General features: G+C 48.4%; 1 protein-coding gene across 1 annotated transcript; it reads left to right on the top strand.

The window, feature by feature from the left end:
* Positions 1-33,254: 33,254 nt before the first annotated feature.
* Positions 33,255-91,448, top strand: LOC144487736 (uncharacterized). Its single transcript, XM_078205808.1, has 13 exons — positions 33,255-33,413; positions 37,324-37,407; positions 43,897-44,063; positions 46,243-46,414; positions 46,518-46,583; positions 51,558-51,989; positions 52,824-53,295; positions 57,955-58,041; positions 65,212-65,382; positions 70,178-70,348; positions 80,631-80,801; positions 86,075-86,242; positions 88,668-91,448. Exons 2-13 carry the CDS (start codon positions 37,356-37,358, stop codon positions 88,753-88,755), a joined length of 2,217 nt encoding a protein of 738 aa, XP_078061934.1. The 5' UTR covers positions 33,255-33,413; positions 37,324-37,355; the 3' UTR covers positions 88,756-91,448.
* Positions 91,449-140,000: the final 48,552 nt, after the last annotated feature.

The following is a 140,000-nucleotide window of genomic DNA, read 5'->3' as shown; positions in this document are numbered from 1 at the left end:
GAAGCATGGGATATTTCACTTCAGGTATGATTCAAATGACCCACTATGGAGCTTTTATCAAAAAGTAGTAGATAGATTGAAAATTAGCAATATTTTTTTACAAATTACAAACAAGAAAAAACACCCATGATGTTTTATAAAACATAACATCTGAATACACTGTTCGAACACAACATATCTCCTTATAACAATGGATATTGCCCCAGGTGCAGCACAGAAAATAAGTATGCTCATTTGCTTTCGCAGCTCGGAAATACCTGCTGTGAATTAATCCTTTGGATACAATTGAAACTCTGAGTTCCCAGCTTTGTAAATTCCAGCAGACCTCGTGGTGGAGGGAAAACCACTGCTGGCCTCGAGCGTTTATGATGTGGATCCGTTGTCGTGGCGTCTGCATGGTCTCCCCAATGTACCATGCCTCGGGACATCCTTTCCTGCAGCGTATCAGGTAGACAACGTTGGCCGAGTTCCAGGTGTGTGTACCATGTATCGTCGTCCACTACATCCCCAGAGCGGAGTAGCTACGACAACTTCTCCGGAGCCTTCAACATGTCATCGATCAAGAGGAACATCTCCCCACACCCCCACGTCTTGCCTTCAAACAGCCGCACAACCTCAAGCAGACCATTGTCCGCAGCAAACTACCCAGCCCTCAGGAGAACAGTAACCACGACACCACACAATGCTGCCACAGCAACCTGTGCAAGACGTACCGGATGCCATCATCTCACGTGAGAACACCATCCACCAGGTAAACGGTACATACACTTGCAACTCGGCCAACGTTGTCTACCTGATACGCTGCAGGAAAGGATGTCCCGAGGCATGGTACATTGGGGAGACCATGCAGACGCTACGACAACAAATGAATAAACACCGCTGGACAATCATCAGGCAAGACTTTTCTCTTCCTGTCGGGGAACACTTCAGCGGTCACGGGCATTCGGCCTCTGATCTTCGGGTAAACATTCTCCAAGGCGGCCTTCATGACACACGACAACGCAGAGTCGCTGAGCTGAGACTGATAGCCAAGTTCCGCACACATGCAGATGGCCTCAACCGGGATCTTGGGTTCATGTCACACTATCTGTAACCCCCACGACTTGCCTGGGCTTGCAAAATCTCACTAACTGTCCATGCTGGAGACAATGCACATCTCTTTAACCTGTGCTTTACCGTCTCTCCACACACATTGTCTGTACCTTTAAGACTTGATTACCTGTTAAGACTCGCATTCCAACCATTATTTTGTAAATTGAGTTTGTGTCTTTATATACCCTGTTTGTGAACAGAACTCCCACTCACCTGATGAAGGGGCAGCGCTCCGAAAGCTTGGGGCTTGTGCAACCAAATAAACCTGTTGGCCTTTAACCTGGTGTTGTGAAACTTCTTACTGTGCTCTACCGTTTAGCCAGCAAAGCTGTTACTCCAGGAAGGCAAGCAGACTGCTTCCTGTAGAGCAGAGTTTCTAACAACAAGGGTAGAGGCACAGAAATACTGCATTTATGTCTGGATTCCACATAACTTCGAAATAAAACTGAAAGTGAATCATTGGAATTCTCTTTGAAGGAACCGCCTGACTTTGACATGTCAAACAATCTTCCCACCATACTTCAAATGGTCGGAAGCTCCCAGAAAGTGCATTAGGCCCAGAGTAAAAATAAACAAATCCCCACTTAAACCATTCAATCAGCAATACAATGACATCTAATCAGGCAGCTCGGTGCCAATATCAAAAACAAAGGCTTGCTGACATGCTGCAGAGAACATGCCTAAAAACACATTCCTTAAAGGCACAGCAGCGCCTTCAGAATAAAAAAAGAAGCATCAGCATTCAAGATGGTTTCGTTTTTCAAGCCCTTTCAGTTTCACACTAAGATTACTTCGCAATATATGCATTAATTTTACCATGTTAAAACATGCAAACAGAACAGTAATATAGTCAATTTCATTCCTTGTCTTCCAAATTCGAACACAACATCATTTATCACATTCGTGACCAAACATAGACAATCATATAGTCTCTTCCTTGCTCATGTATAACTTTTAAATTTAATCGCTGCAATAATAGACTCCATCGAAACAATCTGGCATTTTTATTCTCAAATTTCTCCAAAAACGTCAACGGATTGCAGTATACAAAATCGTCTTAGATGAATTCCTGGTAACATAAAAGTTAAACTTTTGCAAAACCAGCACCAAACCCAAGGTCTTTTTCTCATTCGTTGAATATTTCTTCTGAAGATCATTTTTTTTAAAGATAGCCAAGAGTTTTCATCGTCTTCTTGTAATAGCACGGCATCGAGACCCACACCACTCGCATCGATGGCCACCTTAAATGGTTCTGTGTAATTTCATGTGGTCAACAGAGGGGCACCTGTTAACACAGCCTTCAGGCCTTCAAATGTCTGTTGACACTCCGCTCTCCACTGAAGTTTTGTACGCTTCTTCAGCAATTAGTCAGTGGAGAAACCACAATGCTAAAATTCGGCACAAACTTCCAATGAAAACCATTCAGGGCCAGAAATGTAATTACTCTCCTTTTTGTCGACGTCATTGGGAACTCGCCAATAACTTTTGTTTTCACATCCCGTGGAGCGATTTGTCCATGTCCAATTGTTTGGCCGAGGAATGTGACTTGGGCCTTTCCAAACTCACACTTAGCTATGTTTACCGCCAAGCCCACCTCCTGAAGTCGATTGAATAATTCCACCACAGGTTCACGTCTGACTTAAAATCACCACATTGCCTATATAGAACATAGAACATAGAACACTACAGCGCAGAACAGGCCCTTCGGCCCACGATGTTGCACCGACCAGTTAAAAAAAAAAAAAAACTGTGACCCTCCAACCTAAACCAATTTCTTTTCGTCCATGAACCTATCTACGGATCTCTTAAACGCCCCCAAACTAGGCGCATTTACTACTGATGCTGGCAGGGCATTCCAATCCCTCACCACCCTCTGGGTAAAGAACCTACCCCTGACATCGGTTCTATAACTACCCCCCCTCAATTTAAAGCCATGCCCCCTCGTGCTGGATTTCTCCATCAGAGGAAAAAGGCTATCACTATCCACCCTATCTAAACCTCTAATCATCTTATATGTTTCAATAAGATCCCCTCTTAGCCGCCGCCTTTCCAGCGAAAACAATCCCAAATCCCTCAGCCTCTCCTCATAGGATCTCCCCTCCATACCAGGCAACATCCTGGTAAACCTCCTCTGCACCCTCTCCAAAGCCTCCACATCCTTCCTGTAATGTGGGGACCAGAACTGCACACAGTACTCCAAGTGCGGCCGCACCAGAGTTGTGTACAGTTGCAACATAACGCTACGACTCCTAAATTCAATCCCCCTACCAATAAACGCCAAGACACCATATGCCTTCTTAACAACCTTATCTACTTGATTCCCAACTTTCAGGGATCTATGCACACATACACCTAGATCCCTCTGCTCCTCCACACTATTCAAAGTCCTCCCGTTAGCCCTATACTCAACACATCTGTTATTCCTACCAAAGTGAATTACCTCACACTTCTCCGCATTAAACTCCATCCGCCACCTCTCGGCCCAACTTTGCAACCTGTCTAAGTCTTCCTGCAAACTACGACACCCTTCCTCACTGTCTACCACACCACCGACTTTGGTGTCATCAGCAAATTTGCTAATCCACCCAACTATACCCTCATCCAGATCATTAATAAATATTACAAACAGCAGTGGCCCCAAAACAGATCCCTGAGGTACACCACTTGTAACCGCACTCCATGATGAATATTTACTATCAACCACCACCCTCTGTTTCCTATCCGCTAGCCAATTCCTGATCCAATTTCCTAGATCACCCCCAATCCCATACATCTGCATTTTCTGCAGAAGCCTACCATGGTGAACCTTATCAAACGCCTTACTAAAATCCATATATACCACGTCCACTGCCTTGCCCCCATCCACCTCCTTGGTCACTTTCTCAAAAAACTCAATAAGGTTGAGTATAATTGGATAATACTGAAATGATCTTATTTGGTAATATTTCAATTGTGGTTGCGGTGTTATTCATTCCGGATGGATAACTTTGAGGAAGAATGTGGTGGCATTGGAAGCAGTTCAGAGAACTTTCACTAGATTGATTCCGGGGGTATGAAGGGGTTGACATGTGAGGAGAGGTTCAACAGTTTGGGTTTGCTTTCTCTGGAGTTCAGAAGGATGGAAGGGGAATCTGATCGAGGTATATAAAATTTTCAAAGGGATTGCTGAAGTAATTTTGAGCCAATCTTTCCTCTTATGCTGCAATCTAGAACAAGAGGTCACAGGTATAGGTGGAGAGGCGGTAGCTTTAAAACTGAAATGAGGAAGAACTAATTCACACAGAGGGTGGCGAATTTGTGGAAGTTGCTGCCACAGAGCGCGGTGGAGTCTGAATCATTGAATCGCTTAATGAGGGAGATGGATATACTTCTGATAAAGAAATAAAGAAGAATCTGGGAACAGGTGGGGAGTTGGATTTGAGACAATGGAGAGATCAGGCATGATCTGACTGAAATGCAGAGCAGGCTGAAATGCTCAATTTGCCTACTTCTGCTCCAAAGTCATGTGTTCCTAATTTCCGGTGTTCCTATTGTTGTGAAGTTAGTGTTTGTAAAATTAGAAAAAGAACTTCTAAAATGCTGAGAGTTGTAAAGTTTCATGGTTCTGTTTGAAAAGGTAGCATTTTTATGTCGTGAAAAGATGCAGGTGCACAGACTGAAACATTGTATCACGAGCCTGGGCAGTGGTGCTGCCAAGACAGCAGGTTGTTTTTGAAGTTTGCCCTCTCAGGTTAAACTAGGCATTTGAATAGCTGCAGCGTATCAGATTTGAATTTGATGTTTTGATAACATGTAAAACAATCTTATTGTCAGGATTTTGGTATGTCATCAGGGATGGAAGAAACAGTTCCCAACTCCAGAGGTCCAGACAGCCACTGCCTCTGCCAGCAACTGACACATTTCATAGTTTGAGAGAGAGAAAGAAGCACAGCAAGGAACTTCCTCTAACAACCTAAGAGTCACATTTATGTCTTAAAAGAAAGTCTCATCTCAATCGTAAAGGTACCAGCAGAAGATACTGAAAAGAGAAGGTAAAGGAGACAGAAGATTCGGGAAAATAACACCTTATTTTATTTGGAGAGTGACTAGAAATTCAACTTTTTATTTGGTTAATACATAGGAATTGTATTTATCTAAACAACATTCATTAATAATAATATTTTATTCGGTTTGTTAATAGTTTAGTTAACGTGTTCACTGTTCGTAAGATGAATAAATTGTTACGTATTCCTTCCCAGAGACAGTCTCAGGTAATGATTTTGATTTGACCACCAAAAGTTGCTGAAGTGCAGGTACGATCTCTTCTCACACACACTTAAATAGATTATGAAGGGAACTACTTATCTTTGAGTGGTTGAGTGCTTTTTCGCAGAGAGGAGATTAACCTCCCACCCCTTGTTACAGACTGGTGGCTCCTCCGGGATTTGAACAGTCTCAGGTCTTTAAATAAACCTTAAGTGCCGAGTGTAAGATCTGCTAACAGACAACAAGCAGATTAAATAAAAAGTGGGGAAATGGCTCTTAACATTGCTGAAGAGGTTCTAGGAGTTGGCGATGCTTTCCATATTTGCCAAGAAAGTTTATAATGACAGAAAAAGGTGACACTGTAGAATTGGCAAACAGGCTAAACTTTGCTTGAACCAAGGATAATAGGAAAGCTAAAATTGCAACGGAGATAGCCAAGCATTCAGAGTGGAGTCAGAGAAACAATAAATTAGAAATGAGACAAATGGAGTTAGAAAGTGAACTTAAAAGGCCGGAGTCAGAAAAAAGAGGGAGAAGAAAGCGAAAGATAGTTTGAGTTGGAAAAGATGAAGTTCGAATTCGAAGCAAAAAATACTTCAAGTGACAGAAGTGAAAGTACAAGATGGAAGTGATTGTGAGCAAGCTCAGCGTAGCCAACCGCCTGATAGAGATGTATAAAAATATGTCCAAACATTACCAAAATTCGATCAGAAGGACGCAGAAGCCTTTTTCATCTCCTTTGAGAAATTGGTTACAGAGATGAAATGGCCAGTGGAGGTGTGGGTAATGTTAATTCAGACCAATTGGTAGGCAGGGCTACTGAGGTGTTTGCAGCGCTGTCAGAGGAGATATAAGGGAAGCATGAAGAATTAAATAAGGCTGTTTTGAGTGCTTACAAATTGTTACCAGAAGCAAATGGACCACAGTTCAGAAATGTGAGGAAGGAAACATTTCAGAAACGTTTCGAGAGTGAAAGAATTAAGCTGAGCAACTTCGATAGATGGGTGAGAGTATTAGAACATAGAACAGTACAGCACAGAACAGGCCCTTCGGCCCACGATGTTGTGCCGAGCTTTATCTGAAACCAAGATCAAGCTATCCCACTCCCTATCATCCTGGTGTGCTCCATGTGCCTATCCAATAACCGCTTAAATGTTCCTAAATGACTCCACTATCACTGCAGGCAGTCCATTCCACACCCGAACCACTATCTGCGTAAAGAACCTACCTCTGATATCCTTCCTATATCTCCCACCATGAACCCTATAGTTATGCCCCCTTGTAATAGCTCCATCCACCCGAGGAAATAGTCTTTGAACGTTCACTCTATCTATCCCCTTCATCATTTTATAAACCTCTATTAAGTCTCCCCTCAGCCTCCTCCACTCCAGAGAGAACAGCCCTAGCTCCCTCAACCTTTCCTCATAAGACCTACCCTCCAAAGCAGGCAGCATCCTGGTAAATCTCCTCTGCACTCTTTCCAGCGCTTCCACATCCTTCTTATAGTGAGGTGACCAGAACTGCACACAATATTCCAAATGTGGTCTCACCAAGGTCCTGTACAGTTGCAGGTATAAAAGATAGAAAATAAATATGAGTCTATTAGAGCTATTATTCTGCTGGAGGAGTTTAAGTATTCAATTCCAGAAGTAATAAGAACTCATTTTGAAGAACAGAAAGTTGGAACAGCGAGAACTGCAGAGATGGCAGAAGAATACACATTATTGCATCAATTGAAATCCAGCTTCCGACAGCAATTTCATTCCGTGAGGGATGGAAATTGACAAAGAAAGAACTTCAATTGAAAACAAAACGTATATCACACTGGGAACAGTTTACGTAATGTAATTGTAGTGAATAGTTTTCCTGTAGTTTAAATCCCAGGTATAAATTAATAACATTTCTCGTTCCTTATTCACAATTGTTCATTTCCCGTGATGTTGAGCTCTGGTTTTCTCTTTCTGGTGTCTGGTACAGCTGTACAGATATTGGGCAGCTCAGAGCGTAGGGGTTCAGATCTCATTGTGAAGCTCAAAGGTCAGATTCACTTTTGTTAACTTTAAAATCAATTTTCCTGTAAAATATTCTCTGAATTTTTAAATAAATATTGAATGGAAAATTAAATCTGACTTTGCCAAACTCTCTTTCTGTATTTCTCTGTTAGTGTGTTTATGTGTGTGTCTCTCTGTCTCTATCTCTCTGTGTATCTGTGCGTCTCTCTGTTTCTATCTCTCTGTGTATCTGTGTGTCTCTCTGTGTCTCTATCTCTCTGTGTACCTGTGCATCTCTCTGTGTCTCTATCTCTCTGTGTATCTGTGTGTCTCTCTGTTTCTATCTCTCTGCGTATCTGTGTGTCTCTCTCTGTCTCTATCTCTCTGTGTATCTGTGTGTCTCTCTGTTTCTAGAACATAGAACATAGAACAGTACAGCACAGAACAGGCCCTTCGGCCCACGATGTTGTGCCGAGCTTTCTCAGAAACCCTACAGCACAGAAAGAGGCCATTCGGCCCATCGAGTCTGCACCGACCACAATCACACCCAGGCCCTATCCCCATATCCTTACATATTTACCCACTAATCCCTCTAACCTACACACCCCATGACACTAAGGGCAATTTTAGCATGGCCAATCAACCTAACCCGCACATCTTTGGACTGTAGGAGGAAACCGGAGCACCCGGAGGAAACCCACGCAGACACGAGAAGAATGTGCAAACTCCACACAGACAGTGACCCAAGCCGGGAATCGATCCCAGGTCCCTGGAGCTGTGAAGCAGCAGTGCTAACCACTGTGCTACCATGCCGCCCTTTTCTATCTCTCTGTGTATCTGTGTGTCTCTCTGTCTCTATCTCTCTGTGTGTCTCTCTGTTTCTATCTCTCTGTGTATCTGTGTGTCTCTCTGTTTCTATCTCTCTGTGTATCTGTGTGTCTCTCTGTTTCTAACTCTCTGTGTATCTGTGTGTCTCTCTGTGTCTCTATCTCTCTGTGTATCTGTGTGTCTCTCTGTGTCTCTATCTCTCTGTGTATCTGTGTGTCTCTCTGTCTCTATCTCTCTGTGTATCTGTGTGTCTCTCTGTCTCTATCTCTCTGTGTATCTGTGTGTCTCTCTGTGTCTCTATCTCTCTGTGTATCTGTGTGTCTGTCTCTGTCTCTGTATTTCTCTGTATCTGTGTCTCTCTCTGTCTCTCGGTATATTTGTATATTTCACTCTGTCTCTGTATTTGTGTGTCTCTCTCTGTCTCTTTGTTTCTCTCTGTCTCTATTTCTCTGTGTATCTGTGTGTGTGTCTCTCTGTCTCTATCTCTCTGTGTATCTGTGTGTCTCTCTGTCTCTGTACTTCTCTGGATCTGTGTCTCTCTCTCTGCCTCTGTGTGTATATCTCTCTATGTATCTGTGTGTGTCTCTCTGTCTCTGCATTTCTCTGTATCTGTCTCTGTCTCTGTGTTTCTCTGTCTCTGTGTGTCTCGATGCTAAGGGCCTAGTATTTCAGGCTCTGACCTGAACCCACAATCTCTCTGACTCTGAGCGAAGATGGCTACATTGAAGGTGTGAGGCCTCATCACTTTCTGTCTGGTTTAGTTTTGTAATGTTTACATGTTTAAACACTGAAACCTCTTGCCCTTGTTGGGAATATCACTGCGGTTTGAGAAAAGCAAACACTGATCCCACACTAAACACCCCCCAACACAGGACTGAGCAGAGTGTGTGAAATGTGACTGGTGCGAATGTGGATTGTCTTTTAAAAGTGGGTAAGAAACACTTCATTTTCAAATCTTTACCCTGCTTCTGTAGCGTCTCAGATTCCACCTAATCTGCACATCTTTGGACTGTGGAAGGAAACCGGGGCACCCGGAGGAAACCCACGCAGACACAGGGAGAATGTGCAAACTCAACCTAAACTACAAGGGGACCAATATACTTGCAGGGAGATTTGCTAGTGTTATTGGGGAGCGTTTAAACTAGATTTGCAGGGGGGTGGGAACCAGAGTGCCAGAGCAGATAGTGGAGCAGGGGTAAAAAGACAGGTTAGTTCAAGCAAAATCACAAATGGAAGGGTTGAGTGTGGTGGAAATAATCTTTTGAGGTGTGTCTATTTCAATGCCAGGAGTATTGTGGGGAAGGCAGATGAGCTGAAGGCGTGGATAGACACATGGAAATATGACATTATAGCCATTAGTGAAACTTGGCTACAGGAGGGGCAGGACTGGCAGCTCAATGTTCCATGGTTCCAATATTTCAGGCGGGATAGAGGCAGAGGGATAAAAGGTGGTGGGGGGGGGGGGTGGCATTGTTGGTCAGGGAAAATGTTACAGTGGTACTCAGGCAGGATAGATTAGGGAGCTTGTCTACAGAGGCCCTATGGATGGAGCTGAGAAACAGGAAAGGTATGACCACATTAATGGGGTTGTATTATAGACCACCCAATAGTCAGCGAGAATTGGAGGAGCAAATCAGCGGAGAGATAGCTGACAACTGCAAGAAACACAAAGTTGTGATAGTAGGGGATTTTAATTTTCCACATATAGATTGGGACTCGCATCCTGTTAAAGGTTTAGACGGGGTAGAATTTGTAAAATGTGTTCAGGAGAATTTTCTACATCAGTATCTCGAGGTGCCAACTAGAGAGGATGCGATATTGGATCTCCTATTGGGAAATGAGTTAGGGCAGGTGACGGATGTGAGTGTGAGGGAACACTTTGGATCCAGTGATCATAATGCCATTAGTTTCAACCTGATCATGGATAAGGATAGATCTGGTCCTCGGGTTGAAGTTCTGAACTGGAAAAAGGCCAAATTTGATGAAATGAGAAGGGATCTGGGAAGTGTGGATTGGCACAGGCTGTTCTCTGGTAAGGATGTAAATGGAAAGTGGGAGGCCTTCAAAGGAGAAATTTTGAGAGTGCAGAGTTGTATGTTCCTGTCAGGATTAAAGGCAAAGTAAATAGGAATAAGGAACCTTGGTTCTCGAGGGAGATTGTAACACTGATTAAGAGGAAGAGAGAGTTGTATGAAATGTACAGGCAGCAAGGAACAGATCAGATGCTCGAGGAGTATAAAAAGTGCAAGAAGCTACTTAAGAGGGAAATCAGGAGGGCTAAAAGAAGACATGAGGTTGCTTTGGCAGACAGAGTGAAGGAAAATCCAAAGAGCTTCTATAGGTATGTTAGGAGCAAAAGGATAGTGAGGGACAAAATTGGTCCTCTTGAAGACCAAAGTGGTAGACTGTGTATGGAACCAAAAGAGATGGGGGAGATACTAAATGGTTTTTTTGCATCCGTATTTACTGAGGAAACGGGCATGGAGTCTACGGAAATAGGGCAAACAGGTAGGGAGGCCATGGAACCTTTACCGATTAAAGGGGAGGAGGTGCTTGCTGTCTTGAGGCAAATCAGAGTGGATAAATCCCCAGGACCAGACAGGGTATTCCCACGGACCTTGAGGGAAGCTAGTGTTGAACTTGCAGGAGCCCTGGCAGACATATTTAAAATGTCAGTATTCACGGGGGAGGTGCCGGATGATTGGAGGGTGGCTCATGTTGTTCCGTTGTTTCAAAAAGGTTCCAAAAGAAATCCGGGAAATTATAGGCCAGTAAGTTTGACGTCGGTGGTAGGCAAGTTATTGGAAGGTGTGATAAGGGATAGGATCTACAAATATTTGGATAGACAGGGACTTATTAGGGAGAGTCAACATGGCTTTGTGCATGGTAGGTCATGTTTGACCAATCTATTAGAGTTTTTCGAGGAGGTTACCAGGAAAGTGGATGAAGGGAAGGCAGTGGATGTTGTCTCCCTGGATTTCAGCAAGGCCTTTGACAAGGTCCCTCATGGGAGGTTAGTTAGGGAGGTTCAGTCGCGAGGTATACATGGGGAGGTAGTAAATTGGATTAGACACTGGCTCAATGGAAGAAGTCAGAGAGTGGTTGTGGAGGATTGCTTCTCTGAGTGGAGGCCTGTGACTAGTGGTGTGCCGCAGGGATCGGTGTTGGGTCCATTGTTGTTTGTCATCTACATCAATGATCTGGATGATAATGTGGTAAATTGGATCAGCAAGTTTGCTGATGATACAAAGATTGGAGGTGTAGTGGACAGTGAGGAAGGATTTCAAAACTTGCAGAGGGATTTGGACCAACTAGAAAAATGGGCTGAAAAATGGCAAATGGAATTTAACGCAGACAAGTGTGAGATATTGCACATTAGAAGGACAAACCAAAGAAGAACGTACAGGGTAAATGGTAGGACTCTGAAGAGTGCAGTTGAACAGAGGGATCTGGGAATACAGATACAGAATTCCCTAAAAGTGACGTCACAGGTGGATAGGGTCGTAAAGAGTGCCTTTGGTACATTGGCCTTTATAAATTGGAGTATCGAGTATAAAAGTTGGAGTGTTATGGTAAGGTTATATAAGGCATTGGTGAGGCCGAATTTGGAGTATTGTGTACAGTTTTGGTCACCTAGTTACAGGAAAGATGTAAATAAGGTTGAAAGAGTGCAGAGAAGGTTCACAAGGATGTTGCCGGGACTTGAGAAGCTGAGTTACAGAGAGAGATTGAATAGGTTGGGACTTTATTCCCTGGAGCATAGAAGATTGAGGGGAGATTTGATAGAGGTGTATAAGATTTTGATGGGTATAGATAGAGTGAATGCAAGCAGGCTTTTTCCGCTGAGGCTCGGGGAGAAAAAAAACAGAGGACATGGGTTAAGGGTGAAAGGAGAAAAGTTTAAAGGGAATATTAGGGGGGGCTTCTTCACGCAGAGAGTGGTGGGAGTGTGGAATGAGCTGCCGGATAAAGTGGTAAATGCAGGGTTTTTAACATTTAACATTTAACTTTTAACATTTAAGAAAAACTTGGACGGGTTCATGGATGAGAGGCATGTGGAGGGATATGGTCCAAGTGCAGGTCAGTGGGACTAGGCATAAAATGGTTCGGCACAGACAAGAAGGGCCAAAAGGCCTGTTTCTGAGCTGTAATTTTCTATGGTTCTATGGTTCAACCCCCAACCGAGAATTGAATCCTGGTGCTGTGAGGCAGCAGTGCTAAACACTGTCCACCATGTCGCCCTATCCCATGTATTGGGACACGGTGAAAAGTGTTGTTTCTTGCACGCTTCACAGACAAAACATACTGTTCATAGAGTTCATAGAAATCATAGAAATCATAGAAACCCTACAGGGCAGAAGGAGGCCATTCGGCCCATCGAGTCTGCACCGACCACAATCCCACCCAGGCCCTACCCCCACATTCGGGAGAAGGAGAGGAGAGCGTGCAGAATACAGTGTTGCAGTTACCGATAGGGTGTAGAGAAAGATCAGCTTAATGTATGGTAGGTCCACTCAAAAATTAACATTCTGACCAAACACTAAAGCTTTCCACAAAACAAGGCTCACAAATTCAACACCACTTTCCTTTGTCCCCTCTCCCATCATGCTGTGTTCGGAGTCTCTGATCGATGCTAAGGGCCCAGTATTTGAGGCTCTGAGCTGAAGCCACAATCTGTCTAATTCTGAGGGAAGATTACTGCCCACTCAGATACAGCTGGCTGCAGTATCCCCTTGAAATATATCTGTTGTGTAAAGAGTCACATGTTTTTTTTTCCCTGTGTCTGCTGTCCTTAAAGAACTATTGAATAATCTAAACATCCGCATTAATTATCACAGAACAAGGCCAACATGGGGGAATCGAGTATCAGGTTTAAAAGTTTGTTTATTAGTGTCACAAGTAGGGTTACATTAACACTGCAATGAAGTTACTGTGGAAAATCCGTAGTCGCCATGCTCTGGCGCCTGTTTGGGCAACTTGGGGAGAATTTAGCATGGCTGATACACCGAACCAGCGCGTCTTTCAAACTGTGGGAGGAAACCGCAGCACCCGGTGGAAACCCACGCAGACATGGGGAGAATGTACAAACTCCACACTGACAGTGACCCAAGCCAGGAATCAAACCCGGGTCCCTGGCGCTGTGAGGCAGCAGCGCTAACCACTGTGCCGCCCCTCATCGAAACATTGTGCAGTTGTGGAATGCACAGGATAGGAGGGATGTGATAGCACTGGAAAAGGTGCAGAGGAGATTCACCAGGATGTTGCCTGGCCTGGAGAGTTTTAGTTCATAGAATCATAGAATCCCGACAGTCCAGAATGAGGCCATTCGACCCATCAAATCTGCACGGACTCTTACCAAGGCTTACCCCGTAACCCCACGTATGTTCCCGCTAATCCCCCTAACCTATACATCGTGGGACCCTCAGGGCAATTTTGCATGGACAATGCACCCGGAGGAAACCCACGCAGACACGGGGAGAATGTGCAAACTCCACACAGACAGTAACCCGAGGCCGGAATTGAACCCGGGTCCCTGGCGCTGTGAGGCAGCAGCGCTAACCACTGTGCTACCGTGCCACCACTCGAACTGAAGAGAGATTTTATAGACTGAGGATGTGATCTTACCACCTGTTGACGCCACACTCCCGCTCAGTGAGGTCGGAGAATCTGGTGACCAGCCAAATCTCCTTTCACTGCAGTGGGATGGGAAAATCCTGCCGGCCTGAACGGTGATAAGATTCCACCCTGGGGTTGTTTTCCGTGGAGCAGAGGAGGCTGAGGGGGAACATGATGGAGCTGGATAAGATTATGAGGGACATCGATAGAGTAGACGGGAAGAAAGCTTTCCCCTTGGTGGTGGGATCAATGACCAGGGGGTATAGATTTAGGGTAAGGGGCAGAAGGTTTACAGGGGATGTGAGGAAAACCTTTTTCACCCAGAGGGTGGTGGGAGTCTGGAACTCTCTGCCTGAAAGGGTGGTGGAGGCAGAGACCCTCAGAACGTTTAAGAAGTGCTTAGCTATGCATTTGCAATGCCAAGGCTTACCAGGCCGTGAGCCAAGTTGGGTGATTTGTCTTTGACCGGCACAGATGCAATGGGCCGAAGGGCCTTTTCTGTTCTCTGGACCTCCATTGCTAAAACACAACCTCACTGACCCAGCTTCTGGTCATCCATCCAAATCTCTCCCTCCGCAGCTCGGGGACAAATCCTGCCGCGCAATCTTCCTTTGAAGTGGCTTTGGACATTTCATTCTCCATGAGGACTTGTCCGGATAGTGGCTGCTGTTGTTGTGTTTGTCTCAGTGTCAACTCAGAAACATGGACAACATGTTCGAAATGGCCGTCTCCCAGTGAGTGTGAGGACAGGGCAGGCTTTGAGCGAGGCCTGGGCCGCTCCCTGAAGGCCACAGGGCCACCATTGTGCTTTTTGCTGACAAACAGAAAGCTTTCACCCCTCTCTCTCTCTCTCTCTCTCGTGTCTCATCTCACTCACATTCTGCCCCTTCCATTCACTCTGTGCTGCTTTCTGGAGGAGGCTGCCAGCTTTATCCGCCACAGAGCATCTGCCAACAAGAACATCAGATGAAACCTTCCATTCCCCAAGTCCCTCTTTCCTCTCTGCTCCTCCCTGTTTTTCCGGAGGAAATGGGATGGGAAGCTGATGGGAAAAGATTTGCAGGGCTCCAGGGACAAGGTGGAGCAGTGGGACTGGCTCGATTGCTCTAGCAGAGAGTCAGCACCAGCTGAATGGGCTGAATGGCCTCCTTCATTCTGTGGCTATTCTATGGTTGACATGCAATAGATAGTCAATATCTTTTCCCAACGGTCGGGGAGTCTAAAACGAGAGGGCATGGGTTTAAGGTGAGAGGGGGGATATACAAAAGTGTCCAGAGGGGCAATCTTTTCACACAGAGAGTGATGAGCGTCTGGAACAAGCTGCCAGAGGTAGTAATAGAGACGGACACAATTTTATCTTTAAAAAAGCATTTAGACAGTTACATGGGTAAGATAGATGTAGAGGGATATGGGCCAAATGTGGGGAATTGGGACTAGCTTAGGGGTTAAAAGAAAAATGGCAGCATGACAAGTTGGGCCAAAGGGCCTGTTTCCATGCTGTAAACATCTATGACAACTTGTCACTTGGGTCTCAACTTCAAGTTTCTAGGTGTCCAGATCACCAACAACCTGTCCTGGTCCCCCCATGCCGACACTATAATTGAGAAAGCCCACCAACACGTCTACTTCTTCAGGAGGCTAAGGAAATTGGGCATGTCAGCTACGACTCTCACCAACTTCTACAGATGCACCATAGAAAGCATCCTTTCTGTGTCACGGCTTGGTCTGGTTTCTGCTCTGTCCAAGGCTGCAAGAAATTACAAAAGGTCGTGAATGTAGCCCCGTCCATCACGCAGACGAGCCTCCCATTCATTGACTCTGTCTCCACTTCCCGCGGCCTTAGAAAAGCAGCCAGCATAATTAAGGACCTCATGCACACATTCTCTCTTCCACCTTCTTCCGTCAGGAAAAAGATACAAAGTCTGAGATCACGTACCAACCGACTCAAGAACTTCCCTGCTGCCCTCAGACTTTTGAATGGACCTGCTACATATTAGATTTATCTTTCTCTACACCCTACCTATGACTGCAACATTACATTCTGCACCCTCTCTTTTATTTCTCCCCGATGTACTCTATGAACGGTATGTTTTGTCTGTACAGCATACAAGAAACAATACTTTTCACTGTATCCCAATACACGCGACAATAATAAATCAAATCAAATCAAAATCCTCCCAACTCTTTCCTCCATGATAGAACATAGAACATAGAACATTACAGCGCAGAACAGGCCCTTCGGCCCACGATGTTGCACCGACCAGTTAAAAAAAAACTGTGACCCTCCAACCTAAACCAATTTCTTTTCGTCCATGAACCTATCTACGGATCTCTTAAACGCCCCCAAACTAGGCGCATTTACTACTGATGCTGGCAGGGCATTCCAATCCCTCACCACCCTCTGGGTAAAGAACCTACCCCTGACATCGGTTCTATAACTACCCCCCCTCAATTTAAAGCCATGCCCCCTCGTGCTGGATTTCTCCATCAGAGGAAAAAGGCTATCACTATCCACCCTATCTAAACCTCTAATCATCTTATATGTTTCAATAAGATCCCCTCTTAGCCGCCGCCTTTCCAGCGAAAACAATCCCAAATCCCTCAGCCTCTCCTCATAGGATCTCCCCTCCATACCAGGCAACATCCTGGTAAACCTCCTCTGCACCCTCTCCAAAGCCTCCACATCCTTCCTGTAATGTGGGGACCAGAACTGCACACAGTACTCCAAGTGCGGCCGCACCAGAGTTGTGTACAGTTGCAACATAACGCTACGACTCCTAAATTCAATCCCCCTACCAATAAACGCCAAGACACCATATGCCTTCTTAACAACCTTATCTACTTGATTCCCAACTTTCAGGGATCTATGCACACATACACCTAGATCCCTCTGCTCCTCCACACTATTCAAAGTCCTCCCGTTAGCCCTATACTCAACACATCTGTTATTCCTACCAAAGTGAATTACCTCACACTTCTCCGCATTAAACTCCATCCGCCACCTCTCGGCCCAACTTTGCAACCTGTCTAAGTCTTCCTGCAAACTACGACACCCTTCCTCACTGTCTACCACACCACCGACTTTGGTGTCATCAGCAAATTTGCTAATCCACCCAACTATACCCTCATCCAGATCATTAATAAATATTACAAACAGCAGTGGCCCCAAAACAGATCCCTGAGGTACACCACTTGTAACCGCACTCCATGATGAATATTTACTATCAACCACCACCCTCTGTTTCCTATCCGCTAGCCAATACCTGATCCAATTTCCTAGATCACCCCCAATCCCATACATCTGCATTTTCTGCAGAAGCCTACCATGGTGAACCTTATCAAACGCCTTACTAAAATCCATATATACCACGTCCACTGCCTTGCCCCCATCCACCTCCTTGGTCACTTTCTCAAAAAACTCAATAAGGTTAGTAAGGCACGACCTACCTGCCACAAAACCATGCTGACTATCACCTATCAATTCATTACTCTCCAAATAACTATAAATCCTATCCCTTATAATTTTTTCCAACATCTTGCCGACAACAGAAGTGAGACTCACCGGTCTATAATTCCCGGGGAAGTCTCTGTTCCCCTTCTTAAACAATGGGACAACATTCGCTAACCTCCAATCTTCTGGTACTATACCAGAGGCCAACGACGACCTGAAGATCAGAGCCAGAGGCTCTGCAATCACTTCTCTTGCCTCCCAGAGAATCCTTGGATAAATCCCATCCGGACCAGGGGATTTATCTATTTTCAGACCCTCCAGAATATCCTGCACATCCTCCTTATCAACTGTAATACTGTCTATTCTACTCCCTTGCAACCCAGTGTCCTCCTCAGCTATATTCATGTCCCCTTGCGTGAACACCGAAGAGAAATATTGGTTCAATGCTTCACCAATCTCCTCCGGTTCCACACATAACTTCCCTCTGCCATCTATAACTGGCCCTAAACTTGCCCTAACCAACCTTCTGTTCTTGACATACCTATAGAACGCCTTAGGATTCTCTTTAACCCTATCCGCCAAAGTCTTCTCATGTCCCCTTTTAGCCCTTCTAAGCTCGCTCTTCAACTCCCTCTTAGCCAATCTAAAGCTTTCTAGTGCACTACCCGAGTGCTCACGTCTCATCCGAACATAAGCCTCCTTTTTCTTTTTAACCAACAAAGAAACTTTTTTGGTGCACCACGGTTCCCTAGCCCTACCAATTCCTCCTTGCCTGACAGGGACATACCTATCACAGACTCGCAGTAGCTGCTCCTTGAAAAAACTCCACATGTCGGACGTTCCCAGTCCCTGTAATCTCCTAGTCCAACCTATGTTTCCTAATTCTCTCCTAATAGCCTCATAATTACCCTTCCCCCAGCTAAAACCACTGGCCCGAGGTTCATGCCTATCCCTTTCCATCACTAAGGTGAACGTAACCGAATTGTGGTCACTATCACCAAAATGCACACCAACTTCCAAGTCTAGCACCTGGTCTGGCTCATTTCCCAGCACCAGATCCAATATAGCCTCACCTCTAGTTGGCCTGTCTACATACTGAGTCAAAAAACCTTCCTGCACGCTTTGAACAAAAACTGACCCCTCTAACGAGCTAGAGCTATAACAATTCCAGTCAATATTAGTCAAGTTAAAATCCCCCATAACAATTGCCCTATTACTTTCACTCCTAAGCAGGATTGACTCCGCAATCCTTTCCTCAACCTCTCTAGAACTTTTAGGAGGTCTATAAAAGACTCCCAACAGGGTGACCTCTCCTCTCCTATTTCTAATCTCCGCCCATACTACCTCAACAGATAAGTCCTCATCAAACCTCCTCTCTGACACTGTGATACAATCTCTGACCAATAATGCTACCCCTCCCCCTCTTCTACCTCCTTCCCTACTTCGACTAAAACATTTGAACCCCGGGACCTGCAGCATCCATTCCTGCCCCTGCTCTATCCATGTCTCTGAAATAGCCACAACATCGAAGTCCCAGGTACTGATCCACGCTGCAAGTTCACCCACTTTATTGCGAATACTCCTGGCATTGAAGTATACACATTTCAAACCCTGCTCCACCCCACCTCTGCAATGCCGTGCATTGCAGTCCCCATCCATGCATCCCTCACTTTCAGCCCCACTACTCAGGATCCCTCCCCCCCCCCGAATCAGTTTAAACCTCCTTGCATGGCCTTAGCAAATTTACCCCCCAGGATATTGGTCCCCTTCTGATTAAGGTGTAGACCATCCTTCTCATAGAGGTCACACCTTCCCCAGTACGAGCCCCAATTGCTTAAGTACCTGAACCCCTCCCTCCTGCACCATCCCCTCAGCCATGAATTCAAACCTTCCCTCTCCCTATTCCTCTCTAAACTATCCCGTGGTACAGGCAAGAGTCCAGAGATAACCACTCTGTCAGTCTTGGCCTTTAGTTTCCACCCCAACTCCATAAATCCCTGCCTAATATCCCCTTCCCCTATCCTCCCTATGTCGTGTGTCCCCACATGTACAATAACTTGTGGTTTATCTCCCTCCCCCCTAAGAGTCCTGAATACCCTGTCAGACACATCCCGGACCCCAGCCCCTGGTAGGCAACACACCAACCCTGAGTCCCTACCTTTAGTTCCGACCCTCCTATCTGTCCCCTTAATTGTGGAGTCCCCAATCACAAGGCCCAGTCTTTTACAGCCCCTAACCACCTGAGCTTTCTCACTCGGCTCACCCCCAGAGATCTGCTCTCTATGCTCAGTTGATTCCTCCTCAACTGTAGCCTCCAGCACCGAAAACCTATTATGGAGGGGAACCGCCCCAGGGGATTGTCTTCCCGATTGCTTCTTACCCCTCCTCCTGGCATTGACCCAAGCCTCATTTCTAGGAGTTACTATTTCTCTATAACTCCTATCAACTTCCACCTCCGCCTCCCGAATTATGCGGAGTTCCTCTACCTCCCCCTCCAGCTCCTTTACACGCTCCTCCAGAAGCTGCAATCTAATGCACTTCTTACAACTAAAATCTCCTGAAACACTACTGGATTTCCTCACCACATACATCCCACAGGAGATGCAGCATACTGCCTGAACTGCCATCCCTGAAGCCATTACCAGCAAGAAAAAAAGAAAACAAAAAACTTCCCCACACTTATAATTAGGTTAGAGGAGGATGGAAGGGTGGGATCCTCTACCAGTGTAGAGGATCGGGTATCTCCTCTGCACCAATTTATAGGGCTAGGGGCCCGAGAGAAAAAAAAAACGACTACTGAGGGGGAACCTCCCAGGTAACTGACTTTTAAAGTTAAAATAAAAACCCTTCCCAGACTCCTTTGCTGCCCACTTCTAGTTTTCACTTTAAACTTGAAAAACTGCTGTTAAAGTAAAGGCCAAAAAAATACACACACTAGCTGACTAATTAAATAAATAAACAATTCAATTAATCCAATTAATCTCTTACCAGCACTGCTGCTTTTCAATCACCCCTCTCAGCTTGCTCCAGTGGATCACTGGTGTGAGAGTCGCCGGGTCCGGATGGGATGTACCCCAGGTTACTGTGGGAGGCGAGGGAAGAGATTGCAGAGCCTCTGGCGACGATCTTTGCGTCGTCGATGGAGACGGGAGAGGTGCCGGAGGATTGCGGATGTGGTTCCTATTTTCAAGAAGGGGAATAGGGATAGCCCAGGAAATTACTGACCGGTGAGTCTAACCTCAGTAGTTGGTAAGCTGAGGGACAAGATTTATGAGCATTTAGAGAGGTTTAGTATGCTCAAGAATACTCAGCATGGCTTTGTCAAAGGCAGATCGTGCCTTATGAGCCTGATGGAGTTCTTCGAAAATGTGATGAAACACATTGACGAAGGGAAAGCAGTAGATGTGGTTTATATGGATTTTAGCAAGGTGTTCGATAAGGTCCCCCATGCAAGGCTTCTAGAAAAGGTGAGAGGGCATGGGATCTAAAGGGCTCCTGCCCTGTGGATTCAGAACTGGCTTGACCAAAGGAGGCAGAGTGTGTGCATGGATGGGTCTTTTTCTAAATGGAGGTCGGTCACCAGTGGTGTGCCCCAGGAACCTTGCTGTTTGTCACTTTCATAAATGACCTGGATGAAGAAGTGGAGGGATGGGTTGGTAAGTTTGCCGAAGGTTGGTGGGGTTGTGGATAGCCTGGAGGGATGTCAGAAGTTACAAAGGGACATAGATAGGATGCAAGACTGGGCGGAGAAGTGGCAGATGGACTTCAACCCAGATAAATGCGTAGTGGTCCATTTTGGCAGGTCAAATGGGATGAAGGAGTACAATATAAAGGGAAATAGTCTTAGTACTGTAGAGGATCAGAAAGACCTTGGGGTCTGGGTCCATAGGACTCTAAAATCGGCCCCGCAGGTGGAGGAGATGGTTAAGAAGGCGTATGGTGTGCTGGCCTTTATCAATCGAGGGATTGAGTTTAGGAGTCCAGGGATAATGATGCAGCTATATAAGACCCTCGTCAGACCCCACTTGGAGTACTGTGCTCAGTTCTGGTCGCCTCATTACAGGAAGGATGTGGAAAAGATTGAAAGGGTGCAGAGGCGATTTACAAGGATGTTGCCTGGATTGAGTGGCATGCCTTATGAGGATAGGTTGAGGGAGCTCGGTCTTTTCTCCTTGGAGAGACGTAGGATGAGAGGAGACCTAATAGAGATATATAAGACGTTGAGAGGCACAGATCGTGTGGACTCTCAGAGGCTTTTTCCCAGGGTGGAAATGGCTGCTACGAGAGGACACAAGTTTAAGGTGCTGGGGTGTAGGTACAGGGGAAATGTTAGGGGGAAGTTTTTCACACAGAGGGTGGTGGGCGAGTGGAATCGGCTGCCATCAGTGGTGGAGGAGGCAAACTCTATCGGGTCTTTTAAGAGACTCCTGGATGAGTATATGGGACTTAATAGGATGGAGCGTTATAGGTAGGCCTAAAAGGTAGGGATATGTTCGGCACAACTTGTGGGGCTGAAGGGCCTGTTTTGTGCTGTAGTTTTTCTATGTTTCTATGAGAGCTCAGGACAAGGGGACAAATATCTTATTATCAGAGCCAGGATATTCAGGAGATAAATTTAGGAAACACTTGCTCACACAAAGGGTGGGGGAAGTGTGGAACTCTCTCCCACACATAGCTGCAGATATTAGCTGTTGAATATTCTCCCCGTGTCTCCATGGGTTTCCTCCGGGTGCTCTGGTTTCCTCCAACAGTCCAAAGATGTGCGGGTTAGGTGGATTGGCCGTGCTCAGTTGACCCTAGTGTCAGGGGGTTAACAGGGTAAATATGTGGGTGTTATTGGGGTGGGGCCTGGGTGGGATTGTGGTCGGTGCAGACTTGCTGAGCTGAATGTGCTCCTTCTGCACTGTGGGGATTCTGTGAACAATTTTCACTCTGAGATGGGGATATTTCTGCTGCCAGAAGGTGTGGATCTGAAGCCCAGGTGGCTGGATGGAGTTTGTCTCCCTGATCAACGGGCAGCTCAGGCTGCAGGGACTGAATGTCTGCCTCCTCCTCTTGCTGCTGCCGGAGCTCAGAGCTTGTGCAGCTCCTGGAGCTGGGGGAGGCCATTCGGCCGCTTCAATATGGGACAGCCCACCTTTCAGACAGTTTATCCCTTGTCTGATGTCGGTGAGCTTTGTGTTATTTTTATTGAAGGGTCATTAACAATGTGCAGATTCACACAGACTCTCTCCATGTTACTGGGTCACCAATGTTGCTGATCTTTCCCCTGAGCGGGGGACACTCACAATAAGGAAACAGCCTCCTCACCCAGGCCCGGCCCGTTGCTAAGGGAATGCGGTTCAATCACTGCGCAGGCGCAGCCCGTTGCTAAGGGAATGTGGCTCAGACACTGCGCAGGCCCAGCCCGTTGCTAAGGGAATGCGGCTCAATCACTGCGCAGGCCCGGCCCGTTGCTAAGGGAATGCGGCTCAATCACTGCGCAGGCGCAGCCCGTTGCTAAGGGAATGTGGCTCAGACACTGCGCAGGCTCGAGCCCGCTGAAGTCAGCTCGGCAGGTCACGTGAGGAGCTGTCAATCAATTGCCTATTCAGCATCTTTGTTCAATCATTGACTGAATAAATTCTGTTAACCTGTTGCATCAAACTCACTGTCTGGTGTCTTTTCATCTTGTCCCAGGAACTCAGTTCATCTCAGTGAGTCTCACACAAGCAGCTGGAGGCACTTTGTGCTCTCATGGTTATCCTGTCCACCCAAATAGTCTGAAGATTTCAAAGGTTGGTGTGAGATTCTTGAATTTACCAATGTATGGGAATAACAATAAACATATGGAATTTTAACCATATCTCACCATTGACTTCAATCATGCACACGTACAAACGCATGTACGGACACACAGAGATGGCCCGGAACTTGCACATGTTCACGTGTGATTTCAAGAAGAAATTAGATATAACTTTTGGGGCTAAAGGGATCGCGGGATTAGGGAGGGGAAGGGGAGATCAGGATATTGAATTTGATGATTAGCCATGAGGAAGAGTTCATAGAGTGTATCTGCGATACCTTCCTTGAACAGTATGTAATGGAACCTACAAGGGAGCAAGCTATCCTCGATCTGGACCTGTGTAATGTGACGGGAATAATTAGTGATCTTACAGTTAGGGATCCTCTTGGAAGAAGCGATCACAGTATGGTTGATTTAAAATACAGATGGAGCGTGAGAAGGTAAAATCCAAAAGAAATGTCTTGTGCTTAAACAAAGGAGACTACAAAGGGATGAGGGAGGAGTTGGCTCAGGGAAACTGGGAGCAAAAACTTTATGGTGGGAAAATTGAGGAACAGTGGAGAACTTTCAAAGCGATCTTTCACGGTGCTCAGCAAAAGTATATATCAGTGATAAGGAAGGACTGTAGAAAAAGACATAATCAGCCATGGATATCGAAGGAAATAAAGGAGGGTATCAAATTGAAAGAAAATGCATACAAAGTGGCAAAGATTAGTGGGAACCTGGAGGATTGGGAAATCTTTAAAGGTCAGCAGAAAGCCACAAAAAAAGCTATAAAGAAAAATAAGATGGATTATGAGAGTAAACTCGCTCAGAATAAAAAAAACAGACAGCAAAAGTTTCTACAAATATATAAAATGAAAAAGAGTGGCTAAAGTAAACATTAGTCCTTTAGAGGATGAGACGGGGGATGTAATAACTGGATATGAGAAAATGGCTGAGGCATTGAACAGGTATTTTGCGTCAGTCTTCACAGTGGAAGACACAAATAACATGCCAAGAATTGATGAGTGGAAGGCTATGGCAGGTGAGGACCTCGAAACTATCATTATCATGAAAGAGGTAGTGTTGGGCAAGTTAACGGGGCTAAAGGTAGACAAGTCTCCTGGCCCTGATGGAATGCATCCCAGGGAACTAAAAGAGATGGTGGGGGAAATGCACTGGTGATAATTTACCAAAATTCGCTGGACTCTGGCATGGTTCCCGCAGATTGGAAAACAGCAAATGTGAAGCCACTGTTTAAAAAAGGAGGTAGACAAAAGGCAGGTAACTATAGGCCAGTTAGCTTAACTTCTGGAGTAGAGAAAATGCTTGAAGCTATCATCAAGGAAGAAATAGCGAGACATCTGGATATAAATTGTCCCATTGGTAAGATGCAGCATGGGTTCATGAAGGGAAGGTCATGTCTGACTAATTTGGTGGAATTCTTTGAGAACATTACATGTGCAGTGGACAATGGGGAACCTGTGGATGTGGTGTATCTGGATTTTCAAAAAGCATTTGGCAAGGTGCCGCACCAAAGACTGCTACACAAGATAAAGGTGCACGGTGTTACGGGTAATGTATTGCATGGATAGAGGATTAGTTAACTAACAGAAAGCAAAGAGTGGGGGTAAATGGGTGTTTTTTTGGTTGCCGATCACTGACTAGTAGTATGCCGCAGGGACCAGTGTTGGGACTGCAATTGTTCACGATTTACATTGATGATTTGGAGCTGGGGACCAAGTGTAGTGTGCCAAAATTCGCAGATGATACTAAGATGGGTGGCAGAGCAAAGTGCGCAGAGGACGCTGAAAGTCTGCAAAGGGATATAGATAGTTTGTGAGTGGACGAGAGTCTGGCAGATGGAGTACAATGTTGGTAAATATGAGAGCATCCATTTTGGTTGGAATGACAGCAAAATGGACTATTACTTAAATAGTAAAAAATTGCAGCATGCTGCTGTGCAGAGGGACCTGGATGTTCTTGTGCAGGAATCTCAAGGAGTTGATTTGCAGGTGCAGCAGGTATTTAAGACGGTAAATGGAATTTTGTCCTTCATTGCTAGAGGGATGGAGTTTAAAAACAGCGAGATTATGTTGCAGCTGTATCAGGTGCTGGTGAGGCCACACCTGGAGTACTGTGTAGTTTTGGTCTCCTTACTTGAGAAAGGATATACTGGCACTGGAGGGGGTGCAGAGGAGATTCACTAAGTTGATTCCGGAGTTGAGAGGGTTGGCTTATGAGCAGAGACTGAGTAGACTGGGGCTATACTCATTGGAATTCAGAAGAATGAGGGGAGGTCTTATAGAAACATATAAGATTATGAAGGGAATAGATAAGATAGAAGCAGGGAAATTATTTCCACTGGCAGTAAAACTAAAACTAGGGGGCATAGCCTCAAAATAAGGGGGAGCAGATTTAGGACTGAGTTGAGGAGGAACTTCTTCACACAAAGGGTTGTGAATCTGTGGAATTCCCTGCCCAGTGAAGCAGTTGAGGCTACCTCGTTGAATGTTTTAAGGCAAGGATAGATACATTTTTGAACAGTAAAGGAATTAAGGGTTATGGTGAGTGGTCGGGTAAGTGGAGCTGAGTCCACGAAAAGATCAGCCTTGATCTTATTGAATGGCAGAGCAGGCTCAAGGGGCCAGATGGACTACTCCTGCTTCTAGTTCTTATGACCAAAATGAATGGTGGAGCAGGCTCGAAGGGCCGAATGGCCTCCTCCTGCTTCTCGTTTCTATGTTTCACACATAACCCCCATGCAGGCAAACACTTACACACTCACACACTCAATTTCTCTCACAAACACAGACACACACCCTCGCACACAGGCACACACCCCTCCCATGCACATATACACACACGCACACATACCTGCAGAATACACACACACACATACACACACCCAAATACACCTATGCAGACCACCTCACACCCTGATACACACACACACATACTGATACATACACCAATATACGCACGCAGACACACACACACACACAGACACGCACACAAACAAATACAATCTCCCATTTCATTGTTTCATCAAACAAGGACAGGACAGTTCAGAAAATGCAGTTAGATACAGATGAAAACTCCCTTCATATCAGCCTCTCTTTCCCACTCTCCATCCAGCTGGAGTGGGCAAGAGAGAAACAGGGATAGAGATAGAGAGAGAGTAACAGAGAGAGGGGAGGAAAGGAATGGAGTGAGAGTCACAGAGAGGGAGAGGAAGCGATTGAGATAGAGTGTGTTCGGCAGAGTTCCTGCAATGCTGAGTACAATGGCCTTTGAAGGTACCACACAGAACACAACAAATAGGAGCAGAAGTAGGCCATTCTGCCCCTTGAGGCTGCTCCTCCCATTGATAAGATCATGGCTGATCTGACTGTGGCCTGAACTCTACTTTGCTGCCTGTCTCCCCATAATGCTCAACTCACTCTCTGGGGAAAGTGGTTAGCACTGCTGCTTCACAGCGCCAAGGACCTGGATTTGATTCCCAGCTTGGGTCACTGTCTGTGTGGAGTTTGCATGTTCTCCTCGTGTCTGCATGGGTTTCCTCCGGGTGCTCCGGTTTCCTCCCATATTCTGGTTCAGTGCATTGATCCGAACAGGCGCCAACTAGAGGAATTTCACAGTAACTTCATTGCAGTGTTAATGTAAGACTGACTTGTGACCAATAAATGAATTTTAACTTTGAATTCTAAACACTAACCACCCCCTGAGAGAACAAATTATTCCTCCTCACCTCCATCTTTAATGGGCGCTGTATGAATTTTAAACTGTGCCCTCCCTGATACTAGATTCCCCCATGTTGGCCCTGTTCTGTGATAATACAGATGTTTAAAGATTATTCAGTCGTTCTTTAAGGGTAGCAGACACAGGGAAAAAAGAAGTGACTCTGTACACAACAGATATATTTCAAGGGTATATATATGAGTGGGCAGTAATCTTCTCTCAGAATCAGACAGATTGTGGGTTCAGCTCAGAGCCTCAAATACTAGGCCCTTAGCATCGATCAGAGACTCCGAACACAGCATGATGGGAGAGCGGACAAAGGAAACTGGTGTTGAATGTGTGAGCCTTGCTTTGTGGAAAGCTTTAGTGCTTGGGGAGAATGTCAACTTTTGAATGGACCTACCATATATTAAGCTGATCTTTCTCTACACACTATCGGTAACTGCAACACTATATTCTGCACCCTTTCCTCTCATTCTCCCCTGTGTACTCTATGAACGGTATGTTTTGTCTGTATAGCGCACAAGAAACAATACTTTTCACTGCATCCCAATACAAATCAATCAAATCAAATCAAATTAACACGGTGAAGTTTGGACCCTGTGGGGTGACAGTTGTCGGAATACAGATTCTATCTTATTGTAACATTCAGGTACCACGTGTACTGAGCTCACCAGCGTTCTGTCTGCATTGTGTGAATCCAGTCTTGAAATATCCACTAATATTGCTAATTCTGCCAAAACAGAAACAGAAAGAGTGTTTGAATTCTCCGTGATTAGTCCCCTTAATGATAAACAACATGGTGGATGAGAGGGATAGAGAGAGAGAGGAAGAGATACAGAGTAACAGAGAGGTAGGGAGAATGAGAGAGAGCAATGCAGAGAGTAACAGTTGTCTGAATACAGATTCTATCTTATTGTAACATTCGGTACCACATGTACTGAGCTCACCAGCATTTGCAGAAGCCATTATATAAATACTGTTCTGTCTGTATTGTGTGAATCCAATCTTGAAATTTGCACTCATGTTGCTAATTCTGCCAAGACAGAAACAGAAAGAGTGTTTGAATTCTCTGTGATTAGACTCCTTAACGATAAACAACATGGTGGATGAGAGGGATAGAGAGGGAGAGGAAGAGAGAGAGATGGAGCGATGCAGAGTAACAGAGAGATAGGGAGAGGGAGCAATGCAGAGAGTAACAGTTAGACAGTCAGGAATAGAGATTAATTCAGATGGATAGTGAGTGACAGGGGAGTCCGAGACGCTACACAAACAAGGTAAAGATTTGAAAATGGAGGAGTGTTTCTTACCCACTTTTAAAAGATAATCCACACTCACACCAGTCACATTTCACACTCTCTGCTCAGTCCTGTGTTGGGGGGTGTTGAGTGTAGGATCAGTGTTTGCTTTTCTCAAACCGCACTGATATTCCCAACAAGGGCAAGAGGTTTCAGTGTTTGAAAATGTAAACATTTAAAAGCAAAACTAGACTGGATTTGGTTAAATCTCATGGGATCCAGGATGAGGTGGCCAAATGGATACAAAATTGGTTGATGACAGAAGACAGAAGGTGGTTGTCGAGGGTTGTTCTTCAAACTGGAGGCCTGTGACCAGCGGGGTGCCTCAGGGATCGGTGCTGGGTCCCCTGCTATTTGTAATTTATATTAATAATTTAGATGAGAATTTAGGAGGCATGGTTAGTAATTTTGCAGATGACACCAGGATTTGTGGCATAGTGGACAGTGAAGAAAGTTATCTCGGATTGCAACGGGATCTTGATCATTTGATCGAGTGGGCTGATGAATGGTGGATGGAGTTTAATTTAGATAAACGCAAGGTGATGCACTTTGGTAGATCGAACCAGCGCAGGACTTAGTTAGTGGTAGGGCATTGGTGAGAGTTATAGAACAGAGATCGAGGGCTACAGATTCATAGTTCCTTGAAAGTGGAGTCACAGGTGGACAGAGTGGTGAAGAAGGCATTCCACATGCTTGGTTTCATTGGTCAGAATACTGAATGGGATTTGGGACGTCATGTTGAAGTTGTACAAGACACTGGGTAAGGCCACACTTGGAATACTGTGTACTGTTGTGGTCACCCTATAATACAAAGGATATTATTAAACTAGGAAGTGTGCAGAAAAGAACTACTGGGATACTGCAGGGTCTTGATGGTTTGAGTTATAAGCAGAGGCTGCATAGACTGGGACATTTTCTCCTGGAGCATAGGAGGCTTCGGGGTGGTCGAACAGTGGCCTCGCTGGATTCACTCTGTCCTTTCAGATTCAGTCTCACAGGCCTGGCTGTGTTCACTGTGTCCTTTGAGATTCAGTGTCACAAGCCTGGCTGGGATCACTCTATCCTTAGAGATTCAGTGTCACAGGCATTGCTGGGTTCTGTCTGTCGCTTGAGATACAGTCCCACAGGCCTGGCTGGATTCACTCTGTCCTTTCGGATTCAGTGTCACAGGCCTGGCTGGGTTCAGTGCCAGGTTCACAGGAGTGCCCGTGTCAATTAGTAGTTCCCTCTAGCTCGATTTGAAGTCCCAACTATCTAAATTTGGAGTGCCCCCTATCTCGATTGCGAGTGACCCTCTAACGATTAGGAGTGTCCCATCTTGATTTGGAGTGTCCCGATCTGCAATAAGGGAGCCTTCTATCTCGATTAGGAATGCCCCCCTGTTTAGATTTGGACCAGTGACTATTTCAGTGAGGAGTGCCCCCCGTCATTTCTGAGTGTCCCCGGTCAATTAGGAACGCTGCCTACCTCGATTAGGTCTGTCCCTCCCTCGATTAGGAGTGTCCCGTATCTCAAATAATGGAGCCTTCTATATCAGTTCGGGGTGCCCCCGATTTAGATTTGGAGCAGCGACTAATTCAATTAGCAGTTCCCCCCTCCATCTCCGTTGGCAGTCGTCACCCCCCCCACCCCCCCCCACCCCTCCCCCCCCCCCCCCCCCCCCCCCCCACCGTCGCCGTTAGCAGTGCCCCCGTCTCGATTGGGAGCACGCTGTATCTCGAATAAGAGAGACTTCTATCCCGATTAGGTGTGCTCCCATTTAGATTTAGAGCAGTGACAGTATCAATTCTGAGTGCCCGCATATCAGCTCGCAGTGCTCCTGTCAATGAGGAGTGCCCAGGTGAAATACAAGTGCCCCCAATTTCGGTTTGGAGTGCCCCCATCTTGATTACATGCGCCCTTATCTCGATTAGAGGGCCATGGACCAAATCCTGAGTGGAATGACAGGAGTCCAGACTTACCTGGATGGTATCTTGCTCATGGATTCGACTATTTTCCCAGTACTTGCAGAATACCTTAGAGGTTGCAGGAGCACGGCCTGCAAATCAAGAGAGAAATATGAGTTCTTCAAGGACTCCATTGAATGCCTGGGTCATGAAATGGATGCACAAAGCCTAAGATGGAGGTCATCATGAAGGCCCCAAGACCAGACAATGTGTCCCAATTCAGGTTGTTTTTGGGTCTAATCAATTACTATGACAACAAGCTCAATCCGGACCTGGCGGCAGCATTGAAACTGATGCTCCAGTTGCTGGTGAAAGGAGAGCCGTGGAAGTGAAAAAAAGGAGGCCTCCCTGGCGGTAAAGCAGGCTTTGAAGAGATTGGAAATGCGAGTTCAATTTAACCCAAAGTTACCGCTGCAGCTTACATGCGAAGCCTCGCCCAATGGGATTGAGGCTGTCCTGTCTAACGTTCTGTCAAACGGAGAGGAAGATCCATAGTATTCGCTTCTAGATCATTGACGAAAGCTGAGGAAAAGTTTGCTCGGGTGGAAAAAGAAGGCTTAGGCATCGTCTTTGCATCAAGAAACTAAAAGCTCTGCCATGATGATGTTGTGACTGAGCTCGAAGGGCTGAATTACTGACTCCCATTCATAATTCCTATATTTTATCTTCCATCCTTGGACCATTCACTGGGATACCGTCCATGGCAGCAGTTTGATTGCAGAGGTGGATGTTGGTGCTGTCAGTGAGAAACACGGCAATGCGGATGCTCTGTCAAGGCTGCCTTTGCCTGGAGATAAAGATGTTCCCGCTGGAATGTGCAGATAATGCATTTCACACAAGAAGATAAAGTTCCGGTAACCGCTAACCAGTTACGGAAAGCCACCCGGAATGATCCGGTTATGAGGCAGGGAGTGCAACTTGTCCAGAGAGGGAGGATGAGTAGAAAGCACCCGGAGTTACGGTGATAAGTGTGCGGAAGCTGGGAGTTGTCGGTGTTGCTGGATGTTTATTCTGGGCTATGAGAGTCTCATTTCCCCATCATTAAGAGGAAAGGTGCTGGAACGGGAGCACCAAGAGCACCCGGGGGTGCTGCCAATGGAAGAGACAACAAGAAGCTGTTTGTGGTGCTGCCCAAATGGAAGAGAAAGTGGGATGGTGCGAATGCTGCGCTTGGGGACGGAAGGTGCCGCCCTTGCTGCCTCTTGCTGGCTGGGATTGTCCCCAATGGCAGCGAATCCACAGCGAGTCGCTGCTTCATCACAATCTGCCCGACTCCACCCACACTGGCTGTCAATCATTCTGCTGGAGCGGCTTCCTATTGGCTGTGTTCAGCTGATGGACAGCAGAATGCACCAATGGAGAATGAGGGTGCAGTGATGGATTGTGCAATGAATCAATGAGGCTTTTGACAAGGTACCACATGGCAGGTTGTTGCACAACCTCCATCATGGGACCCAGGGTGAGGTAGCTAAATGGATACTAAATTGGCTTGATGACAGAATGTGGAGATGCCGGCGTTGGACTGGGGTAAACACAGTAAGAAGTTTAACAACACCAGGTTAAAGTCCAACAGGTTTATTTGGTAGCAAAAGCCACACAAGCTTTCGAAGCTCTAAGCCCCTTTCGACGCTGCGACAACGGATGAATGAACACCGCTCGACAATCACCAGGCAAGACTGTTCTCTTCCTGTTGGGGAGCACTTCAGCGGTCACGGGCATTCGGCCTCTGATATTCGGGTAAGCGTTCTCCAAGGCGGCCTTCACGACACACGACAGCGCAGAGTCGCTGAGCAGAAACTGATAGCCAAGTTCCGCACACACGCGGACGGCCTCAACCGGGATATTGGGTTCATGTCACACTATTTGTAACTCCCACAGTTGCGTGGACCTGCAGAGTTTCACTGGCTGTCTTGTCTGGAGACAATACACATCTTTTTAGCCTGTCTTGATGCTCTCTCCACTCCTATTGTTTTGTTTCTTAAAGACTGGATTAGTTGTAAGCATTCGCATTCCAACCATTATTCATGTAAATTGAGTCTGTGTCTTTATAAGCTCTGTTTGTGAACAGAATTCCCACTCACCTGAAGAAGGGGCTTAGAGCTTCGAAAGCTTGTGTGGCTTTTGCTACCAAATAAACCTGTTGGACTTTAACCTGGTGTTGTTAAACTTCTTGATGACAGAAGCCAGTGGATGGTTGTCCAGGGTTGTTTTTCAAACTGGAGGCCTGTGACCAGCGGTGTCCTCTGGGATCAGTGCTGGGTCCACTGTTATTTGTCATTTATATTAATGATTTGGATGAGAATATAGGAGGCATGGTTGGTAAGTTTGCAGATGACACCAAGATTGGTGGCATAGTGGACAGTGAAGAAGGTTATCTCGGATTGCAATGGGATCTTGAGCAATTGGGCCAGTGGGCTGACGAATGGCAGATGGAGTTTAATTTGGACAAATGCGAGGTGATGCATTTTGGTAGATTGATCCAGGGCAGGACTTACTCAGTTAATGGTAGGGTGTTGGGGAGAGTTACAGAACAAAGAGATCTCGGGTACGGGTTCATGGCTCCTTGAAAGTGGAGTCACAGGTGGACAGGGTGGTGAAGAAGGCATTCGGCATGCCTGGTTTCATCGGTCAGAACATTGAATACAGGAGTTGGGACGTCTTGTTGAAGTTGTACAAGACATTGGTAAGGCCACACTTGGAATACTGTGTACAGTTCCGGTCACCCTATTATAGAAAGGATATTATTAAACTAGAAGGGTACAGAAAAGATTTACTGGGATGCTACCGGGACTTGATGGATTGGGTTCTAAGGAGGAGTTGGATAGACTGGGACTTTTTTCTTTGGAGCGTAGGAGGCTGAGGGGTGATCTTATCGAGGTCTATAAAATAATGAGGGCACAGATCAGCTGGATAGTTCATGTCTTTTCCCAAAGGTCGGGGAGTCTAAACCTTAGAGGGCAGAGGTTGAAGGTGAGAGGGGCAATTATTTCACACAGAGGGTGGTGAGTGTCTGGAACGAGCTGCCAGAGGGAGTAGTAGAGGTGGGGACAATTTTGTCTTTTAAAAAGCATTTAGTTAGATGGGTCTAGAGGGATATGGGCCAAATGTGGGCAATTGGGACGAGTTTAGGGGTTTAAAAACAGGGGCAGCCTGGACAAGTTGGGCTGAAGGGTCTGTTTCCATGCTGTATGTAAATCTGAATGATGACGCAATGAGGTGCCGCCCACTCAGTGACGTCGCTGGAAGCGGCCGTTAAACGGTTTCCGCGCGCGGCTGGAGGGGGCGTTGTGACGTCACTGCCGACGCACAGCACGTGACCTGTCGGCGAGCGGACAATCAGCCCGCCGCCGTCTCGAGTGCGGAGTTCAGGCGCCGCGCCGTTTCTCACTGCGTGTGCGGGGCTTTCCCAGCGGCTTCACACCGAATCTTTGAGTAACGGTAAGGAATTAAATGAGAGAAAAAGTCTCCGCTTCAGCGGCGCCGACTCTCGCCGACTGGGATTGTCCCCAGTGGCAGCGAGTCGCTGCTTCATCACAAGCTGCCCGAGTGCGCCCCGCACTGGCTGCCAATCATTTCGCTGGAGCGGCTTCCGATTGGCTGTGTTCATTTGACGGACAGCAGAATGCACCAATGGAGAATGAGGGTGCGGTGAGGTCCCGCCCACTCAGCGAGAGCGGCTCGCGGTCACGTGGCGCGGCCGTTAACGGTTTCTGCGCGAGGTTGGAGAGGGGGGGTCTGAAGTCACTGCCCGCTCACAGCACGTGACCGGGAGCTGACCAATCGGCGAGCCGGAAACCAACCCTCGCCGCCCCGAGTGCGCCTGCGCGACCTTCACTCCGGGAGGGTGCGGCCCGCTTCCTATTGCGCGCAGGCGCACCGAGGTTTGTCGCTGCGTATCCGGGTATTTCCGGGTTTGTGAATCACGGGGAGGAATTAACGGCCCAGAAAAAGTTTCAACTCCAACAACATTCAGCTTGAGGATTAAAATGGCGGTTTCCTGTGTAAATACAGCCCGTCTTTGTATCATATTAACAGAGCGGGGACGGTCAGTTACATTGTGGGCGGCGCGGTGGCTCAGTGGTTGGTGCTGCGGTCTCACAGCGCCAGGGAGCCGGCTTCAATTCCCGGCCTTGGCTCACTGTCTGTGTGGAGTCTGCACATTCTCCCCGTGTCTGCGGCCCTTTCCTCACACTCTCCAAACATCAGCAGCACAGGGGCACTGGCCAGGCTCAGTTGCTGCTCAGTGTCAGGGGGATTAGCAGGGTCAACACGGGGAGAGGGTCTGGGTGGGATTGTGGGCGGTACAGACTGGATGGACCGAATGGCCTCCTCCTGCACTGCAGCAATTGGATGATTCAATGTTTCAGAGAAAGATCTGTTATTACAATCCAGGCCGTGTCTGTGTAAACACTGCTGCAGCATCTAAATTACTGCAATCAAGCGCTTGTCTGAGTAAACACAGCACCAGATCTCTCTTCATTATTTCAGTCTGGGCCCGGTATGAGCATTTGCAGCACATGAAACTAAATTGCTTTGTGCGGCTGTAAATCAACAAATGCAAGGAAACTGACAGAGGTTGATTGAATACGAGGATACGTGCACATTCACAGTGCAACACGTGTATTGCCACAGCAGCCCTAAATCCCAAACTCTATAGAGAGAGAGAGAACTGGAACCCACAATGTTTGTGTCTCATGGAAATCCCCATCCCACCCTTTTGCCCTGTCTGGGCTTCTCCTGCACAACTTTCACCTCGCTGACTTTGCCGGCCTTGGCTCACTGTGGAGTCTGCACATTCTCCCCGTGTCTGCAGGGATTTCCTCCGACTCTCCAGAGATGAGCAGGATAGGTGCATTGGCCATGCTAAGTTGCTCCTTGGTGTCAGGAGGATTAGCAGGGTAAACACGGGGATAGGGTCTGGGTGGGGTTGTGGTCGGTGCAGACTGGATGGACCAAATGGCCTCCAAATTTATCTATCCTTGCCTTAAAATCATTCAATAAGGCAGCCTCAACTGCTTCACCGGGCAGGGAATTCCACAGATTCACAACGCTTTGTGTGAAGAAGTTCCTCCTCAACTCAGTCCTAAATCTGCACCCCTTATTTTCAGGCCATGCCTCCTAGTTCTAGTTTCACCTGCCGGTGGAACCAACTTCCCTGCTTCTATCTTATCAATTCCCATAGTCATAGAGCATGGAAACAGGCCCTTCGGCCCAACTTGTCCATGCCGCCCTTTTTGTTTTAAACTCCTAAACTAATCCCAATTGCCCGCATTTGGCCCATATCCCTCTACACCCATTGTTCCCATGTAACTATCTAAATGCTTTTTAAAAGATAAAATTGTACCCGCTTCCACCACGACCTCTGGCAGCTTGTTCCAGACACTCTCCACCCTCTGAAAAAATTGCCCCTCTGGACACTTTTGTATCTCTCACCTTAAACTTATGCCCTCTAATTTTATACTCCCCTACCCTTGGGAAAAGATATTGACTATCTACCTTGTCTATTCCCCTCATTATTTTATAGACCTCTATAAGGTCACCCCTCAGCCTCCTACGCTCCAGAGAAAAAAGTCCCAGTCTATTCAGCCTCTCCTTATAACTTTTATCTGATCTCACTGACTCCATCCTCCCCGGGTTACACACTGTCTGATCTCACTGACTCCATCCTCCCCGGGTTACACACTGTCTGATCTCACTGACTCCATCCTCCCCGGGTTACACACTGTCTGATCTCACTGACTCCATCCTCCCCGGGTTACACACTGTCTGATCTCACTGACTCCATCCTCCCCGGGTTACACACTGTCTGATCTCACTGACTCCATCCTCCTGTAGCTTTTTACCCTAAAACCCAAATTTTCCATTCACTTTCACCTTGAAGTAAATCACAGTCGGACTTTGCACAATCGTACCCATAGCAAAGCGGGCACATTCTTTCAATGATCTTAATGATCCTTTGACAGGGTCCCTCATGGCAGCCTGGAGCAGGTGTCAGATAGACATCGATCTTTGCACCTGGAAGCGTGCAGTGTCAGTAATAATCAATGAGCTCTTCTCCATAAGACCATAAGACATAGGAGCGGAAGTAAGGCCATTCGGCCCATCGAGTCCACTCCACCATTCAATCATGGTTGATTTCAACTCCATTTACCCGCTCTCTCCCCATAGCCCTTAATTCCTCGAGAAATCAAGAATTTATCAATTTCTGTCTTGAAGACGCTCAACGTCTCGGCCTCCACAGCCCTCTGTGGCAATGAATTCCACAGACCTCCCACTCTCTGGCTGAAGAAATTTCTCCTCCTCTCTGTTCTAAAGTGACTCCCTTTTATTCTAAGGCTGTCCAGATGACACAATGGATAGATTTGATCGAGAGGGAATTGCACCCGCACTGTGAGTTTACCAAACAAACAGGTCCTTTGGAAACTGAGACCGGTTATTAATTGCGCAACAGATTACTTTGCTAATCTGATAATTAGAATCTATCCGACACACAGAGGTCTTTGCACGTGCAAGTGTCTGAATGAAGCAAAAAGCTCTTCTCCAGATGACTCAATGGATAGATTTGATAGGGAATTGAGCCTGGACTGTTAGTTTACCAGACAAAGAAGTCCTGAGGAAACTGAAACTACTTATTAATAATTGGAAGTCAAACTATGTTTGGTTCCAGGAGAGATGCTGCATTTTGTGAGGTAAATATTTCTAGTGGCTGGGTAGAAAGAGGGAAGTGAGTGACATCAGCGTCACGGGTGAGGGAGTTCCTGAGTACTGGAATTGTCCTATAGATAGCTGGTATTGGGAACTGCCGATATTGAGCTCAAACAACTTAGCTTCTTGTCTGGAACTGAGCATAATTTAAATTATAATTATTAATAACTGGTTATTGAGGACTGACAGGGAATGTCAGCGGTCTCTACCTGTGATGCTGCTGAAAGAAAGCCAAGCCCAGTGGAGAAAGAACATTTGCAGATTGCCTGGGCTTGCCTGGACGCGTTTCAAATCAGAATACACAGGTCGAGTAAAAATGAACTACTGGAGATCTGGAACAAAAACAGAAAATGCTGGAAAAACTCAGTAGCTGTGGCAGCATCGTGGAGAGAGAAACAGAGATAACATTGAGGTTCGAACCGAGAGTCATCGTGGACTCAACATGTTTACTCTGTTTTCTTTCATTCAGATGCTGCCAGACCTGCTGGGATTTTCCAGCACCTCTTTATATTTCAAGAATTGAACAGAATTAGCAGTGACTCCACGTCACAAATAAATTTCCTGAAATATTACATGTAAAATGTATGGCTGTTACGAGGAGTTTCTCGGTGGAATTTTACATGGAAAATTGTATTTATTACAGAGTGTCAGAATACGGGATCGTCTAACACCACCATGGCTGAAGGATCAGATCCAACATCTTCAACAAGAGTGAAAATGGATGCGGGTAGGTTCAGAAAATAATTAAAATCGTAATTTCATACAGGACAAAGTTCCAGATTTTGAGCAAGAATCAACGGTTCAAATACAAAGTTAAAAGAGAACAGGGTCTGAGCAGGAAGAGGAATTGAGTGACCATCTAGAGGTTCATCCCAGTCACAGATGTAGGGAGCTCATGAGCTCTGGTACTGTCCAATAGATAGCTGGGGGCTATAAGGTGAATCCAGACAGTGACGAAACCAGAAAATCCCACTCGAGATCAACGGACCTTTCCATGATCTGCCCCTCCCCCACTCTGATTCTCCTGCCATGTGGGACGGTAAAATACACCCCAACAAACTGCAGCACGGTTTAAACAGTGAGTTAAGATTCCAGCTGATCCCACTGGACAAGTCAAATCTCAGGATCGAACCTGGCTCAATTGATCCTAACTTTTATTATTTATGTAGTGTTCGGATGTTTACTTTGGATGGCAACTACTGAACAGAACCACTGACTCCATCCTCCCCGGGTTACACACTGTCTGATCTCACTGACCCCATCCTCCCCGGGTTACACACTGTCTGATCTCACTGACTCCATCCTCCCCGGGTTACACACTGTCTGATCTCACTGACTCCATCCTCCCTGGGTTACACACTGTCTGATCTCACTGGCCCCATCCTCCCCGGGTTCCACACTGTCCGATCTCACTGACTCCATCCTCCCCGGGTTACACACTGTCCGATCTCACTGACTCCATCCTCCCCTGGTTACACACTGTCTGATCTCACTGACTCCATCCTCCCCGGGTTACACACTGTCTGATCTCACTGACTCCATCCTCCCCGGGTTACACACTGTCTGATCTCACTGACTCCATCCTCCCCGGGTTACACACTGTCTGATCTCACTGACTCCATCCTCCCCGGGTTACACACTGTCTGATCTCACTGACTCCATCCTCCCCGGGTTACACACTGTCTGATCTCACTGACTCCATCCTCCCCGGGTTACACACTGTCTGATCTCACTGATGAAGTTTCAACAAAATAATAAAATATTTATTAAACAAGGAAAGAGAAACTGTAATAAACTGCTTTCTAGGTATATAAAAATTTACAAGGTAACATGTTCTGAAATCTATTTAACGCTTTGATGTTCTCGATGAGTAAACAGTACATGTAAATCAGTAGGCAAACTGTGGGCAGATACACTACTCTCTGTGGCCATGTGACAGATGTCTCCCAAGCACCCTCTGTGGATTTTCTTTTATCAATCCTTCATTCTCAATGCTGATCTCACTGAGCCAACTTTTTTTTATTCATTCATGAGACTTGGGCGTTGCTGGCTGGCCAGCGTTTATTGTTCATTCCTAGTTGCCCTTAGTGAGTTGCTAAGACATTTCAGAGGGAAATTGAGAGTCAACCACAGAGCTGTCGCTCTGGAGTCACATGTAGGCCAGACCCCGTAAGGACAGCAGACTTCCGTCCCTAAAGGACATCAGTGAAGCATCAACAATGCTGACCATCAACACTGTTTCCATGGTCATCGGTAGGTTCTTAATTCCAGATTTTTTTTTAAATTCAAATTTCGCAAGCTGCCATGGCGGGATTCGAACCCGGTCCCCGAAACATTAGCTGAGTTTCTGGATGAATAGTCTAGCATTAATAAAACTAGGCCATTGCTTCATTTGGACTCTGTTTTCCATATGAGTGATGCAATCTTTGCTGTTGAAGAGCACGCTTTGGAATCTTCTCCAATTGATGCTTCTATTGAATGTCTTCATCAAGAATACACTGCCAGGATTTCAGCCTCTCTTTATTGTGTCCATCTGCCCTGGATCACCACATAGATTCAAGCTTCACTTGCCACAAACTCGCTATGGCACGTAGCCATGTCAACAGAACACAATGTAATCAGAAGTTGGTGATAGCTTATTGAATCCTATCGGCCTCAATAAGTTGTCACCAACTTCTGATTACATCCGAGGTCTGGCTTCTTGTAAAATGAATTTAAAATCGGCTTCTTGCAGTTGTCTGTACCTCTTGGGACTTTCACTGCTCCTTTCTGTAACAACACTGAACATGACCTTGTTCAGATTCCCACTGTTCGGTGGCACAGTAGTTGGCACTGCTGCATCACAGTGTCAGGGACCCAGGAATCGATTCCAGCCTTGGGTGTCTGTGTGGAGTCTGCACAATCTCCCCTGTCTGCATGGGTTTCCTCCGGATACTCCGGTTCCTCTCACACTCCAAAGATGTGCATGTTAGATACACTGGCCATGCTAAATTTTCCCCAAAGGATATGCAGGGTGAATGACCTCCTGCACTGTAGGAATTCTATGATTCTTCCTTTCTTCCTGGAACTTTCTTTTGTTCTATTCCCTGGTTTCCAAAGAACATCTTTTCTTCATCATGGGACCAGCCACCCTGCAGTTCCTATTCATGTTTCCCTGTCCTAGCAGTTTACTTGAAAGCTGCTGACCCGTGAAAAATAAATTTTCTTGTCACTGCATTTAATTGGCCCCTTAATGGGCTAAATTGACAGTTTGATTTGTGGCGAGAGTCAGAGGTGTGTCTGCCACTGAAATATTGCATGAGCAATAATGTTGAAATGCGCGCCCAATGTCTTCTCCCATGATTTCACACACGTCTGAGTCAGGCACATCCCCACCTGCTCAACATAAAATTCTGGCCAATGTTCATGGGTTATTGAAGTGATCACAGTGAGAAGTCTCACAACACCAGGTTAAAGTCCAACAGGTTTATTTGGTAGCAAAATCCACCAGCTTTCAGAGCGCTTGCTACTCCTTCTTCAGGTGAGTGGGAGTTCTGATCACAAACAGGGCACAAAGACACAAACTCAATTTACAAAATAATGGTTGGAATGTGAGTCTTTACAGGGAATCAAGTCTCAAAGGTACAGACAGTGTGAGTGGAGAGAGCGTTAAGCACAGGTTAAAGAGATGTGTATTATCTCCAGACAGGACAGTTAGTGAGATTTTACAAGCCCAGACAAGTCATGGGGGTTACAGATAGTGTGACATGAAGCCAAGATCCCGGTTGAGGCCGTCCTCGTGTGCGGAACTTGGCTATCAGTCTCTGCTCAGCGACTCTGCGTTGTCGTGAAGGCCGCCTTGGAGAACGCTTACCCGAAGATCAGAGGCAGAATGCCCATGACCGCTGAAGTGTTCCCCAACAGGAAGAGAACACTCTTGCCTGGTGATTGTCGAGCGGTGTTCATTTATCCACTGTTGTAGCGTCTGCATGGTCTCCCCAATGTGCCATGCCTCGGGACATCCTTTCCTGCAGCATATCAGGTAGACAACGTTGTCCGAGTTGCAAGAGTATGTACCGTGTACCTGGTGGATGGTGTTCTCACGTGAGATGATGGCATCCGTGTCGATGATCCGGCACGTCTTGCAGAGGTTGCTGTGGCAGGGTTGTGTGGTGTTGTGGTCACTGTTCTCCTGAAGGCTGGGTAGTTTGCTGCGGACAATGGTCTGTTTGACATCGTGCAGTTGTTTGAAGGCAAGAAGTGGGGGTGTGGGGATGGCCTTGGCGAGATGTTCGTCTTCATCAATGACATGTTGAAGGCTCCGGAGAAGATGTCGTAGCTTTTCTGCTCCAGGGAAGTACTGGACGACGAAGGGTACTCTGTCCACCGAGTCCGTGTTTGTCTTCTGAGGAGGTCGGTGCTGTGGCGCGTCGGAACTGTTGATTGATGAGTCGAGCGCCATATCCTGTTCTTATGAGGGCATCTTTCAGCGTCTGGAGGCGTCTGTTGCGATCCTCCTCATCCGAGCAAATCCTGTGTATACGGAGGGCTTGTCCGTAGGGGATAGATTCTTTAATGTGTTTACGGTGGAAGCTGGAGAAGTGGAGCATCGTGAGGTTATCCGTGCGCTTGCGGTACAGTGAAGTGCTGAGGTGACCGTCCTTGATGGAGATGTGTGTGTCCAAGAATGCAATCGATTCCGGAGAGTAGTCCATGGTGAATCTGATGGTGGGATGGAACTTGTTGATGTCGTCATAGAGTTGTTTCAGTGATTGTTCACCATGAGTCCAAAGGAAGAAAATGTCATCGATGTATCTCGTGGTTAGCATCAGTTGAAGGTCCTGTGCGGTGAAGCAGTCTTGTTCGAACCTGTGCATGAAGATGTTGGCATATTGAGGTGCGAATTTGGTCCCCATGGCTGTTCCGTGTGTCTGGATGAAGAACTGGTTGTTGAAGGTGAAGACATTGTGGTCCAGGAACAAAGAACAAAGAAAAAAACAACACCGCACAGGAACAGGCCCTTCGGCCCTCAAGCCTGCGCCGCTCCCTGGTCCAAACTAGACCATTCTTTTGTATCCCTCCATTCCCACTCCGTTCATGTGGCTATCTAGATAAGTCTTAAACGTTCCCAGTGTGTCCGCCTCCACCACCTTGCCCAGCAGCGCATTCCAGGCCCCCACCACCCTCTGTGTAAAATCCGTCCTTCTGATATCCGTGTTAAACTTCCCCCTCCCCCCCACCCCCTCACCTTGAACCTATGACCCCTCGTGAACGTCACCACCGACCTGGGAAAAAGCTTCCCACCGTTCACCCTATCTATGCCTTTCATAATTTTATACACCTCTATTAGGTCACCCCTCATCCTCCGTCTTTCCAGGGAGAACAACCCCAGTTTACCCAATCTCTCCTCAGAACTAAGCCCCTCCATACCAGGCAACATCTTGCTAAACCTCCTCTGCACACTCTCTCAAGCCTCCACGTCCTTCTGGTAGTGTGGCGACCAGAACTGGACGCAGTTTTCCAAATGCGGCTGAACCAACGTTCCATACAACTGCAACATCAGACCCCAACTTTTATACTGTATGCCCCGTCCTATAAAGGCAAGCATGCCATATGCCTTATTCACTACCTTCTCCACCTGTGACGTCACTTTCAAGGATCTGTGGACTTGCACACACAGGTCCCTCTGCGTATCTACACCCTTTATGGTTCTGCCATTTATCGTAAAGCTCCCCCTTACGTTAGTTCTACCAAAATGCATCACTTCGCATTTATCTGGATTGAACTCCATCTGCCATTTCTTTGCCCAAATTTGCAGCCTATCTATATCTTCTGTCGCCTCTGACAATGTTCCTCACTATCTGCAAGTCCAGCCATTTTCGTGTCGTCCGCAAACTTACTGATCATCCCAGTTACACCTTCCATGATCATTTATATAAATCACAAACAGCAGAGGTCCCAATACAGAGCCCTGTGGAGCACCACTAGTCACAGGCATCCAGCCAGATAAAGACCCTTCCACTACCACCCTCTGTCTTCTGTGACCAAGCCAGTTCTCCACCCATCTAGCCACCTCCCCCTTTATCCCATGAGATCCAACCTTTTGCACCAACCTACCATGAGGGACTTTGTCAAACGCTTTACTAAAGTCCATATAGACGACATCCACGGCCCTTCCCTCGTCAACCATTCTAGTCACTTCTTCAAAAAACTCCACCAGGTTAGTGAGGCATGACGTCCCTCTCACAAAACCATGCTGACTATCGTTCATGAGTTTATTCCTTTCTAAATGCGCATACATCCTATCTCTAAGAATCCTCTCCAACAACTTCCCCACCACGGACGTCAAGCTCACCGGCCTATAATTACCCGGGTTATCCTTCCTACCCTTCTTAAATAACGGGACCACATTAGCTATCCTCCAATCCTCTGGGACCTCACCTGTGTCCAGTGACGAGACAGAGATTTGCGTCAGAGGCCCAGCGATTTCATCTCTCGTCTCCCTGAGCAGCCTGGGATAGATTCCATCAGGCCCTGGGGATTTGTCAGTCTTTATATTCTCTAAAAAACCTAACACTTCCTCCCTTGTAATGGAGATTTTCTCTAACTGGTCAACACTCCCCTCCGAGACACTCCCGGTCAACACATCCCTCTCCTTTGTGAATACCGACGCAAAGTATTCATTTAGGGCCTCCCCTACTTCTTCTTCACCGACACATTGTTTCTGGTTCTGCCATTCTCCTCTCTTCCCCTCTATGGAAGTGACCCAGCAGCGAGGACCTGCATGGAGAGTGGCAGAGAGATGTGAGAAAAAGTTTGAATGAAGTGGGGAAATGGTAAGGATGGTGGGGGAAGTGCAAAGGTGAGTGGGGGAAGCGGCTGTCAGGAAACCATTTGGAAATTCTAATGAAACTGTTAGTTTTCCATGTGTATTCCAATTACCAGTCCTTAATGCAGCATTGAGCTGGGACCGCGCCTGCATTGGGATTCTCCAGGTTAACTTGGAATTAAAGTGTTTGATACAGGATCTCCCAGGGATGTCACTCACTATGATGTCACAGACTCTGATACCACATCTGAGCATGTGCAGGACGTGTTCCCCCAGGTGTTGTAGCAAAGCAAATAAACACAGCTTTAATAAGCTGGTTCACAGGAGGATTCGGTTGTTCAGAATGAGAGGAATGTGACCGTCTGGGTAGAAAATTGATAATGTGTTGGTATTTCTTTGCTTTCACAGATCCAGACTCTACACTCACTGAGTTCTTCACAAATTGCGACGATTACCTGTTGTTCCAATTAACCAAATTTTACCGGGATAGACTGGAACAGGCGATTGAAGAAGGGGTGGAAGGTTTGGCTCTCATGTTAATCGGTGAGGACCATTTCAGTGGACAAGAATATCAGGTAAGATGTAGATTGAATTCCATCTCTTCACACATCACAAAACCTACAGAATAGAATCAAAGAAATAATGTGGAAAAAATACCTCAGTCTGTCTACTGCATCTTCCTACATGTTGTCGTTTGCATGATGTACTGAAAATTGAATTGTTGACTAATCATACCAATCGATAGGTCTACAGCAGTCCCATGTTTGGAATGAGACAAACCCCAGTGTTTTAGAACCTTTGGAGCCATAAAAAGGCCAGAATTATTTTGGAAGTGGCAAGATCTCACTGACAGGAACCTTGCATCAGCAGGTGGTGGGGATCCAGGAAGCTGCTGTCCTTATTAAAGGTGGCAGCTTCTACCCAAACCTGTCAGCCCAGTCAGACAGCCGGTATCTCAGCAGCAACGCCATAAGCTGCATCTGGAGGGTGAGTGCAGGTCAATGGCCATGAGCCCTGAAATTCAGACAAGTTAGGTCTGGGGGCCAGAGAGAGACCAGACCCCAGAAAGACTGGGTTTCTTTGAGGGCAGGCAGCACCGATGCCTTGGCATATCTATTGCCCCAAAGGATAGGCCCATCTGTGCACCAAATAGTGTCCAAAAAAGAGGCCTTCCCCGAGAGTAGATTTTGAGGCCACCATCTGGAATGCCATCAAATGCCTTCCTCTGCCATTTTGCCACCATTCCAAGGTTGATCCTGCGTTTACTTTCTCCTCCAGCAATCACTTATTCTAACCCGAACCTTACGCTTACTATCTGTTAGTTAATATCCCATCCAGTTAGACCAGTCCTGCTTCTTGCTCTCCTTTGCTATTAATTTATTATCCAATATATCAACAAAATAAAATTAACTTCTTCATCACAATAACATATTTTAACCACTTTACACTAAAAAAAATCCAGTCTGACCCATAAGACTGTAAATGTGTGACCTCTGACTGAATGTTGGAAACAATCCGTGAACATGTACTTCAGCGTAAGGCCACAATTGATTTGCCCTTTAATCTTCACAACTCTAGTCTAATGAGTCCGAAATTCTCAAATCTCTGTTATAACATCAATCCATTCATCTTCAGTAACATCCGGATATATTCTCAGGACAGTTTTCTAATTGCTTTTGTTTTCCTATAATGGAGGGTCCGAAATAATCCGTAACTGAGTGAAACTCTGACCCTGTGCTCTGGTTTGGATGGCACTCCTCCCCAGGGAAACATCAGCATCTTGAGCACATCTACTCTGTAGTGTATCTTTAAACTGCTGAAGAACACCCTAAAGCCACAGGGCGTTGTGTGATAAAGTTACTGGAATGTTATGAATCACATCTATAAGGACTGTTGTCACCAAAAGGGGATTTTGCTCTGAGTTTATTCAAGCAAAGGTCTTAGGGGATGTTTAACAGTTCTATTAAGTGTATTCTTTCCCTTATTTGAATCATTTGTTAACCTTAATGCAATACCATCACAATTGGCCTGAGCTACTTTTTCAGAAAACCTTTGCAGAATAGAAAAATTAAAAAAAACATTTTGACAGCTGTTTCAAACTTCCCTTTGCGGTTCGTGCACCCTTCTATGTGCACTACCTCATTCAGACCACCACTCACGGCTGAGACTTCCGATGTCTTACTGTCCCTTCGGCCTCTCGACTTTCCTCACCTCCTGAAGACATTTCTGTGCACCCTGCTTTGTATTGGGTTCATGGTCCGATTTCTCCTCTTTTTGTGGGTTGTAAACTCTGAATGAAAACTGGTGATGAGTTAAAACTTTGTGAACATGGTTAGTGACATTTCACACTAACTGTAAACATGCAAAATAATGGCTTCAGATATTTCAGTTAATGATGTGAAAATGATTGAATTGTTATCGTTGGTTGATTTTCGTGATTGATAAATCAACAATGTTTCCATTCATCTGTGGTCATTCCTGAGACAGCTACAGCACGGGATCACTTGTGTGCCAAACTGAGAGCGGTATTCCAGCCATTAAATTTAGTTTATTCACATTCATTTGAAGGAATGATGGAATCAAGATGTGTGGAGAATATTCATCAATTGTCAGAATGACGTTTCACCAAAACCAGTCGCTGCTTCCTGTCCTCCAAACAACTGGGAAATCCCATCCCTGAGCAAGTCCTTTCCTTCCCTTTCCCAGTGTTTATCGTTCACACCTCATCAATATATTCATTATTATTCTTCACAGAAAGTCAGTGAGCTCGTGCAGAACGGAAACAGGGCGGGAAGTTCCAAACTTCTCCTCAATCTGGTTATGGAGAAAGGACCTCGGGCTCGAAGGATGATGTGGGAATCCTTTGTGAAAATGCACCACAGTTTACGGAAATTGGGATCAATACTGAGAGAAATACAGGAACTTGGTATGGTAAAATCACACTGAATTCAGTTTCAGACCCAAACACTGCAAACTTTACTACAATATTACACAGACCTGATTTCATGGAAGTTAATTCTTTTCAACAGGTTCTGATCCAATTAATGATATGAAAGTTGGAGAAGAATTATCAGAAATACCCAGCCACCTGAAAGGTAAGGGAGGGAATGGGGATTTCAGACAATTCATTTGACTTGTGAGAAGCTGGGTATTTGAAAATACATCTTTGCCTCGAGGTTATCAGAATTAGAGATACAGAAATTCATAGGGTCGAGAAGCAGGACTAAAACTTGTTTGGAAATCATCAATTCGTGTGAATTCAGCATCGATGTAAGATTCAATCCATGTGACTTCTGACATTTCTTGTAATTATAGGGATATTGTTTCACTTCCTTAAATTCACAAAACCCCGTACATGGCGGGAACCTGATACAGTTTTAAACATTGTACTCACCTGGCAGGATCCTGATTCACTGAGAAACCCTGTACTCACCCGGCAGGATCCTGATTCACTGAGAAACCCTGTACTCACCTGGCAGGATCCTGATTCACTGAGAAACCCTGTACACACCCGGCAGGATCCTGATTCACTGAGAAACCCTGTACTCACCTGGCAGGATCCTGATTCACTGAGAAACCCTGTACTCACCCGGCAGGATCCTGATTCACTGAGAAACCCTGTACTCACCTGGCTGGATCCTGATTCACTGAGAAACCCTGTACTCACCTGGCTGGATCCTGATTCACTGAGAAACCCTGTACTCACCTGGCTGGATCCTGATTCACTGAGAAACCCTGTACTCACCTGGCAGGATCCTGATTCACTGAGAAACCCTGTACTCACCTGGCAGGATCCTGATTCACTGAGAAACCCTGTACTCACCTGGCAGGATCCTGATTCACTGAGAAACCCTGTACTCACCTGGCAGGATCCTGATTCACTGAGAAACCCTGTACTCACCTGGCAGGATCCTGATTCACTGAGAAACCCTGTACTCACCCGGCAGGATCCTGATTCACTGAGAAACCCTGTACACACCTGGCAGGATCCTGATTCACTGAGAAACCCTGTACACACCTGGCAGGATCCTGATTCACTGAGAAACCCTGTACACACCTGGCAGGATCCTGATTCACTGAGAAACACCGTACTCACCTGGCAGGATCCTGATTCACTGAGAAACCCTGTACTCACCTGGCAGGATCCTGATTCACTGAGAAACCCTGTACTCACCCGGCAGGATCCTGATTCACTGAGAAACCCTGTACTCACCTGGCAGGATCCTGATTCACTGAGAAACCCTGTACTCACCTGGCAGGATCCTGATTCACTGAGAAACTCTGTACACACCTGGCAGGATCCTGATTCACTGAGAAACACCGTACTCACCTGGCAGGATCCTGATTCACTGAGAAACCCTGTACTCACCTGGCAGGATCCTGATTCACTGAGAAACTCTGTACACACCTGGCAGGATCCTGATTCACTGAGAAACCCTGTACACACCTGGCAGGATCCTGATTCACTGAGAAACCCTGTACTCACCTGGCAGGATCCTGATTCACTGAGAAACTCTGTACACACCTGGCAGGATCCTGATTCACTGAGAAACCCTGTACACACCTGGCAGGATCCTGATTCACTGAGAAACTCTGTACACACCTGGCAGGATCCTGATTCACTGAGAAACCCTGTACACACCTGGCAGGATCCTGATTCACTGAGAAACCCTGTACTCACCTGGCAGGATCCTGATTCACTGAGAAACCCTGTACTCACCTGGCAGGATCCTGATTCACTGAGAAACACCGTACTCACCTGGCAGGATCCTGATTCACTGAGAAACCCTGTACTCACCTGGCAGGATCCTGATTCACTGAGAAACCCTGCACTCACCCGGCAGGATCCTGATTCACTGAGAAACCCTGTACACACCTGGCAGGATCCTGATTCACTGAGAAACCCTGTACTCACCTGGCAGGATCCTGATTCACTGAGAAACCCTGTACTCACCTGGCAGGATCCTGATTCACTGAGAAACCCTATACACACCTGGCAGGATCCTGGTTCCCTGAGAAACCCTGTACTCACCTGGCAGGATCCTGATTCACTGAGAAACACCGTACTCACCTGGCAGGATCCTGATTCACTGAGAAACCCTGTACACACCTGGCAGGATCCTGATTCACTGAGAAACACCGTACTCACCTGGCAGGATCCTGATTCACTGAGAAACCCTGTACTCACCTGGCAGGATCCTGATTCACTGAGAAACCCTGTACTCACCCGGCAGGATCCTGATTCACTGAGAAACCCTGTACTCACCTGGCAGGATCCTGATTCACTGAGAAACCCTGTACTCACCTGGCAGGATCCTGATTCACTGAGAAACTCTGTACACACCTGGCAGGATCCTGATTCACTGAGAAACACCGTACTCACCTGGCAGGATCCTGATTCACTGAGAAACCCTGTACTCACCTGGCAGGATCCTGATTCACTGAGAAACTCTGTACACACCTGGCAGGATCCTGATTCACTGAGAAACCCTGTACACACCTGGCAGGATCCTGATTCACTGAGAAACCCTGTACTCACCTGGCAGGATCCTGATTCACTGAGAAACTCTGTACACACCTGGCAGGATCCTGATTCACTGAGAAACCCTGTACACACCTGGCAGGATCCTGATTCACTGAGAAACTCTGTACACACCTGGCAGGATCCTGATTCACTGAGAAACCCTGTACACACCTGGCAGGATCCTGATTCACTGAGAAACCCTGTACTCACCTGGCAGGATCCTGATTCACTGAGAAACCCTGTACTCACCTGGCAGGATCCTGATTCACTGAGAAACACCGTACTCACCTGGCAGGATCCTGATTCACTGAGAAACCCTGTACACACCTGGCAGGATCCTGATTCACTGAGAAACCCTGCACTCACCCGGCAGGATCCTGATTCACTGAGAAACCCTGTACACACCTGGCAGGATCCTGATTCACTGAGAAACCCTGTACACACCTGGCAGGATCCTGATTCACTGAGAAACCCTGTACTCACCTGGCAGGATCCTGATTCACTGAGAAACCCTGTACTCACCTGGCAGGATCCTGATTCACTGAGAAACCCTATACACACCTGGCAGGATCCTGGTGCATTTAAACCCCTGCACACACCTGGCCAGAGCCTGATACACTGAAATGCTGTACACACCAGGCAGGATCCCGATACGTTGTACACACTTGGCAGGATCTGCACACGCTGCATGCACCTGGCTGGGTCCTGAGGCGCTGTGCCCACCTGGCTGGGTCCTGAGGCGCTGTGAAGCACTCTGCCCACCTGGCAGGGTCCTGAGGCGCTGTGAAGCACTCTGCCCACCTGGCTGGGTCCAGAGGCGCTGTGCCCACCTGGCTGGGTCCAGAGGCGCTGTGCCCACCTGGCTGGGTCCTGAGGCGCTGTGCCCACCTGGCTGGGTCCTGAGGCGCTGTGCCCACCTGGCTGGGTCCTGAGGCGCTGTGCCCACCTGGCTGGGTCCTGAGGCGCTGTGCCCACCTGGCTGGGTCCTGAGGCGCTGTGCCCACCTGGCTGGGTCCTGAGGCGCTGTGCCCACCTGGCTGGGTCCTGAGGCGCTGTGCCCACCTGGCTGGGTCCTGAGGCGCTGTGCCCACCTGGCTGGGTCCTGAGGCGCTGTGCCCACCTGGCAGGGGCCTGAGGCGCTGTGCCCACCTGGCTGGGTCCTGAGGCGCTGTGAAGCACTCTGCCCACCTGGCAGGGTCCTGAGGCGCTGTGAAGCACTCTGCCCACCTGGCTGGGTCCTGAGGCGCTGTGCCCACCTGGCTGGGTCCTGAGGCGCTGTGCCCACCTGGCTGGGTCCTGAGGCGCTGTGCCCACCTGGCTGGGTGCTGAGGCGCTGTGCCCACCTGGCTGGGTGCTGAGGCGCTGTGCCCACCTGGCTGGGTCCTGAGGCGCTGTGCCCACCTGGCTGGGTCCTGAGGCGCTGTGCCCACCTGGCTGGGTCCTGAGGCGCTGTGCCCACCTGGCTGGGTCCTGAGGCGCTGTGCCCACCTGGCTGGGTCCTGAGGCGCTGTGCCCACCTGGCTGGGTCCTGAGGCGCTGTGCCCACCTGGCTGGGTCCTGAGGCGCTGTGCCCACCTGGCTGGGTCCTGAGGCGCTGTGCCCACCTGGCTGGGTCCTGAGGCGCTGTGCCCACCTGGCTGGGTCCTGAGGCGCTGTGCCCACCTGGCTGGGTCCTGAGGCGCTGTGCCCACCTGGCTGGGTCCTGAGGCGCTGTGCCCACCTGGCTGGGTCCTGAGGCGCTGTGCCCACCTGGCTGGGTCCTGAGGCGCTGTGCCCACCTGGCTGGGTCCTGAGGCGCTGTGCCCACCTGGCTGGGTCCTGAGGCGCTGTGCCCACCTGGCTGGGTCCTGAGGCGCTGTGCCCACCTGGCTGGGTCCTGAGGCGCTGTGCCCACCTGGCTGGGTCCTGAGGCGCTGTGCCCACCTGGCTGGGTCCTGAGGCGCTGTGCCCACCTGGCTGGGTCCTGAGGCGCTGTGCCCACCTGGCTGGGTCCTGAGGCGCTGTGCCCACCTGGCTGGGTCCTGAGGCGCTGTGCCCACCTGGCTGGGCGCCGAGATGGAGGGGCATTTCCATACGGTCGCATGTGGTATACAGTTTTCTCCCTCCGAGTGTGCACAGCAGCACAGGTAAAAACAGTAAAAATCTGCTATGATAGCATTCAGCCGCTGAGCAATCTGTGCCCCAACTCCTCACAATATCCAGTACTCTGCTGCAGAAACATCACTGAAGGATTCAAACGTTGAACGACTGGAATCTCCATTGTTGTACAATCAGGATTACGTGGGGGTTTGTACTGTCTACAATACACGGCAGCTTGGATAGTATTCACCATTAGAGAGAAAATATTACCTGCAAAGAAATCTGCATTCAGTAAATATAGAATCAAGTGAGGATATGAAAATTTTCTCGGCTTTTGTTCACTTTCAAATGAGATTTCCATTAACTTTTAATGAATTAAATCTATCTTTTCAGCAAAGTGGTCTTGAGAATTTACTTATTAAAGCCAATAACAATAATAAACATTTTCTCTCTGTTCTAATTGAAGATGTTCAGCAGAAACACAAGGAGACACTCCGGGTACAAACTGAAACACTGAGAGTGAACACTATCCTCATAAAGGAGAAGGTTAAGATTTTCCAGCTGGTTGATCGATACGCTGAGCTCACGGTTATTTCTACTGTTCGAGATCTGACACTTGTCGAACATGAACTGCTGGCAAGAGGCCGAGACCATGAAGAATGGAGAGAGAAAGATCTCCGGAAAGAACTGGAAAAAATCCGAACTGATCAATTGTTTCAGAGCAGCTTTTCCCAGAGAAAATCCAAATCTGGGAATTCAGCAGCAGTGAGTGGAGTGCCGGGAATTGGAAAAACAACAATGGTACAAAAGATTGTTTATGACTGGGCCACTGGGAAAATATACCCACACTTTCAATTTGTGTTCAGTTTTAAATTCCGGGATTTGAACACTATTAACTGTAGAATAAATCTGAGGAATCTGATATTGGATCAGTATCCCTACTTTGGGAATATTCTGGGAGAGCTCTGGAAGAACCCAGAGGCATTGCTGTTTATATTCGATGGTTTGGATGAATTCAATGACAGTATTGATTTTGCCGACAATCGGAGAAATACAGAACCTCAGTACATGTGCACAGATCCCGAATGCTGGTGTGAAGTGTCTGACATTGTGTACAGTTTAATACAGCACAAGCTGCTCCCAGGATGTTCAGTGTTAGTGACCAGCCGCCCCACTGCATTACATTTATTGGAAAAGGCTGACATCAGTGTCTGGGCTGAAATCCTGGGATTTGTTGGTGATGAACGGAAGGAATATTTCAACAAGTTTTTTGGAGATCAGATGGTGGCAGCAGCTGTTTTCAAACACGTGGAGGAGAACGAGATCCTGTACACCATGTGTTACAACCCTTCCTACTGCTGGATCCTCGGTCTGTCACTGGGTCCCTTCTTTACACAAAGAGACAGGAAACAGCAGCAAGTTCCCAAGACCATCACCCAACTATATTCCTACTATATTTACAACATTCTGAAAAACCATGGCCGAGAGATTGAAACCCCCCGTGATGTGTTACTGAAGCTTGGTGAGATGGCCTACACAGGAATCTCCAAGAAGAAGATTGTGTTTAGGAATAAAGATTTGATTGAGTACAATCTACAACCTTCCCAGTTCCTGTCTGGGTTCCTGATGGAGCTTTTAGAGAGAGATGTTTCTGTCCAGAGTGTGGTTTACACATTCCCACACCTCACCATCCAAGAGTTTGTAGCTGCACTCACACAATTCCTGACTCCAGATCCTGGGCAGATCGGGAAACTCCTCAGTGAAGCCCACAGCAAGGAAGATGGGCGATTTGAGATATTTCTCCGTTTTGTTGCTGGTCTGTCCTCCCCACAGTCAGCTCGACCCCTGGAGATGTTTCTGGGTCCATTTCTTCATCAAACAACCTGCCGAGTGATTGACTGGGTGAAGGAGAAGGTTGAAGGGCAGATTGGAGACTCACAGACTGAAACTGGGAAGAGGAAGCTCCTGAACACATTCCACTACCTGTTTGAGTCTCAGAATAAAGCACTGGCTCGGAACACAGTGGGCTCTATGGAAACACTTTCATTGAGCGGATTGCGACTGACCCCGATTGACTGTGCGGTCCTGTCTCATGTCATTGGACTCTGTGATACAATAAAACACCTCGGTCTAGGGCAATGCAACATTCAGTGTGAAGGGCTCCAGCGGCTGGGACCCATTCTGCACAAGTGTCAGGAGTTGAGGTAACTGTTTGGTCTCAGAGCGGATATTTTCATTGTTGAGAAGCCATTTCCTTTGTTCTAATAAATCAGAGGCATGTTCATTCGAGGACATCAAGAGAGAAACAATGTCCAATGGTCACAAAGTGTGGGAGAATGGCACAAAGTAATAATGCTCATTTGAGAGCAGATGCAGATATGATGGGCCGATTGGCCTCCTTCTGAACCTGTAATAAATCTAGATTCTCTGATAAAACTACATCGTTTCAAGAAGGCAGATTCTCCTGGAATAGGCGTGGGCAATAAATGTTGGCATAACCAGCGATGCCCACGTTCCTTGAATGAATAAAAACATTATTGGGATGAATTTTAAATAATTAGAGCTGTAAAGGCCTCCCTCCAAAATCTGAAAAAGGATCATTCCCTCTCCCAACAGAAACCATCTGATTCTGTACGATGCTATACAGAAATTAGTTTCTCTTGTTCGGTGCAGCTTACAGTTTGTGTTTAATTATGATCAGGATTATTTTACTGCGCTCTACCTGTGTTATGTATTACAGTCGGTGTGTGTTATATTGGGACAATGTCCCTTTATAAGTCACGTGATCACTGGTGACATCATCAGTTCGGGTTGCTTTCTGAATGCCTGCGTTGCGCTGCCTCTACTGGCAGCCTCTGTGAACTCCGTCTTGCTTCTTGGATTAACTGGTTGTAACTGAAACTCAGAGCTTCTATCATTCATTGTGGGCCTCTGAATAGAAGCAACCATTTCTTTAAACCTCTATAACTTTGTAAACCTTAAATTAAAATGTAGGGACAGTTTAAATTGAAACCAAAAACCCGCAAGCAGGCAGCTTTGTTGAACATGAAGTGAAATTAAAGTTTTGGCCCTTTCTGAGCTCACAAGCACAGAAACACAAATTAAACTTAAACTCATGAATTACTGTGTAATGCCCACAAACACAAACTATTACATAACAGTGAAGCCCAAGATGCTGTTTTCTTTATTAATTGCTACCTCCACTTGCCCTGCCAATGGCAATGATCGATGCACACATGTGTTCAGTCCCTCTGATCCTGCAATCCGTTAACAATTCTACCGATTATTTTATATTGCTTCCTCATGTGCATGTTTCCTGAAAGTATCACCTCACCCGTCTCTGCATTGAACTTAATCTGCCATCTATCTGTACACTCCACCATAGTCTGTTTTTCAGTCCCAAGCTCTTCTCCTCACAGTTTACAATGCCTCAAACTGTTCTGTGATCAACAAACTTTGAAGTTTTCCTCGAGACTGCAAACCATAGAAACCCTACAGTGCAGGAAGAGGCCATTCGGCCCATCGAGTCTGCACCGACCACAATCCCACCCAGGCCCTACCCCCATATCCCTACATGTTTTACCCTCTAATCCCTGTAACCTACACATCTCAGGACACTAAGGAGCAATTTTAGCATGGCCAATCAACCTAACCCGCACATCTTTAGACTGGGAGGAAACCGGAGCACCCGGAGGAAACCCACTCAGACACGAGGAGAATGTGCAAACTCCACCCACACACTGACCCAAGCCGGGAATCGAACCCAGGTCCCTGGAGCTGTGAAGCAGCAGTGCTAACCACTGTGCTACTGTGCCGCCCAAACACCTAGATCATTCACATATATCAGGGAAAAGCAAGGATCCCAATACCAACTGCTTGGGTTCTCCATTACCGACATCCTCCAGCCTTAAAAATATCCATTACTCTTTGTTCATCCAATTTTGTATCCACGTTGCTACTTTCCCATTTATTTTATGAGCTTATGCCACAAGTCTGTTGTGTCACTGCATCAGATGATTTTTGAATATCCATGTACACCACATCAACAGCAGAACCATCACTGACCCTTTCTGTTGCTTCCTCCAGTTCACAGCAATATAAAGCCAGTCGAAAACGGCATTTTTTTTTTTACCAACCAATGAATTTAGTTTCCTCTGTGTCGCTATTAGATTCACCATTTCCCTTTTGAACTCAGCGTGGGCCGGCTCAGAGTAGCTGAATGATCAACTGACCCTCCAACCCTCAGCTAAGTTTAACACTACTGCTCCAGGCAGGAGCCGCAGACTTGACTAAATTGGATTGACCCAGTCTTTTCGGTTGTGGTTACTACCTCCTGGCCCTCTCTTCATCCACTCCAACAAACTGAGATATCTGGGAATTAAACCTGTATCAACTGCTTGGAAAGCAACTATGCTCACAATTATATCACTGGAATTGCATTCAGGGACTCCTGTGGTGTAGGTGCACCCACAGTGCTGTGAGAAAGAGAGTTCCAGGATTTTGACCCAGTCACTGTGAAGGAACGGTGATATATTTCCAAGTCAGGATGGTGTGTATCTTGGAAGGGAACTTCCAGGTGGTGATGTTTCCATTCATCTGCTGCCCTTGTCCTTCCAGGGATAGAAATCACAGACTGGACAGTGCTGTGTAACGAGCCATGGTGAGTTGTTGCACTGCATCATGCAGATGGTCCAACAACCATAACTAACTTCCTTTGTGCTGGTGTTGCTCCAACCGGCAGATAGTTTTTTTTCTCTCATTTCCATTGACTTCAGTTTTTCTCTGGCTCCTTTTTGCTACATGTGGTCATATTCTGCCTTGATGTCAAGGGCAGACACTCTCATCTCACATCCTGAGTTCAGCTCTGTTGTCCGTGTTTGCATCAAGGCTGTAATGAGGTAGGGGACTGAGTGACCCTGAGTAAGCACAAGCTCAGAGTCAGCGAGCAGGTCATTGCTAATTAAATGCTGCTTGATAGTCTCGATGACGCCTTCCTCTGTTGGTGATTGAGAGGAGACTGATGGGGTGGTAAATGGACAGATTGGATTTGTTCTTTCCTTTTTGTTTACGGTCATATCTGGGCAATTTCCCACTATTTTAGGTAAACATCAGTGTCGTAGCTCTACTGGAACAGCTTGGCGAGGAACAGAGCAGCTTCTGGAGCAGTAGTCTTTAGTACAGTTACTGGAATATTGTCAAGATCTGTGGTCTTTGCAGTATCCATTACCTTTAGCTATTTCTTGACATCATGTGGAGTGAATCGAATTCGCTGATAAATATCTGTGATGCTGGGGACCTCTGAACGGTTTAGCCACTGAAGTTAGTTACTAATATTTGAGCCATATCTTTTGCACTGATGTATTAGTCGTCTCCGTCATGAGGATGGGATATTTGTGGAGCCTCCTCCTTCTGTTGTTTCATCATCCACTACCATTCACAGCTAAATGTGGCAGGACTGCAGAGCTTACATCTGAGCCGAGGAAACCAGAATTTCCTGAATGAGGAAACCTGCTGCTGGAAAATCTCCAGTCAAACTGTCAGTGATATGAAACCGGGTTTGCGGATAACCCTTTCCCTGGGCGGCACAGTAGCACAGTGGTTAGCACTGCTGCTTCACAGCTCCAGGGTCCCGGGTTCGATTCCCGGCTCGGTCACTGTCTGTGCGGAGTTTGCACATTCTCCTCGTGTCTGCGTGGGTTTCCTCCGGGTGCTCCGGTTTCCTACCACGGTCCAAAGATGTGCGGGTTAGGTTGATTGGCCAGTTTAAAAATTGCCCCTTAGAGTCCTGAGATGCGTAGATTAGAGGGATTAGCAGGTAAATATGTGGGGGTAGGGCCTGGGTGGGATTGTGGTCGGTGCAGACTCGATGGGCCGAATGGCCTCCTTCTGCACTGTAGGGTTTCTATGATTCTATGATTCAATGTGAGGATCGACTGGAAGTAAGAACTCATGGTAATTCCCGGAGATAGAACACGAGCCAGACCTGCAGAAAATGTAGAGCCTGTTTACTGTGGAATGTAGCGGGAGACACCCCTCCCCTATAAACTAATCAAACAGAAATATTTCAACTTTCTAATGGGAGAATATTCTTTCCTTGTTGTATCAAATTTAGGGGATGGACCTTAAAGCAACAGTTAGCACAGTTTCACACTTTAACTTGACCTGAGATAGTATACAGATGTTATAATGTCAATAGTTAAGAAGCTCGGGGAATCCCGAGCGATCCACTCTCACAGCTTTATCATTTAACCCTCTGTGAAATGTACAATTCTCATAAAATCCTGGATTTATGTAACAGCAGAAATGATTTGAATTTTTGGAATCTTAGCAGGGTCAGTGAGATTCAGGAGGGTAATTCTGATGATCAGGAAATGAGACCAGAATATGGGACATGTTTAAACGTTACTTGCTTGTTCACAGGATGTGGGCATCACCTCCTCGAGGGGCCATTAGCAGTGGGAAATAAATGCTGGTCTAGCCAGCGACACCCATATCCCATGGACAATTAAACAAAATATACATTTTGAGAGGTATAAAAGAGTTAATTGTTCATCATTTTTCAATGCTGACTATTGCCTTTTCCATTCAACAGAAAGGGTTTGATATTTGATTTAATATTGTCACATTTATTAGTGCCAAAGCATACCGTACATAAGACCATAAGATAGGAAAGGAAAGAGTCCAGAATGCAGTGCTACAGTCACAGCTGGGGTGCAGAGAAAGATCAACTTGGATGAGATATAATATCGTAACTTGAATCAGTTCACCACTCATGCTAAGTTTCTGACACAAAAATAGATCCAGCTATTTTTTCTGCTGAACATTAATCTGAATTTAATGTGTTTCTCACTTTCTCCATTTAGTCTGGGTGGCAAGGAAGTGGGAGATTCAGGTGTGAAACGACTGTCTGCGGCTCTGAGGAATCCGGAATGTAAAATACAGAAACTGGAGTAAGTATCAGACTGTGTGAGATTGTGTTAATAATCAGTGGATGTCTGACACTGTAAATTATTATCAGTGTCAGTAATCGTGTCATTAATAACCATTCCACATCATTCCTGTCAGTATTCGTGTTAAACACCACGGATTTACTCTGATTCCTGAAATCTTTCTCTCTCTGATCTCCAGTTTGGAGAGTAACAGCCTCAGATATTCTCACCTCTGCTCTCAGTACAAACCAGTCAGTGATGTGTCTGAACCTGAGTTACAATAAACTGCGAGATTCAGGAGTGAAAGAATTAACTAATCAATTATAATTATTCTCAAATCCATTCATGAGAATAAAAAAGATGGACAAAACAATTAAATGTTTATAGAATTCCCAGATATGGCTGGTCACATGTTCAATTTAGTTTAATTTGTAATTCAGATTATAGATGTTTATGTCGGCTCCTCAGTTTGATTAAATGTAGAAAACTGCTGTATATCGGTAAGGCAGATTACAAACTACATTGAATTCTGATGAGTTTTATCCCGAGGGATCCACCCTCAAATTTACGTTAAATGGAGCTTAAGGAGCATCTGAAAAGAGAATGCAGAGATGGAGGTGGGGAGGGTTATGAAGAGAATTCCAGAGCTCACAGCCCAGCAGTTCAAGGCACAGCTCAACTGGCAATGGCAATAATCACAGTGCAGAATAGTCTGAATGATGTCCCTATTAATAATGGACATTGTTTTTAAGAACACAAATAATGATACTAAATATACCATTGCTATCAGTATTCGTGTTATTAAAAACACTACCCGCTATTAGAAGACACAAAATAAGCTTGGGAGCAAAGTTGGAGACCATGAAATAAAAGAGGCAAAGGCAGCCTGGATATGAAGTTATCTGAGTGACAGAAAACAGGCAGGAGAGGTGAACTGTACCTTTTCATTTATCGGAAGCTGACAGTGGCTTTCCCCAGCAATCAGTACTGTGTTACTACGACTAATTTTCTTTACATGTACTACCAAATGAGACTTGGGTTTATCTAAAGATGAGATGTGAAGCTCCAGCACACGGCCACCAGACCACAGAGCGGACGCAGCATATGATAGACCGAGCTCAATCACACCAAAACCAATGGATCAGATCAGAGATCTGCTGTCTTGCCATATCCAGTCATAAATAGTGTTAGACATGCCACAAAATGTTGGACATGCCGGTTACATTAGGCGACAAGGTGGCACAGTGGTCAGCACTGCTGCCTCACAGCGCCAGGGACCAGGGTTCAATTCCGGCCTTGGGTGACTTGATGTGTAGAGTTTGCACGTTCTCCCAGTGTCTGTGTGGGTTTCCTCTGGGTACTCCAATTTTCTCCCACAGTCCAAAGATGTGCAGGTTCGGTTGATTGGCTATGCTAAGTTGTCCCTAGGTGTCTAAGGGTGTGTAGGTTACGGGGATTAGTGGGCCATATATGTGGAGTTACAGAGATAGGGCCTGGATATGATATTCTTTCAAAGAATTGGTGAGGACTCGATGGGCCAAAGGGCCTCCTTCTACACTGTGGGAATTCTATGATTCTATAAACATGCACAAGAATTCCATCATTACTGATGAGGGAACCCAGAGCATCAGTGCCATCTTCAGCCAGAAGTGCTGAGTAGAATGATTAATCTCGGCCTCCTCCTGAGGTCCCCAGCATTCCAGATGACCATTTGATTCACTGCATGTGAGGTAAAGAAATGACTGAAGGCGCTGCGTGCTGCAAACTCTGTCAGCCTGGCTGTACTCCAGCAATGGTACTGAAGAATTGTGCTCCATAACTAACCATTCCCCTGGCCAAGCTGTTCCAGTACAGCCACAACACTGGATCTACCGGACAATGTGGAAAAAAACAGGGCAAATCCAATCTGATGAATTGCTGCTCCATCAGTCTGCTCTTGAACGTCAGAAAAGTGTCATCCTTCCAGTGCCTCATGAACATCACTGCAGGAGTTCCTGAGGGTGATGTCCAAATCCCAACCACCTTCAATTGCTTTATCAATGTCCTGCCTTCCATTATAATGTCAGTAGTGAGGATGCTCACTAATGATTGCACAATGCTCAGTACTGTTCACAATTCCTCAGAGACTGAAGCAGTCCATGCCCATAAACAGCAAGACCTGAACAAAACAGAAAATGCTGGAAAGGCTCAGCATGTCTGACAGCTTCTGTGGAGAGAGAACAGCTAACCCTTCGAATCTGGATGACTCTTCAACAGAGCTGGCGTCTTAAGCTCTGAAGAACGTTCAGGCTTAACCTGATAAATGGCAAGTAATGTTTCACTGCACAAATGCCAGGCAAGGAGCATCTCCAACAGACGGGAATCTAACCATAATTCCCTTTACATTGAATGGCAGCACCATCGCTGAATCCTCGACCATCAACATCCTGAGTGGTGGGGGCGCACTGGGACCATTGAACAGACACTGAACTGTAAACACTATGGCTCCAAGGGTAGATCACAGTCTGGGAATTCGGAGATGAGGAACTCGCCTCCTGTCTCCCAAATTTTTCCCACCATCTCCAAGGCACAAGTCAGCAGTGTGATGGAATCCGCTCATCTTGCTGGATTGTCTGCAGCTTCAAAAACACTGAAGAAGCTCATCCATGGAAAAGGAGCCAACTGGATCAGCTGGCCATTAACCAAACTAAACATTGGCTGTCTCTACCACTGACGCACAGTGGCAGCATTTTACCACATACAAGGTGGAATGTAGCAGCTCACCAAGGTTCCTGAGCCAGCATCATCCAAACAGGCACTATCCATCACCGAGATGGCCAAGAATATCAGAAGGATGGAACACCAACCAGCTTCAGATTTCTTTCCAAACCACACGCCATTCTGACTTGGAATATGTTGCTTTTCCATCACTGATGCGGGATCGTAATCCCGGATGTCCCTTCCTAACGGTTTTGTACCAGATGCTCTGCAGAATTTAAGAAGATGGCTCACCACCGCCTTCTCAAAAGCAATTGGGGATGGGCTGCAAGTGTTGGCATTGCCAGTGATACCATCATCCCTTGAAAGAATTAATAAAGACAAGCGCTACCCACTGTAGAGGTGGGTAATTGTGCCTGTGTGTAACCCAAACACAGTCACAGAAGAGAGAAAAAACAGCTGTGACAGGACAAATAGTGTGACCATTGCACAGGCCAGAGGAATTCTAAAGATAGATCTGGTGGAACTATTTAATATACTCAGCGAGGGTCTCAAATGTCCTGGTGTTGTGCTGTGCTCCATACAACCTGGATCTAGAGTGGAGAAGCTTTGAACAAAGTGTGATGCAATACAATGTTGACCAGATGCTTCATGATGAGGAACCCCATGGACCACAGGCCAGGGACATGGGATATGTGTCAGGGAGGATGGAGATTCAGTAATGCAGACATGTTTTCCATGAACCTTAACTCACACAGCCATTCAGTGTAATAAATCTTCACCATCTCCAGCACTGTTGCTGTTTCTGTGAATGTTTTATAATTTCCCTGGAGCCGTCACGACATGAAACAAAGGTATTGGAATTGTATTGACCTGATTCAGTGCTGTATTTCCCATCTCACATTCCCAGTGAACTGTTAAAGACCCAGTAATATGGTGAAGGAGTTTTTTAGTGGTGCTCCATCTCTGAATTTACTGAAAATACAGACATAACAAAGTGACCAGTAACAACAAAGTATAGCCCTGTGAAACCCAAGGAAGCAACCCCACCATGACAACCACCGGCATCCCCGCACTTTCCGCTGAGCTGCAGGCAGCATCTTACCTCTCTCGACTGAGAATTGCGATGACCGTGGCCTTTGTCCTCGGATTTCCTGAGTCCTGGAAGGATCTGGCCAACTGTGGGCCCTCTGCACAGTTGCTGGAGTTGTCTCTGTCATCAAAGCTTCGTGAGGTGCTTGTGTCACAGTCGGAGCAGAAGGGGACCCACTGCCCACACCAAAGGCATCCTGAGAGGAGCTCCCGAATACTGCAGGCAGCCGCTCCTCTATCCATTCAGGGCAAACTGGACCCTCCCTGCTCAGCTGGGGAGGTCCTGACAGTTACTCCAGGCACATTTTCCCACCCCTCCCACAGCCCGTGTTCCACAGAGCTCATGGAGGTGGTGAGAACATGCAGGTTCATGTGTATTTCCTGTGGGTGATAGGCTGGATGTGACTCTCCATGAAGGTCACCAATCTCTCTGTGGAGGATGCTATTTGTGCTCAGACCTGAGACATGGTAACACTGCTGGCCTGGATTGACTCCTCCATCCTTTGTGTAAGGATACACACAGCCTTTGGAAACTCCACCGGATGTTAAAGTATCCTACGCTGCAGCTCCAGTATCTGCTGCATTGTTAAAGACTCCAGTCACATTTCATCTTCCTGAAGCTGACAATGACCTGTCCTCTCGAGAGTGTGAGTGAACTCAGCTATTCCTGCCTCCATCAGTTGCTCGGGTTTGTGTGTGCTCTCCTGTGCTGCCAGATTGTAACCCCTTTGCTAATCGTGAGAGACATTATCTGCTCTGGCGGACGTTATAGAGTATAATGTGACAATCCATCCTCTGACCCCTCCCCATCTTCAGAGCTACACGCCTGTCTCCCGCTCACCGCAGCTGTTGATTTGTGAGAGAGTGAAGAATGTTAGAGGGTAAGACACATTCCAACATGTCCTGCAGACTGTTCCTAACCCAGAGCTCCATGTGACCAATGGAAGACACACAAGCACCAGGTTTGGGACTCAGCAGCAGAGCCTCTCCTGTATCCATCCACTCACTCACTCACTCTCTCTGGATCCACAACCCATCTCACCATCAGCGATTGCCCACCCAGCCTCCAGCTCTCCCAGCTCCAGCACTGCATCTTCCATTGGCATAAGGATGACACAATCCAGACACTGTCACTCTTGGCTCCTTCTCTGACGCTGAGTGCCCTCTTCTACAAACACATAAATTTCCATTGTTACTCACCCATCAAAGACACACACACAAGCCTATGGTGCTGCCAGGCTGCCCATCATGGGACCACCAGGATGGTCACTCAGTGTCGGCAGTGCAGCAGTCATCTCTGACTGACCGGAACCCTTCACAGAGAGGCTGACATGTTCCTGAAGATTGATGCTGCTGTCTGGACATTGCCAGTGTCTGGGTGGAGATGTTCTTTCCACAATTTCTCTTTCATCCTTATTCACATATCAGCCTGTAGGCTTAACGCTCACCTTGTCAGAACATATCAGGTTATTGATCCTTTTGCCTCACTGCAGCCACGTGCTGCCTGCTCAGACCCTTGGCAGTGTCTATCCAGACTTGCTTGGGTTGATGTGACAGGTTTCCTTCTCCAGTCCTGAGGGAACAGAACCTTCCTCCAAACCGAAATAGCCTTGAGAATTTCCAGGGAAGTGTCAGCGAATTGGGTTTAATCTGCCTTCTGCCATTTCAGCCCTTTGTTCATTAACCAGGGCTCCCTCACTGCTCCCTTCAGAGCCTTTAAAAGTGCTGCTGGCTGCCTTTAAATCTGGTGCCAGCATTGCCAGAATTGTGCTGTCCCCTGCAGCCAGTGGTTAAGCTCTGGAATGCACAGGGATTTGGGGGAAGGTGGGGGAATGCCACTTAGTGAATTGCTCATTCGGAGAGTCAGTGCAGACACGATGGGCCGAGTGGCCTCCTTCTGCTCTCTAACAATACTGTGATTCTGCCTGTGCTGCCTGAGTGGACGGATTTCCCGAACCTGTCAGACATTTACTGTGCCCGTTCTGGCTCTGTGTGGAGTTGGTTAGTTCATTTGGTTCGGTGTCTCCAGCGTGATGTAGAATGACGCTGTTGTTGGGGGTTTGGTCCTCATACTGGCTGTGGGGTTAATGGAATCCCAACTCTTCCCATATCCCCACGTTTACTACGTTGTATCCCTGAAGTGACATGTACCAAATTGTGTCTCTTTCTATTGGAGCGATTTCATTGGGAATGTGGCTACTAACACTGTCCACACGGCAACATCACCAACTTCCAGTTGAAATATCGATAACATTTTCAACCACTGTCTCCACAGAATTCTTACGGAGCACAATGAGGCCATTTGGCCCATCGTGTCTGCACTATCTCACCAAATTGACATTCGAAATTCGTGTCATTCTCCAGCCTTTTTGTCGTATCCATTTTCGTAGCTCATTGCCTATCTTCAAAAAATCATCTAATTCCTTTTTGACTGCTTCGATGCAGCCGACCTCCACCACACTTCCCGGCTGTGAATTCCAGACCCGAACCACTGGCAGTGAGAGAAAGGTTTCTGTCGCATCATCTTCAACCCCACCACACACTCCATTCCTGAGACACAGTTAGAATACTCACTGTCTCCATCTCCTGGTGTCCCTGTCTAACTGCACTCAGTTAGAATACTCACTGTCTCCATCTCCTGGTGTCCCTGTCTAACTGCACTCAGTTACCCCCCTCACTGTCTCCATCTCCTGGTGTCCCTGTCTAACTGCACTCAGTTACCCCCCTCACTGTCTCCATCTCCTGGTGTCCCTGTCTAACTGCACTCAGTTACCCCCCTCACTGTCTCCATCTCCTGGTGTCTCTGTCTAACTGCACTCAGTTAGAATACTCACTGTCTCCATCTCCTGGTGTCCCTGTCTAACTGCACTCAGTTACCCCCCTCACTGTCTCCATCTCCTGGTGTCCCTGTCTAACTGCACTCAGTTACCCCCCTCACTGTCTCCATCTCCTGGTGTCTCTGTCTAACTGCACTCAGTTAGAATACTCACTGTCTCCATCTCCTGGTGTCTCTGTCTAACTGCACTCAGTTACCCCCCTCACTGTCTCCATCTCCTGGTGTCTCTGTCTAACTGCACTCAGTTAGAATACTCACTGTCTCCATCTCCTGGTGTCTCTGTCTCACTGCACTCAGTTAGAATACTCACTGTCTCCATCTCCTGGTGTCTCTGTCTAACTGCACTCAGTTACCCCCTCACTGTCTCCATCTCCTGGTGTCCCTGTCTAACTGCACTCAGTTAGAATACTCACTGTCTCCATCTCCTGGTCACTCTGTCTAACTGCACTTAGTTAGAATACGCATTGAATGTCCCGCGCTGTACATTATTATTGTTAATGATCTTATTCGTAAAAACACTGTGGATTTACCCTGATTCCTGTTATTTTTCTCTCTCTGATCTCCAGTCTCCGTGGTAACAATCCCACCGATTCTTGTGCCGAGGACCTGGCCTCTGCTCTCAGTACAAACCGCTCACTGATAGATCTGGATCTGGGTTCCAATAACCTGGGAGATTCAGGAGTGAAACTGCTGTCTGTGGCTCTGAGGAATCCGGACTGTAAAATACAGGAACTGGGGTAAGTAGCAGACTGTGTGAGATTGTGTTTATAATAACTGAATATTCAACAATATAATTTCACCACTGGTATTTGTATAAAAAACACTGCCCATTACTATTGGCGTCAGTTATGAATCAGGAAAACTGCTTTTCCTCTGACTCCTGTTGCTTCTCTCTCTGATCCCTGAGCAATGGGATGTCAGTCCCACAGATCCTTATGTTGAGGGAGTGGGGGAATAATGTTATGGTTCACCCTCTGAGGTCCAGTCATTGGCAACTGCAAACTGTATTGAATTTCTACCTTCGGGTGTGCTGACTCTCAGAATCCCCAACCTGATCCAGTCACATGACTTCATATTATAAGAGCCGACAGCTTTGACAAATCAACAGAAAAGGCAATGAGGGACAATTCGCCTGGGAGCAAAGGTCGCCAGTCACAAATCTGATAGGTTTGTGGTCACAGCACAGCTGAAGTAACCTATATAGTTTTGGTCACCTTATGAACGTATTTTATAAACATTTGAGAAAATGTTGGCTTGAGTCTTGCATGGCATGCCAGGCTTATCTTATGAAAAAATATAGAAATTATTCGTCCTATACTCACTGCAATTGGGACGAACCACGGCTGATCATGGTCGGCAGGGTGGTAGAGCTGTTAGCACTGCTGACTCAGAGCGCCAGAGACCCGTGTCAATTCCGGCCTTGGGTGACAGATTGTGTGGAGTTTGCATGTACTCTCCGTGTCTGCGCAGGTTTCCTTCAGTTACTCCAGTTTCCTCCCACATGCCAAAGATGTGCACGCTAGTTTGAGCGGCGATGGTAAATTGACACTTCATGTCAGGGGGATTTGCAGAGTTAATATGTAGGGTTACTGTTATAGGGCCTGGGCGGGATTGTTGTTAGTGAAGGATTGATGGGCCGAATGGCCCACAGCTTGTCTGGACTTGCAGAATCCCACTGGCTGTCCTGTCTGGAGACAATACACATCTCTTTAACCTGTGCTTAATGCTCCCTCCACTCACACTGTTTGTACCTTTAAGACTTGATGATCTGTAAAGACTGCATTCCAGTCATTATTCTGTAAATTGAGTTTGTGTCTCTGTATGCCCTGTTTGTGAGCATTTCTACACTCCACCTGACGAAGGGGCAGCGCTCCGAAAGCTAGTGGCATTTGCTACCAAATAAACCTGTTGGACTTTAACCTGGTGCTGTTAAACTTCTGACTGTTCCTAATCCAGAGCTCCATGTGACCAATGATGAACACACAAGCTCCAAGTTATGGACTCAGCAGCAGAGCCTCTCCTGTGTCCATCCACTCACTCACTCACTCACTCTCTCTGGATCCACAACCCATCTCACCATCAGCGATTGTCCACCCAGCCTCCAGGTCTCCCAGCTCCAGCACTGCATCTTCCATTGGCATAAGGATGACACAATCCAGACACTGTCACTCTTGGCTCCTTCTCTGACGCTCTGTGCCCTCTTCTACAAGCACATAAATTTCCATTGTTACTCACCCATCAAAGACACACACAAGCCTATGGTGCTGCCAGACTGCCCATCATGGGACCACCAGGATGGTCACTCAGTGTCGGCAGTGCAGCAGTCATCTCTGACTGACCGGAACCCTTCACAGAGAGGCTGACATGTTCCTGAAGATTGATGCTGCTGTCTGGACATTGCCAGTGTCTGGGTGGAGATGTTCTTTCCACAATTTCTCTTTCATCCTTATTCACATATCAGCCTGTACGTTTAACGCTCTCCTTGTCAGAACATATCAGGTTATTGATCCTTTGCCTCACTGCAGCCATGTGCTGCCTGCTCTGGCCCTCGGCAGTGTCTATCCAGACTTGCTTGGGTTGATGTGACAGGTCTCCTCCTCCACTCCTGAGGGAACAGAACCTCCCTCCAAACCGATATAGCCTTGAGAATTTTCAGGGAAGTGTCAGCGAATTGGGTTTAATCTGCCGTCTGCCATTTCAGGCCTTTGTTCATTAACCAGGGCTCCCTCACTGCTCCCTTCAGAGCCTTTAAAAGTGCTGCTGGCTGCCTTTTAATCTGGGGCCAGCATTGCCTGAATGGGGCCTTCCCCTGCAGACAGTGGTTAAGCTCTGGAATGCACAGGGATTTGGGGGAAGGTGGGGGGATGACACTTAGTGAGTTGCTCATTCGGAGAGTCAGTACAGACACAATGGGCCGAATGGCCTCCGCCTGCTCTGTAACAATTCTGTGATTCTGCCTGTGCTGCCTGAGTGCACGGATTTCCCGAACCTGTCCGATATTAATGTGCCTGTTTGGTTATATGTGAAGTTGGTTAGTTCATTTGGTTTGGTGTTTAGAGTGTGATGTAGAATGATGCTAAATCTGAGGGTTTGGTCCTCTTACCGGCTGTGGGGTTCATGGAATCCCATCTCCTCCCATTGCCGCACGTTTATTAAATTGTATCCCTGAAGCTACATGTAACAAATTGTCTCTCTCTCTATTGGAGAGAAACACAAAGAACAAAGAAAATTACAGCACAGGAACAGGCCCTTCGGCCCTCCAAGACTGCACCCACCATGCTGCCTGACTTAACTAATACCCCCTCCCCTTCCGGGGACCATATCCCTCTATTCCCATCCTATTCATGTACTTGTCAAGACGCCCCTTAAACGTCACCACCATATCTGCTTCTACTACCTCCCCCAGCAACGAGTTCCAGGCGCCCACTACTCTGTGTAAAAAATCTGCCTCGTACATCTCCTTTAAACCTTGCCCCTCGCACCTTAAACCTGTGACCCCCTAGCAATTGACTCTTCCACCCTGGGAAAAAGCTTCTGACTATCCACTCTGTCCAATGGAAAAAAGAATAGAGGCATGGACTATTTTCTCAACGGTGACAAAATTCATAATGCTAAAGTGCAAAGGGACTTGGGAGTCCTAGTCCAGGATTCTCTAAAGGTAAACTTGCAGGTTGAGTCCGTAATTAAGAAAGCAAATGTAATGTTGTCATTTATCTCAAGAGGCTTGGAATACAAAAGCAGGGATGTACTTCTGAGGCTTTATAAAGCACTGGTTAGGCCCCATTTGGAGTACTGTGAGCAATTTTGGGCCCCACACCTCAGGAAGGACATACTGGCACTGGAGCGGGTCCAGCGGAGATTCACACGGATGATCCCAGGAATGGTAGGCCTGACATACGATGAACGTCTGAGGATCGTGGGATTATATTCATTGGAGTTTAGGAGGTTGAGGGGAGATCTGATAGAAACTTACAAGATAATGAACGGCTTAGATAGGATGGACGTAGGGAAGTTGTTTCCATTAACAGGGGAGACTAGGACGCGGGGGCACAGCCTTAGAATAAAAGGGAGTCACTTTAGAACAGAGATGAGGAGAAATTTCTTCAGCCAGAGAGTGGTGGGTCTGTGGAATTCATTGCCACAGAGGGCTGTGGAGGCCGAGACGTTGAGCGTCTTCAAGACAGAAATTGATAAATTCTTGATTTCTCGAGGAATTAAGGGCTATGGGGAGAGAGCGGGTAAATGGAGTTGAAATCAACCATGATTGAATGGTGGAGTGGACTCGATGGGCCGAATGGCCTTACTTCCGCTCCTATGTCTTATGGTCTTATGGTCTTATGCCTCTCATAATCTTGTCGACCTATATCAGGTCTCCCCTCAGCCTCCGTCGCTCCAGTGAGAACAAACCAAGTTTCTCCAACCTCTCCTCATAGCTAATGCCCTCCAGACCAGGCAACATCCTGGTAAATCTTTTCTGTACCCTCTCCAAAGCCTCCACATCCTTCTGGTAGTGTGGCGACCAGAATTGAACACTAGATTCGAAGTGCGGCCGAACGAAGGTTCTATAAAGCTGCAACATGACTTGCCAATTTTTAAACTCAGTGCCCCGGCCGATGAAGGCAAGCATGCCGAATGCCTTCTTGACTACCTTCTCCACCTGCGTTGCCACTTTCAGTGATCTGTGGACCTGTACACCCAGATCCCTTTGCCTATCAGTATTAACATTTTATTGAGGACTGTGGCGACTAACACTGTCCACACGGCAACATCACCAACTTCCAGTTGAAATATCGATACATTTCCAACCATTATTTTCGCAGAATTCTTACGGTGCACAATGCGGCCATTTGGCCCATCGTGTCTGTACCAGCTCACCAAATTAGCATTAGGAATTTGAGTCATTCTCCAGCGTTTTTCTCGTATCCTAGCTCATTCTTTATATTCAAATAATCATCTAATTCCTTTTTGACTGCTTCGTTGCAGCCGACCTCCACCACACTTCCCGGCTGTGAATCCCAGACCCGAACCACTGGCAGTGTGAGAAAAGTTTCTGTCGCATCATCTTCAACCCCACCACACACTCCATTCCTGAGCCACTGGCCATCCCATGTCCCTCCCTGTGACTCAGGGTGAGGACATGGGAATCCTGTGCTCTTCCCTTTCACCATCATCCTTTTTGTCGTTTAATCAGTCCGGCACTTCCATTTTGTTCTTTCCTTGTCACCCGCCCATCCCCAGCTCCCGTCACTTAAAACAATTTAATTCACTGCTATTTCCAATTTCTAAGTTTCGCGAATTGAACTGAAACTAAATCTGTTTCTATCTTCACAGATATTGCCTGACCTGATGAGAGTCTCCAACATATTTATTCATATTTCAGATTTACAGCATCAATAGAATTTTGCCTTCTGTATCAACTGAAGTTGTGTTTCTTGAATGTCCCGCGCTGTACATTATTGTTGTTAATCATCTTATTCTTAAAAACACTGGATTTACCCTGATTCCTGTTATTTTTCTCTCTCTGATCTCCAGTCTCCAAGGTAACAATCTCACAGATTCTTGTGCCGAGGACCTGGCCTCTGCTCTCAGTACAAACCGCTCGCTGATAGATCTGAATCTGGGTTACAATAAACTGGGAGATTCAGGAGTGAAACTGCTGTCTGTGGCTCTGAGGAATCCGGACTGTAAAATACAGAAACTGCAGTAAGTAGCAGACTGTGTGAGATTGTGTTTATAATAACTGAATATTCAACAATATAATTTCACCACTGGTATTTGTATAAAAAACACTGCCCATTACTATTGGCGTCAGTTATGAATAAGGAAAACTGCTTTTCCTCTGACTCCTGTTGCTTCTCTCTCTGATCCCTGAGCAATGGGATGTCAGTCGAACAGTACAGCACAGAACAGGCCCTTCGGCCCACGATGTTGTGCCGAGCTTTATCTGAAATCAAGATCAAGCTATCCCACTCCCTATCATCCTGGTGTGCTCCATGTGCCTGTCCAATAACCGCTTAAATGTTCCTAAATTGTCTGACTCCACTATCACTGCAGGCAGTCCATTCCACACCCCAACCACTCTCTGCGTAAAGAACCTACCTCTGATATCCTTCCTGTATCTCCCACCACGAACCCTATAGTTATGTCCCCTTGTAATAGCTCCATCCACCCGAGGAAATAGTCTTTGAACATTCACTCTATCTATCCCCTTCATCATTTTATAAACCTCTATTAAGTCTCCCCTCAGCCTCCTCCGCTCCAGAGAGAACAGCCCTAGCTCCCTCAACCTTTCCTCATAAGACCTACCCTCCAAACCAGGCAGCATCCTGGTAAATCTCCTCTGCACTCTTTCCAGCGCTTCCACATCCTTCTTATAGTGAGGTGACCAGAACTGCACACAATATTCCAAATGTGGTCTCACCAAGGTCCTGTATAGTTGCAGCATAACCCCACGGCTCTTAAACTCCAACACCCTGTTAATAAAAGCTAACACACTATAGGCCTTCTTCACAGCTCTATCCACTTGAGTGGCAACCTTTAGAGATCTGTGGATATAGACCCCAAGATCTCTCTGTTCCTCCACAGTCTTCAGAACCCTACCTTTGACCCTGTAATCCACATTTAAATTAGTCCTACCAAAATGAATCACCTCACATTTATCAGGGTTAAACTCCATTTGCCATTTTTCAGCCCAGCTTTGCATCCTATCTATGTCTCTTTGCAGCCTACAACAGCCCTCCACCTCATCCACTACTCCACCAATCTTGGTGTCATCAGCAAATTTACTGATCCACCCTTCAGCCCCCTCCTCTAAGTCATTAATAAAAATCACAAAGAGCCAAGCACTGATCCCTGTGTCACTCCGCTAGCAACCTGCCTCCAATCCGAAAATTTTCCATCCACCACCACCCTCTGTCTTCGATCAGACAGCCAGTTACCTATCCAATCGGCCAACTTTCCCTCTATCCCACACCTCCTCACTTTCATCATAAGCCGACCATGGGGGACCTTATCAAACGCCTTACTAAAATCCACGTATATGACATCAACTGCCCTACCTTCATCAACACATAAGAACATAAGAAATAGGAGCAGGAGTCGGCCATCTGGCCCTTCGAGCCTGCCCCGCCATTCAACAAGATCATGGCTGATCTGAAGCGAATCAGTTCCACTTACCCGCCTGCTCCCCATATCCCCTAATTCCCTTATCGATCAGAAAACTATCTACCCGTGATTTAAACATATTCAACGAGGAAGCCTCCACCACTTCAATGGGCAGAGAATTCCTGAGATTCACCACCCTCTGAGAGAAGAAGTTCCCCCTCAACTCTGTTCTGAACCGGCCCCCCCCTTATTTTGAGGCTGTGCCCTCTAGTTCTGGTTTCCCTTCTAAGTGGAAAGAATCTCTCCACCTCTACCCTATCCAGCCCCTTCATTATCTTATATGTCTCTATAAAATCACCCCTCATCCTTCTAAACTCCAACGAGTACAGACCCAATCTGTTTAATCTCTCCTCATAAGCCACACCCTTCATCTCCGGTATCAACCTGGTGAACCTTCTCTGCACTCCCTCCAAGGCCAATATATCCTTTCGCAAATAAGGGGACCAAAACTGCACACACTACTCCAGTTGCGGCCTCACCAGTGCCTTGTACAGTTGCAGCAAGACCTCCCTGCTTTTATATTCTATCCCCCTCGCGATAAAGGTAACACACTTAGTTACCTCCTCAAAAAATTCTATCAAATTTGTGAGGCACGACTTGCCCTTCACGAATCCGTGCTGACTATCCCGGATTAATCCGCATCTTTCTAAATGGTCGTAAATCCCATCTCTAAGGACCTTTTCCATCAATTTCCCAACCACCGAAGTAAGACTAACCGGTCTATAATTACCAGGGTCATTTCTATTCCCTTTCTTAAACAGAGGAACAACATTCGCCATTCTCCAGTCCTCTGGCACCATCCCCGTGGACAGCGAGGACCCAAAGATCAAAGCCAAAGGCTCTGCAATCTCATCCCTTGCTCCCAAAGAATCCTAGGATACATTTCATCAGGCCCAGGGGACTTATCGACCTTCAGTTTATTTAAAACTGCCAGGACATCCTCCCTCCGAACATCTATTTCCTCCAGCCTGTTAGCCTGTAACACCTTCTCTTCCTCAAAAACATGGCCCCTCTCCTTGGTGAACACTGAAGAAAAGTATTCATTCATCACCTCGCCTATCTCTACTGACTCCATACACAAGTTCCCACTACTGTCCTTGACCGGCCCTCACCTCACCCTGGTCATTCTTTTATTCCTCACAGAAGAGTAAAAAGCCTTGGGGTTTTCCTTGATCCGACCCGCCAAGGACTTCTCGTGTCCCCTCCTAGCTCTCCTCAGCCCCTTTTTCAGCTCATTCCTTGCTAACTTGTAATCCTCAATCGAGCCATCTGAACCTTGTTTCCTCATCCCTACATAAGCTTCCCTCTTCCTTTTCACAAGACATTCCACCTCTTTTGTGAACCACGGTTCCCTCACTCGGCCATTTCCTCCCTGCCTGACAGGGACATACCTATCAAGGACACCCAGTATTTGTTCCTTGAAAAAGTTCCACTTTTCATTAGTTCCTTTCTCTGACAGTTTCTGTTCCCAACTTATGCCCCCTAATTCTTTCCTAATCGCTTCATAATTACCTCTCCCCCAATTGTAAACCTTGCCCTGCCGTACGGCCCTATCCCTCTCCATTGCAATAACAAAAGACACCGAATTGTGGTCACTATCTCCAAAGTGCTCTCCCACAACCAAATCTAACACTTGGCCCGGTTCATTTCCCAGTACCAAATCCAATGTGGCCTCACCTCTTGTCGGCCTATTCACATATTGTGTCAGGAAACCCTCCTGCACACACTGCACAAAAACTGCCCCATCCGAACTATTTGACCTACAAAGGTTCCAATCAATATTTGGAAAGTTAAAGTCCCCCATGACAACTATCCTGTGACCCTCACACATATCCATAATCTGCTTAGCAATTTCTTCCTCCACATCTCTATTACTATTTGGGGGCCTATAGTAAACTCCTAACAACGTGACCGCTCCTTTCCTATTTCTAACCTCAGCCCATATTACCTCAGTGTGCAGATCCCCCTCGAAGTGCCTTTCCGCAGCCGTTAAACTATCCTTGATTAACAATGCCACTCCTCCACCTCTTTTACCAGCTTCCCTACACTGAGTGAAACATCTATACCCCGGAACGTCCAACAACCATTCCTGTCCTTGTTCTACCCACGTCTCCGTAATGGTCACAACATCGTAGCCCCAAGTACCAATCCACACCCCAAGTTCATGTACCTTGTTCCGGATGCTCCTTGCATTGAAGTAAACACACTTCAACCCACCTTCCTGTCTACCGGTACCCACCCTTGACCCTGATATCTTCCCCAATACCTCACCACCCTCAACACTGACTTCTGGACTACAACTCCTTTTCCCACTCCCCTGACAAATTAGTTTAAACCCCCCTGAAGAGCCGTAACAAATTTCCCTCCCTCAGTCCCACAACCTCTTATGTTGAGGGAGTGGGGGAATAATGTTATGGTTCACCCTCTGAGGTCCTCTCCTCCTCCTCAGATGTGCACAGCTCTCCCCGGACACAGCATCCATTGATTTGTGAAAAGGGGGAGAGTGAGTGGATGACAGTAAATGGAGGACAGGACATGGTGGTGGAGTCTCACTGTTAGTAACAGATGTCAGTACAGCAGCGAGAGCTGAACTTAGTTCCAATGATCAAGATGCAGAATCAGTTTGGGGAGAGATAAGAATTAACAAAGTTAAAAGATCACTTGTGGGAATCTTTTATAGGCCCCGAACAATATTCAGAATCTCCGACACAGGACACACGAATATTAATGGGGTCTTGTAAAAACATTCTGCAATAATCACGGGTGATTTTAACATTCATGTACAAAGAAGAACAAAGAGCCATGCAGCACAGTAACAGGCCCTTCGACCCACCAAGCCTGCGGCGACTCCTCATTCTTATTCAGACCCAGTACTTATTGCTCAGACGCAGTTTCTATTCCTCTGTTCATCTCCCGTTCATGTTTCTATCGAGATAAACCTTGAACATTGGGAACGTGCCTGCTTCCGTCAGCTTCACTGGCTGTGCATTCGAGGCACCCACCACTCTCTATGTGAAAACGTTCCCCGCACGTCTCCTCTAAACTTTCCCCCTCTTGCCTTCAAACTGTCCCGTCTTGTAGTTGACATTTCCACTCTGGGGAAAAGACTCCAACTATCAACCATATATCTGCCTCTATCAGGTCGCCCCTCAGCCTCCGTCTTTCCAGTGAAAACAATCCGAGTTTATTCAACTTCTCTTCATACCTTAACCAGACCAGGCAACATCCTTGTAAACCTTCTTTACACCTTCTCCAAAGCAGCCACATCCTTCTGGTTGTCTGGTGAACAGCACTGCACGCAATATTCCATGTTGGGCCTAACTAAAGTTTAATACAGCTGTAACATAACTTGCCAACTTTTATACCTGATGCCCTGGCCAATGAAGCAAACATGCTGCATGCCTTGTTGACCAAGTTATCCACCTGTGTTACCACTTTCGGGGATCAGTGGACAAGTACGCACAGATCCATCTGTATGTCAATGCTCCTGTTATTTTTTTCAGACAGGGAAGGCTGGGGGACGACCATGTGGAGTTGTATCAAAACGACTCTGATCTTCAGGTCGTCGTTGGCCTCTGGTATAGTACCAGAAGATTGGAGGTTAGCGAATGTTGTCCCATTGTTTAAGAAGGGGAACAGAGACTTCCCCGGGAATTATAGACCGGTGAGTCTCACTTCTGTTGTCGGCAAGATGTTGGAAAAAATTATAAGGGATAGGATTTATAGTTATTTGGAGAGTAATGAATTGATAGGTGATAGTCAGCATGGTTTTGTGGCAGGTAGGTCGTGCCTTACTAACCTTATTGAGTTTTTTGAGAAAGTGACCAAGGAGGTGGATGGGGGCAAGGCAGTGGACGTGGTATATATGGATTTTAGTAAGGCGTTTGATAAGGTTCACCATGGTAGGCTTCTGCAGAAAATGCAGATGTATGGGATTGGGGGTGATCTAGGAAATTGGATCAGGAATTGGCTAGCGGATAGGAAACAGAGGGTGGTGGTTGATAGTAAATATTCATCATGGAGTGCGGTTACAAGTGGTGTACCTCAGGGATCTGTTTTGGGGCCACTGCTGTTTGTAATATTTATTAATGATCTGGATGAGGGTATAGTTGGGTGGATTAGCAAATTTGCTGATGACACCAAAGTCGGTGGTGTGGTAGACAGTGAGGAAGGGTGTCGTAGTTTGCAGGAAGACTTAGACAGGTTGCAAAGTTGGGCCGAGAGGTGGCGGATGGAGTTTAATGCGGAGAAGTGTGAGGTAATTCACTTTGGTAGGAATAACAGATGTGTTGAGTATAGGGCTAACGGGAGGACTTTGAATAGTGTGGAGGAGCAGAGGGATCTAGGTGTATGTGTGCATAGATCCCTGAAAGTTGGGAATCAAGTAGATAAGGTTGTTAAGAAGGCATATGGTGTCTTGGCGTTTATTGGTAGGGGGATTGAATTTAGGAGTCGTAGCGTTATGTTGCAACTGTACACAACTCTGGTGCGGCCGCACTTGGAGTACTGTGTGCAGTTCTGGTCCCCACATTACAGGAAGGATGTGGAGGCTTTGGAGAGGGTGCAGAGGAGGTTTACCAGGATGTTGCCTGGTATGGAGGGGAGATCCTATGAGGAGAGGCTGAGGGATTTGGGATTGTTTTCGCTGGAAAGGCGGCGGCTAAGAGGGGATCTTATTGAAACATATAAGATGATTAGAGGTTTAGATAGGGTGGATAGTGATAGCCTTTTTCCTCTGATGGAGAAATCCAGCACGAGGGGGCATGGCTTTAAATTGAGGGGGGGTAGTTATAGAACCGATGTCAGGGGTAGGTTCTTTACCCAGAGGGTGGTGAGGGATTGGAATGCCCTGCCAGCATCAGTAGTAAATGCGCCTAGTTTGGGGGCGTTTAAGAGATCCGTAGATAGGTTCATGGACGAAAAGAAATTGGTTTAGGTTGGAGGGTCACAGTTTTTTTTTTTTTAACTGGTCGGTGCAACATCGTGGGCCGAAGGGCCTGTTCTGCGCTGTAATGTTCTATGTTCTATGTTCTATGTTCTAAATTATAGAAATAAACCTTTCCCCTTTGTTTTAGGAGACAATAACCAGGGGCATAGCTTTAAGGCATTGGGGAGGAGTTTCAGAGGAGAATTGAAGATGACACAGTGGTTAGCATTGCTGCCTCACAACGTCAGGGACGTTTGTTTAATTCCGGCCTCGGGTGACTGCCTGTGTGGAGCTTGCATGTTCCCCCCGTGTGTGCGTGTTTCCGTCAGGTACTCTGGTTTCCTCCCACAGTCCAAAGATGTGTAGGTTAGGTGGATCGACCATGCTAAATTATCATTTCATGTCCAAAGATATGTAGTTTCAGTGGATTTGCCATGATAAATGTCCAGTGATAAGCAGTTGTGTGGGCCTGGCTTTTTCGGACAGTCAGTGCAGAGTCGATGAGGCGATTGGGAGCCTTCTGCACAGTGGGGATTCTATGGTTCTGTGGAAAAGTTTTTTCACCCAGAGGGTGGTGGGAATCTGGATCTCACTGTCTGAAAGGGTGGTGGAGTCAGGAACACTCGCAACATTTAAGAAGCATTCAGACAAGCACTTGAAATGCCGCAGCAGACAAGGCTATGGAGCAAGTGCTGGAAATGGATTAGAATAGATTGGTGCTTGATGGCTGACACAGACACGATGGGCCGAAGGGCCTCTTTCTGTGCTGAAAAACTCTATAAAGGCCCAGGGGTTGGAAGTTATGAACCAGAACCTGAATTTTCACTGATTCCTGTGATTTCTCTCTCTCTGATCCCAATGCAGTGGAATGTCAATCACATTGATTTCTGTGCCCTGGGTTTAGGGGAATAATGTGACGGTGACTCTGAGGACCCGTTCACATGCTTACAGGGGGACACACGTCACCCAGTCACACAGCCCCTGATTTGTGAGGAAGAGTAAAGAGTGAATGGAGGCAATTGTTAAGATGCAGACAAGAAACTCCAAGGTGTTTTGTGAGGTTAGCCTGGACCCTTGGTTTTACATTTGATTTTGGCATTGATGAGCATGAGGTGTTTCACTCCAGGTATGAATCAAGTGACCCACTAGGATGCTTTTATCAAACACACTTTATTTAAGAATGCAGTTAGAATATAACAACAAGAATTAGCATAACCTTTACCAATTGCAGCACTTAAACATGACACAGTATAACTCTTAACAGCTAGCTATCTCTGTTGTTCCAATATAAAGCAATACCCACAGACATACACCCTTCTCCAACATTAGTTAGCACAAAAACAAGTAAGCTCACGTGATGCCGATTTCCAGCTTTTTACCACTTCCGGAGAGCCAACAGACAATTGTTTTCAGAGAAGGATGTCGCCTCCGAACAGCCCAACCGCAGAGAGGTAACCCCAGTCTCTGACAGCTTCCAACACAGCAACACTTAAACAGCAAAAACTCCAACTTCAGAGAGGGAAACAGCACTGCTGTTTGTCTTCACTTCAAGCAGCTTCTGAAAGCAGAATTGAAACTAGAATGTTCTGTGAAAAATAGCTGTCCCTCAGTCACATGACATAACCTGTCAATCACCCGCAATCAAGCTCTACTCTGCCATCCCAGGAGAAACACTGAAACAACAGAACACTGCATTAGTTCAGATTAAAATCAACATGATGTCAATTATACTGCTTCAGTAACAATAAAGGAAACCGGCTACAGACAGCACGGTGCCGACAACATAACCTGCAGAGAAACATGATTAAAATAGAAACTAGAAGCAGGAGTCGGCCATTCGGCCCTTCGAGCCTGATCCACCATTCATTTTGTTCATGGCTGATCATCAAATTCAATATCCTTCAATATTCAGTATATTTCTTCGAGACATAGTTTGTAACAAAATGTACATTCCAACACGTCCTTCAGCTGGTTCCATGTGACCAGTGATGGGCACACAAGCTCTATGTGTTGCAGGCACCAGAGAGTCTCCTGTGTCCATCCATTCGACCGCACACTCTCAGCTCCACAACCAGTATCGCAATCAGCGATTTCCCACACTATCTGCTGTTCTCCCAGCTCCAGCGCTGCTAATTCTACGTGTAAGGATTACAAGATCTGGACGCTGTCAGCATTTTTACTTCATTCCCTGACGTTTCGTGCTCTCTTTCTACAGGCACATAAAGTTCCATTGTTACTCTCCCATCAAAGACACAAGCCTATGCTGGTGAGAACCTGACTGACCATCATGTCTACACAGGGAAAGCCTCTTGCCTGTGACCATCCCATTCTCACAGTGCTAGAGTTATCTGACTAACTAGAACCCTGCAGAGAGAGGCTGACATGTCTCTGACAGTCGATGCTGCTGTCTGGGCATTGCCTGTGTTTGTGTGGGGATGGCCTTTCTACCATTTCACTTTCATTCTCATTCGACCCCATATGCCTCAGATTATATGCTATAAAATGCTTCACCACCTTGTCAGAACTTGGCAAGTTATTCATCCTTTTGCCTCATGCAACCATATAACCCACGCCTACTCAGGTCTCCAGTAATCTCCATCCCGATATACTTGGATTGATGTGGCAGATACTGTCCAGCCCTGAGAGAACAGAAATTTGCTCCAAACTCACGTAGCCTTGGGGAAGAGTACCAAGTGTTGCCAAGTGCATCATTGAATTGAGTTTAACCTTTCTCCTCCCATTCCAGCCCTGTGTTCTTAACCAGGTCTTCCTCACTGGTCTCTCCAGAGCTGCTGCCTATCAAAGTGCTGCCCGTGCCAGCATTGCCTGAACCGGGACTTCCCCCGCAGCGAGTGGTTAAGGGCTGGAGTTCACTGTCTGGGAGTGTGGTGGAGACACGTTCAGTTGAAAATTTCCAAAGGGAATTGGATTATGATCTGAAAAGGAAGATTGTGCAGGGTTACGGGGAGAATTTGGGGGAATGACACTTAGTAAATTGCTCATTCAGAGAGTCAGTGCAGAGAGCATGGGCCGAATGGTCTCCTTCTGCTCTGTAACAATTCTGTGATTCTATCTGAGAGAGATACCAATGGCCCTTTGTGGACACTGGCTAAATTAACTAACCCTGTTGACACTGCAACATCACCAGCTTCCAGTTGAAATCTCGATACATTTCCAACCATTATCTTCACAGAATTATTGCGGAGCACCACGAGGCGAAATGTGTCTGCACCGGCTCACCAAACTAGGATTAGGAATTTGTCTCATTCTCCTGCCTTCTCCTCGTATCTTTGCACATTGTTTCATTCGATTGTTCATCGACTGCCCTCTGTGATGCCTCGAATCAGCCTGCCCCCACCACACTTCCAGACTGTACATTCCAGACCCGAACCACTGGCATCGTGAAAAAGGTTTCTCTCTCATCATCTTCAACCCCACCACACACTCCATTCCTGAGCCACTGACCATCCCATGTCCCTCCCTGTGACTCAGGGTAAGGACATGGGAATCCTGTGCTCTTCCCTTTCACCAGCATCCTTTTTGTCATTTAATCACTCCGGCACTTCCATTTTGTTCTTGTCACCCGCCCATCCCCAGCTCCCTGTCACTTCAAACAATTTAATTCACTGCTACCCCCAAGTTTTAATTTTAGCTAATTGAACTGAAACTAAATCTGTTTCTATCTTCACAGATGCTGCCTGACCTGATGAGAGTCTCCAACATATTCATTCATATTTCAGATTTACAGCATCAATAGAATTTTGCCTTCTGTATCAACTGAAGTTGTGTTTCTTGAGTGTCCCGCGCTGTACATTATTATTGTTAATGATCTTATTCTTAAAAACACTGTGGATTTACCCTGATTCCTGTTATTTTTCTCTCTCTGATCTCCAGTCTGTTTCATAACGCTCTCACCGATTCTTGTGCCAAGGACCTGGCCTCTGTTCTCAGTACAAACCGCTCACTGATATATCTGAATCTGGGTTACAATAAACTGGGAGATTCCGGAGTGAAACTGCTGTCTGTGGCTCTGAGGAATCCGGAATGTAAAATACAGGAACTGGGGTAAGTAGCAGACTGTGTGAGATTGTGTTTATAATAACTGAATATTCAACAATATAATTTCACCACTGGTATTTGTATAAAAAATACTGCCCATTACTATTGGCGTCAGTTATGAATCAGGAAAACTGCTTTTCCTCTGACTCCTGTTGCTTCTCTCTCTGATCCCTGAGCAATGGGATGTCAGTCCCACAGATCCTTATGTTGAGGGAGTGGGGGAATAATGTTATGGTTCACCCTCTGAGGTTCTCTCCTCCTCCTCAGATGTGCACAGCTCTCCCCGGACACAGCATCCATTGATCTGTGAAAGGGGGGAGAGTGAGTGGATGACAGTAAATGGAGGACAGGACATGGTGGTGGAATCTCGCTGTTAGTAACAGATGTCAGTACAGTAGCGAGAGCTGAACTTAGTTCAAGATGCAGAATCAGTTTGGATAGAGATAAGATTTACCAAAGTTAAAAGTTCTCTTGTGGGAATCATTTATCGGCTCCTAACAACAGTCACAATCTCCGACACAATACACAGGAAAAATAATGGGGTCTTGTAAAAACATATTGCAATAACCACGGGTGACTTTAATCTTCTTGTACAAAGAAGAACAAAGAACCGCACAGCACAGTAACAGGCCCTTCAGCCCACAAAGCCTGTGGCGCCTCCTAACGCTTATTCAGACCCAGAACTTACTGCCAATTTGCGATTTCTATTCCTCTGTTTGTCTCTTGTTCATGTATCTACCAAGATGCACCTTGGACATTGGAAACGTGCCTGCTTCTGCCACCTCCATTGGCAGTGCCTTCCAGGCACCCACCACCCTCTGGGTGAAAACTTACCCCACACACCTCCCTCCAAACTTTGCTCCTCTCACCTTCATCCTGTGCCCTCTTGTAGTTGACCATTCCACCCTGGAGAAAAGTCTCTGACTATCCACCATATTGATGCTTCTCATAATTGTGGACACCTCCATCAGGTCACCCCTCAGCCTCCCTTTTTGTAGTGAAACAATCTGTGTTTATACAACGTCTCCTCATAACCTAACCGTCCTTGACCAGGCAACATTCTGGTAAACCTTCCTTGCACCCTCTCCAAAGCATCCACATCATTCTGTTAGTGTCGCAAACGGAACTGCAAGCAATATTCAAATGTGGCCAACTGAAGTTTCATACAGCTGTAACATAACTTGACAACTTTTATACTCGATGCCCCGGTCGATGAAGACAAGCATGTTGTCTGCCTTCTTGACCACCTCATCCACCTGTGTTGCCACTTTCAGGAATCTGTAGACTTGTACACACAGATCCCTCTGTAGGTCAGTGCTCCTGTGGCTTCTTCCATTTACTGTATAAATCGCTCAGATTATCAAAAGTTGAAAAGAAGATTCGTTCACAGAATGTATTCAAGCAATTTCCTGGAGAAGCATGTTCCAGTGCCAATCACACAACAAACTGTTTTAGACATGGTGATGTGCAAATGTGTGGCGTTTCCAACAAAAATACATTCCTTTCATTTGGAGAAGAGCAGCAGAAGTGTTCCAGCCGTTGCTAATTCAAGGAGTGTATTAGATTAAGTGAAGATGTGGCACCGGGGTTGGCACTGCTGCCTCACAGCGTCAGGGACCCGGATTCATTCCAGCTTTGGACGACTGTCTGTGGAGTTTTCACGTTCTCCCCGTGTCTGTGTGGGTTTCCTCCGGCTGCTCCTGTTTCCTCCCACAGTCCAAACAAACTGTGCAGGTTGGGTGGATTGGCCATGCTAAATTGCCCGTTAGTGTCCAAGATGTGTAGTTTCGGTGGATTAGTGGCATAAATATGTGGGGTTACGGGAACCCGGGCAACTGCAGATCTATTAGTCTGACATTGATGGTATGGAAATCCTATAATAATCTATAATAAAGGAAGTGATAACAGAACACTTTGAAATTAATGGCAGGATTAGACAGGGCCAACATGGATTTATGAAAGGCTGGCACGGTGACACAGTGGTTAACATTGTTGCATCACAGCCAGGGGCCCGGGTTCAATTCCAGCCTTGGGTGACTGTGTGGAGTTTCCACATTCTCCCCGTGTCTGCCTGTGTTTCCTCTGGGTGCTCCGGTTTCCTCCCACACTCCAAAGGTATGCATGGTAGATGGATTGGCCATGGTAAAATTGCCCTTAGTGTCCCAAGATGTGTAGGTTAGGTGGATTAGCCCCAGTAAATTTTTGAGTTTATGGGGAGCGGACCTTGGTAAGTTACTCTGTCAGTGTGTCTCGATGGGCCGAATGACGATTCCTACACGAGGGATTCTATAGTTGCATGATTCACACACAAGAGGTTATTAAATAAAATTGGAGCACGTGGGATTGGGAGGAATATACCAGCATGGATTGAGAACTGATCAATGGACAGAAACAAGGAGTTGGAATAAATGGGTTACTTTTGGGTTGACAGCCTCTAACTAGTGGAGTACGGCAGGGATCAGTGTTTGGGTCTCAGCTATTCAGAATCTACATGAATGATATGGATGTGGGGATCAAATATAATATTTCCAAATTTGCGAATAATGGAAAACGAGGTGAAAATCTGAATTGTGAGGAGGATGCAAAGATGTTTCAAGGGGATGTGGAGAGGCTCAGGGAGGCTCCACAACTGGAGTAATGTGTACAGTGTTGAGCTCTTTACTTAAAAAAGGATAGAATTGTATTGGAACCAGTTCAGAGAAAGTTCACTCGGCTGATTCCTGGGATGGAGAGGTTTATTTTACGAGGGAAATTTGGGCAGATTGGAGCAATATCTATGAAAGTTCAGAAGGTTAAAAGGTGATCGCATTGAGGGGATGAGACAGGGTGGTTGCTGAGAGGCTGTTTCTTCTTGTAAGAGAGGCCAGAACAAGGGGACAGATTTTAAAATGTAATTGTCAGTCCCTTAAGACTGAGATGAGGAGAAATTTATATTTTTAGATGGTGGCTGGTCAGTGGAATTCTCTTCCCTGGAGACTCGTGGCGGCAGAGTCATTGAATATATTCAAGGCTGAGTTCAGAATGATTTTGGATTGAGAAGCTAATCAAGGGTTACGGGGAAAAGAGTTGAGACTATAATTAGATCAGCCGGGATGGAGTATGCTCGAGGGGCTGAATGGCCTTCTGCTGCTCCGAGGTATTTTGTTCTTATCCCAATACGTCCTTCAGACTGCTCTCTGTGACCAGTGATGGATAAACAAGCTCTATGTTTTGTCCTCACCAGACGCTCTCCTGTGCCCATTCATTAGGCCACCCACTCAACCCATCTCACCAGCAGTAATTACCCACTGTGCCCCCAGGCCTTCCTGATCCAGCACTTCATCTTCCATTGGTGTAAGGATGGCAAGACCTGGATGTCTCCACTCTTCTTCACTCATTCCCTGATGATGTTTGCTCTCTTTCCAAACACATAAACTGTTACTCACCCATCAAACACATGCAGTAGCCCAGGGTTGTCCAACGTGTGGACCAAGGGGCGAATGTGACTCTCGAAGCCCCTCAATGCGGCCCCCGGAGCGAGTTTCCAGAATCTCAGTCACACAGTTCAGTTTGAATGGAAGAATCTGCATGGAGCTGCTCCTCCAATCACATCCCGTTCCTTTCCCATGTTTGCTGCTGATAGGTTTTTGAGCCGATCTGCAGCAAATGTGGGAGAGAAACAATTTGTGATTGATGAGGATTAAACTCTAATAATCATCTTTATTTATTACTCATTATTGTGCTCAGCAAGTTGTTTCTTTTCATATCTCAGTTTAGTTTTTAATTGAAATTTCTGCTGTGCCAAACTTTATCATTCTGAAATTTACTCATCGGCCGCTTGAGTGAGAAAAACATTGACGTGTGTTTGCCCAGTGAATATGTTGGTCAGCCCTGCTCGAGCCTATGCTGGTACCAGCCTAACGGACATGTCTCTGACAGTCAATGCTGCTGCCTTTGCATTGTAAGAGTTTTAACAACACCAGGTTAAAGTCCAACAGGTTTATTTGGTAGCAAATGCCATTAGCTTTCGGAGCGCTGCTCCTTCGTCAGATGGAGTGGAAATCTGCTCTCAAACGGGACACAGAGACACAAAATCAAGTTCCAGAATACTGATTAGAAAGCGAATCCCTACAGCCAACCAGGTCTTAAAGAGACAGATAATGTGAGAGAAGGCAGCATTAAGCACAGGTTACAGAGATGTGTATTGTCTCCAGACAGGACAGCCAGTGAGATTCTGCAAGTCCTTTGCATTGCCAGTGTCTGGGTGGAGATGTTCTTTCCACAATTTCCCCCTCATCCTTATTCACATATCAGGCTGTGCTGCACTCACCGTGGCAGAACACATCAGGACATTGATCCTTTTCCACTCTGTAACCACGTGTCTGAAACCTGCTCACCTCCCAGCAATCTCCATCCAGACTGGCTTGTACCGATGGGATAATCTCCTCCCATCCTGAGGGAACAGGACCTCCCTCTGAGCCTGAGCAGCCGGGAGGAGCCCCTCCAGGGAGGGATTAGTGATTGGGGGGGCAACCCTTGCTCTGCTTTCTGACAATTCAGTCCCTCATTCAGTAAGCAGAGCTCCCTCGCTGCTCCCTCCAGAGCTGCTGTGTTTGAAAGTCCTGCTGCCTTTGGAGATGGTGCCAGCATTGCCTGAACCGGGACTGCCCCGTGCCCGGGCTGCCTCAGTGGGCAGCTCCCCCTGCCTGCCAGCCGTTAATTGTCCGCCTCTGACAATATCACCTTCATAGCTCTGCCTATCCTGCCCACACGGACACACCACCCATTTCCAATCCCCATGCTGGGACTTCAGAGCTTCTGGTAAAATCACAGCCATTATCTTCAACCTCACCACAAACTGCATTCCCAAACCACTGACCATCCCATGTCCCTCCCGAGCCACTCCGAGTAAGGACATGGTGATCCTGTGATTATGGTCCTGTCCCATCATCACTTTTATCATTTAATCATTCCTGTAATTCCATTTTGTCCTTTCTTTGTTTCTTCCCCAGCCACCCACCGCTGTCACTTCAAACCTGTCAATTCACTGCCCGTTCCCAGTTCCAATGGAAGCTCAAACTTTACCCCTGTTTCTTTCTTCACATGTATTTAGCGAACCTGCTGAGCATTTCCAGTTTATTTATATTTCATTTTCAGCATTGAGTATTTATTCATTCTACAGAAATGCAGGTTGTGTGTTTGGAATGTCTGATACAATACATTATTATTGTTATTAACAGTATTATTTAAAACACTGGGGATTGAGCCTGATTCCTGTTATTCCTCTCTCTGGTCTCCAGTCTGGATAATACCGCTCTCACAGATTCTTGTGCTGAGGATCTCGCCTCCGCTCTCAGTACAAAACAGACACTGAGGATTCTGAACCTGGGATTAAACTCCTTCACAGATCAATCTGTCCCTGCTCTCCGCCGCCTCATACTGACCTGCAGCAGTCTGGAGGAGATCGAGTGAGTGTTTGTGTGAATTTTTAGTGTAACAATTAAAATATAAATGGATTTAAAGTATAAATGGGCCTGAATCTTCCAAGTAGTAGCAATGGTATGTGTGAAAATTCCCCCAAACTGAAACTGCTGCATATTTCTCCCAGGATCTTCGGTACTGCAACCCTGGGAGCTCCATCAGAGCAGACGAGAGTCGGGGAAGAGACAGCACACACCCTATTTACAGCACAGTGACCCCAGGGAGCTCCATCAGAGCAGAGTGGAGTCGCGGTAGAGCGAGCACACCTTATTTACAGCACAGTGACCCCGGGGAGCTCCATAAGTGTTAGTTGATTGTGGGAGTGAATGGGTTGGTGTGTCGCTGGATGAATGGTTAGTCAGGGAGCTGGGGAGAGGTTCAAGGCTTAGTTCTGGGTGTCGGGAGGGTGGTCGAGTTGTATTGTGTTGGGTTGGAGGGTTAATCAGCAGTTTGGATGGTGGCTGGGAGTTGGTAATGTTGGGTGTCTGGTTAGATTTGGTTGCGTGGTCGGAGGTTGGGATTGGTTAATAGCTTTGGAGAGTAGTGGGTTGGGGTTGCTTCTTGAGTAATCAGTTTAAGTCAGAGATATAGTCAAGAATGTATTCAAGAGGCGGCTGGATATAGCACTTGGGGTGAACAGGATCAAAGGTTATGGGGAGAAAGCAGGATTAGGCTTTTGAGTTGGATGATCAGCCATGATTGTGATGGATGGTGGAGTCGGCTTAAAGGGCCAAATGGCCGCCTCCTGCTCCTATCTTCCATGTTTCTATGTCAGGTCAGGAGAGGGTGGGACGGATGAGGCCAAGTTGGGAGGTTTAGTCAGATTTGTTCAAGGGCTAGTGGGAGGTAGTCGGGCCGGAGGGGAGGTAGAGATGATTTACGGGAATGATAGCCTGTCAGGGGGAGATACCAGCAGCAGCCAGGCCTGTGACACCACAGCTGGTTCTGCTGTGGGACAGGGTCGGGCAAAGAGCAAGCGAGCAGTAGTAATAGGGGACTCGCTAGTTAGAGGCACAGACAGGCGTTTCTGTGGCTGCAATCGAGACTCCAGGATGGTGTGTTGCCTCCCTGGTGCCAGGGTCAAGGACGTCTCTGAGCGGTTGCAGGACAGTCTGAAGGGGGAGGGTGAGCAGCCAGAGGTCGTTGTACATATTGGTACCAACGACATAGGTAGGAAAAGGGATGAGGTCCTGAAATGTGAATACAGAGAGTTAGGCAGAAAGCTAACGTGTAGGACCTCGAAGGTAGTAATTTCAGGACTACTATCGGTACCACGTGCTAGTGAGAGTAGGAATAGGAGGATTAGGCAGATGAATGACTGGCTTGAGAGCTGGTGCAGGGGGCAGGGATTTAGATTTTTGGATCATTGGGATCTTTTCTGGGGAAGGGCTGATCTGTTAAAGAGGGATGGGTTACATTTGAACTGGAGGGGGACTAACATCCTGGCGGGGAGATTTGCTCGAGCAGCTCGGGAGCGTTTAAACGAGGTTGGCAGGGGGGTGGGATCCAAAGCAGTAGGGAGACAAAAGAGAAATTTGAAGACAGCACGGAAGTTAAAGAGAGCACATTAATTAGTAAAGGCAGTGTCAGTAATCCTAGTACCAGACAGATCGGACAGAAGCAAGACACAGAGCAAGGGAAGTCCAGATTAAACTGCATTTATTTCCATGCAAGAGGCCTGACGGGCAAGGCAGATGAACTCAGGGCATTGATGGGTACATGGGACTGGGATATTATAGCAATTACTGAAACATGGCTAAGGGAGGGACAGGACTGGCAGCTCAATGTTCCAGGGTACAGGTGCGATCGGAAAGATAGAACAGGAGGTAAGAGAGGAGGGGGAGTTGCACTTTTGATTAGGGAAAGCATCACGGCCGTACTGAGAGGGGATATATCCGAGGGTTCAGCCACTGAGTCTATATGGGTGGAACTGTAGTTTCGGGTTTTTTTTAAAAAAAGGGTGGCATGGACAAGTTGGGCCAAATGGCCTGTTTCCATGCTGTAAACCTCTGAGACTCTATGAGTGGGTCTAGTCAGATTGTGGGAGGTGTAGTATGGGGATCAGTGGGAAGTGATTGGGGGACTCGGGTGTGCTATTCAGGTATTAGCCCAGGTGGTGAGCTGTCTAACATTACCTGAGTAACTATCCAGGTAAACTTTGTGGATCTGTCCCAAGTATCTGACTCTAACTGCAGCAGGGGAGTTCCCCAATAGTAGTTAATACCTCTGGGACAATTCCCAGGTAGATCAGTGCGTCAGGACATCCACAGGGTCCCAATGCTCATCTTCGGATGTGTGTCTGGTCTCTGGCGATCCAGAGACCAGAAGATTTGTCCCATTAACTCCAGTCTCCTGTTGTTTACTCTGTTGTTCAATCTGTTTATTTCCTGTTTCATCTTTAATCTGTTTCAGGCTGCGGGGAAATCAGTTCAGTCCAAATGGAGAGAGACAGCTGGAGCCGCTGCAGGAATCCAGACCGGGACTGAGCGTGACAGTGTGAACATTTCAATCTATAAACATTGCTGCTCCACCGGTTACAGTGAAATCCTGAATTGTGAAGATCTTCGACAGCTCCTTCCAAACCCTTTATTCCTGCCCCTCTCCCTCCCTATTCCATCAGCCCCTCCAGCCTGGCACTGATTTCCCTGCTTACCTGGTTTCCCAGCTGGAAAACTGTTGTAGTTTTAGTCTCCACATTGAAGGAAAGATTGCTGCAAACCATTGTTTAAGCAGCAATGTGTTGTCAGTGTTCTCAGCAACAGAGTCTTCAACCTCCTTTCAAAATGGAGCAGCAGAGATCATTCTCCAGAGAGAGAACAGTGTGTGTGTGATTCTGACAGTACCCAGCAGAGGGCAGATTGGTCAATCTTGTCAGAGTTTCCTCTCTGTCTCTGTGAATGAATTAAAGGCTCCACCAGCCTCTCCTCAAAACCTCTTTCACTATCTGGTGATTAAAGTGACACAATGCCACCATCTGCTGGTGGCTCACAGCTACTGCAGGTGCTGCTCTCTGTGAGCCTCAGACAAGTTCAGTCAGTCCCATGTCTGCATCTGGGAACCGGTTCCTGCAGCGTGAATATTGAACAATATTGACAGGGATTGGAGTTTGCAGCAGGAACCCCGGCTGGTGAATTAACCCTTTTATCACCAGACACTGTACATGAACTCTGTTCCCTCATTCCCTTTGGGAGATATTGTCTGGAGGTTGTAGTTGGGGATGATCTCAGACTGTAATGTGTACATTTGGTGCAGTTATCAGACACTAATCCCATTCAGAATGGGGGTGGGTAAACTCTGCTGCACTCTGTAATTCCTGTGTCAGACATTCAGTGTTTAATCTTACACAGGGGATCTTGCAAACGGTTCTTTTAACGTTTCCAAGATAATTGTCTCAATCTCACAGACTGGTTCTTTGAAAATTGGAAACACAAACATTTTGAGACACAATTACAACCTTCAATCACATTTTGTCCGTGCTCGAACAGAAAATAATTTCCAAACAAACTATTCCCCTTTTGCAACTCTTGCTTTACAATTCCACAGGTTTCGGTGATACAGAGAGCAGCTCAGTTGGAATCCAAATTCTCTCATTCCACTCTCGCCCCCCGTTTACCCTGCCAATTATCAACCTCAACAACAGTTCCCACATATTTATCTGGGATAGTTTCAGTGCTGACTCTGGTGAAGTAGGGTTTCCATTCCTTAACCCACAACACACAGACACACACGGTAAATGATACTGCAATTATTTCTGGAACTGTTAAAATCCCGAATGCACAGGTTGATTAAAGTGATTCCAATCCAAAGGTGGAATGTGTTTCTGATTTATAATCTCAATCACACAGACACACTGACATTCCCACACAAAAACACACAATCACAATCTCACACACACGCTCACAGAGAGACACACAGAGCAACACACAGAGAGGCACAATCATGGAAACCGACACACAGACATACAGACACATAATCATACACATACACACATCTGTGCATCCTACACACATCCCTCCAGACACACACACACAGACACAAACTGGCACCCACACACTCATTCACACACTGACAAACTCTCACACATGCTCACGGGCACAGAGATACATACTCTCACAAACACACACATACAAACCCAGACACTTCCACACTCTTATCATAGAAATCATAGAAACCCTACAGTGCAGAAGGAGGCCATTTGGCCCATCGAGTCTGCACCGACCACAATCCCACCCAGACCCTACCCCCACATATTTACCCGCTAATCCCGCTAACCTATGCATCTCAGGACTCTCGGGCAATTTTGAACCTGGCCAATCAACCTAACCCGTACTGAGACACAGAGACTTACAGAGAGAAACACAGAATCTCTCTGAAATACACATAACACGCAGCCATACACCCACAGAAACACACATCACAAACCCATGCATTACAGCGGTGAATGAATTCTCAGCACCCCACAACCAAATGATTTAAGTTGGACAACAGTGATAACATTTCCTCTGAAACCGACATCCCTCGAACGAAAGCAACAAAGGAACACTGGCGCAGCATTGGACAGGATCGGAGCCTCGGAAATGCAGTTTCCTCTTTCCTTGTTCCTTATATCTCACTGAGCAGATGCAGAGCGAGAGCATAGAAAGGTAGAATTCACAATTTCACTCTGTTCCTGCACACTCACCTCAGCTTTATTTAATTTCTGAATGTATGATTTATTTTGGATTATCCCAAAGATCTCAGGACAGATGCATGATGTCAGATATTACCATTATTTATCAAACTGTTTATTTTACCATGACAGATATTACCTGGTGTTTGTCGGATTGTTGCTTTTCATCCATCTACAGTTGCAGATGCCGGCGCTGAAAAGTGGGTAGATATTCTACACCATTAAAAGCTTCACATTGAACCGGGGAAATTCTTCAAAGACTATGAATTAATCACTTTCTAATTAATATCATTTCTTCAGAACAAACTATTCATATCATCTATTATTGCAATTTAAACTAACTTTATTGTGTTGTCTGGTCTGTGCTAGTTTTAACTGAATACTGCTCAGTATGTGACATGATCTGTGTTATTGAGTCTTGGAAGAGAAAGGGTTAATGTTGCTGCTCTGTAATTGTAATGGATATTCCTAATTTTATCACCTGTATAACTGTAGTTATTTACAATTAAATACTTATTGGTTAATCAGTTAAATGCTAATTGTGAATCATTGGAATGCTGAAACTAATACGTACACAAGCTAATAAAGAGCGGGGGAACTAGTGTAAATACTGTAGCTAACAGTGAGCGTGAAACTGAAAAGACCATAAGATACAGGAGCAGAATTCAGCTATTCTGCTCATCGAGTCTCCTCCACCATTTAATCACAGCTGATAAGTTTCCAAACCCCCATCTCTCTCCCCCCACCCCCCCGTCTCTCTCCCCCCACCCCCCCGTCTCTCTCCCCCCACCCCCCGTCTCTCTCCCCCCACCCCCCCCAGTCTCTCTTCCCCCACCCCCCGTCTCTCTCTCCCCCACCCCCCGTCTCTCTCTCCCCCACCCCCCCGTCTCTCTCCCCCCACCCCCCGTCTCTCTCCCCCCACCCCCTGTCTCTCTCCCCCCACCCCCTGTCTCTCTCCCCACCCCCCCGCCTCTCTCCCCACCCCCCCGCCTCTCTCTCTCCCCACCCCCCCGCCTCTCTCTCTCCCCACCCCCCCGCCTCTCTCTCCCCCACCCCCCCGTTTCTCTCTCCCCACCCCCCGCCTCTCTCTCTACCACCCCCCCGCCTCTCTCTCTCCCCACCCCCCCGCCTCTCTCTCTCCCCACCCCCCCGCCTCTCTCTCTCCCCACCCCCCCCGCCTCTCTCTCCCCACCCCCCGCCTCTCTCTCTCCCCACCCCCCTGCCTCTTTCTCTCCCCACCCCCCCCCCCGCCTCTCTCTCTCCCCACCCCCCCACCTCTCTCTCTCCCCACCCCCCTGCCTCTCTCTCTCCCCACCCCCCCCGCGTCTCTCTCTCCCCACCCCCCCGCGTCTCTCTCCCCACCCCCCCGCGTCTCTCTCTCCCCACCCCCCCCGCGTCTCTCTCTCCCCACCCCCTGCCTCTCTCTCTCCCCACCCCCCTGCCTCTCTCTCTCCCCACCCCCCTGCCTCTCTCTCTCCCCACCCCCCCCGCCTCTCTCTCTCCCCACCCCCTGCCTCTCTCTCTCCCCACCCCCCCGCCTCTCTCTCTCCCCACCCCCGCCTCTCTCTCTCCCTACCCCCCTGCCTCTCTCTCTCCCCCCCCCCCCCCCGCCTCTCTCTCTCCCCCCCCCCCGCCTCTCTCTCTCCCCCCCCCCCCCTCTCTCTCTCCCCCCCCCCCCGCCTCTCTCTCTCCCCCCCCCCCCCCGCCTCTCTCTCTCCCCACACCCCCCGCCTCTCTCTTTCCCCCCTCCCCTCCCGTCTCTCTCCCTCTCCCCCCTCTACTCTCTCCCTGTCCCCCTCTCTCAGGCCCGGTCGAACCAGATGACTCCACGCCGTACCTATCCCCTCCCCTGCTCCCCCCTGCCCCCCTCCGAGCGCTGCCCGCGGGGGTCCTCGGACGGCCCGCCCCGCCTCCACGTCTACCAGTGTTGGCACTCGGACATCTGCCAGCCACACTTGCTGGGCGAGTGCGAGCTGGGTCCAAGCTGCCCTCGTCACCGCACCCGCTTCCCCTACCACTGGCAGCTGCTCCGACGCCGCCCCGCCAAGTGGATCAGCCTGCCGGAGCTGACCCAGCACCAACTGGAGCGGCTGTACTGTGCCGGGGAGCCCAGAGAGAAAGAGTACCTCCTCAGTGTCCCTCAAGGCTGAGGCTTCAAACTGGGCCTATTAAGGAATTAGGCCCCACTCCATCCCTGTGTGAGTTGTGATACACAGGGACTAGGCTTCAATCTCGGCCTACCAAGGAGTTTGACACGCCTATCCTACTCAGGATGTCAAAAGCTGCACGGAGGAGCGACTCTCCGATCTCATTGAAGAGGGAGATGAGGAAGACTCGCTCAGAGAGTGATTAGTCTGCGGGATTCATTCGGCCCCCACGGAGAGCAGCGGGGACGGAGGGGCCCTGAATATATTCAAGGCAGAGGAGGATGGGTGGGAGGGGAGGGGGAGGTCGAGGGTTAATGGCGGGGAGGAGGGTGGAGAGAACAAACTGATCTTATCAAATGGGATAGTAGAGGTGGAGGGGCAGAATGGCTGATTCGTGCCCCGAATTTGCACATTCCTGCGCGCTCGATGGTGGCAGAGGCATGGGAGTGGGTTCCTTTCGTTAATCTGTGCGTGCCTCTGTTTTTCCTCCCCCTTCCTCCCTCTCCCTCCCTCTCCCTCCCTCTCCCTCCCTCCCCCTCCCTCCTCCTCCCTCAGCCCCTCGCCTCAGAGATTGAAGAATCCTACAAGCTTGAACAGAAACGTTTCCGCTTCGCGTGGGACGGCACGGAGTTCGTCATCAACTGGGTGGACCTGAGCGAGAGCGATTTGACCAATGGGGTGTATCGCAAAATCTGCCGTCGCCCCGTGTTCTGCTCGCCGCTGGAAATGGTCCCCTATCTGAGGTGAGTCCCTACCTGAGCACGGTGCTCCGAGTGTGGTCTAACCGAGGGGATAGGGAGACCGGAACTGTGCACGGTGCTCCGAGTGTGGGTCTAACCGAGGGGAGAGGGAGACCGGAACTGTGCACGGTGCTCCGAGTGTGGTCTAACCGAGGGGATAGGGAGACGGGAACTGTGCACGGTGCTCCGAGTGTGGGTCTAACCGAGGGTGAGGGAGACGGGAACTGGGCATGGTGCTCAGAGTGTGGTCTAACCGAAGGGATAGGGAGACCGGAACTGTGCACGGTGCTCCGAGTGTGGGTCTAACGGATGTATCTAATGGTGAATCTCTCTCTCTCTCTCTCGCCAGGACTCTCCCATCTGCCGACCTCCCTCGAGAACCGCTCCACCACACGGCCAGCCCCGGGGGGGATGCTGCAGCCCCAGGGGTCGAATTGCCCGCCTCCTGGGTGGCCAACCCCCAGAGCCAGGGGGTGGGGTGGGTCCCACTCGCGCTGGCAGACTCGGAGTACCAGATGGTGTACTGGATGTTTCACCAAACCATCAGCGAGTCCAAGTTTATCATCGCCCACATCTACCGAATCCAGAACGCGGCACTCTGGGAAAAATATGCCAAGTGAGCGGGCTTTTCCCGAGTGGGGGGAGGGGGAGGGACCGGTGACCCCGCCATCAGAGGGGGTAGGGAGGGCGGTCGAAACCCCTGGCTCCCATTCCCACCCCCCGCTGCACCCCTAGGCTCTGCAACCCTTAACCTCTTGTTGTGCAGGCCTCGATTGCGGCCTAGCTGGAGCTGGGAGTCGGCGCAGGCCTTGATTGTGGCCTGGCTGGGGCTGGGAGTCGGCGCAGGCCTCGATTGCAGCCTAGCTGGGGCTGGGAATCGGTGCAGGCCTCGATTGCGGCCTAGCTGGGGCTGGGAATCGGCGCAGGCCTCGATTGCAGCCTAGCTGGGGCTGGGAATCGGCGCAGGCCTCGATTGTGGCCTGGCTGGAGCTGGGAATCGGCGCAGGCCTCGATTGCGGCCTAGCTGGGGCTGGGAATCGGCGCAGGCCTCGATTGCGGCCTGGCTGGAGCTGGGAATCGGCGCAGGCCTCGATTGCGGCCTAGCTGGAGCTGGGAGTCGGCGCAGGCCTCGATTGCGGCCTAGCTGGGGCTGGGAGTCGGCGCAGGCCTCGATTGCGGCCTAGCTGGGACTGGGAATCGGCGCAGGCCTCGATTGCGGCCTAGCTGGGGCTGGGAGTCGGCACAGGCCTCGATTGCGGCCTAGCTGGGGCTGGGAGTTGGCGCAGGCCTCGATTGCGGCCTAGCTGGGGCTGGGAGTCGGCGCAGGCCTCGATTGCGGCCTAGCTGGGGCTGGGAATCGGTGCAGGCCTCGATTGCGGCCTAGCTGGGGCTGGGAATCGGTGCAGGCCTTGATTGCGGCCTAGCTGGGGCTGGGAGTCGGCGCAGGCCTCGATTGCGGCCTAGCTGGGGCTGGGAGTCGGCGCAGGCCTCGATTGCGGCCTAGTTGGGGATTTGCAGGATGGGAACTGGCCCTTCAGTCCAACTTGTCCATGTCTGTGCGGAGTCTGCACCCCCCGTGTCAGCGTGGGTTTCCTCCGGGTGCTCCGGTTTCCTCACACAGTCTGACAAACCTGCTGGTTAGTGTGCATTGGCCGTGCTAAATTCTCCCTCCGTGTTACCCGAACAGGCGCCTAAATTTAACTGAGTAACTCCTGCCCCTGATTCAATCGACCAAAATGCATCACCTCGCATTTATCTAAATTAAACTCCATCTGCCATTCGTCAGCCCACTGGCCCAATTGATCAAGATCCCGTTGCAATCCTAGATAACCTTCTTCACTGTCCACTGTGCCACAAATCTTGGTGTCATCTACAAACTTACTAACCATGCCTCCAAAATTCTCATCCAAATTGTTAATATAATTGACAGATAACATAGAACATTGAACATAGAACGCTAAAGTGCAGAACAAGGCCATTCGGCCCATCGAGTCTGCACCAACCACAATCCCACCCAGGCCCTATCCCCATAATCCCATGCATTTACCCGAGCTAGTCCCCCTGACACTAAGGGGCAATTTAGCATGGCCAATCCACCTAACCTGCACATCTTTGGACACTAAGGGGCAATTTAGCATGGCCAATCCACCTCACCCGCACATCTTTGGACACTAAGGGGCAATTTAATGTTAATGAAATTTAAGGTCTCAGGCCTCCAGTCAGATGGGGGATGGTGGAGGGGGAATGGGGAGCCGTCTTTGGAATGTGGGAGGAACATAGAAACCCCTTAGCATCGTCAGGCAAGGCCCAGGCTTCATTTGGGGCCTAGCTGCCCCTCTGCTGTGGCCTGCCGGGGTTCAAAGGTTGTAATGGACGTGACGGGAGAATGGGGTTGGCATGCAGTCGAATGGTCACTGATTTTTCTCTCCCTCCCTCTCTCTCTCCCCCCTCCCCCTCAAGATGCCGTGCCCAGTTCTACCAGAGGCTGTGGGAAGAGTGCCCCTCGGGATGCTGGGATCGCCACCTCTTCCACGGGACGTCAGCGGAGTCGGCGAGCTCCATCGGCCGCCACAACTTTGACCCGGGGCTAAGTGGCCGCAATGGCTGCCTCTACGGTCGCGGGAGCTACTTTGCCACCAGGGCGCGCTACTCCCACGACTCCGCCCTGCCCGCTCGCCCCCGCCACCTGTCCCCCCGCCGGGCTCCTCTCCTCCACATGTTCCTGGCCAAGGTGCTGACGGGCCGCAGCGCCCTGGGCTGCCGTAACGCCCCCGGGCCCCCGTCCCTGGCCCCCGCCCAGCCGGCCGGAAGCCGCTTCGACTCCTGCGTCAACTCCCTGGACCGCCCCACCATCTACGTCCTCTTCGACAGCGCCCAGTGCTACCCCTATTGGCTCATCCAGTACCAGGCTGTCGACTCCATTGTCATCGAGTGAACCGTGGCCAATCGGGGCTGCAGTGGGGCGGGGGCGTGACTTAGCAAACCAAAATGGCCGCTCTTCCCCATAGGCAAACCAAAATGGCTGCTTCCCCTTGGCAACCAAAATGGCCACCTCATTGGCACGGACAGTGAATTTTGCCAATGTAGAGGCCTGCGGCCTAATTGAACTGTTACCTTCCACCCTTGCAAGGGTGGCTCTGCGATTCTTGTGTGACCAATCCTGCGAGGCCTGAGGCCTACGTGAACTCTGACCTTTCATCTTGTCCTAAGGGCGCCCCGGTTGAATTCCACAGAATCTGTGTTGGATTATTTAATATATTTGAGATTTAAATTTATATTTAACATATTTTAAATGTTTTGACATGTGAATTGACTGATCTATTTATATAATAAAGGCTATTTTTCTCAACTTTCTGCCCTGTTTCCTCATGTGCAGATGGGAACTGTGCACGGTGCTCCGAGTGTGGGTCTAATCGAGGGATAGGGACACTGGAACTGTGCACGGTGCTCCGAGTGTGGGTCTAATTGAGGGATAGGGACACTGGAACTGTGCACGGTGCTCCGAGTGTGGGTCTAATTGAGGGATAGGGACACTGGAACTGTGCACGGTGCTCCGAGTGTGGGTCTAATTGAGGGATAGGGACACTGGAACTGTGCACGGTGCTCCGAGTGTGGGTCTAATTGAGGGATAGGGACACTGGAACTGTGCACGGTGCTCCGAGTGTGGGTCTAATCGAGGGATAGGGACACTGGAACTGTGTACGGTGCTCCCAGTGTGGGTCTAATCGAGGGATAGGGACACTGGAACTGTGCACGGTGCTCCCAGTGTGGGTCTAATCGAGGGATAGGGACACTGGAACTGTGCACGGTGCTCCGAGTGTGGTCTAACCGAGGGGATAGGGAGACCGGAACTGTGCACGGTGCTCCGAGTGTGGGTCTAACCGAGGGGATAGGGAAACGGGAACTGTGCACGGTGCTCCTAGTTTGGTCTAACCGAGGGGATAGGGAGATGGGAACTGTGCACGGTGCTCCTAGTTTGGTCTAACCGAGGGGATAGGGAGATGGGAACTGTACACGGTGCTCCGAGTGTGGTCCAACCGAGGGGATAGGGAGACCGGAACTGTGCACGGTGCTCCGAGTGTGGTCTAACCGAGGGGATAGGGAGACCGGAACTGTGCACGGTGCTCCGAGTGTGGTCTAACCGAGGGGATAGGGAGACCGGAACTGTGCACGGTGCTCCTAGTGTGGGTCTAATCGAGGGATAGGGACACTGGAACTGTGCACGGTGCTCCGAGTGTGGTCTAACCGAGGGGATAGGGAGACAGGAACTGTGCACGGTGCTCTGAGTGTGGTCTAACCGAGGGGATAGGGAGACCGGAACTGTGCACGGTGCTCCGAGTGTGGTCGAACCGAGGGGATAGGGAGACGGGAACTGTGCACGGTGCTCCGAGTGTGGGTCTAACCGAGGGGATAGGGAGACCGGAACTGTGCATGGTGCTCCGAGTGTGGGTCTAACCGAGGGGATAGGGAGACCGGAACTGTGCACGGTGCTCCGAGTGTGGGTCTAACCGAGGGGATAGGGAGACGGGAACTGTGCACGGTGCTCCGAGTGTGGGTCTAACCGAGGGGATAGGGAGACCGGAACTGTGCACGGTGCTCCGAGTGTGGGTCTAACCGAGGGGATAGGGAGACGGGAACTGTACACGGTGCTCCGAGTGTGGGTCTAACCGAGGGGATAGGGACACTGGAACTGTGCACGGTGCTCCGAGTGTGATCTAACCGAGGGGATAGGGAGACCGGAACTGTGCACGGTGCTCCGAGTGTGGGTCTAACCGAGGGGATAGGGAGACGGGAACTGTGCACGGTGCTCCGAGTGTGGGTCTAACCGAGGGGATAGGGAGACCGGAACTGTGCACGGTGCTCCGAGTGTGGGTCTAACCGAGGGGATAGGGAGACGGGAACTGTGCACGGTGCTCCGAGTGTGGGTCGAACCGAGGGGATAGGGACACTGGAACTGTGCACGGTGCTCCGAGTGTGATCTAACCGAGGGGATAGGGAGACCGGAACTGTGCACGGTGCTCCGAGTGTGGTCTAACCGAGGGGATAGGGAGACGGGAACTGTGCACGGTGCTCCCAGTGTGGTCCAGACATTCCATGGCGTAACCATCACAGAATCCCCTCCCCCACTATCGACGTCCTGGGGGTTACCATTGAGCAGAAACTGAACTGGGGCCCAGCCATATAAATACTGTGGCTCCCAGAGCAGGTCAGAGGCTGGGAATCCTGCTGAGAGTAGAGTCATAGATTCATCGAGTCAGCATGGAAAAAGGCCCTTCGGCCCAACTTGTCCATGCCGCCCTTTTTTTTTAAACCCCTAAGCTAACCCCAATTGCCCACATTTGGCCCATATCCCTCTCTACCCATCGTACCCATGTCTAAATGCTTTTTAAAAGACAAAATTGTCCCCGCCTCTACTACTACCTCTGACAGCTCGTTCCAGACACTCACCACCCTCTGTGTGAAAAAATTGCCCCTCTGGACCCTTTTGTATCTCTCCCCTCTCACCTTAAACCTCTGCCCTCTAGTTTTAGACTCCCCTACCTTTGGGAAAAGACATGAACTATCCAGCTGATCTGTGCCCCTCATTATTTTATAGACCTCTATAAGGTCACCCCTCAGCCTCCTACGCTCCAGGGAAAAAAGTCCCAGTCTCTCCAGCCTCTCCTTATAACTCAATCCATCAAGTCCCGGTAGCATCCTAGTAAATCTTTTCTGCACTCTTTCTAGTTTAATAATATCCTTTCTATAATAGGGTGACCGGAACTGTACACAGTATTCCAAGTGTGGCCTTACCAATGTCTTGTACAACTTCAACAAGACGTCCCAACTCCTGTATTCAATGTTCTGACCGATGAAACCAAGCATGCCGAATGCCTTCTTCACCACTCTGTCCACCTGTGACTCCACTTTCAAGGAGCTATGAACCTGTACCCCTGGATCTCTTTGTTCTGTAACTCTCCCCAACGCCCTACCATTAACTGAGTAAGTCCTGCCCTGGATCAATCTACCAAAATGCATCACCTTGCATTTATCTAAATTAAACTCCATCTGCCATTCGTCAGCCCACTGGCCCAATTGATCAAGATCCCGTTGCAATTGGAGATAACTTTCTTCACTGTCCACTCTGCCACCAATCTTGGTGTCATCTGCAAACTTACTAAACATGCCTCCTAGATTCTCATCCAAATCATTAATATAAATGACAAATAACAGTGGACCCAGCACTGATCCCTGAGGCACACCGCTGGTCACAGGTCTCCAGTTTGAAAAACAACCCTCTACAACCACCCTCTGGCTTCTGTCAAGAAGCCAATTTTGTATCCATTTAGATACCTCACCCTGGATCCCGTGAGATTTAACTTCATGCAACAACCTGCCACGCGGTACCTTGTCAAAGGCCTTGCTAAAGTCCATGTAGACAACATCAACTGCACTGCCCTCATCTACCTTCTTGGTTACCCCTTCAAAAAACTCAATCCAATTTGTGAGGCATGATTTTCCACTCACAAAGCCATGCTGACTGTCCCTAATCAGTCCTCACCTCCTGACTCCCACCTCCCCAAAGCCTGTCCCACCATCGACAAGGACACAAGTCAGGAGTGTGATGGGAAACTCTTCACTCACCTGGATGAGTGCGGCTCCCGACAACACTCGGGAAAGCTCGACACCCTCCAGGACAAAGCAGCTCCTCCGCCCCTCCCCGCTCGATCGACACGCTAACCACAAACATTCACTCCCTCCACCACCGACACACAGCGGCAGCCGTGTGAACCGTCTACAAGATGCACCGCAGCGACTCCCCAAGGCTCCTTCAACAGCACCTTCCAAACCCGACACCTCTACCATCTAGAAGGGCAAGGGCAGCAGACACATGGGGAACACCCACCGCCTGCAAGCTCCCCCCTCCGAGCCCCTCACACCATCCCCGAATTGGAAACATATCGGCCGTTCCTTCACTGTGGATGGGGTCGAAATCCCAGAACTCCCTCCCTAACAGCGCCGTGGGTGTATCTACACCACACACACGGGGACTGACTGATGTCCAATAACAATCCCGGAACTCCCTCCCTAACAGCGCCGTGGGTGTACCTACACCACACACGGGTTCTGACTGATGTCCAATAACAATCCTGGGACTCCCTCCCTAACAGCACCGTGGGTGTACCTACACCACACACGGGGACTGACTGATGTCCAATAACAATCCCGGAACTCCCTCCCTAACAGCGCCGTGGGTGTACCTACACCACACACGGGGACTGACTGATGTCCAATAACAATCCTGGAACTCCCTCCCTAACAGCGCCGTGGGTGTACCTACACCACACACGGGGACTGACTGATGTCCAATACCAATCCTGGAACTCACTCCCTAACAGCGCCGAGGGTGTACCTACACCACACACGGGGACTGACTGATGTCCAATAACAATCCCGGAACTCCCTCCCTAACAGCGCCGTGGGTGTACCTACACCACACACACGGGGACTGACTGATGTCCAATAACAATCCCGGAACTCCCTCCCTAACAGCGCCGAGGGTGTACCTACACCACACACGGGGACTGACTGATGTCCAATAACAATCCCGGAACTCCCTCCCTAACAGCGCCGAGGGTGTACCTACACCACACACGGGGACTGACTGATGTCCAATAACAATCCTGGAACTCCCTCCCTAACAGCACCGTGGGTGTACCTACACCACACACGGGGACTGACTGATGTCCAATAACAATCCCGGAACTCCCTCCCTAACAGCACCGTGGGTGTACCTACACCACACACGGGGACTGACTGATGTCCAATAACAATCCCATTTACTCCCTCCCTAACAGCACCGTGGGTGTACCTACACCACACACGTGGACTGACTGATGTCCAATAACAATCCCGGAACTCCCTCCCTAACAGCGCCATGGGTGTACCTACACCACACACACGGGGACTGACTGATGTCCAATAACAATCCCGGAACTCCCTCCCTAACAGCGCCGTGGGTGTACCTACACCACACACGGGTTCTGACTGATGTCCAATAACAATCCTGGGACTCCCTCCCTAACAGCACCGTGGGTGTACCTACACCACACACGGGGACTGACTGATGTCCAATAACAATCCCGGAACTCCCTCCCTAACAGCGCCGTGGGTGTACCTACACCACACACGGGGACTGACTGATGTCCAATAACAATCCTGGAACTCCCTCCCTAACAGCGCCGTGGGTGTACCTACACCACACACGGGGACTGACTGATGTCCAATACCAATCCTGGAACTCACTCCCTAACAGCGCCGAGGGTGTACCTACACCACACACGGGGACTGACTGATGTCCAATAACAATCCCGGAACTCCCTCCCTAACAGCGCCGTGGGTGTACCTACACCACACACACGGGGACTGACTGATGTCCAATAACAATCCCGGAACTCCCTCCCTAACAGCGCCGAGGGTGTACCTACACCACACACGGGGACTGACTGATGTCCAATAACAATCCCGGAACTCCCTCCCTAACAGCGCCGTGGGTGTACCTACACCACACACGGGTTCTGACTGATGTCCAATAACAATCCTGGGACTCCCTCCCTAACAGCACCGTGGGTGTACCTACACCACACACGGGGACTGACTGATGTCCAATAACAATCCCGGAACTCCCTCCCTAACAGCGCCGTGGGTGTACCTACACCACACACGGGTTCTGACTGATGTCCAATAACAATCCTGGGACTCCCTCCCTAACAGCACCGTGGGTGTACCTACACCACACACGGGGACTGACTGATGTCCAATAACAATCCTGGAACTCCCTCCCTAACAGCGCCGTGGGTGTACGTACACCACACACGGGGACTGACTGATGTCCAATACCAATCCTGGAACTCACTCCCTAACAGCGCCGAGGGTGTACCTACACCACACACGGGGACTGACTGATGTCCAATAACAATCCCGGAACTCCCTCCCTAACAGCGCCGTGGGTGTACCTACACCACACACACGGGGACTGACTGATGTCCAATAACAATCCCGGAACTCCCTCCCTAACAGCGCCGAGGGTGTACCTACACCACACACGGGGACTGACTGATGTCCAATAACAATCCCGGAACTCCCTCCCTAACAGCGCCGAGGGTGTACCTACACCACACACGGGGACTGACTGATGTCCAATAACAATCCTGGAACTCCCTCCCTAACAGCACCGTGGGTGTACCTACACCACACACGGGGACTGACTGATGTCCAATAACAATCCCGGAACTCCCTCCCTAACAGCACCGTGGGTGTACCTACACCACACACGGGGACTGACTGATGTCCAATAACAATCCCATTTACTCCCTCCCTAACAGCACCGTGGGTGTACCTACACCACACACGTGGACTGACTGATGTCCAATAACAATCCCGGAACTCCCTCCCTAACAGCGCCATGGGTGTACCTACACCACACACACGGGGACTGACTGATGTCCAATAACAATCCCGGAACTCCCTCCCTAACAGCGCCATGGGTGTACCTACACCACACACACGGGGACTGACTGATGTCCAATAACAATCCCGGAACTCCCTCCCTAACAGCGCCGTGGGTGTACCTACACCACACACGGGGACTGACTGATGTCCAATAACAATCCTGGAACTCCCTCCCTAACAGCGCCGTGGGTGTACAAAGAACAAGGAACAAAGAAAATTACAGCACAGGAACAGGCCCTTCGGCCCTCCAAGCCTGCACCCACCATGCTGCCCGACTGAACTAAAACCCCCTGCCCTTCCGGGGACCGTATCCCTCTATTCCCATCCTATTCATGGACTTGTCAAGACGCCCCTTAAAACTCACGACCGTATCCGCTTCCACTCCCTCCCCAGCGAGTTCCAGGCACCCACCACCCTCTGTGCAAAAAATCTGCCTCGTACATCTCCTCTAAACCTTGCCCCTCGCACCTTAAACCTGTGCCCCCTAGTAATTGACTCTTCCACCCTGGGGGAAAAAGCTTCTGACTATCCACTCTGTCCATGCCTCTCATAATCTTGTAGACTTCTATCAGGTCTCCCCTCAACCTCCGTCGCTCCAGTGAGAACAAACCAAGTTTCTCCAACCTCTCCTCATAGCTGATGTCCTCCATACCAGGCAACATCCTGGTCAATCTTTTCTGAACCCTCTCCAAAGCCTCCACATCCTTCTGGTAGAGTGGCGACCAGAATTGAACACTATATTCTAAGTGCGGCCTAACTAAGGTTCTATAAAGCTGCAACATGACTTGCCAATTTTTAAACTCAATGCCCCGGCCGACGAAGGCAAGCATGCCGTATGCCTTCTTGACTACCTTCTCCACCTGCATTGCCACTTTCAGTGACCTGTGGACCTGTACACCCAGATCCCTCTGCCTATCAATACTCTTAAGGGTTCTGCCATTTACTGTATATTTCCGATCTGTATTAGACCTTCCAAAATGCATTCCTTCACATTTGTCCGGGCTAAACTCCATCTGCCATCTCTCCACCCAAGTCTCCAACTGATCTATATCCTGCTGTATCCCCTGATGTTCCTCATCGCTATCCGCAAACCCACAAACCTTTGTGTCGTCTGCAAACTTACTAATCAATCCAGTTACAGTCAGAAACACACTCTGACATTCAACTAGGGGAGGCGACGCGCGGTCAGAAACACACACCGACATTCAACTAGGGGAGGCGGCACTCAGTGAGAAACACACTCTGACATTCAACTAGGGGAGGCGGCACACAGTGAGAAACACACTCTGACATTCAACTAGGGGAGGCGGCGCGCGGTCAGAAACACACACCGACATTCAACTAGGGGAGGCGGCGCGCAGTCAGAAACACACTCTGACATTCAACTAGGGGAGGCGGCGCGCGGTCAGAAACACACTCTGACATTCAACTAGGGGAGGCGGCACACAGTCAGAAACACACTCTGATATTCAACTAGGGGAGGCGGCGCGCGGTCAGAAACACACACCGACATTCAACTAGGGGAGGCGGCGCGCGGTCAGAAACACAGTCTGACATTCAACTAGGGGAGGCGGCGCACAGTCAGAAACACAGTCTGACATTCAACTAGGGGAGGCGGCACACAGTGACAAAAACACCCGGACATTCGACCGGGGGAGGCAGCACACAGTGAGAAACACACTCTGACATTCAACTAGGGGAGGCGGCACACAGTCAGAAACACACTCTGACATTCAACTAGGGGAGGCAGCACAGTGAGAAACACAGCCTGACATTCAACTAGGGGAGGCAGCACACAGTGAGAGATACACTCTGACATTCAACTAGGGGAGGCAGCAAACAGTGAGAAACACAGCCTGACATTCAACTAGGGGAGGCAGGACACAGTGAGAAACACACTCTGACATTCAACTAGGGGAGGCAGCACACAGTGAGAGACACACTCTGACATTCAACTAGGGGAGGCGGCACACAGTGAGAAACACACTCTGACATTCAACTAGGGGAGGCAGCACACAGTGAGAAACACACTCTGACATTCAACTAGGGGAGGCAGCACAGTGAGAAACAGACTCTGACATTCGACTAGGAAATTTGGCATGTCAGCTACGACTCTCATCACCTTTTACAGATGCCCCATAGAAAGCATCCTTTCTGGTTGTATCACAGCTTGGTCTGGCTCCTGCTCTGCCCAAGACCGCAAGAAAATTCAAAGGGTCGTGAACGTAGCCCAGTCCATCACACAAACCAGCCTCCCATCCATTGACTCCGTCTACACTTCCCGCTGCCTCGGGGAAAAGCAGCCGGCATAATCAAGGACCCCCCCACACACCCCGGACATTCTCTCTTCCACCTTCTTCCGTCAGGAAAAAGACACAAAAGTCTGAGGTCACGTACCGACCGACTCAAGAACAGCTTCTTCCCTGCTGCCGTCAGACTTTTGAATGGACCTACCTCGTATTAAGTTGATCTTTCTCTACACCCTAGCTGTGACTGTAACACTACATTCTGCACCCTCTCCTTTCCTTCTCTATGAACGGTATGCTTTGTCTGTAAACCGCGGAAGAAACAATACTTTTCACTGTATCCCAGTACATGTGACAATAATGTATCAAATCAAATCAAAGGCTGTTGACGGTGGAATAGGCCCCACTTTTCGATGTGATTTGATTTATTGTTGTCGCATGTATTGTAATGCAATGTTTGCATTCATTTCTAGAGGGCTAGAATACAAGAGCAGGGATGGACTTCTGAGGCTGTATAAGGCTCTGGTCAGACCCCATTTGGAGTATTGTGAGCAGTTTTGGGCCCCGTATCTAAGGAAGGATGTGCTGGCCTTGGAAAGGGTCCAGGGGAGGTTCACAAGAATGATCCCTGGAATGAAGAGCTTGTCGTATGAGGAACGGTTGAGGACTCTGGGTCTGTACTCGTTGGAGTTTAGAAAGATGAGGGGGGGATCTTATTGAAACTTACAGGATACTGCGAGGCCTGGATAGAGTGGACGTGGAGAGGATGTTTCCACCAGTGGGAAAAACTAGAACCAGAGGGAACACAACCTCAGGCTAAAGGGACGATCCTTTAAAACAGAGATGAGGAGGAATTTCTCCAGCCAGAGGGTGGTGAATGTGTGGAACTCTTTGCCACTGAGGAGGCCAAGTCATTGAGTGTCTTTAAGACAGAGATAGATAGGTTCTTGATTAATAAGGGGATCAGGGGTTATGGGGAAAAGGCAGTGGAATGGGGATGAGAAAAATATCAGCCATGATTGAACAGCGGAGCAGACTCGATGGGCCGAGTGGCCTAATTCTGATGATCTTATGGAACAGGCTGTATTTTAGACAGGCCTTTGACTGTAAAACAGGTCGTACTTTAACCAGGCTGGCGGCGAAAGAACAGGCCGTACTTTAGTCAGGCTGGTGACGATAGAACAGGCCATACTTTAGCCAGGCTGGTGACAATAGAACAGGCTGCACTTTAGCCAGGCTGGTGACGATAGAACAGGCCGCACTTTAGTCAGGCTGGTGATGATAGAACAGGCCGTACTTTAGTCAGGCTGGTGACGATAGAACAGGCCGTACTTTAGCCAGGCTGGTGACGATAGAACAGGCCGTACTTTAGCCAGGCTGGTGACAATAGAACAGGCTGCACTTTAGCCAGGCTGGTGACAATAGAACAGGCCGCACTTTAGTCAGGCTGGTGATGACAGAACAGGCTGTACTTTAGTCAGGCTGGTGACGATAGAACAGGCCGCACTTTAGCCAGGCTGGTGACGATAGAACAGGCCGCACTTTAGTCAGGCTGGTGATGACAGAACAGGCCGTACTTTAGTCAGGCTGGTGACAATAGAACAGGCTGCACTTTAGCCAGGCTGGTGACGATAGAACAGGCCGCACTTTAGTCAGGCTGGTGATGACAGAACAGGCCGTACTTTAGCCAGGCTGGTGACAATAGAACAGGCTGCACTTTAGCCAGGCTGGTGATGACAGAACAGGCCGCACTTTAGTCAGGCTGGTGATGACAGAACAGGCCGCACTTTAGTCAGGCTGGTGATGACAGAACAGGCCGCACTTTAGTCAGGCTGGTGACGATAGAACAGGCCGTACTTTAGCCAGGCTGGTGACAATAGAACAGGCCGCACTTTAGCCAGGCTGGTGACCATAGAACAGGCTGCACTTTAGCCAGGCTGGTGACAATAGAACAGGCCGCACTTTAGTCAGGCTGGTGATGACAGAACAGGCTGTACTTTAGTCAGGCTGGTGACGATAGAACAGGCCGCACTTTAGCCAGGCTGGTGACGATAGAACAGGCCGCACTTTAGTCAGGCTGGTGATGACAGAACAGGCCGTACTTTAGTCAGGCTGGTGACAATAGAACAGGCTGCACTTTAGCCAGGCTGGTGACGATAGAACAGGCCGCACTTTAGTCAGGCTGGTGATGACAGAACAGGCCGTACTTTAGCCAGGCTGGTGACAATAGAACAGGCTGCACTTTAGCCAGGCTGGTGATGACAGAACAGGCCGCACTTTAGTCAGGCTGGTGATGACAGAACAGGCCGCACTTTAGTCAGGCTGGTGATGACAGAACAGGCCGCACTTTAGTCAGGCTGGTGACGATAGAACAGGCCGTACTTTAGCCAGGCTGGTGACAATAGAACAGGCCGCACTTTAGCCAGGCTGGTGACCATAGAACAGGCTGCACTTTAGCCAGGCTGGTGACGATAGAACTGGCCGTACTTTAGCCAGGCTGGTGACGATAGAACAGGCCGTACTTTAGCCAGGCTGGTGACAATAGAACAGGCTGCACTTTAGCCAGGCTGGTGACAATAGAACAGGCCGCACTTTAGTCAGGCTGGTGATGACAGAACAGGCCGTACTTTAGTCAGGCTGGTGACGATAGAACAGGCCGCACTTTAGCCAGGCTGGTGACGATAGAACAGGCCGCAATTTAGTCAGGCTGGTGATGACAGAACAGGCCGTACTTTAGTCAGGCTGGTGACGATAGAACAGGCCGCACTTTAGCCAGGCTGGTGACAATAGAACAGGCTGCACTTTAGCCAGGCTGGTGATGACAGAACAGGCCGCACTTTAGTCAGGCTGGTGATGACAGAACAGGCCGCACTTTAGTCAGGCTGGTGACGATAGAACAGGCCGTACTTTAGCCAGGCTGGTGACGATAGAACAGGCCGTACTTTAGCCAGGCTGGTGACGATAGAACAGGCCGCACTTTAGCCAGGCTGGTGATGACAGAACAGGCCGCACTTTAGTCAGGCTGTTGACCGCAGAGCAGGCCCTTAATTTAGCACAGGGGTGATTGGCCTTGCTATTGCTCTGGTTAGCCCGCATGACAAGGTGCGGGGACGGTGGAGGGTGAATAACCAGCCGCATTCTTCACTCAGGGGGAAAGTGGGCAACAAAGTGGACAAGATTTGATTTATTATTGTCACATGTACTGGGATACAGTGAAAAGTATTGTTTCTTGCACGCTATACAGACAAAGCATACCGTTCATAGAGAAGGAAAGGAGAGGGTGCAGAATGTAGTGTTACAGTCATAGCTCGGGTGTAGAGAAAGATCAACTTAATGTGAGGTAGGTCCATTCAAACGTCCGTCAGCAGCAGGGAAGAAGCTGTTCTTGAGTCGGTTGGTACGCGACCTCAGTCTTTTATATCAGTTTCCCAATGGAAGAAGGTGGAAGAGAGAATGTCCGGGGTGTTTGGGGTCCTTAATTATGCTGGCTGCTTTTCCCCAAGGCAGCGGGAAGTGTAGACGGAGTCAATGGATGGGAGGCTGGTTTGCGTGATGGATTGGGCTACATTCACGACCCTTTTGTAGTTCCTTGCAGTCTTGGGCAGAGCAGGAGCCCAGACCAAGCTGTGATACAACCAGAAAGAATGGTTTCTATGGTGCATCTGTAAAGGTTGGTGAGAGTCATAGCTGACATGCCAAATTTCCTGAGCCTCCTGAGAAAGAAGAGGCTTTGGTGGGGCTTTCGTAACCATAGTGTCGGCGTGGGGGGGACCAGGACAGGTTGTTGGTGATCTGGGCACTTAAAAACTTGAAACTTTCAACCCTTTCTACTTTGCCCCTGTTGATATAGAAAGGGGCATGTTCTCCTTTACGCTTCCTGAAGTCGATGACTATCTCCTTCATTTTGTTGACATTGAGGGAGAGATTATTGTTGCCGCACCAGTTCACCAGATTTCCTATCTCATTCCTGTACTCTGTCTCGGCACTATTTGAGATCCGACCCACTACGGTGGTGTCGCCAGCAAACTTGAAAATTGAATTGGAGGAGAACTTGGCCGCACAGTCAGAGGTGTATAAGGAGTATAGTCGGGGGCTGAGAACACAGCCTTGTGGGGCACCGGTGTTGAGGATGATGGTGGAGGAGGCGTTGTTACCTCTCCTTACTGACTGTGGTCTGTGAAAAAGCTAAAAGAAGAACTTAGGGGCTGGGGAAAGGGTGCTCAGGGTTTGCACCAACCAGAGGACGCGGAGGGCTTATAGGGACAAACTGTCGAGAGCTTCAGGTTTTTAGGTGTCCAGATCACCAACAACCTGTCCTGGTCCCCCCACACCGACACTATAGTTAAGAAAGCTCCACCAACGCCTCTACTTTCTCAGAAGACTAAGGAAATTTGGCATGTCAGCTACGACTCTCACCAACTTTAACAGATGCACCATAGAAAGCATTCTTTCTGGTTGTATCACAGCTTGGTCTGGGCTCCTGCTCTGCCCAAGACCGCAAGGAACTACAAAAGGTCACGAATGTAGCCCAATCCATCACGCAAACCAGCCTCCCATCCATTGACTCCGTCTAACACTTCTCACTGTGCTGCCTCCCTTAGTTGAATATCAGGGTGTGTTTCTCACTGTGTGCTGCCTCCCCCAGTTGAATATCAGGGTGCGTTTAGCACTGTGTGCTGCCTCCCCTGGTTGAATATCAGGGTGTGCTTCTCACTGTGTGCTGCCTCCTCTAGTTGAATATCAGGGTGTGTTTCTTACTTTGTGCAGCCTACCCTCGTTGAATGTCAGGGTGTGTTTCTCACTTTGTGCTGCCTCCCCTAGTTGAATATCAGGGTGTGTATATCACTGTGTGCTGCCTCCCCTCGTTGAATGTCAGGGTGTGTTTCTCACTGTGTGCTGCCTCCCCTCGTTGAATGTCAGGGTGTGTTTCCGACTGTGTGCTGCCTCCCCTAGTTGAATGTCAGGATGTGTTTCTCACTGTGTGCTGCCTCCCCTAGTTGAATATCAGGGTGTGTTTCTCACTGTGTGCTGCCTCCTCTAGTTGAATATCAGGGTGTGTTTCTCACTGGGTGCTGCCTCCCCTAGTTGAATGTCAGGGTGTGTTTCTCACTGTGTGCTGCCTCCTCTAGTTGAATATCAGGGTGTGTTTCTTACTTTGTGCAGCCTCCCCTCGTTGAATGTCAGGGTGTGTTTCTCACGGTGCTGCCTCCCCTTGTTGAATATCAGGGTGTGTCTCTCACTGTGTGCTGCCTCCCCTAGTTGAATATCAGGGTGTGTCTCTCACTGTGTGCTGCCTCCCCTAGTTGAATATCAGGGTATGTTCCTCACTGTGTGCTGCCTCCCCTAGTTGAATGTCAGGATGTGTTTCTCACTGTGTGCTGCCTCCCCTAGTTGAATATCAGGGTGTGTTTCTCACTGTGTGCTGCCTCCTCTAGTTGAATATCAGGGTGTGTTTCTCACTGGGTGCTGCCTCCCCTAGTTGAATGTCAGGGTGTGTTCCTCACTGTGTGCTGCCTCCTCTAGTTGAATATCAGGGTGTGTTTCTCACTGGGTGCTGCCTCCCCTAGTTGAATGTCAGGGTGTGTTCCTCACTGTGTGCTGCCTCCCCTAGTTGAATATCAGGGTGTGTCTCTCACTGTGCTGCCTCCCCTAGTTGAATGTCAGGGTGTGTTCCTCACTGTGTGCTGCCTCCCCTAGTTGAATGTCAGGGAGTTTTAATCACTGTGTGCTGCCTCCCCCAGTTGAATATCAGGGTGTGTCTCTCACTGTGTGCTGCCTCCCCTAGTTGAATATCAGGGTGTGTCTCTCACTGTGTGCTGCCTCCCCGAGTTGAATGTCAGGGTGTGTTTCTCACTGGGTGCTGCCTCCCCCAGTTGAATGTCAGGGTGTGTTTCTCACTGTGCTGCCTCCCATGGTTGAATATCAGGGTGTGTTTCTCACTGTGCTGTCTCCCCTTGTCGAATATCAGGGTGTGTTTCTCACTGTGTGCTGCCTCCACTAGTTGAATATCAGGGTGTGTTTCTCACTGTTTGCTGCCTCGCCTAGTTGAATATCAGGGTGCTTTTCTCACTGTTTGCTGCCTCCCCTAGTTGAATATCAGGGTGTTTTTCTCACTGTTTGCTGCCTCCCCTAGTTGAATATCAGGGTATGTTTCTCACTGTGCTGCCTCCCCTAGTTGAATATCAGGGTATGTTTCTCACTGTTTGCTGCCTACCCTAGTTGAATATCAGGGTTTGTTTCTCACTGGGTGCTGCCTCCCCTAGTTGAATGTCAGGGTGTGTTCCTCACTGTGTGCTGCCTCCTCTAGTTGAATATCAGGGAGTGTTTCTCACTGGGTGCTGCCTCCCCTAGTTGAATGTCAGGGTGTGTTCCTCACTGTGTGCTGCCTCCCCTAGTTGAATATCAGGGTGTGTCTCTCACTGTGCTGCCTCCCCTAGTTGAATGTCAGGGTGTGTTCCTCACTGTGTGCTGCCTCCCCTAGTTGAATGTCAGGGAGTTTTAATCACTGTGTGCTGCCTCCCCTAGTTGAATATCAGGGTGTGTCTCTCACTGTGTGCTGCCTGCCCTAGTTGAATATCAGGGTGTGTTTGCTACCGCCCCTAGTTGAATATCAGGGTGTGTTTCTCACTGGGCTGCCTCCCCCAGTTGAATATCAGGGTGTGTTTCTCACTGGGCTGCCTCCCCTAGTTGAATATCAGGGTGTGTTTCTCACTGTGCTGCCTCCCCCAGTTGAATATCAGGGTGTGTTTGTCACTGTGCTGCCTCCCCCAGTTGAATATCAGGGTGTGTTTCTCACTGTGCTGCCTCCCCTAGTTGAATATCAGGGTGTCTTTCTCACTGTTTGCTGCCTCCCCTAGTTGAATATCAGGGTGTGTTTCTCACTGGGTGCTGCCTCCCCGAGTTGAATGTCAGGGTGTGTTCCTCACTGTGTGCTGCCTCCCCTAGTTGAATATCAGGGTGTGTCTCTCACTGGGTGCTGCCTCCCCTAGTTGAATGTCAGGGTGTGTTCCTCACTGTGTGTTGCCTCCCCTAGTTGAATGTCAGGATGTGTTTCTCACTCTGTGCTGCCTCCCCTAGTTGAATATCAGGGTGTGTCTCTCACTGTGTGCTGCCTCCCCGAGTTGAATGTCAGGGTGTGTTTCTCACTGGGTGCTGCCTCCCCCAGTTGAATGTCAGGGTGTGTTTCTCACTGTGCTGCCTCCCATGGTTGAATATCAGGGTGTGTTTCTCACTGTGCTGTCTCCCCTTGTCGAATATCAGGGTGTGTTTCTCACTGTGTGCTGCCTCCCCCAGTTGAATGTCAGGGTGTTTCTCACTGTGCTGCCTCCCCTTGTCGAATATCAGGGTATGTTTCTCATTGGGTGCTGCCTCCACTAGTTGAATATCAGGGTGTGTTTCTCACTGTTTGCTGCCTCGCCTAGTTGAATATCAGGGTGCTTTTCTCACTGTTTGCTGCCTCCCCTAGTTGAATATCAGTGTGTTTTTCTCACTGTTTGCTGCCTCCCCTAGTTGAATATCAGGGTATGTTTCTCACTGTGCTGCCTCCCCTAGTTGAATATCAGGGTATGTTTCTCACTGTTTGCTGCCTACCCTAGTTGAATATCAGGGTTTGTTTCTCACTGGGTGCTGCCTCCCCTAGTTGAATGTCAGGGTGTGTTCCTCACTGTGTGCTGCCTCCTCTAGTTGAATATCAGGGAGTGTTTCTCACTGGGTGCTGCCTCCCCTAGTTGAATGTCAGGGTGTGTTCCTCACTGTGTGCTGCCTCCCCTAGTTGAATATCAGGGTGTGTCTCTCACTGTGCTGCCTCCCCTAGTTGAATGTCAGGGTGTGTTCCTCACTGTGTGCTGCCTCCCCTAGTTGAATGTCAGGGAGTTTTAATCACTGTGTGCTGCCTCCCCTAGTTGAATATCAGGGTGTGTCTCTCACTGTGTGCTGCCTGCCCTAGTTGAATATCAGGGTGTGTTTGCTACCGCCCCGAGTTGAATATCAGGGTGTGTTTCTCACTGGGCTGCCTCCCCCAGTTGAATATCAGGGTGTGTTTCTCACTGGGCTGCCTCCCCTAGTTGAATATCAGGGTGTGTTTCTCACTGTGCTGCCTCCCCCAGTTGAATATCAGGGTGTGTTTCTCACTGTGCTGCCTCCCCCAGTTGAATATCAGGGTGTGTTTCTCACTGTGCTGCCTCCCCTAGTTGAATATCAGGGTGTCTTTCTCACTGTTTGCTGCCTCCCCTAGTTGAATATCAGGGTGTGTTTCTCACTGGGTGCTGCCTCCCCTAGTTGAATGTCAGGGTGTGTTCCTCACTGTGTGCTGCCTCCCCTAGTTGAATGTCAGGGAGTTTTAATCACTGTGTGCTGCCTCCCCTAGTTGAATATCAGGGTGTGTTTCTCACTGGGTGCTGCCTCCCCTAGTTGAATTTCAGGGTGTGTTCCTCACTGTGTGCTGCCTCCTCTAGTTGAATATCAGGGTGTGTTTCTCACTGTGTGCTGCCTCCTCTAGTTGAATATCAGGGTGTGTTTCTCACTGGGTGCTGCCTCCCCTAGTTGAATGTCAGGGTGTGTTCCTCACTGTGTGCTGCCTCCTCTAGTTGAATATCAGGGTGTGTTTCTCACTGGGTGCTGCCTCCCCTAGTTGAATGTCAGGGTGTGTTCCTCACTGTGTGCTGCCTCCCCTAGTTGAATATCAGGGTGTGTCTCTCACTGGGTGCTGCCTCCCCTAGTTGAATGTCAGGGTGTGTTCCTCACTGTGTGCTGCCTCCCCTAGTTGAATGTCAGGGAGTTTTAATCACTGTGTGCTGCCTCCCCTAGTTGAATATCAGGGTGTGTCTCCCACTGTGTGCTGCCTCCCCTAGTTGAATATCAGTGTGTGTCTCTCACTGTGTGCTGCCTCCCCAAGTTGAATGTCAGGGTGTGTTTCTCACTGGGTGCTGCCTCCCCCAGTTGAATGTCAGGGTGTGTTTCTCACTGTGCTGCCTCCCATGGTTGAATATCAGGGTGTGTTTCTCACTGTGCTGTCTCCCCTTGTCGAATATCAGGGTGTGTTTCTCACTGTCTGCTGCCTCCATTAGTTGAATATCAGGGTGTGTTTCTCACTGTGTGCTGCCTCCCCCAGTTGAATGTCAGGGTGTTTCTCACTGTGCTGCCTCCCCTTGTCGAATATCAGGGTATGTTTCTCACTGGGTGCTGCCTCCACTAGTTGAATATCAGGGTGTGTTTCTCACTGTTTGCTGCCTCGCCTAGTTGAATATCAGGGTGTTTTTCTCACTGTTTGCTGCCTCCCCTAGTTGAATATCAGTGTGTTTTTCTCACTGTTTGCTGCCTCCCCTAGTTGAATATCAGGGTATGTTTCTCACTGTGCTGCCTCCCCTAGTTGAATATCAGGGTATGTTTCTCACTGTTTGCTGCCTCCCCTAGTTGAATATCAGGGTTTGTTTCTCACTGTGCTGCCTTCCCTAGTTGAATATCAGGGTGTGTTTGCTACCGCCCCTAGTTGAATATCAGGGTGTGTTTCTCACTGGGCTGCCTCCCCCAGTTGAATATCAAGGTGTGTTTCTCACTGGGCTGCCTCCCCTAGTTGAATATCAGGGTGTGTTTCTCACTGTGCTGCCTCCCCCAGTTGAATATAAGGGTGTGTTTCTCACTGTGCTGCCTCCCCCAGTTGAATATCAGGGTGTGTTTCTCACTGTGCTGCCTCCCCTAGTTGAATATCAGGGTGTGTTTCTCACTGTTTGCTGCCTCCCCTAGTTGAATATCAGGGTGTTTTTCTCACTGTTTGCTGCCTCCCCTAGTTGAATATCAGGGTGTGTTTCTCACTGTGCTGCCTCCCCCAGTTGAATATCAGGGTGTTTTTCTCACTGTTTGCTGCCTCCCCTAGTTGAATATCAGAGTGTTTTTCTCACTATTTGCTGCCTCCCCTAGTTGAATATCAGGGTGTGTTTCTCACTGTGCTGCCTCCCCTAGTTGAATATCAGGGTATGTTTCTCACTGTTTGCTGCCTCCCCTAGTTGAATATCAGGGTGTGTTTCTCACTGTGCTGCCTTCCCTAGTTGAATATCAGGGTGTGTTTGCTACCTCCCCTAGTTGAATATCAGGGTGTGTTTCTCACTGTGCTGCCTTCCCTAGTTGAATATCAGGGTGTGTTTGCTACCTCCCCTAATTGAATATCAGGGTGTGTTTCTCACTGTGCTGCCTCCCCCAGTTGAATATCAGGGTGTGTTTCTCACTGTGCTGCCTCCCCCAGTTGAATATCAGGGTGTGTTTCTCATTGTGCTGCCTCCCCCAGTTGAATATCAGGATGTGTTTCTCACTGTGCTGCCTCCCCCAGTTGAATATCAGGGTGTGTTTCTCACTGTGCTGCCTCCCCCAGTTGAATATCAGGGTGTGTTTCTCACTGTGCTGCCTCCCCCAGTTGAATATCAGGGTGTGTTTCTCACTGTTTGCTGCCTCCCCTAGTTGAATATCAGGGTGTGTTTCTCACTGTGTCTCTCACCAATGTTTAACACACAGCGTGGAAAACATCCTTTGGATGGTTCTTTGGGGAAGATGTAACACAGCTTTGTCCCCCTGACATGAAGCGGCCAATCTCCCCAACCCGCACATCTTGGACTGCAGCAAGAAAGCAGTGGAGTGACCCGAGGACGGGACCTGAACCCAGCTCCCTGGGGCTGGGAGGCAGCAGCAGCATTAAGCCGCCGTGCCCCAACTCCCCCAGCCTGAGGGGAACAAAGGGCCAAGGGGAAGAATGGGGCACCACTACACCTGGATGTTTATGAATGGGAGCTGCTGCCCAGTATCAGTCTGGGTTAAACACTGGCAGAACACCACTGTCACTGGGAGTTTGTCCAACTCCCACCACAGCCAACAACAGCTCTTTCCTCTGTCATGGATTAAATAAGAGCAGTTCCAGCCAGCAAAGGCCTGAACCTTTGTCGTGGTTCCCCAGGACGACAATTTATTCACATCAATTAAAACAGAGAGTCTGAGCAGCGATCTTCCAAGCAATAGACTCTATTTCTCAGCACAAGAGATAAAGTCGGGAACGTCCGGAACACTCCAAAGAGCCCTTGGGCTTACAGTCTTTTATGTACATTTTAGCCTCATATTTCAAGATCCTCCTCTCCCTTTTACAGCCTGTCCTTGGTTGTTATCTTACCCTACAGCCCTATCTTTCTTTGGCCACCATTATTTTTAGTTGACCCTTTATCTGTTTTCTTTGCAATCGGTCGCTCCCTGTTATATCTCGTTGTCTCTTAAACCATGGTGGTTATAACTCTTGCTCTTATCTGAATTTTTCTGTTTGTACAATAATCGTGGTTTTGTAGACTAAGGCCGAATGTGTTTAGAAGAAAAAGACATTCTCTCTGCTGATTTATGGTCCACTATTAAGTTGAACCACCGAGCAGTCTTCCTTGTTTTCTTAAGCGACTATTGTCTGCTTTCCTTAATTAGTGATTGCTATATTACTTCTCTAGTTTCTCCACTTTGATCATATCGACTACACTTGATTATATTAGGTCACACGAAGTTATTTTAGGTTATATACCCATCTCACTACTCACCTAAATCTGCTATATCATTTTACTAAAACCTGTGAATCTGAATTTCATACCTAGCTCATACAATATCTAATACAATTTCCCTTACAATCCCCCCTTTGAGGCTTCCCTAGCCTCATCCCAATTATCAAGTTCAAATAATCCCCTTGCTCAATCCCATTTGTATTTTATTTTAATCACTTTTCCCAGGCGATGTGGAGGAGCCGACTATTTTGGTCAGGGATCAGTGTCCCTATTCTAACTTTATCATAATTTGTCTATCCCGGTTCTGATTTTTGGGTTGCTCCTCCAGATTGCCTGCCCCTGACAGTCATCAGCCAAAAACCTTCCCACTCTTGTCTAGGGAAGGGAAAAAGACTGATTCCTGTGTACAGACTAAGTTCTCCTGGTTTCGTGCGGACTTCAGCAAGGTGCTGTTGTTTCCACAAGGTGATCTTTCACTATTGTAGTTATTTTACAGAGTGACGAGTTTCAACTTCGACCAAGGTCATTGTGAATCCACTCAGCGGGGGCGGCTCAAGATTTTCCCATTCCTCTGTTTTTTCTCTCGAGCGTGAGCTGCTTAGCACCCGCGTCACCATCTGCCGCGCTGCCATTCTGGTAAGGAAGGATCTCAGGGCGGGTAAAAAACAACAAAATATCAATCCCAGAATGATTATTGTTGCGATTGCTACAGCTCCAGCTTTGTTTCCTGGTTCCACAGTCTCCTGATCCCCATGGTATATCAGTTACTTGGGTGTTAGGTTTCTCTGATGCACATACTACACACTCTTTCCCATCACTGTTTCTCCGACCTGTATACTCAGCCCATTTCCACCATTTGTTTTTCTGCGCTTTTTCCCAAATAGTATTTGTGCTCACTAATCGTTCACGTTTTGTTCGTCTTAATACTCTATCTTCCTGATTCTGCACCCTTATGTCTTCTGTATCCCATTCTCCTTTTCTATGGGTCACGGAAGTCCTAAGGGAAATAGTTTCCAAGTCCCAGGTGGGGAATGGGGCCCCTTCCCTGTCCTCACCTCCCTCGGCACCTTGACTAATAGGCTCAGGCTGGGCATTTGTATCATCAGCCAGCTCATGTACGGAACTACTTTCATCATCCTCTATTCTTTTTGTTCTTCCTTGGCTCTGTTCCTCCTCCCCACGATTCTCCCCGTGTATTTCTATTTCTTCCTCGCTATCACTTCTGTCCACTCTGTGTACTTCTTCAATTTCCCTTCTCTCCCCCACCCCTGGTACCGTTCTGGTACAATGGTTCAAGTGATACCACAGTGTACTGCCTTCTACTTGCAACGCCGTGGGAGACACTTTGGTGACTTCAAACGGTCCTTCTCGTCTCGGTTCATTCCAACGTCTGCGGAACTTCCTGATGTATACTCGATCTCCAGGCTTGATCTGATGTTCTGTTACCGGATTCTCCTCCTCCTTGGCTTTTTCCTGTTCAAATATAGTTCTATGTATAACAGTTAATTGTTGTATATATTCTTTTGTGCTTTGATCTAAACATTCTAGCGTAGGACCTCCTGATCCCCTGATCTTAGGTACCGGCATTACTCTTCCTGTCATCATTTCATGTGGGCTCAAATGTGTGATTCTGTTTTCCTGACTCCTGTACTGCATTAGAGCCAATGGCAGAGCATCTATCCAGTTTTTCCCTGTTTCATTGCAAATTTTGCTTATTTTAGCCTTAAGGGTCCCGTTTGCTCTCTCCACCATTCCTTGGGATTGAGGGTGATATACGCATCCAAACTTCTGCTTTATTCGGAGTGCCGAGAGTGTCTCTCTCAGTGCCCTTCCTATAAAAGCAGATCCATTGTCTGAACTTAATTGCGTGGGTATGCCAAATCTTGGGATAATTTCTTTTGACAGGAAGTTAATCACCGTTCCAGATCCTTGATCTTTGGATGGCGTTGCTTCTATCCATCTGCTGAATCTATCAATAATCACTAGCATGTATCTTTTCCCTCTTACCACCTTTCCCATATCCACATAGTCCATGCATAGATGTTTAAATGGTCCTTCAGGAATGGGTATATGCCCTATTGGGGCAGTAATGCCCTTCCTGATGTTATTCTGAGCACACACCTCACACTGACTTAGTATGTAGTCAATCGAGTTTTGCAGGTATGGTGACCAGAATCCTTCCTTCTTGATCTTTCTAGCCACTTCTCCTCTTGCACAGTGGTCCACTCCATGCGCTTCGCTAATTAGTACGGTTAGTAATGATGTGGGTGCTATGACTAATCCCTCCCCATTTCTCCATATCCTGTCCTGTTGTCCCTGTAGTGCTCCTCTATCTTTCCACATTGCCTTTTCAGCTACAGAGGTTTCCTCCTTTAACTGTGCTACATCCTCTAATGTGATATGAGGTTCGATATCCCCCGTACCTGGCCCTGGGTGCGGCCTTGCTATTTCTACTGGGGCTATCGTAGCCTCAATGCATCCTGACGCTTCTTTAGCTGCCTTGTCGGCTTTGGTGTTTCCCTGTGTGACGCTGTCTGCTCCCTTTTTATGCGCCTGACACTTAATTATGGCTAATTCCCTTGGACCCATCATGGCCCTTATTAAAGCCCTGATTTGACCTTCGTGTTGTCTTGGTCCTCCTCCGCTTTTCATAAATCCCCTTTGCTTCCATATTGCCCCGAACAGATGGCAGACCCCGTGGGCATAGGCCGAATCAGTATAAATTTCCAATGCTTCCCCGTTTGCTAGCTCACATGCTCTGGTCAATGCTTTAAGTTCTGCCAGTTGGGCTGAACAGGGCTGTTCACATTTCTCTGCTTCTATGACTTCAAGTGTTTCCCCTTTCTGTTCAACTATGGCATAGCCTGCGTGGTTTCCTAAGTGATCCCTGTAACATGAGCCATCTACATACAGTATCCTTTTCCCTTCTGTCACTAGTCCCTCTGCTCTTAAATCTCTCCTCAGTTTCATAAATGTTTTTGCTTCTCTTAAGCATTCATGTTCTTCTCCTTCATGAGGTAATGGCATGTAATCAGCTGGATTTACTCTGTTGCACTTTATTATCGTGATATCTGGAAATGTAGTTAGCATTCGATAATGATGGATCCTAGCAGGTGTCAGCACAAATTTTCCTTGCTCAATCAATTCAGCTACCTTATGGTATACATGTATGTTTATCGGATATCCCATTGTGACCGTGGCTGCCTTTTCGTACGCCCACCAAGCTGCTGCCAGGCCTTGATAGCACGGAGGGTATCCCATCGCTACGTCGTCTAGCTTGGTACTGTAATATGCTACAGCCTGCCTTCGTCTACCCTTGCAATTTTCCTGCATTAACATTGCTGTAGCAAATCCGGCTTCTCTGTTACTCACAAATAAGTCAAAGGGCTTGTCATAGGTCGGTAAGGCCAATGCTGGTGCCTGTGCCATTTCTCTTTTCACATTTTCAAATGCGCCTGAAGCATCTTTATCCCATTTTAGTTTGGCTTTTAATTCGTCACACCCTGCCTCCTTCATTATCTTTCGTAGTGCCTGCGTTTTTTCGGCATAGCTTTCCACCCATTCTGAACTGAATCCTGTCATTCCCAAAAATGTCATCATTTGTCCCACCGTCTGTGGTTTCGGAACCTTTAGTACTGCTTCTATTTGCTGTGAAGCTATCTCCTTCTGTCCTGCTGATATTTCTCTTCCCAAGTATTCTACCTTTTTCTGGCACAGCTGCAGCTTTTTCCTGGAAACTTTATGGCCCCCTTCTGCTAGTCTTTTCAATAGTTTTAAACTATCCTTCCTGCATTGTTCTTGTGTTCCTGTGCATAATAATAAATCATCCACATATTGTATTAGTGTTCCTTCCAACTGTATTCCTTCTAAATCTGCTCTCAACACCTGATTGAATACATGTGGGGAATGTTTAAATCCTTGGGGCATCCTATTGTATGTGTATTGTTTCCCCTCGTACGTAAATGCAAAGAGATACTGACTTTTTTGAGCTAGTGGCACACTAAAAAATGCCGAACATAGGTCTATTACAGTAAACCATCTACTTTCAGGTGGTATATTTGTCATCAAGGTATAAGGGTTTGGAACCTCTGCTGGCATATCTTCCACTACCTCATTAATTGCCCTTAGATCATGCACCAATCTCCATTTTTCTCCGTCCGCCTTTTTCACTGGTAGTAGCGGTGTATTACACCTGCTCCGGGTTTCTTTTAATACCCCTGCTTCTATCAATCCCTTAATTGTCCCTCTAATTCCTTCAATTGCTTCTGTCTTGATTGGGTATTGCGGCCTATACGGCCCCTGACGTCCTATCTTTAATCTGACTTCAACTGGATTAGCGTTTTTGACCCTCCCTACATCCGTGTCCTGTCTGGACCACAACTCCTGCGGGAGGGAGTTCAAATCCTGCTCTAACCTCTCTCTCCACTCCAGTTCCTGTTTCTCAATTTGCACTCCTATTGTTATCTGCTTCGGTTTCCCAAGCATTTTAACATCCAAAATTATTTTCGTCATTTGTCCATTGCTGGACGTCCAAATATCTACATTGTCTGTCTGGACAAATTCTAAATCTTGTGCTCTCAACACCATTGGTCCTAGGTCTTTTGATCTGTATCCCGGATTCACTTTCAATGTGACATGTGGCTCCGCCCCAGATACAGAGAACCATTTGTTAACCCATTCATTCCTAACAATGGTGAGGGCTACTCCCTCTAGTCCGATTAAAATACTTCCTGACTTTATTTCCTGTTCTCGTCCTGCCTCCCTTTCCCATTTCTCCTGTATCTCAGGTTCCTGTCCTTCATCAAATATCATTGTACTGTGTAATTCTGTTCTTGGCCATTTGGCTTGTGGAACCCAAGTGTTTATAAGCTTTCCCCAAACTTCCCATATCTGTTTTTTAACTTGTTCCTCTATATCTCCCAACCAATATACATTAACCCCTTCCTTTCCTGGTATTTCAAGTGGATACATTCCCATCAAATCAATTCCTTGTTCAGTGCATTCTAATTTCAGTCCTAAACCTAGGATTGCATCCCTTCCCAATAGATTTAAAGGAGTTTTATCACATACTAAAATAGGTACATGGGTTGTCTTATTTCCAATGGTAACAGGCACCGGCGTCGTCATTCGAGCTAATGTTACTTTCCCCGAGAACCCCACAGTTTTTACAAACTGGTTTGACAATGGTAAGTGATCCGCATACTTCGTTTGCATGCACGTACATGTGGCGCCGGTGTCTATCATCATGGGGACCTCGATCCCTCCTACTCTAACGTTAACTATAGATTCCTGCTCTGCAGTTTCTGTTATCTGTACGTGCTGTCCTACCATTTTGGGGTTCTCTGGGCCTCCCTATGGGGAATTCTGATGGTTTACCGGCCCTTGAAACATCGGGATGCTGTTTGGCGATCCTTGGATCAGTTGTTGGCCTGTCTGCTGCTGGTTTTCTCCCTGTCTGGGGAAATTCCGCGGGCAATTCCTTTTTATGTGCCCTGCCTCCCCGCACCCCCAACACACACCTGAAGGGCCAGGCAGTGGTCCCTGTCTTGGAGTCTGATGATTAACCTGTCCCTGTCCTCTCTGATTCTGATAGGGTGGCCTACCACCTCCCTGTCCTTTCCCATTTCTATTCCAGTCAGTCTGACTTTGCAGGGCGTATGGGTTTTGATAATTTAGGCCATAGGCTCCTGGGTTCATGGACAGTGGGAAGGCAGAAATGTTATAGGTTATGACGGGCTGGCCTCCATCTCCGCTCCCCCCTTTGATTAGTTCAGGTATTTTCTCTGGCTTTTGCTCCACCATCATTGGTGCTATTTTTCTGGGTGCGAGATCCTCTTTTGCCTTCAGTTTATCCTTGCTTTTGATCTCCTCCAACTGTGCCTGAAGGAGTTTACGTTGTACCTCCTTCAGCTGTTTGTCTGCATTCTTTTCATCTTTGCGATGTCTCTCTACTGCATGGGCAACATAATCCACAAACTCTCGGTAATTTTTTGAGTCCAAGCCCACCACTTCCTCCAGCCTTGTCTTAGCTGGGGCTGGCAAGCCCTCTAGGATTGCAGCCCGGAACATGGAGTTGGTCAGTGGGTCTATTAGAATGTCCCTCTCCGTGTCCCTTCTCCACCTTTTTAATTGATTCTCCACATACACCGCTGCATTCTCCTCCTCACCCAGTGGCTCTCCCTTTAGGGTTTTTACATCCATTCGATTGGGGTACATATCCCGCAGTGCCTGCCAGATGACTTGGCGGTACTGGTCCATTAGTATCCCATCCACCGCTGGGTCATAAGCTGCGGTCGGGATGCCAGCACGTCTCATTACTTCCGCCATTTGGTCCATTCCTAGCACCTTTGTCAGGAGAGCTTTGATGTCGCCCAGTGCCATCCTTTTTCCCACCATCCCTGCCTCCAACTGTCCAATCCACCTTCCAGCCCCATCCAAAATATTGGGTAATTCATTAATTAAATTAGGCAAATCCTGACCTGACCAAGGGATATACTGCGGTCTGCCACCCTTCAGAATCACCGGGAATACCCTTTTCCCTCTCCTATCCACCTCTGGAAACTTTACAGGTGGGTGCCTTTCCCGCCTTGATTTTCTTTGCACCCCTAACACTGATTGCCTCCCTTCGTCTTCACTACTCTCTTCTGTTTCTCCTTCCATCTCTCTATATCTTGTCTCTTTTCTCCCTCCTTTCGTGCCCATTCCTCCTTCGTCATCTGTTCTATGTCATATTCTCCCTCAAAATTCATTGTGCCTGATATAACTGGGTACAGTCCCGTGGAGCTCTGTTTCTCTAAGTATGGGGGTGGGGCTACGTTTGGATCTTCCAATTTTGCTTTTTCCTCAAGTTGTACTGGCATCTGCATTCTACCTCCCCTCCATACCCCTCTTCTCTCTTTCCCTTCTTGTTGGAATAGGGCTAATATCTCTAACTCCTTTTCTCGCTTCTCCCTTCTTTTGCTCGATTTATCCTTAATTTTATAGTTCTTTATCATTCCCTTCTGGTCCTCACACCTCTCTATGGACCATGTGCCTTCCTCCGGCCACTGTGTATTGGTCTTATTTGTTCTTTTGGCCCATTTTTTAGAGACGTGTTCTATATCTCCCCTAAGGGCTGGGAACTTATCCCCTAATATCTCCACTGGTGTCTTAACTTGGTGCGCCATTACTCGTCTTTTTGGATCACTGTCGCAATTTTTGTCACTTAGTCTGTCAGAGTTAGGTATCACAGTGATTATTACTTGCTGTATTGTTTTTCCGTGCTCAGTCCCCTGTTTACCTTTCCTTTGGATTTCTTTTGCCACTATCTGTAATTCTAACCGGGGTCCTGATATCCACTTCCCCGTAGTCCCCTGTCCCGGCACTATCTTCCTCTCCCGGGCCAGAGGGTAGTAGGTTTTCACTTGCTCGTCTATGTGTATAAGAATCCTGTATCGGTCAGATCCCTTTATTAATTTCTCTAGGGTTTCCAATTTTATTTCGTCTATCCAATTCCTATCGACTACTCTTTCCCATTTTACATACGGCCACTCATTCTTTATCTCCTCTAAGTTAATTATGTGTGTAATCTTTTTCCAATCCAGTGTTGCTTCCGTTTTTGTTATTATTCAAAGATTAGTTATTTTCAATCTTGTCACCAGGCAGTTTTGTCAGGGTAATTTTTCAAGTTGTTAGTTATTACCCTACCTATATTCCGACTCTCTCTCTTATTTCTGTCCTTCACGCTGTTTTCTCAGACCAGTTTGTTCAAATTGGTCTTTTACTTCCTCTATTCTAGCTGCTACTCCCCTTTCCTGTGGTTAAAATCCACTCCTGTGCTTTTGGCTACTGTATTAGGTCAGAGAGTGATCTCTCACTGATCTCTCTCCCTCTCGGTTGACGTCCCTTACCCGAGGTCCTGGGTAGGTTTGGACTGGCAGATTTTCCCACACTTACTCTCTTCTGGGCAAGTCGTGACCTGAAAAACCCACTCCAAACCGCTTGACTTAACCTAATTGCATTACTTTAGCTTTCGGCCTTTTTCCCGTCTCACTTTTTACCCATTCACAGACAATACAGTATTCGCAGCGCGCTTTTGCATGCAAAAATTCTGCTCTTCAGATCAGACTCAGTCTCTCAAAAATTTTTACACAATTTGGTTTTACCTGTGCAGGATATCTTTTTGGGTTGGGGAGATCCAGGACCAGCAGAGAGCCGGGCGCACCGGGCCTCGAGAAAACCCCTTTCTGACAACAAGGATTTACATGCATGCAAGTCTGCTTACCTTGTTGACAGAAGGCCGGCTGGGGACTTCTCGGTTCCGGTCGGACCACCGTCTCCGCTACTCCTTCCAGATGCTTTTCTGGGCGATCTCTCACCAACCCTGCTAAGCAGCGCCAATTTTGTCGTGGTTCCCCAGGACGACAATTTATTCACATCAATTAAAACAGAGAGTCTGAGCAGCGATCTTCCAAGCAATAGACTCTATTTCTCAGCACAAGAGATAAAGTCGGGAACGTCCGGAACACTCCAAAGAGCCCTTGGGCTTACAGTCTTTTATGTACATTTTAGCCTCATATTTCAAGATCCTCCTCTCCCTTTTACAGCCTGTCCTTGGTTGTTATCTTACCCTACAGCCCTATCTTTCTTTGGCCACCATTATTTTTAGTTGACCCTTTATCTGTTTTCTTTGCAATCGGTCGCTCCCTGTTATATCTCGTTGTCTCTTAAACCATGGTGGTTATAACTCTTGCTCTTATCTGAATTTTTCTGTTTGTACAATAATCGTGGTTTTGTAGACTAAGGCCGAATGTGTTTAGAAGAAAAAGACATTCTCTCTGCTGATTTATGGTCCACTATTAAGTTGAACCACCGAGCAGTCTTCCTTGTTTTCTTAAGCGACTATTGTCTGCTTTCCTTAATTAGTGATTGCTATATTACTTCTCTAGTTTCTCCACTTTGATCATATCGACTACACTTGATTATATTAGGTCACACGAAGTTATTTTAGGTTATATACCCATCTCACTACTCACCTAAATCTGCTATATCATTTTACTAAAACCTGTGAATCTGAATTTCATACCTAGCTCATACAATATCTAATACAATTTCCCTTACACCTTCTGGACAAATAGCAAAAGAGCTTTGACCAAAGAGAAAGTGGCCCATCTCCCTCCCCAATGCTGCACCCAGCCCCTCACAGTGAGGGTGGCTGCCCTAACATTGTGGCACCCCCCCAACCATAACACCTCTCAGCTCAGACATCCCTTTCCCCCAAACACAATTGTTTTATCTCAATCCTGTGTTTAATTTGCACATTAAATGTTAGTGTGGACGCCTAGCATTCTGGGAGCGGCATCTCATTAGTGCTCCACATCCTCTGATTGGTGCAAACCCTTTTCCCCAGCCTCGAAGTGCTTCTTTGAGCTTTATCTTGCCCACTTTTTTGTCCCCTTTCCCCCTGAGTGAAGAATGCGGCTGGTTATTCACCCTCCACCGTCACCGCACCTTGTCATGCGGGCTAACCAGAGCAATTGCAAGGCCAATCACCCCGGTGCTAAATTAGGGGCCTGCACTGCGGTCACCAGCCTGGCTAAAATGCGGCCTGTTCTATCGTCACCAGCCTGGCTAAAGTACAGCCTGTTCTATTGTCACCAGCCTGGCTAAAGTATGGCCTGTTCTATGATAGAGTTACAAAGTCATAGAGTCATAGATGTCCAACTTTTCCATGCCACCCTTTTTTTTAAACCCCTCAGCTAATCCCAATTGCCCGCATTTGGCCCATATCCCTCTATACCCATCTTACCCATGTAACTATCTAAATGCTTTTTAAAAGATAAAATTATACCCGCCTCTACTACTACCTCTGGAAGCTCATTCCAGACACTCACCACCCTCTGTGTGAAAGAATTGCCCCTCTAGACACTTTTGTATCTCTCCCCTCTCACCTTAAACCTATGCCTTCTAGTTTTAGGCTCCCCTACCTTTGAGAAAAGATATTGACTATCTCGCTGATCTGTGCCCCTCATTATTTTATAGACCTCTATAAGATCACCCCTCAGCCTCCTACACTCCAGGGAAAAAAGTCCCAGTCTATCGAGCCTCTCTTTATAACTCAAACCATCCAGTGCCGATAGCATCCAATTAAATCTCTTCGGCACTCTTCCTAGTTTAATAATATCCTTTCTCTAATAGGGTGACCAGAACTGTACACAGTATTCCAAGTGTGGCCTTACCAATGTCTTGTACAACTTCAACAAGACGTCCCAACTCCTGCATTCACTGTTCTGACCAATGAAACCAGGCATGCCGAGTGCCTTCTTCACCACTCTGTCCACCTGTGACTCCACTTTCAAGGAGCTATGAACCTGTACCCCTGGATCTCTTTGTTCTGTAACTCTCCGCAATGCCCTACCATTAACTGAGTAAGTCCTGCCCCTGGTTCAATCTACCAAAATGCATCACCTTGCATTTATCTAAATTAAACTCCATCTGCCATTTGTCAGCCCATTGGCCCAGTTGATCACCTATTGCCACCAGCTTGGCTGAAGTGCGGCCTATTCTAGCGTCACCAGCCTAACTAAAATGCGGCCTGTTCTATCATCACAAGCCTGGCAAAAGTGCGGCCTGTTCTATTGCCACCAGCCTGGTTAAAGTACCTTACCTTATATGAAGTTGATCTTTCTCTGAACCCTCGCTGTGACTGTAACACTACATTCTGCACCCTCTGCTTTCCTTCTCTATGAATGGTATGCTTTGTCTGTATAGCGCGCAAGAAACAATACTTTTCACTGTATCCCAATATATGTGACAATAATAAATCAAATCAAATCAAAAAGTAGGACACTGGCCTGGCTAACGTATGGCATGTACTACCGTCACAAACCCGGCACGATGGCATAGTGGCACAGTGGTTAGCACTGCTGCCTCACAGCTCCAGGGACCCGGGTTCGATTCCTGGCTCGGGTCACTGTCTGTGCGGAGTCTGCACGTTCTCCCCGTGTCTGCGTGGGTTTCCTCCGGGTGCTCCGGTTTCCTCCCACAATCCAAAGATGTGCAGGTTAGGTTGATTGGCCGTGTTAAATTGCCCCTTAGTGTCAGGGGGACGAGCTAAGAAGTTCATTTATTAGTCACAAGTAGGCTTACATTGACACTTCAATGAAGTTCTGTGAAATTCCCCTCGTCGCCACACTCCTGTTCGGGTTACACTGAGGGAGAATTTAGCACGGCCAATGCACCCTAACCAGCACGTCTTTCGGACTGTGGGAGGAAACCGGAGCACCCGGAGGAAACCCACGCAGACACGGGGAGAACGTGCAGACTCCGTACAGACAGTGGCCCAAGCTGGGAATCGAACCTGGGTCCCTGGCGCTGTGAGGCAGCAGTGCTAACCCACTGTGCCACCGTGCCTCCCCCACTAGGGTAAATGCATGTGGTCATGGGGATAGGACCTGGGCGGGATAGTGGTCGGTTCAGGCTCGATGGGCCGAATGGCTTCCTTCTGCACTATGGGGATTCTATGATTACATTGATCTTTCTCTACACCCCAGCTATGACTATAACACTACATTCTGCACCCTCTCCTTCCCTTCTCTATGAACGGTATGCTTTGTCTGTATCGCGCGCAAGAAACAATACTTTTCACTGTATCCCAGTATATGTGACAATAATAAATCAAATCAAATCGAACAGTAGGGCCTATTCCATCAACAGCCTTTGATTTGATTTACTATTGTCACATGTATTCGTAGACAGTGCAAAGTATTGTCAAAGCATACCATTCATAGAGAAGGAAAGGAGAGGGTGCAGAATGTAGTGTTACAGTCACAGCTCGGGTGTAGAGAAAGATCAACTTAATGCCAGGTAGGTCCATTCAAAAGTCTGACAGCAGCAGGGAAGGAGTTGAGTCGGTTGGTACGTGACCTCAGGCTTTTGTATCTTTTTCCTGACGGAACAAGGTGGAAGAGAGAATGTCCGGGGTGCGTGGGGTCCTTAATTATGCTGGCTGCTTCTCCCCGAGGCAGTGGGAAGTGTAGACAGAGTCAATGGATGGGAGGCTGGTTTGTGTGATGGATTGGGCTACATTCACGACCTTTTGTAGTTCCTTGCGGTCTTGGGCAGAGCAGGAGCCATACCAAGCTGTGATACATCCAGAAAGAATGCTTTCTATGGTGCATCTGTAAAAGTTGGAGAGAGTCGTAGCTGACATGCCAAATTTCCTTAACCTCCTGAGAAGTAGAGGCTTTGGAGGAGCTTTCTTAACTATAGTGTCGGCGTGGAGGGAGTAGGACAGGTTGTTGGTGATCTGGACACCTAAAAACTTGAAGCTCTCGACCATTTCCACTGCATCCCTGTTGATGTAGAGAGGGGCATTTCCGCCACGAGGCTTCCTGATGTCAAAGAACAAAGAACAAAGAACAGTACAGCACAGGAAACAGGCCCTTCGGCCCTCCAAGACTGTGCTGCTCCTTGGTCCAACTAGACCAATCGTTTGTATCCCTCCATTCCCAGGCTGCTCATGTGACTATCCAGGTAAGTCTTAAACGATGTCAGCGTGTCTGCCTCCACCACCCTACTTGGCAGCGCATTCCAGGCCCCCACCACCCTCTGTGTAAAAAACATCCCTCTAATATCGGAGTTATACTTCGCCCCTCTCACCTTGAGCCCGTGACCCCTCGTGAACGTCACTTCTGATCTGGGAAAAAGCTTCCCACCGTTCACCCTATCTATCCCCTTCCTAATCTTGTACACCTCTATTAGATCTCCCCTCATTCTCCGTCTTTCCAGGGAGAACAACCCAAGTTTACACAATCTCTCCTCATAGCTAAGACCCTCCATACCATCCATCCTGGTAAACCTTCTCTGCACTCTCTCTAACGCCTCCACATCCTTCTGGTAGTGCGGCGACCAGAACTGGACGCAGTACTCCAAATGTGGCCTAACCAGCGTTCTATACAGCTGCATCATCAGATTCCAGCTTTTATACTCTATACCCCGTCCTATAAAGGCAAGCATACCATATGCCTTCTTCACCACCTTCTCCACCAAGGATTTGTGGACTTGAACCTCTGTGTTTCTATACTCCTGATGACTCTGCCATTTATTGTATAACTCCTCCCTACATTATTTCTTCCAAAATGCATCACTTCGCATTTATCCGGATTAAACTCCATCTGCCACCTCTCCGCCCAATTTTCCAGCCTATCTATATCCTGCTGTATTGCCCGACAATTGGAGGATAGCGAATGTGGTCCCGTTGTTTAAGAAGGGTAGCAGGGATAACCCAGGAAATTATAGGCCGGTGAGCTTGACGTCCGTGGTAGGGAAGTTGTTGGAGAGGATTCTTAGAGACAGGATGTATGTGCATTTAGAACGGAACAATCTCATTAGTGACAGACAGCATGGTTTTGTAAGAGGGAGGTCGTGCCTTACAAATTTGGTGGAGTTTTTTGAGGAAGTGACAAAAACGGTTGATGAAGGAAGGGCCGTGGATGTCGTCTATATGGATTTCAGTAAGGCATTTGACAAAGTCCCACATGGGAGGTTGGTTAAGAAGGTTAAGGCTCATGGGATACAAGGAGAAGTGGCTCGATGGGTGGAGAACTGGCTTGGCCATAGGAGACAGAGGGTAGTGGTCGAAGGGTCTTTTTCCGGCTGGAGGTCTGTGACCAGTGGTGTTCCGCAGGGCTCTGTACTAGGACCTCTGCTATTTGTGATATATATAAATGATTTGGAAGAAGGTGTAACTGGTGTAATCAGCAAGTTTGCGGATGACACGAAGATGGCTGGAATTGCGGATAGCGAAGAGCATTGTCGGGCAATACAGCAGGATATAGATAGGCTGGAAAATTGGGCGGAGAGGTGGCAGATGGAATTTAATCCGGATAAATGCGAAGTGATGCATTTTGGAAGAAATAATGTAGGGAGGAGTTATACAATAAATGGCAGAGTCATCAGGAGTATAGAAACACAGAGGGACCTAGGTGTGCAAGTCCACAAATCCTTGAAGGTGGCAACACAGGTGGAGAAGGTGGTGAAGAAGGCATATGGTATGCTTGCCTTTATAGGACGGGGTATAGAGTATAAAAGCTGGAGTCTGATGATGCAGCTGTATAGAACGCTGGTTAGGCCACATTTGGAGTACTGCGTCCAGTTCTGGTCGCCGCACTACCAGAAGGACGTGGAGGCATTGGAGAGAGTGCAGAGAAGGTTTACCAGGATGTTGCCTGGTATGGAGGGTCTTAGCTATGAGGAGAGATTGGGTAGACTGGGGTTGTTCTCCTTGGAAAGACGGAGAATGAGGGGAGATCTAATTGAGGTGTACAAGATTATGAAGGGTATAGATAGGGTGAACAGTGGGAAGCTTTTTCTCAGGTCGGAGGTGACGATCACGAGGGGTCACGGGCTCAAGCTGAGAGGGGCGAAGTATAACTCAGACATCAGAGGGACGTTTTTTACACAGAGGGTGGTGGGGACCTGGAATGCGCTGCCAAGTAGGGTGGTGGAGGCAGGCACGCTGACATCGTTTAAGACTTACCTGGATAGTCACATGAGCAGCCTGGGAATGGAGGGATACAAACGATTGGTCTAGTTGGACCAAGGAGCGGCACAGGCTTGGAGGGCCGAAGGGCCTGTTTCCTGTGCTGTACTGTTCTTTGTTCTTTGTTCTTTGACAATGCTCTTCGCTATCCGCAAGTCCAGCCATCTTCGTGTCATCCACAAACTTGCTGATTACACCAGTTACACCTTCTTCCAAATCATTTATATATGTCACAAATAGCAGAGGTCCCAGTACAGAGCCCTGCGGAACACCACTGGTCACAGACCTCCAGCCGGAAAAAGACCCTTCGACCACTACCCTCTGTCTCCCATGGCCAAGCCAGTTCTCCACCCATCTAGCCACTTCTCCTTGTATCCCATGTCGATGACTATCTCCTCCTTTAGCCTGGCTAAAATACGACTACTACCATCACTGGCCTGGCTAAATTAGAGCCTGTACTACTGTCACAAGGCTGGCTAAATTAGGGCCCGGTCGTACTGTCACAAGCCTGGCTAAATTAGGGCCTGTACTCCTGTCACAACCCTGGCTAAATTAGGGCCGTTTTCTACTGTCACAAACCTGGCTAAATTAGGGCCAGTAGTGCTGTCACAAGCCTGGCTAACCTCCTCCAGCCCACTGCAACCCCCAAACCCCCCCATCTCTGTAGCCTCCTCCAGCCCCTACACCCCTCCCTTCCTCTGTTACCTCCTCCAGATCTCTACACCTCTCTCTATCTCTGTAACATCCTCCAGCCTCCACACACTGCCCTATCTCTGTAATCTCCTCCAACCCCAACAAACCCTCCCTATCTGTGCAACCTCCTCCAGCCCCTACACTCCTCCCTATCCCTGTAACCTCCTCCAGCCCTTACACCCCTCCCTATCTCTGTAACCTCCTCCAGCCCCCTACACCCCTTCCCTATCTCTGTAACCTCCTCCAGCTCTATACACCCCTCCCTATCTCTGTAACCATCTCCAGCTCTATACACCCCTCCCTATCTCCGTAACCTCCTCCAGCGCCTACACCCCTGGCTATCTCTTTAACCTTCTCCAGCCCCTACACCCCTCCCTATCTCTGTAACCTCCTCCAGCCCTTACAACCCCTCCCTATCTCTGTAATCACTCCCAACCCCTCCCTATCTCCGTAACCTCCTCCAGCTCTCTACACCGGTGGGTTGGGGGGGGGGGGGTCCTCGATTACGCTGAATGCTTATCCCCGAGGCAGCGGGAAATGTAGATGGAGTCAATGGATGGGAGGCTGGTTTGCGTGATGGGCTGGGCTACATTCACGATCCTTTGTAGTTCCTTGGCGTCTTGGGCAGAGCAGGAGCCCAGACCAAGCTGTGATACACCCGGGAAGAATGTTTTCTATGGCGCATCTGTAAACGTTGGTGAGCATCGTAGCGGACATGCCAAATTTCCGAGTTGAATGTCAGGGTGTGTTTCTCACTGTGCTGCCTCCCCTAGTTGAATGTCGGGGTGTTTCTCACTGTGTGCTGCCTCCCCTAGTTGAATATCAGGGTGTGTTTCTCACTGTGTGCTGCCTCCCCTAGTTGAATGTCGGGGTGTGTTTCTCACTGTGTGCTGCCTCCCCTAGTTGAATGTCGGGGTGTGTTTCTCACTGTGTGCTGCCTCCCCTAGTTGAATGTTGGGGTGTTTCTCACTGTGTGCTGCCTCCCCTAGTTGAATATCAGGGTGTGTTTCTCACTGTGTGCTGCCTCCCCTAGTTGAATGTCGGGGTGTGTTTCTCACTGTGTGCTGCCTCCCCTAGTTGAATGTCGGGGTGTGTTTCTCACTGTGTGCTGCCTCCCCTAGTTGAATGTCAGGGTGTGTTTCTCACTGTGTGCTGCCTCTTCTAGTTGAATGTCAGGGTGTGTTTCTGACTGTGGGCTGCCTCCCCTAGTTGAATGTCGGGGTGTTTCTCACTGTGTGCTGCCTCTTCTAGTTGAATGTCAGGGTGTGTTTCTCACTGTGTGCTGCCTCTTCTAGTTGAATGTCAGGGTGTGTTTCTCACTGTGTGCTGCCTCTTCTAGTTGAATGTCAGGGTGTGTTTCTCACTGTGTGCTGCCTCCTCTAGTTGAATGTCAAGGTGTTTCTCACTGTGTGCTGCCTCTTCTAGTTGAATGTCAGGGTGTGTTTCTCACTGTGTGCTGCCTCTTCTAGTTGAATGTCGGGGTGTGTTTCTCACTGTGTGCTGCCTCCCCTCGTTGAATGTCGGGGTGTGTTTCTCACTGTGTGCTGCCTCCCCTAGTTGAATGTCAGGGTGTGTTTCTCACTGTGTGCTGCCTCTTCTAGTTGAATGTCAGGCTGTGTTTCTGACTGTGGGCTGCCTCCCCTAGTTGAATATCGGGGTGTTTCTCACTGTGTGCTGCCTCTTCTCGTTGAATGTCAGGGTGTGTTTCTCACTGTGTGCTGCCTCTTCTAGTTGAATGTGAGGGTGTGTTTCTCACTGTGTGCTGCCTCTTCTAGTTGAATGTCAGGGTGTGTTTCTCACTGTGTGCTGCCTCTTCTAGTTGAATGTGAGGGTGTGTTTCTCACTGTGTGCTGCCTCTGCTATCATTTATTCCCCTCTCTGAAATCCCCCCGGAACCCGCTGCAGCCCCAGTGTGTGGTGTAGGTACACCCACGGCGCTGTTAGGGAGGGAGTTCCGGGATTGTTATTGGACATCAGTGAGTCCCGTGTGTGGTGTAGGTACACCCACGGTGCTGTTAGGGAGGGAGTTCCGGGATTGTTATTGGACATCAGTCAGTCCCCGTGTGTGGTGTAGGTACACCCACGGTGCTGTTAGGGAGGGAGCTCCGGGATTCCGACCCCAGCCACAGTGAAGGAACGGCCGATATGTTTCCAAGTCGGGGATGGTGTGAGGGGCTCGGAGGGGGGAACTTGCAGGCGGTGGGTGTTCCCCATGTGTCTGCTGCCCCCCGCCCCCTTGTCCTTCTGGATGGTAGAGGTGGTGGGTTTGGAAGGTGCTGTTGAAGGAGCCTTGGCGAGTCGCTGCGGTGCATCTTGTAGACGGTTCACACGGCTGCCGCTGTGCGTGGGTGGTGGAGGGAGTGAATGTTTGTGGTTAGCGTGTCGATCGAGCGGGGGGCGGCTTTGTCCTGGATGGTGTCGAGCTTTCTCCAATGTTGGGAGCTGCACTGATCCAGGCAAGTGGAGAGTGTCCTATCAGACTCCTGACTTGTGTCCTTGGAGACGGTGGGCCAGGTTTTTAGGGTGGTGGGAGTCAGGAGGTGAGTTACTCTCTGCAGGAATCCCAACATCTGTCCTGCTCTGGTAGCCACAGTATTTATATGGCTGGGTCCCGGTTCAGTTTCTGGTGAATGGGAACCCCCAGCCTGTCGATTTTGATGGAGGGGATTCCGTGATGGTAATACCATTTAATGTCTAGACCGCACTCGGATCACCGTGCACAGTTCCGGTCTCCCTATCCCCTCGGTTAGACCCACACTCGGAGCACCGTGCACAGTTCCGGTCTCCCTCTCCCCTCGGTTAGAGCCACACTCGGAGCACCGTGCACAGTTCCGGTCTCCCTCTCCCCTCGGTTAGAGCCACACTCGGAGCACCGTGCACAGTTCCGGTCTCCCTCTCCCCTTGGTTAGACCCACACTCGGAGCACCGTGCACAGTTCCAGTCTCCCTATCCCCTCGGTTAGACCACACTCGGAGCACCGTGCACAGTTCCGGTCTCCCGATCCCCTCGGTTAGACCACACTCGGAGCACCGTGCACAGTTCCGGTCTCCCTATCCCCTCGGATAGACCACACTCAGAGCACCGTGCACAGTTCCGGTCTCCCTCTCCCCTCGGTTAGACCACACTCGGAGCACCGTGCACAGTTCCGGTCTCCGTATCCCCTCGGATAGACCACACTCGGAGCACCGTGCACAGTTCCGGTCTCCCTATCCCCTCGGTTAGACCACACTCGGAGCACCGTGCACAGTTCCGGTCTCCCGATCCCCTCGGTTAGACCACACTCGGAGCACCGTGCACAGTTCCGGTCTCCCGATCCCCTCGGTTAGACCACACTCGGAGCACCGTGCACAGTTCCGGTCTCCCTATCCCCTCGGTTAGACCACACTCGGAGCACCGTGCACAGTTCCAGTCTCCCTCTCCCCTCGGTTAGAGAGCACCGTGCACAGTTCCGGTCTCCCGATCCCCTCAGTTAGACCACACTCGGAGCACCGTGCACAGTTCCGGTCTCCCGATCCCCTCGGTTAGACCACACTCGGAGCACCGTGCACAGTTCCCGTCTCCCTATCCCCTCGGTTAGTCCCACACTCGGAGCACGGTGCACAGTTCCGGTCTCCCTATCACCTCGGATAGACCACACTCGGAGCACCGTGCACAGTTCCGGTCTCCCTATCCCCTCAGTTAGACCACACTCGGAGCACCGTGCACAGTTCCGGTCTCCCTATCCCCTCGGTTAGACCACACTCGGAGCACCGTGCACAGTTCCAGTCTCCCTCTCCCCTCGGTTAGACCACACTCGGAGCACCGTGCACAGTTCCGGTCTCCCTATCCCCTCGGTTAGACCACACTCGGAGCACCGTGCACAGTTCCGGTCTCCCTATCCCCTCGGTTAGTCCCACACTCGGAGCACCGTGCACAGTTCCGGTCTCCCGATCCCCTCGGTTAGTCCCACACTCGGAGCACCGTGCACAGTTCCGGTCTCCCTATCCCCTCGGTTAGACCACACTCGGAGCACCGTGCACAGTTCCCGTCTCCCTATCCCCTCGGTTAGACCACACTCGGAGCACCGTGCACAGTTCCCGTCTCCCTATCCCCTCGGTTAGACCACACTCGGAGCACCGTGCACAGTTTCGGTCTCCCTATCCCCTCGGTTAGACCACACTCGGAGCACCGTGCACAGTTCCCGTCTCCCTATCCCCTCGGTTAGACCACACTTGGAGCACCGTGCACAGTTCCGGTCTCCCTATCCCCTCGGTTAGACCACACTCGGAGCACCGTGCTCAGGTAGGGACCCACCTCAGATAGGGGACCATTTCCAGCGGTGAGCGGAACATGGGGCGACGGCAGATTTTGCGATACACCCCATTGGTCAAATCGCTCTCGCTCAGGTCCACCCAGTTGATGACGAACTCCGTGCCGTCCCACGCGAAGCCGAAACGTTTCTGTTCAAGCTTGTAGGATTCTTCAATCTCTGAGGCGAGGGGCTGAGGGAGGGGGAGGGAGGGAGCGGGGATGGGGACGGGGAGGGGAAGGGACAGGGAGGCGAGGGGGAGGAGGAGGGGGTGGGGAGGGGAGGGGAGGGGAGGGGAGTGGTGGGGGAGGCGGAGGGGGAGGTGTGGGGAGGGGAGTGGAGGGGAGTGGTGGGGGAGGCGGAGGGGGGAGGTGTGGGGAGGGGCACATGCAGATTAGCGAAAGGAACCCACTACCACGCCTCCGTTGCCATAGAGCGCGCAGGAATGTGCAAATTCAGGGCACGAATCAGCCTTTCAGCCCCTCCACCTCTACTATCCCATTCGATACGATTCGTTTCTTCTCCCCTCTCCTCCCCAACATTAACCCCCGACCTTCCCCCACCCACACCCCATCCATCTGAAATCCATCCTCCTCTGCCTCGAATATATTCAGCGCCCCTTAGTCCCCACTGCTCTCGGTGGGGGGGTGGGGTTCTCAATGGGGGGGTTGCGGGTCTCGGTGGGGGGTGGGGGGATATGAATCCCGCAGACTAATCACTCTCTGAGCGATTCCTCCTCATCTCCCTCTTCAATGAGGTCTGTGTGTCAACTCCTCCGTGCAGCTATTGACATGCTAGGTAGGGTGTCGGGCGAGTGGGGCGGGGGGGGGCGGGATCTAACTGCTTAATAGGCCCGGATTGAAGCCTACTCCCTCTGTATCACTACTCACACAGGGATGGAGTGGGGCCTAATTCCTTGATAGGCCCAGATTGAAACCTCAGCCTTGAGGGGCACTGCGGAGGCGACACACAGGTCTCAGGCTCCAATCTGGGCCTACGATGGAGTTAGGCCCACCCCATCCCTGCATGATCAGCAACACACAGGGAGCAGGCTTCATTCCGGGCCTACTAAGGAGTTCGACTCCCCACCCTACCCTGCATGTCAGAAGCAGCGAGTAGGAGCGAAACGCGGGCTTCAATCCGGGCCTAAGGAGTTAAGCCCACCCCAGGAGTAGTGGTACACAGGACACAGGCTTCAATCCGGGCCTAAGGACTTAGGTCCCACCTCGCATAAATAGAGGTACACAGGGTGCAGGCTTCAACTGGGGCCGACTAGGGAGCCTGGCCCCCACCCCACCCTGAATGAGGGCCGTCACACAGTCCACAGGCTTCAATTCAGGCCAATTTGAGAGCTAGGCTCTACCTTACATGAGGAGCGACCTGCAGGCTTCAAATTGGGCCTACTAGGGAGCTAGCCCCACCTCACATGAGGAGCGATATACAGGGTGCAGGCTTCTATTCAGGCCCAGGAGAGAGCTAGGCTCTACCCCACCCTGCATGAGGGGCGACACACAGGCTTAAATTTGGGCCTACTAGGGACTTAAGCCTGCACCTCACCCTGCATATGGAGTGACATGCAGGCTTCAATTCGGGCCTAACAAGTGACACAAAGGCTGCAGGCTTCAATTCAGGCCCAAGGAGTTAGGCCACACGCCACCAATAATGAGGAGCGAGACACAGGCCACAGGCTTCAATTCAGGCCTACCTCTGAGTTAGCCACCCTCCATATTCCCCACCCCACCACCAGGCCCCGTCGATCGCTGCCTCACCTCCTCGTACTCCGTCCAGCGACCCTCGATCTGACGGTAGGTTCACCACTTAGTGAAGAAATCCGGGCTTCTCTTGGGGCCCTCAGGGGTGGGCAGACACCTCCATCTTCATAGTCCAGGGATTCTACACGGCAGCCGTTCAAATGGAGGATGCAGGACTTGGACAGGCTGAGAGAGAAAGAGAGACAGAGAGAAGGAAAGGGCCATTACTGAGTGACAATGTGAGGAGCTGGACTAACATCGGGAGAGATACAGTCAGTCAGTAACGCAGGGTGCTGGGGAGAGGGTTACTGAGTGACAGTGTGAGGGAGCTGGATTAACATCAGTACAGATACAGTCAGTAACACAGGGTGCTGGGGGAGAGGGGTTACTGAGTGACAGTGTGAGGGAGCTGGATTAACATCAGTACAGATACAGTCAGTAACACAGGGTGCTGGGGGAGAGGGGTTACTGAGTGACAGTGTGAGGGAGCTGGATTAACATCAGTACAGATACAGTCAGTAACACAGGGTGCTGGGGGAGAGGGGTTACTGAGTGACAGTGTGGAGGGAGCTGGATTAACGTCAGTACAGATACAGTCAGTAACACAGGGTGCTGGGGGCGAGGGGTTACTGAGTGACAGTGTGAGGGAGCTGGATTAACATCAGTACAGATACAGTCAGTAACACAGGGTGCTGGGGGAGAGGGGTTACTGAGTGACAGTGTGAGGGAGCTGGATTAACATCAGTACAGATACAGTCAGTAACACAGGGTGCTGGGGGAGAGGGGTTACTGAGTGACAGTGTGAGGGAGCTGGATTGACATCAGTACAGATACAGTCAGTAACACAGGGTGCTGGGGGAGAGGGGTTACTGAGTGACAGTGTGGAGGGAGCTGGATTAACATCAGTACAGATACAGTCAGTAACACAGGGTGCTGGGGGAGAGGGGTTACTGAGTGACAGTGTGAGGAGCTGGATTCACATCAGTACAGATACAGTCAGTAACACAGGGTGCTGGGGGAGAGGGGTTACTGAGGGACAGTGTGAGGGAGCTGGATTAACATCAGTACAGATACAGTCAGTAACACAGGGTGCTGGGGAGAGGGGTTACTGAGTGACAGTGTGAGGGAGCTGGATTAACATCAGTACAGATACAGTCAGTAACACAGGGTGCTGGGGGAGAGGGGTTACTGAGGACAGTGTGAGGGAGCTGGATTAACATCAGTACAGATACAGTCAGTACACACAGGGTATACTCAGCACTGGGGGAGGAGGGTTACTGAGTGACAGTGTGAGGGAGCTGGATTAACATCAGTAGAGGATTACAGTCAGTCACACAAGGGCCCTTGCCTTGACCTCCGACCCCTTGGCCGAGCTAAGGTCAGGCGAGCCTCGGATCCATGGGGCGGGGGGAATGGATGAATCCCACTTCCTCCTACCGTCTCCTCCCCCCTCCCTCCCACCCGGAACAGGGAGTCTGAGGCCTTGCCTTATAAAAAGCCTCTGACCCTTGACCCCTGGGCCGAGCAGGAAATTTTGAAGCCTGAAGGGCCTTTAGCCGTCAAGGGAGCCTTACCTCCAGATGAGATTCCACGCCCCCCCCTCCACCCTCTCCACATGGGGGCAGGAGGGTAAGAACCACTAGCTCCTCCCCCCCAACCCTGACCTCTGACCTTTGGGGGCC

This window comes from Mustelus asterias, unplaced genomic scaffold (genome assembly GCF_964213995.1).
Source record: "Mustelus asterias unplaced genomic scaffold, sMusAst1.hap1.1 HAP1_SCAFFOLD_1000, whole genome shotgun sequence".
Classification (NCBI taxonomy): domain Eukaryota; kingdom Metazoa; phylum Chordata; class Chondrichthyes; order Carcharhiniformes; family Triakidae; genus Mustelus; species Mustelus asterias.
The sequence above is the reverse complement of the archived record's forward strand: the minus strand, read 5'-3'. Positions and strand labels throughout refer to the sequence as shown.

Excerpts from the sequence above, each read along its gene's own strand:
- LOC144487736 (XM_078205808.1), top strand. The coding sequence starts at position 37,356 with ATGGCTGAAGGATCAGATCCAACATCTTCAACAAGAGTGAAAATGGAT. Across the intron at positions 37,408-43,896 it reads AAGAGTGAAAATGGATGCGG|ATCCAGACTCTACACTCACT; the intron begins GTAGGTTCAGAA and ends TTGCTTTCACAG. Across the intron at positions 51,990-52,823 it reads GGATTTGAACACTATTAACT|ATCCTGGGCAGATCGGGAAA; the intron begins GTAGAATAAATC and ends TCCTGACTCCAG.